This window comes from Bombina bombina, chromosome 12, assembly GCF_027579735.1.
Source record: "Bombina bombina isolate aBomBom1 chromosome 12, aBomBom1.pri, whole genome shotgun sequence".
In the NCBI taxonomy this organism is placed as follows: domain Eukaryota; kingdom Metazoa; phylum Chordata; class Amphibia; order Anura; family Bombinatoridae; genus Bombina; species Bombina bombina.
In genome coordinates, this window is record NC_069510.1 from 82,424,441 (window position 1) to 82,568,619 (window position 144,179).

Consider the following 144,179-nt stretch of genomic DNA (forward strand, 5'->3'; position numbering starts at 1 on the left):
GTGTAGCATTTTGGGTCTCAGGGTGTCCGCTTCTTGACATAGGTTTTTACCATACTCTAAATGGCCTGATGCATCTTAATTTGATGAGTTAGGTTTGGCTCACATTATATATCCTGATACTGTCAGTTACTGTGGTTGCTTTAATGTATAGATATCCTCAGCTATTATGGTTCAGCTATTTTTTGTATATAGTCTTTGTACATATTATTATACATATCACTTTTTGTATATATTATTACAGTTACGCCTTACAGCTGTCTGTCAATATAGGTATTGTATCCATCGAATGACAGCTATATGTATTTATTTGATTTGATGACATAGTCAGTATGTGTACACAGTGAATATAAAGATCATACATTTGTAACCTATTATGATCTGACACCATCCAGTCACACTCATAATACACATGTAGCGATCGGAAATAGGCTTTGTTGTTATTTATGGCTGGTTGCCATTAGACACGCTTGCGCCCTATGAGCTGTTTGGAAGGGAGGAGTGAGTAGTCGGATGGCGGCAAGGTTAAGCATGTTTTGATTATTTAAGGGGTAAGTTTTAAATTGTGTGTTATTCGATTTTAGGTGCTTGATTGCACTTTTTGCTGGAAATTGTGTGACATTTGACAAAGGCACAATTTAGTGCCGAAACGTTATGTCTCCTCATTTTTAAAATGAACTAATAAAGTTTATACTTTTTATCATAAAGTCCAGTGAGTGCCTGCTTTTCTTGGAGGAATTATATATATATATATATATATATATATATATATATATATATATATATATATATATATATTTATATATATATATATATATATATATATATTTATATATATATATATATATATATATATATATATATATATTTTTTTTTTATATATATATATATATATATACTGTGTATATATATATATATATTCATATAGATATGTATGCATACTTTAAAAAAAAATAATTATATATAAATATAGAAATATACCTTTTAAAATAAAAAGAACACATTCTACTATGTGAGGAGCATTGGAATATAAAATATGCATAACTACCTTCAAGTTTAGCAAAGTAGGTCTAACGCGGTGTCCGGTTAGCGTGGGTACGATAAGTGATAGTGTCCATTGAAGTCTATTGGGAGAGGTTAGCGTGGTCGTGATATCCGAAGTCCTGAAGTTAGCGTGCATCAGGTTTTGCTCATGCACAAACATTTTCTTTCAATTTGTAGTACGCTCGAACCCGCCAGTGTTAAAAGTTTACTTCCAGCGGCATTAGCAGGTGAGCGAAAGATCTAAATAGCTCCACTTTTAATCTGGCCCTATATGTCTAAAATTAAGATTTTACATCATGTAAAAAATAAGGGAGAAAAATGTTCTAAGAGCAGATATATAAGGAAGCCTGGAGTTATGGCAAATAAGTGAGATGCCTGGGAATAAGGGAGGGCTGGCATCCCTAGGTACTTTACACATCAGTATGCATTGAAAGTAATGGCAATCTGAATTCTCATGCAACATATCTTTGTTACAAGGCTTCGCAAGTAGCACACTAAGCAATTAAATAGTTGTTTTTTTAACATGCATGGTCATTTAAATTGTGGTTGCCTCCTAAACAGTTCTGGGTCTACATAGCCTGCACGTCTAGGAATTGGTTAGTTAGAGATTTCCTGAGATTTCCATCCATACTATGTGCACTTGCTACTGCCAGCCCACAAACACATATTTACTAATGAACATACAAACCTAGATTACAAGTGGAGAGCAAAACTGTGCGCTGGTATTACAAGTTAGGTGCAATGCAAACAAGACTTTTGTGTTCGCATTGCCTGGAAGCCTTACGCTCACAAGAGCGTGCTTCCATAGCCTCCAGTGAGAGCCTCGTTCTCTTACCGTGAGACACGGCAGAGAGCCTAGCGCAGCGAAGGGGGTAAGTCGCCCAGTGATGGGCAGCAAAGTGTAAATATATATGTATATCAATAGATAAATATATATTTATGTGTTTATATGTGTATATACACTTATTAACAAATAAATATATATGTATATTATCATATATATATATTTACAAGGAACCCACAGTCCCCATAGACCACAATGTAAATGCACTTTTAACCCCTAAACCGCCACACCCCACATCACAAACTATGCCGCTACACTATTAACCCCTAAACTGCCACATCCTCTTATTGCAAACTACTCCGTTACACTATTAACCCCCAAACAGCAACACCCACATCACAATACTACTCTGCCACAATATTAACCCCTAAACCGCCACATACCCACATCACAAACTACTCCACTACACTATTAACCCCTAAACTGCCACACATTCATATTGCAAACTACTCTGTTACACTATTACCTACCCCCTAACTTGCTAACAGCTAACCCCCCAACACCCTAACCTAACACCCCCTAAGTTACAAAAAAAAACTACCATTACACCTTTTAGGTGTCAGACTGCAATCATTCCGATCAGATACTATTGGGATAATTGATACCCCCTGCTAGCAGCCGATAGGCCGCGGATGTGCAGAGGGCAGCATTGTACAGGCATTTCACAAGAAATGCTGGTGCAATGTTAAATGCCGACAGTGTATGCTGTTGGCATTTAGTGATGTCGGGCGGACATGGTTCGCTATAGCGAATCATGTCCACTTGACATTTGGTAAATTGACCCCTAAAACAAAACCTGAAGTAGTTTGGCTTTCTTTGCAAGGCTGTAAATGAACTTTATTAACAAATAGTTGTTTTGTAAAACAAGATTAAACTGGTTATCTGAGGCCAATCAATGTAGGCAGTAAGCAGTCAATAATAATGCTAAGGCAGGAATCACTGGAAGTAGCTTAGACAGGTACCTCTGATACACAACTGAGACAGGTTCCTCTGGTACACAGCTGAGACAGGTTCCTCTGGTACACAGCTGAGACAGGTTCCTCTGGTACACGGCTGAGACAGGTTCCTCTGCTACACGGCTGAGACAGGTTCCTCTGGTACACGGCTGAGACTGGTTCCTCTGGTACACGGCTGAGACTGGTTCCTCTATTACACGGCTGAGACTGGTTCCTCTAGTTCACAACTGAGACTGATAATTCTTGTACACAACTGAGACTGATAACTGAGACTGGTGGGTTGAAATCCAGGAAAAAAAATCAGAACATGTAACAGAGCCAGAACAAACACAATGTCCAAGCAATGACTGCTAGCTGGGCTGGGAATTTAAAGGTGGTTAATTATCAATAACAAACACCTGGATCCACAGGTGATTGACAGAGGCAATATAGGTCTGAGAAGTAGGCATCTGTATTCAGCCAAATGCAGAAGGAAGCGTCTGCTCGTGGCATTCAGTTAGTTTCAGAGCCAGATTTCTTGTGAAAGTGCAACTGTGCAAATTCATATATTAGTGTTTTTCATTTTCACAAGAAGAAATCCAGCTCCGACAAGAGCTAAATGCATCGAGCAGCCGTCTTCTTCTGCATTCGGCAGCTAACAAAACTGCCGAATGCACTTGCCTACTGAGATAAATACTGAGATAAACTAGTCAGGCCCCAGTCCCAGCATTACAAAAGTAGACAAGCGCTGATGCTTATTGTCTTAGCTTGCAAGAATGAATATAAGGATTTCAGCCACTGACCTTTGGGCAAAATAACTAGAGTTCTTGTATCATGTATTCTAGTCCTGCTCAAAGTTATTTATTTTTTAAATTGAATTGTTAGCATCATTCATCAAGTGATTCGGTTATATCTCCTGAAAACCTTTACAATTTTATGCTGAAGCCAGACATCATAAATTTCACTCCAAGAAACTGAGTAGTTATTTTTAGTCTCACAAACATATCTGAGCCATTGACATCATATTAATAATTTACTTCTTTATTTAAACTTTTCATCAATTGTTCATTGGAGCCAAATGTTTTGTTAGTAATTTTTCTATGATGCTTTTTTTCATCTACTTTTTGTCTCCTGTATAATCTCCTTTCCATATGATCTTTTTTTCATTTTTTTTTTTTTCTTTTAATTGAGGTTGTAATAAAAGTTACATAACATATTTATCCGATAACACAGATAGCATAAGTCTGAAAGATACATCCTTATTACATAAACATAATCATAAACCAAAGAAGTAGCAGGTCTTGGAGTAAATTCTATATGCCTTCGGAGGGAAACGTGTACAATAGTCATGGAAAATACATCTATGTCCCTTATTTATAACCCCCTTATGGATAGGTAGATATTTACAACGGATAAGAGGCATATGAGATTGCTATAGTTGACCATGTAAAACAGGGCTGTCAGTAACGGAATATATGTTTGTACATAAAGTAATAGAACCTCAGTTTTATATTTTATATATAAGAGCTGTGGCCCACGCCTTACCGTGAAGGAAATTTATAGGTTTATTTATTCTAATAGGATTGAGGCAAGTGTGGGATAGTATTTGTTTGATCGTTCTCAGACCAAGGTGGTCAAGAAAGGGGAGAAAGAATTCAGCGGGCAAGAGCCGCTCGTGTTAGAAAAGGAGGGGAATGAATGGGGAATGAGGGGCGGAGCTATCTAGAATGCCAAATTAATAATGTGAATGGGAATATTAGAGGACTTATTATAAAGTTACAAATATGGGCTCTACAAGTAGTAATGCGCCATTTAGTTAACTACTGGGGCAGTACATGGGGATAGTTTGGGCTAAAAGTAAAAGAGTCTCACTAAGTATATAACCTAAAACATATTGCGGGTGAGACAGATGAACATTCCATTTAACATAGAACCTTAAGCATAAAAAACAAACATAATAGGTATAGTAAAATACTAGAGGAAGCCTTAACTATCTTCAGGTGCACTTAAAGTTCGTAGTCTATACAGTGTAAACACATAGGAATAGGACAGAAGGTTGCATAAATTAGTCCTAGCTTTAGTATGTGAACAGCGTGAGGAGAGAGACTGGACACAGCTGATTAAGCAGGTCTATGGCATACAGTTACATTTCACAAAGTATAAATGAGGAGTAGTAAATACACATAGGGAACAAGATTGCAGTAAAAATAAAAATGAGCTTCTAAGTCATTAAATATTGCGTAAGCAGTAGCTAATATATCAACTTCTGACAGTAGTGCGGGCTAAGTGTAGGGGAGCCTAAATGAGAAACAGTTACAGCCAGCTTAAAGTACTGTGCAGATACCACAGTTCCTCTGCATATGGTGTAGCAGATTGATACTTAAATATTCACATAATACAAAGTAGAAGCGTTAAACCGGGTGTTCTAATGATAATGCTATGTCCAAGGCAACGTTAGCTCTGTACCAATTAGGTAACCTAAAGGATGAGGCTAAGACCTCTATATGTTTTGTGATGTGGGTCTATCTATAACTTATGCTAACTAAAGAAACAGCAGCAATCTAAGCCTCAGCTACACAATACATGTATTTTGGTAATGTGTCCCAAATCACATACTATTTATAGCACCACCCTTGTTTGTATTGAGTGAAAAAGCGTATCACTGTATTTACTAGAAGATGTAGCATTGAAGTAGATCACATTGCAGACTTATTAAAACAGTACCTTCAGTGCTATAAAAAGAAAGAGTTACACTGTTATAAATGTAGACTTATAATGAACAGCAAGGATTAGCAAGCTTAAACTAAAATCACAAACATGTACTTACATTACTAGAAGTAGAGTTATTGAAAACAAGAGTTTACCATACCCTGAAAGAGTACAAGTGAAAATGCCTTAAGAATACTTCAGGTTATCTCCACTGATAAGGAGCAAAAAGAAGGATAGGGGTATTGATATACACTTAATAAACAGATTAACATTGCAGAATTAACGATGATAGGAAACTATAACTCAGGTTATAAACAACAATAAACTTTCGAATTAGCTTGTGTAGCCACTACCATGTAACATAATGGAGGCATGTATAATTAGTAAAGGTCTTTATCCAACTCCTGTTGTCAGGAGGCCTGAGTAGGGAGCAATGGATTGTAGTTTTTGCACTCGAGGCAAACTCATCATGGGGCTTTTATATAGGAAGGAGGGAGAGGTTAGCAAGGCTCCTTTGTGTAAAAAAGCCACCACAGTTCTCAAGTGTCCACCGTTATTAGAACTCCCCTTCTCCATGTGACAGTCACCTCCCAAGGCCATGTGTACCAGCAAGCTCTGCTTGGATTCCGGTGTTTTAGCTCCAATAGCTAGGGAGCTGTCAGAGATGTCTCCATCAACGCCATAAACCACAAGACTAGGTGCATCCCCCAGCTCCTTGGAGCACTCACCACTGCCAGAGCATGAAGCGGGTCTCTCTACTGGGGCATCACTGTCCAAAAAGGCAGAATGGTGAGCACCCATGTATGGGCAATTCAGATCACGGCTACGTTCCGGTCCTCGTAGTGTTAATGAGGAAGAGCCGACTGGTGGTATGCGATTAAAGTTATTCATATCCTGTTACCTCCCCACGCTAAGTCCGCTCTCCTCTCCCTCTGGATCCCGGTCAGAAGCAAGTTCTGGCCGTAGTGAGAGGAATTGGGCTTCTAGCTTGTCTCCCAGCTGCTGAAAAAGTAGAGTGATCTCCGCCATTTTGGGCTTAAATTCGCTCCACGGTGGTAACAGATCCACTAGATAATAGCGTTATGGGTATTTACACTTAGTGGTATAGTAGTGTATAGGGGTAGAGCTGCTCCTTAACACGATTACTGCTGCTTAAGATCCACGTTGTTACATAGTTCCCCAGGCCATGATGTACAATGCTGCGTGGTTATCCACAGATCGAGAAGCTGACTCTCCTGTAGGTTTCTGTGCTTCCAGCCTATCTCTTAGCTCAACAAGTGGCATTATCCCCTTCTAGACTCTTAGGTCCCTAAAGCATTCTGTGAGGAATTACATATCATAAAAGTTGTTTCTAAAGAATATAGAATCAGGAGCTCTATCAGGCACGTCTTGCTCCTTTGATGGCTAGCTCCGCCCCCCCCATATGATCTTTTTTTATTAATTAATGTTTACCTGTCCATTTTAATGAATTCAATATTCTACTTCATTTCTTTTGGTAACTGAATGTAAATGTTATGGTTGTCATGATATTGGGATGTGTGTTATCATTCCCTTTTGATTTGTCTCAGCCTGAATTTATGTTGGAGCTTTTTTGTTCCTCTGTTATATATTTCATGAACATCACTGTGATACCCTTGTATTTGATTTGTTGTAGTTTTTTGTTTTTTTTAAAAAGGACCAATCGGCCGCTAGCAGGGGGTGTCAATCAACCCGATCGTATGTGATCGGGCAGATTGATGTCTGCTGCCTCAGAGGAGGCATACGAGTTAAGAAGCAGCGGTCTTAAGAAGGCTCGCATGGAAACAGAGGCATTGGGGCCGATACATGGGTTGGTAAATCGGCCCCATGGGCCTCTAGTTATCAAGCTCCGTAAGGAGCTTGACGGCCCGTGTTTCTGGTGAGTCTTCAGACTCGCCAGAAACAGCAGTTATGAAGCAGCGGTAAAAAAGACCGCTGCTCCATAACCTGTCCGCCTGCTCTGAGCAGGCGGACAGACATCGCCGGAAATCAACCCGATCGAGTACGATCGGGTTGATTGACAACCCCTGCTGAGTCTGCAGGGGGCGGCGTTGCACCAGCAGCTCTTGTGAGCTGCTGGTGCAATGATGAATACGTATTGCTCGCTGTATTCAGCGAGGTCTGGCGGACCTGATCCGCAGTGTCGGATCAGGTCCGCCAGACCTTGAAAACTAGAGGCCATAGTCTGAACTTCAAATGATTAGTACATTTTTTTTCCTGATAAATTTCAAAGTTATGTCTATTTCCACCACCCCTATATCATGTGACAGCCATCAGCCAATCACAAATGCATATATAGTATTTGTTTGATCGTTCTCAGACCAAGGTGGTCAAGAAAGGGGAGAAAGAATTCAGCGGGCAAGAGCCACTCGTGTTAGAAAAGGAGGGGAATGAATGGGGAATGAGGGGCGGAGCTATCTAGAATGCCAAATTAATAATGTGAATGGGAATATTAGAGGACTTATTATAAAGTTACAAATATGGGCTCTACAAGTAGTAATGCGCCATTTAGTTAACTACTGGGGCAGTACATGGGGATAGTTTGGGCTAAAAGTAAAAGAGTCTCACTAAGTATATAACCTAAAACATATTGCGGGTGAGACAGATGAACATTCCATTTAACATAGAACCTTAAGCATAAAAAACAAACATAATAGGTATAGTAAAATACTAGAGGAAGCCTTAACTATCTTCAGGTGCACTTAAAGTTCGTAGTCTATACAGTGTAAACACATAGGAATAGGACAGAAGGTTGCATAAATTAGTCCTAGCTTTAGTATGTGAACAGCGTGAGGAGAGAGACTGGACACAGCTGATTAAGCAGGTCTATGGCATACAGTTACATTTCACAAAGTATAAATGAGGAGTAGTAAATACACATAGGGAACAAGATTGCAGTAAAAATAAAAATGAGCTTCTAAGTCATTAAATATTGCGTAAGCAGTAGCTAATATATCAACTTCTGACAGTAGTGCGGGCTAAGTGTAGGGGAGCCTAAATGAGAAACAGTTACAGCCAGCTTAAAGTACTGTGCAGATACCACAGTTCCTCTGCATATGGTGTAGCAGATTGATACTTAAATATTCACATAATACAAAGTAGAAGCGTTAAACCGGGTGTTCTAATGATAATGCTATGTCCAAGGCAACGTTAGCTCTGTACCAATTAGGTAACCTAAAGGATGAGGCTAAGACCTCTATATGTTTTGTGATGTGGGTCTATCTATAACTTATGCTAACTAAAGAAACAGCAGCAATCTAAGCCTCAGCTACACAATACATGTATTTTGGTAATGTGTCCCAAATCACATACTATTTATAGCACCACCCTTGTTTGTATTGAGTGAAAAAGCGTATCACTGTATTTACTAGAAGATGTAGCATTGAAGTAGATCACATTGCGGACTTATTAAAACAGTACCTTCAGTGCTATGAAAAGAAAGAGTTACACTGTTATAAATGTAGACTTATAATGAACAGCAAGGATTAGCAAGCTTAAACTAAAATCACAAACATGTACTTACATTACTAGAAGTAGAGTTATTGAAAACAAGAGTTTACCATACCCTGAAAGAGTACAAGTGAAAATGCCTTAAGAATACTTCAGGTTATCTCCACTGATAAGGAGCAAAAAGAAGGATAGGGGTATTGATATACACTTAATAAACAGATTAACATTGCAGAATTAACGATGATAGGAAACTATAACTCAGGTTATAAACAACAATAAACTTTCGAATTAGCTTGTGTAGCCACTACCATGTAACATAATGGAGGCATGTATAATTAGTAAAGGTCTTTATCCAACTCCTGTTGTCAGGAGGCCTGAGTAGGGAGCAATGGATTGTAGTTTTTGCACTTGAGGCAAACTCATCATGGGGCTTTTATATAGGAAGGAGGGAGAGGTTAGCAAGGCTCCTTTGTGTAAAAAAGCCACCACAGTTCTCAAGTGTCCACCGTTATTAGAACTCCCCTTCTCCATGTGACAGTCACCTCCCAAGGCCATGTGTACCAGCAAGCTCTGCTTGGATTCCGGTGTTTTAGCTCCAATAGCTAGGGAGCTGTCAGAGATGTCTCCATCAACGCCATAAACCACAAGACTAGGTGCATCCCCCAGCTCCTTGGAGCACTCACCACTGCCAGAGCATGAAGCGGGTCTCTCTACTGGGGCATCACTGTCCAAAAAGGCAGAATGGTGAGCACCCATGTATGGGCAATTCAGATCACGGCTACATTCCGGTCCTCGTAGTGTTAATGAGGAAGAGCCGACTGGTGGTATGCGATTAAAGTTATTCATATCCTGTTACCTCCCCACGCTAAGTCCGCTCTCCTCTCCCTCTGGATCCCGGTCAGAAGCAAGTTCTGGCCGTAGTGAGAGGAATTGGGCTTCTAGCTTGTCTCCCAGCTTCTGAAAAAGTAGAGTGATCTCCGCCATTTTGGGCTTAAATTCGCTCCACGGTGGTAACAGATCCACTAGATAATAGCGTTATGGGTATTTACACTTAGTGGTATAGTAGTGTATAGGGGCAGAGCTGCTCCTTAACACGATTACTGCTGCTTAAGATCCACGTTGTTACATAGTTCCCCAGGCCATGATGTACAATGCTGCGTGGTTATCCACAGATCGAGAAGCTGACTCTCCTGTAGGTTTCTGCGCTTCCAGCTATCTCTTAGCTCAACAACCCTTGTATTTGATTTGTTGTAGTTTTTTTTTTTTTTAAAAAAAGGACCAATCGGCCGCTAGCAGGGGGTGTCAATCAACCCGATCGTATCTGATCGGGCAGATTGATGTCCGCTGCCTCAGAGGAGGCATACGAGTTAAGAAGCAGCGGTCTTAAGAAGGCTCGCATGGAAACAGAGGCATTGGGGCCGATACATGGGTTGGTAAATCGGCCCCATGGGCCTCTAGTTATCAAGCTCCGTAAGGAGCTTGACGGCCCGTGTTTCTGGTGAGTCTTCAGACTCGCCAGAAACAGCAGTTATGAAGCAGCGGTAAAAAAGACCGCTGCTCCATAACCTGTCCGCCTGCTCTGAGCAGGCGGACAGACATCGCCGGAAATCAACCCGATCGAGTACGATCGGGTTGATTGACAACCCCTGCTGAGTCTGCAGGGGGCGGCGTTGCACCAGCAGCTCTTGTGAGCTGCTGGTGCAATGATGAATACGTATTGCTCGCTGTATTCAGCGAGGTCTGGCGGACCTGATCCGCAGTGTCGGATCAGGTCCGCCAGACCTTGAAAACTAGAGGCCATAGTCTGAACTTCAAATGATTAGTACATTTTTTTTCCTGATAAATTTCAAAGTTATGTCTATTTCCACCACCCCTATATCATGTGACAGCCATCAGCCAATCACAAATGCATATATGTATTTTCTACTAATTCTTGCACATGCTCAGTAGGAGCTGGTGACTCCAAAAGTGTAAATAACATAATTTATGTAAGAACTTACCTGATAAATTCATTTCTTTCATATTAGCAAGAGTCCATGAGCTAGTGACGTATGGGATATATATTCCTACCAGGAGGGGCAAAGTTTCCCAAACCTCAAAATGCCTATAAATACACCCCTCACCACACCCACAAATCAGTTTAACGAATAGCCAAGAAGTGGGGAGATAAGAAAAAAGTGCGAAGCATAAATATAAGGAATTGGAATAATTGTGCTTTATACAAAAAAAATCATAACCACCACAAAAAAGGGTAGGCCTCATGGACTCTTGCTAATATGAAAGAAATGAATTTATCAGGTAAGTTCTTACATAAATTATGTTTTCTTTCATGTAATTAGCAAGAGTCCATGAGCTAGTGACGTATGGGATAATGACTACCCAAGATGTGGATCTTCCACGCAAGAGTCACTAGAGAGGGAGGGATAAAATAAAGACAGCCAATTCCGCTGAAAAAAATCCACACCCAAAAATAAAGTTTAAATCTTATAAAGAAAAAAACTGAAAATATAAGCAGAAGATTCAAACTGAAACAGCTGCCTGAAGTACTTTTCTACCAAAGACAGCTTCAGAAGAAGAAAATACATCAAAATGGTAGAATTTAGTAAAAGTATGCAAAGAAGACCAAGTTGCTGCTTTGCAAATCTGATCAACCGAAGCTTCATTCCTAAACTCCCAGGAAGTAGAAACTGACCTAGTAGAATGAGCTGTAATCCTTTGAGGCGGAGATTTACCCGACTCAACGTAAGCATGATGAATTAAAGATTTCAACCAAGATGCCAAAGAAATGGCAGAGGCCTTCTGACCTTTCCTAGAACCGGAAAAGATAACAAATAGACTAGAAGTCTTTCGGAAATTCTTAGTAGCTTCAACATAATATTTCAAAGCTCTAACTACATCCAAAGAATGCAATGATTTCTCCTTAGAATTCTTAGGATTAGGACATAATGAAGGAACCACAATTTCTCTACTAATGTTGTTGGTATTCACAACCTTAGGTAAAAATTTAAAAGAAATTCGCAACACCGCCTTATCCTGGTGAAAAATCAGAAAAGGAGACTCACAAGAAAGAGCAGATAATTCAGAAACTCTTCTGGCAGAAGAGATGGCCAAAAGGAACAAAACTTTCCAAGAAAGTAATTTAATGTCCAATGAATGCATAGGTTCAAACGGAGGAGCTTGAAGAGCCCTCAGAACCAAATTCAAACTCCAAGGAGGAGAAATTGACTTAATGACAGGTTTTATACGAACCAAAGCTTGTACAAAACAAAGAATATCAGGAAGATTAACAATCTTTCTGTGAAAAAGAACAGAAAGAGCAGAGATTTGTCCTTTCAAGGAACTTGCTGACAAACCTTTATCCAAACCATCCTGAAGAAACTGTAAAATTCTCGGAATTCTAAAAGAATGCCAGGAAAAATGATGAGAAAGACACCAAGAAATATAAGTCTTCCAGACTCTATAATATATCTCCCTAGATACAGATTTACAAGCCTGTAACATAGTATTAATCACAGAGTCAGAGAAACCTCTTTGACTAAGAATCAAGCGTTCAATCTCCATACCTTTAAATTTAAGGATTTGAGATCCTGATGGAAAAAAGGACCTTGCGACAGAAGGTCTGGCCTTAACGGAAGAGTCCACGGTTGGCATGAGGCCATCCGGACAAGATCCGCATACCAAAACCTGTGAGGCCATGCTGGAGCTACCAGCAGAACAAACGAGCATTCCTTCAGAATCTTGGAGATTACTCTTGGAAGAAGAACTAAAGATATAGGCAGGATGATACTTCCAAGGAAGTGACAATGCATCCAGTGCTACCGCTTGAGGATCCCTGGATCTGGACAGATACCTGGGAAGTTTCTTGTTTAGATGAGAGGCCATCAAATCTATTTCTGGAAGTCCCCACATTTGAACAATCTGAAGAAAAACCTCTGGGTGAAGAGACCATTCGCCCGGATGTAACGTTTGGCGACTGAGATAATCCGCTTCCCAATTGTCTATACCTGGGATATGAACCGCAGAAACTAGACAGGAGCTGGATTCCGCCCATACCAGAATTCGAGATACTTCTTTCATAGCCAGAGGACTGTGAGTCCCTCATTGATGATTGATGTATGCCACAGTTGTGACATTGTCTGTCTGAAAACAAATGAACAATTCTCTCTTTAGAAGAGGCCAAGACTGAAGAGCTCTGAAGAGCTCTGAAAATTGCACGGAATTCCAAAATATTGATCGGTAATCTCACCTCCTGAGATTCCCAAACCCCTTGTGCTGTCAGAGACCCCCACACAGCTCCCCAACCTGTAAGACTTGCATCTGTTGAAATTACAGTCCAGGTCGGAAGAACAAAAGAAGCCCCCTGAACTAAACGATGGTGATCTGTCCACCACGTCAGAGAGTGTCGTACAATACATAATAATGTTGAAGAAACAACACAAGTCGATTCGTATGAGATTCTGCTAAATGTGAAGACTGAGCAAGTACCAAGATATCGTCCAAATAAGGAAATACCACAATACCCTGTTCTCTGATTACAGACAGAAGGGCACTGAGAACCTTCGTAAAAATTCTTGGAGCTGTAGCTAGGCCAAACGGCAGAGCCACAAACTGGTAATGCTTGTCTAGGAAAGAGAATCTCAGAAACTGATAGTGATCTGGATGAATCGGAATATGCAGATATGCATCCTGTAAATCTGTTGTAGACAAATAATGCCCTTGCTGAACAAAAGGCAGGATAGTCCTTACAGTTATCATTTTGAATGTTGGTATCCTTACATAACGATTCAATATTTTTAGATCCAGAACTGGTCTGAAGGAATTCTCCTTCTTTGGTACAATGAAGAGATTTGAATAAAACCCCAGTCCCTGTTCCAGAACTGGAACTGGCATAATTACTCCAGCCAACTCTAGATCTGAAACACATTTCAGAAATGCTTGAGCCTTCGCTGGGTTTACTGGGACACGGGAAAGAAAAAATCTCTTTGCAGGAGGCCTTATCTTTCTCACGCTCAGCTGCTGGGAAGCTCTGCAGTCCTCTCTGTGTGCTTGATTGACAGGTGTCTGAGCCACCCCTTCCTGTTGATGTCACAACCAGGCTTTTTATTCTGGCTTCCTGTTTCTCCAGTGTCCGTTTGTTTGTTAACTTTGAGGCTTCTGTTAGGATTTCACTGAGGAATCTCTCTAACTGCTGCTTTTCTGTTGCCAATCTCTTCAAGGACTTACTATGCTGGATTAACCTTCAACCTCCTGAATACCTGTCTCCAAACAATGCAAGTACTGTTTGTTTTGTGAAACTTTCAAACTTCCTGTTTACCTGCTGCAAACCCTGCATATTCAGACTACTCTGTGTAGTGCAAACTATTCAAATACTGTTATTTCTGTGAATCCTTCAATCTGCATGTTTACCTGTTTCCAAACTCTGCAAATACTATTTTTCAGTGTAAACCTTCAAACTGCTGGATATCCTGTTGCAAATCTCCACAAGTACTGATTATCTGTGTTAACCTTCAAACTACCAGCTTACCTGTTGCTATCACTGCAAGTTCTGACAACACAGTGTTAACCTTCAAACTACCTGATTACATGTTATTAATTCTGCAAGTTCTGACTACACAGTGTTTACCCTCAAACTGCCTGATTACCTGTTGCATACTCTGCAAAGACTGTCTACACAGTGTTAACTCTCAAACTGCCTGATTACCTGTTGCATACTCTGCAAAGACTGTCTACACAGTGTTAACTCTCAAACTGCCTGATTACCTGTTGCATACTCTGCAAAGACTGTCTACTCAGTGTTAACCCTCAAACTGCCTGATTACCTGTTGCATATTCTGCAAAGACTGTCTACACAGTGTTAACCTTCAGACTGCCTGATAACAAATGACCTACTCCTGCATTATTAACTGTTTCCTGTTTTACCCTTCTTCTGTCTGAGTATAAGTGACTATCCCTGCTCTCCTGATTCTGTGGAAGGCATTTCCTGAAACCAGTTCCTTATTCAGAAGTCTATCTGGCTGATATCATGAATTACTTTGGCACAGGCTAACCCTGCTCCATATCGTGAGTACTTTGTTTTTTGGAGGTTGTCATGGGGTCACGTCCTGGATTAAACTCAGAGTGCAAGGGTGTTGTTTAAGTTCGCCCTTGCATTTGGGTCTACTTCTGGATATTTCCTAACCTGACAATCTTGAAGCCAATTCTGTACCCTTCTGAAACAATGTTCTGAATCCAAAGATTGTGAATGGAATTGATCCAAATTTCTTTGAAAAAACGTAATCTGCCCCCTACCAGCTGAGCTGGAATGAGGGCCGCACCTTCATGTGGACTTAGGAGCTGGCTTTGATTTTCTAAAGGCTTGGATTTATTCCATACTGGAGATGGTTTCCAAATTGATACCGCTCCTGAGGATGAAGGATCAGGTTTTTGCTCCTTGTTGTGACGAAAGGAACGAAAACGATTATTAGACCTAAATTTACCTTTAGATTTTTTATCCTGTGGTAAAAAAGTTCCTTTCCCTCCAGTAACAGTTGAGATAATAGAATCCAACTGAGAACCAAACAATTTATTACCCTGGAAAGAAAGGGAAAGCAGAGTAGGCTTAGAAGACATATCAGCAAGTTTTAAGCCATAAAGCTCTTCTAGCTAAAATAGCTAGAGACATATACCTGACATCAACTCTAATGATATCAAAGATGGCATCACAAATAAAATTATTAGCATGTTGAAGAAGAATAATAATGCTATGAGAATTATGATCTGTTACTTGTTGCGCTAAAGCTTCTAACCAAAAAGTTGAAGCTGCAGCAACATCCGCTAAAGATATAGCAGGTCTAAGAAGATTACCTGAACACAAGTAAGCTTTTCTTAGAAAGGATTCAATTTTCCTATCTAAAGGATCCTTAAAGGAAGTACCATCTGCCGTGGGAACAGTAGTACGCTTAGCAAGAGTAGAGACAGCCCCATCAACTTTAGGGATTTTGTCCCAAAACTCTAATCTGTCAGATGGCACAGGATATAATTGCTTAAAACGTTTAGAAGGAGTAAATGAATTACCCAAATTATTCCATTCCCTGGAAATTACTTCAGAAATAGCACTAGGGACAGGAAAAACTTCTGGAATACAGGAGATTTAAAAACCTTATCTAAACGTTTAGATTTAGTATCAAGAGGACCAGAATCCTCAATTTCTAATGCAATTAGGACTTCTTTAAGTAAAGAACGAATAAATTCCATTTTAAATAAATATGAAGATTTATCAGCATCAACCTCTGAGACAGAATCTTATGAACCAGAAGAACAATTATCAGAATCAGAATGATGATGTTCATTTAAAAATTCATCTGAAAAATGAGAAGTTTTAAAAGACTTTTTACGTTTACTAGAAGGAGGAATAACAGACATAGCCTTCTTAATGGATTTAGAAACAAAATCTCTTATGTTATCAGGAACACTCTGAGTATTAGATGTTGACGGAACAGCAACAGGTAATGTAACAGTACTAAAGGAAATATTATCTGCATTAACAAGTTTGTCATGACAAACAGTACAAACAACAGCTGGAGGAACAGATACCATAAGTTTACAGCAGATACACTTAGCTTTGGTAGCTCCAGCACCAGGCAGCGATTTTCCAGAAGTATCTTCTGACTTAGTTTCAACGTGGGACATCTTGCAATATGTAATAGAAAAAACAACATATAAAGCAAAATTGATCAAACTCCTTAAATGACAGTTTCAGGAATGGGAAAATGCCAGTGAACAAGCTTCTAGCAACAAGAAGCAATAAATAATGAGACTTAAATAATGTGGAGACAATAGTGACGCCCATATTTTTTTAGCGCCAAAAATGACGCCCACATTATTTGGCGCCTAAATGCTTTTGGCGGCAAAAATGACGCCACATCCGGAACGCCGACACTTTTGGCGCAAAAGAACGTAAAAAATGACGCAACTTCCGGAAAAACGTATGATGCCGGAAACAGAAAAAAAAATTTGCGCCAAAAAAGTCAGCGCCAAGAATGACGCAATAAAATGAAGCATTTTCAGCCCCTGCGAGCCTAACAGCCCACAGGGAAAAAGTCAAATTTTAAGGTAAGAAAAAAATGATTTATTCATATGCATTATCCCAAATATGAAACTGACTGTCTGAAATAAGGAATGTTGAACATCCTGAGTCAAGGCAAATAAATGTTTGAATACATATATTTAGAACTTTATAAAAAAAGTGCCCAACCATAGCTTAGAGTGTCACAAAATAAGACTTAATTACCCCAGGACACTCATCTACATGTAGTAGAAAGCCAAACCAGTACTGAAACGAGAATCAGTAGAGGTAATGGTATATATAAGAGTATATCGTCGATCTGAAAAGGGAGGTAAGAGATGAATCTCTACGACCGATAACAGAGAACCTATGAAATAGACCCCGTAGAAGGAGATCATTGAATTCAAATAGGCAATACTCTCCTCACATCCCTCTGACATTCACTGCACGCTGAGAGGAAAACCGGGCTCCAACCTGCTGCGGAGCGCATATCAACGTAGAATCTAGCACAAACTTACTTCACCACCTCCATAGGAGGCAAAGTTTGTAAAACTGATTTGTGGGTGTGGTGAGGGGTGTATTTATAGGCATTTTGAGGTTTGGGAAACTTTGCCCCTCCTGGTAGGAATGTATATCCCATACGTCACTAGCTCATGGACTCTTGCTAATTACATGAAAGAAATAAAAAAATACTGTGCACATTTTGTTAATGGGAGTAAACTGGAAAGATGTTTAAAATTGCCTGCTCTGTCTGAATTATGAAAGTTTAATTTTGACTTGAGTGTCCCTTTAAGTAATCTTTTTTTTATTTTTCTCTATTATTTGGTTAAACTTTATAAATAAAGAGCATAAAATACATTACAGATAGATATACAAAACTAACAACCTCATTTTTATTTTAAGCCATGTGAAAATTATACCACTTCTGTCCTTGTTTGCATATGTTGAAAATGGGTAGAATTAACACCCTTTAATACATTTAGAAAGCTACCTTTCTGCTCATTTTGGAATTATACTGAAGCATTTTCCCCAAAAAACTTTTACTATAACCTTGATTTTTTTTTTTTTTGTTTCAGCACCTGATACCCCTCCAGGGATCTACAGGGCATGTAAACTGCCCATGTGAGATTTCCTCAGTTATAATTATAATCTGCAGCCAGATAATAATTAGATGACCTATGGAGTAATTGTAGGAAATAAATTACAATAATCAGAATTAACTACACAGTGGAAACAGAGACTAGAAAACAATATTAATTAGAAAAAGGAAACCGCAGAGGAGGGATGAAAACCCAAGAGTATATATACTGGGGTCCTGTAGAACAGAGCACTCTTCGTTTGTATCTCACTGTGTTAGTGGACAACAGTACGGTGAGTACTTGACACTTAATACTTGTACATTATTGTCTGTTTATTGTGATTTATATTAAACTTATACTATCACACTCAATGCTTGTGTTAATCATATTCTAACTTTGAACATAAGGAAAACTCAGATACTACTGTAGAAAGCTTATAAGTAGAAAACCCTTTATCCAAACTGTTGGGGACTGAAAAGGGTAAAATAGTTTGGATTTAAGAATATTTGTTTATTTGTATCTGTAAAATGGGACAGTTTGGTGAGGGGATGGGACCAAGTGTAAACAACAATATCTTATGTCATTTAGGTAATATGTATTTGTCATAATACAGCTTATATGAGTAACCTAAAGGTAGTTTTATATTATTTTTAATACATTTCTATACAAAATACGATTAGAAAGATAGTACAGTACTGTAATCAGAAAGGTAATATTTTGTTGTTTTAAATAAATATAGACTATTTGCATTTTACAACACAAAAACAAACAAACCAAAGACAGAAGCAGAGAAGATTATGACTTACAGGTGGGAAACATTAAAAAGTTTGGATTTTGGAATTCCGGATTTGGGTATTTGTGCCTCTATTTATTTATTTATTTATTTATTTATTTAGTATTTTGCCCAGATGAAAATGTAACAATGTATTCAATTATGAAAAATACAGTATTTGCATTATTGTTGTTTTTTAAGAAATATTATAGTTTTTATTAATGGCGGTTTGAAAAGAGAATCTAACATTTTATTCCTGTTTTTAAAACAAGTAGCATAAATCTTTGAATGTTTTTGTTGTGAGGGTTCTTGATTTTTTTGAAGTTTTATCCACATAATAAAATTGATAAAAATGAATCAGATATATCTTTTCACATTTTCTTATCCTTCCACATCATTAGTAGTCTATGTAAAGTGTAGGTAATGTTATATTTTACCATTTAAACACAGCACAATATTTAATATTTTAAATCTCACTTCTTTCTCTTCCTGTTTCACTAGATATATATTTTTATATTATTATTTTTATATTACTTCTTCCCAGGTTTACAATGAGGGTGAGTTTGCAGATTATTCTTGTAACTGTTTCTCTATCCTGTGTGGAAGGCGTTAGACGTGAGTGTCTTCTCTCCTCCTCTTCTCTTACTGGTTACAGTGAGGATGGAAGAATTACTTTGGGGATGGTCGGTCCCATCAATACTCAAACCTCTAAGAAGATTTCTCGCTTTACATCCCAGCCTGCGCCACAACAGTGCAACCTGTGAGTACATTAATTTACCAGGATATCAGGTTACATGGGCACAAAGCACCTTGTAATTATAAGACATTTTTGTTGTATTTCTGAAGAATAACATATCAAACAAATGTATTACTTTTAAAACAGATTAACACCTTGCTACAAGCTAAAGTCCCCTCGCCACTTAGATTAAGACTTGTAGAAAAAACTAGCCACTGTCTTTTTGTTTTTCAATTCTTGCACTGATTTGCCGTTCCATATGGTATTCTCCACTACTGAGGCCAATTTAAGGGATAGTAAAGTCAAATTTAAACTGTCACGATTGAGGTAGAAAATTTAATTTTATACAACTTTCCAATTCACTTATATTATCAAATTGGCATTGCAGAGAGTATACCTAGGTAGGTTGGTAGGAGCTCAGGAGTGTGCACATGTTTTTGGCATTCTATGATAGCCCTGCTTGAAACTATGTAAAACACTGCTATAAACATTGTTGCAAACATTGTTGCCAGATAGATTAAGACACGTGCACGTAAATGAACAAATAAACACCTAGATTACGAGTTTTACACTAAACAGGGTGCGAAAATAACTAAAAAAAATTGGCATTATTGCTCTCTCCACACCTAATCTAATAGCCCTATAAAAATAAAAAAGCCCCCCCCCAAATAAAAACACCCCCAAACCTACAATAACTACCAATAGCCCTTAATAGGACCTTTTGTAGGGCATTGCCCTAAGTTAAACAGCTTTTTTTCCTAGAAAAAAAAATACAAAGTCCCCCCAACAGTAAAACCACCCACTCGACCAACCCCCCAAAATAAAAAACCTAAGTCTAAAAAAAAACCTAAGGTACCCATTGCCCCTAAAGGGGCATTTGTATGGGCATTGCCCTTTAAGGGGCATTCAGCTCTTTTACAAGCCGAAAGCCCTAATCTTAAAAAAAACACCCCCCCAAAAAAATAAAATAAAACCTTACACTAACCCCAGAAAATCTACTCATGAATCCTAAAGTGCGGTCATCCATCCTTATCCAGGCGGCGAGAAGTCTTTATCCAGACGGCAACCAATCAGATTGAGCTCGCATTCTATTGGTTGTTCCGATCAGCCAGTAGAATGCGAGCTCAATCTTATTGGCTGATAGAATCCTATCAGATTCAATCAGCCAATCAGATTTTTCCTACCTTAATTCCGATTGGCTGATAGAATCCTATCAGCCAATCGGAATTGAAGGGACGCAATCTTGGATGACATCCCTTAAAGGAGCCTTCATTCGTCGTTAGTCCGTTGGGGAAGAAGGATGTTCCGCGTCGGCAGGATGAAGATGGATCCTGAAGAAAGAAGATTGAAGACCCCTCTTGGAAGATGACATCGCCCGGATGGAAGACTTCTTCAGCGCCGCTTGGAAGATGACATCGCCCGGATGGAAGACTTCTTCAGCGCCGCTTGGAGGATCACTTCATCGGATGGAAGACTTCTTCTGCGCCCCTTGGAGGATCACTTCTGCCGCTCCGGATCTCCTCTTCGGTTCCATCGGTGGCTCGGCTGAGTGAAGACGACTCAAGGTAGGATGATCTTCAGGGGGGTAGTGTTAGGATATATTAAGGGGGGTTTGGGTTAGATTAGGGGTATGTGGGTGGTGGGTTTTAACGTTGGGGGGTTGTATTTTTCTTTTACAGGCAAAAGAGCTGTTTTCTTTGGGGCATGCCCCGCAAAAGGCCCTTTTAAGGGCTGGTAAGGTAAAAGAGCTTTGAACTTTTTAATTTAGAATAGGGTAGGGAATTTTTTGGGGGGGCTTTGTTATTTTATTAGGGGGCTTAGATTAGGTGTAAGTAGCTTAAAATTGTTGTAATATTTTGGAAATGTTTGTAACTTTTTATTTTTATTTTTTGTAACTTAGCTTTTTTATTTTTTGTACTTTAGTTAGTTTATGTAATTGTATTTAATTGTAGTTATTTGTAGCTAATTTATTTAATTAATTTAATGATAGTGTAGTGTTAGGTTTAATTGTAACTTAGGTTAGGATTTATTTTACAGGTAATTTTGTATTTCTTTTAGCTAGGTAGTTATTAAATAGTTAATAACTATTTAATAACTATTCTAACTAGCTAAAAGAAATACAAAGTTGCCTGTAAAATAAATATAAATCCTAAAATAGCTACAATGTAATTATTAATTATATTGTAGCTATATTAGGGTTTATTTTAAAGGTAAGTATTTAGTTTTAAATAGGATTAATTTAGTTAATAAGAGAAAGATTATTTAGATTTATTTAATTAATATTTAAGTTAGGGGGGTGTTAGGTTTAGTGTTAGACTTAGGTTTAGGGGTTAATAAATTTATTACAGTGGTGGTGGTGAAGGGGGGGCAGAATAGGGGTTAATAAATTTATTATAGGTGGCGATGGTGTAAGGGGGGCAGATTAGGGGTTAATAAGTTTAATATAGGTTGCGGCGGGGTCCGGGAGCGGCGGTTTAGGGGTTAAACTATTTTTCTTCTGTTAAGTGTGATCAGTCCACGGGTCATCATTACTTCTGGGATATTACTCCTCCCCAACAGGAAGTGCAAGAGGATTCACCCAGCAGAGCTGCATATAGCTCCTCCCCTCTACGTCACTCCCAGTCATTCTCTTGCACCCAACGACTAGATAGGATGTGTGAGAGGACTATGGTGATTATACTTAGTTTTATATCTTCAATCAAAAGTTTGTTATTTTAAAATAGCACCGGAGTGTGTTATTATCTCTCTGGCAGAGTTTGAAGAAGAATCTACCAGAGTTTTTGTTATGATTTTAGCCGGAGTAGTTAAGATCATATTGCTGTTTCTCGGCCATCTGAGGAGAGGTAAACTTCAGATCAGGGGACAGCGGGCAGATGAATCTGCATAGAGGTATGTAGCAGTTTTTATTTTCTGACAATGGAATTGATGAGAAAATCCTGCCATACCGATATAATGTCATGTATGTATACTTTACACTTCAGTATTCTGGGGAATGGTACTTCACTAGAATTACACTGTAAGAAATACATAAAGCTGTTTAATAACTAGAGATTATGTTTAACGTTTTTGCTGGAATGTAAAATCGTTTTCATTTACTGAGGTACTGAGTGAATAAATGTTTGGGCACTATTTTTCCACTTGGCAGTTGCTTAATCTGTTTTCTGACAGTTTCTGTTCTCCCTCACTGCTGTGTGTGAGGGGGAGGGGCCGTTTTTTGGCGCTTTTACTACACATCAAATATTTCAGTCAGCAACTCATTGTATTCCCTGCATGATCCGGTTCATCTCTACAGAGCTCAGGGGTCTTCAAAACTTATTTTGAGGGAGGTAATTTCTCTCAGCAGAGCTGTGAGAATTATAGTTTGACTGAGATAAAAAACGTTTATTCTGTAATTTGTTTCCTGCTTTCAGAATTTGTTATCTTTGCTAATGGGATTAAACCTTTGCTAAAGTTGTGTTATTTACAAGGATTGAGGCTATAACTGTTTCAATTTATTAATTTTCAACTGTCATAGATCTTCTGTGCTTCTTAAAGGCACAGTACGTTTTAATATTATTCTAATTGAATTGTATTTCCAAGTTACAAGTTTATTTGCTAGTGTGTTAAACATGTCTGATTCAGAGGATGATACCTGTGTCATTTGTTGCAATGCCAAAGTGGAGCCCAATAGAAATTTATGTACTAACTGTATTGATGCTACTTTAAATAAAAGTCAATCTGTACAAATTGAACAAATTTCACCAAACAACGAGGGGAGAGTTATGCCGACTAACTCGCCTCACGTGTCAGTACCTACATCTCCCGCTCAGAGGGAGGTGCGTGATATTGTAGCGCCGAGTACATCTGGGCGGCCATTACAAATCACATTACAGGATATGGCTACTGTTATGACTGAGGTTTTGGCTAAATTACCAGAGCTAAGAGGTAAGCGTGATCACTCTGGGGTGAGAACAGAGTGCGCTGATAATATTAGGGCCATGTCAGACACTGCGTCACAGGTGGCAGAACATGAGGACGGAGAGCTTCATTCTGTGGGTGACGGTTCTGATCCAAACAGACTGGATTCAGATATTTCAAATTTTAAATTTAAACTGGAAAACCTCCGTGTATTACTAGGGGAGGTGTTAGCTATTCTGGACGACATTACGAACAGGCTTAGAGTCCTTAAACTAGCTAATTCATTCATTTCGGAGGCCGTAGTACATCTTACTAAACTTACGGCAAAGAATTCAGGATTCGCCATTCAGGCACGCAGGGCGCTGTGGCTAAAATCCTGGTCAGCTGATGTTACTTCTAAGTCTAAATTGCTTAATATACCTTTCAAAGGGCAGACCTTATTCGGGCCCGGGTTGAAAGAGATTATCGCTGACATTACAGGAGGTAAAGGCCATGCCCTGCCTCAGGACAAAGCCAAAGCCAAGACTAGACAGTCTAATTTTCGTTCCTTTCGTAATTTCAAAGCAGGAGCAGCATCAACTTCCTCTGCACCAAAACAGGAAGGAGCTGTTGCTCGCTACAGACAAGGCTGGAAACCTAACCAGTCCTGGAACAAGGGCAAGCAGACTAGGAAACCTGCTGCTGCCCCTAAAACAGCATGAATTGAGGGCCCCCGATCCGGGATCGGATCTAGTGGGGGGCAGACTTTCTCTCTTCGCCCAGGCTTGGGCAAGAGATGTTCAGGATCCCTGGGCGCTAGAGATAATATCTCAGGGATACCTTCTGGACTTCAAATACTCTCCTCCAAGAGAGAGATTTCATCTGTCAAGATTGTCAACAATCCAGACAAAGAAAGAGGCGTTTCTACGCTGCGTACAAGAGCTCTTGTTAATGGGAGTAATCCATCCAGTTCCACGATCGGAACAGGGACAGGGGTTTTACTCAAATCTGTTTGTGGTTCCCAAAAAAGAGGGAACTTTCAGACCAATCCTGGACTTAAAGATCCTAAACAAATTCCTAAGAGTTCCATCGTTCAAGATGGAGACTATTCGGACAATTTTACCTATGATCCAAGAGGGTCAGTACATGACCACTGTAGATTTAAAAGATGCTTACCTTCACATACCGATTCACAAAGATCATTATCGGTACCTAAGGTTTGCCTTCCTAGACAGGCATTACCAGTTTGTGGCTCTTCCATTCGGATTGGCTACAGCTCCAAGAATCTTCACAAAGGTTCTGGGTGCTCTTCTGGCGGTACTAAGACCGCGGGGAATCTCGGTAGCTCCATACCTAGACGACATTCTGATACATTCTGATACAAGCTTCAAGCTTTCAAACTGCCAAGTCTCATACAGAGTTAGTGCTGGCATTTCTAAGGTCACATGGATGGAAGGTGAACGAAAAGAAAAGTTCACTCGTTCCACTCACAAGAGTTCCCTTCCTGGGGACTCTTATAGATTCTGTAGAAATGAAGATTTACCTGACAGAGGACAGGCTAACAAGACTTCAAAGTGCTTGCCGCACCCTTCATTCCATTCAACACCCGTCAGTGGCTCAATGCATGGAGGTAATCGGCTTAATGGTAGCGGCAATGGACATAGTACCCTTTGCACGCTTACACCTCAGACCACTGCAACTGTGCATGCTAAGTCAGTGGAATGGGGATTACTCAGACTTATCCCCTTCTCTGAATCTGGATCAAGAGACCAGAAATTCTCTTCTATGGTGGCTTTCTCGGCCACATCTGTCCAGGGGGATGCCATTCAGCAGACCAGACTGGACAATTGTAACAACAGACGCCAGCCTTCTAGGTTGGGGTGCCGTCTGGAATTCTCTGAAGGCTCAGGGACAATGGAGTCAGGAGGAGAGTCTCCTGCCAATAAACATTCTGGAATTGAGAGCAGTTCTCAATGCCCTCCTGGCTTGGCCCCAGTTGACAACTCGGGGGTTCATCAGGTTTCAGTCGGACAACATCACGACTGTAGCTTACATCAACCATCAGGGAGGGACAAGAAGCTCCCTAGCTATGATGGAAGTATCAAAGATAATTCGCTGGGCAGAGTCTCACTCTTGCCACCTGTCAGCAATCCACATCCCGGGAGTGGAGAACTGGGAGGCGGATTTCTTAAGTCGTCAGACTTTTCATCCGGGGGAGTGGGAACTTCATCCGGAGGTCTTTGCCCAAATACTTCGACGTTGGGGCAAACCAGAGATAGATCTCATGGCGTCTCGACAGAACGCCAAGCTTCCTCGTTACGGGTCCAGATCCAGGGATCCAGGAGCAGTCCTGATAGATGCTCTGACAGCACCTTGGGACTTCAGGATGGCTTACGTGTTTCCACCCTTCCCGTTGCTTCCTCGATTGATTGCCAGAATCAAACAAGAGAGAGCATCAGTGATTCTAATAGCACCTGCGTGGCCACGCAGGACTTGGTATGCAGACCTGGTGGACATGTCATCCTGTCCACCTTGGTCTCTACCTCTGAAACAGGACCTTCTGATACAGGGTCCCTTCAAACATCAAAATCTAACTTCTCTGAAGCTGACTGCTTGGAAATTGAACGCTTGATTTTATCAAGACGTGGGTTTTCTGAGTCAGTTATTGATACCTTAATACAGGCTAGGAAACCTGTTACCAGAAAGATTTACCATAAGATATGGCATAAATACCTATATTGGTGTGAATCCAAAGGTTACTCTTGGAGTAAGGTTAGGATTCCTAGGATATTGTCTTTTCTACAAGAAGGTTTAGAAAAGGGTTTATCTGCTAGTTCATTAAAGGGACAGATCTCAGCTCTGTCCATTCTGTTACACAAACGTCTGTCAGAAGTTCCTGACGTCCAGGCTTTTTGTCAGGCTTTGGCCAGGATTAAGCCTGTGTTTAAAACTGTTGCTCCACCATGGAGTTTAAACCTTGTTCTTAATGTTTTACAGGGCGTTCCGTTTGAACCCCTTCATTCCATTGATATAAAGTTTTTATCTTGGAAAGTTCTATTTTTAATGGCTATTTCCTCGGCTCGAAGAGTCTCTGAGTTATCAGCCTTACATTGTGATTCTCCTTATTTGATTTTTCATTCGGATAAGGTAGTCCTGCGTACTAAACCTGGGTTCTTACCTAAGGTAGTTACTAACAGGAATATCAATCAAGAGATTGTTGTTCCTTCTTTATGCCCAAATCCTTCTTCAAAGAAGGAACGTCTACTGCACAACCTGGATGTAGTCCGTGCTCTAAAATTTTACTTACAGGCAACTAAGGAATTTCGACAAACGTCTTCTCTGTTTGTCATTTACTCTGGGCAGAGGAGAGGTCAAAAAGCTTCCGCTACCTCTCTTTCTTTTTGGCTTCGTAGCATAATTCGTTTAGCTTATGAGACTGCTGGACAGCAGCCTCCTGAAAGAATTACAGCTCATTCTACTAGAGCTGTGGCTTCCACTTGGGCCTTCAAGAATGAGGCCTCTGTTGAACAGATTTGCAAGGCTGCAACTTGGTCTTCGCTTCATACTTTTTCCAAATTTTACAAATTTGACACTTTTGCTTCATCGGAGGCTATTTTTGGGAGAAAGGTTCTTCAGGCAGTGGTTCCTTCTGTATAAAGAGCCTGCCTATCCCTCCCGTCATCCGTGTACTTTTGCTTTGGTATTGGTATCCCAGAAGTAATGATGACCCGTGGACTGATCACACTTAACAGAAGAAAACATAATTTATGCTTACCTGATAAATTCCTTTCTTCTGTAGTGTGATCAGTCCACGGCCCGCCCTGTTTTTAAGGCAGGTAAATATTTTTTAATTTATACTCCAGTCACCACTTCACCCTTGGCTTTTCCTTTCTCGTTGGTCCTTGGTCGAATGACTGGGAGTGACGTAGAGGGGAGGAGCTATATGCAGCTCTGCTGGGTGAATCCTCTTGCACTTCCTGTTGGGGAGGAGTAATATCCCAGAAGTAATGATGACCCGTGGACTGATCACACTACAGAAGAAAGGAATTTATCAGGTAAGCATAAATTATGTTATTTAGTTGCAGCGAGGTACGGGATCAGCAGGATAGGGGTTAATAACTTTATTATAGAGGGCGACGGTATAGGGGGGGCAGGATAGGGGTTAGTAGGTATAATGTAGGTGGCGGCGGTGTCCGGGAGCGGCGGTTTAGGGGTTAATACATTTATAAGAGTTGCGGCGGGGACTAGGAGCGGCGGTTTAGGGGTTAGTAACTTTATTGAGTTGCGGGGGGCTCTGGGGGCGCCGGTATAGGGGGTAGAACAGTGTAGTTAGTGTGGGTGCTTAGTGACAGGCTAGCAATAAATCTGTCAAAAAGCCGAAGAGCAGCAATATCGGATGAGTGATAACTCTCACAATCCGCTGCTCATCGCCCCGTACTTGGTGCGCGGCTTTTTGACAGATTTATTGATAACTTAGGCGAAATTTTGCAGGTCTGCGGCGGCGATGGTAGGCGAGCTTAGGCGGGCGTATTGGGCCGGCGAAGGCAGGAAAGTTGACACGTTGATAACTACCCCCCATAGGGGTCAATTTATTAAAGTCTAGCGGACATGATACACTGTAGCGTATCATGTTCGCCAGACATCGCTGAATGCGGACAGCATATGCTGTCCGTATTCAGCATTGTGCAAGCAATTCTAGTGAACTGCTTGTGCAATACCGCCCCCTGCAGATTCACGGCCAATCAGCTGTTAGCAGTGGGTTGTCAATCAACCCGATCGTATACAATCGGGCCGATTGCTGTACGCAGCCTCAGAGGTGGCGTATGAGTTAAGGAGAAGCGGTCTATAGTCCGCTGCTTCTTAACTCCTGTTTCCGACGAGCCTAAAGGCCCTCATGTAAACAGGGTGAATTGGCCCAATTCGGCCAATAATAAATTGACCCCATAATAATGAGCTTGCTGATGAAGCATCAATATGTAGATTATTGTTGGATATAAAGTCTGTGGCATACACTTCAGCCTCTATGGGGCAGTGGGGAAAAATACAATTTTTAGAAATAAATTACAGGAAAAGCAAGCACAACATACAATGAATATACTGTGCAAAATTAAAGATTTTTGGGTCAATTCCAAACTTTCTGAAATTCTTCTTCAATATAAAAAAAAGGGATTTTTTTTTGTTTTTGTTTTTTTTTTGTATTAAAATGATCATAATCTCTCCAAGTCAAATGCAGTTGAGGTTGACACCTCCCACAATATTAAAATCTCCATTTCCCTATAATGACACAATTAACAGCCGATAATGGGCCAGATTACAAGTGGCGTGCTAATGATAGTGTGGAACCTGCTAACGTTAAAGGGACAGTCTACACCAGAATTTTTATTGTTTTAAAAGATAGATAATCCCTTTATTACCCATTCCCCAGTTTTGCATAACTAACACAGTTTTATTAATATACTTTTAACCTCTGTGATTATCTTGTATCTAAGCTTCTGTAAACTGCCCCTTTATTTCAGTTCTTTTGACAGACTTGCAGTTTAGCCAATCAGTTCCTGCTCCCAGATAACTTCACGTGCACGAGCACAGTGTTATCTATATGAAAAACATGAACTAACATCCTCTAGTGGTGAAAAACTGTTAAAATGCATTCTGAAAAGAGGTGGCCTTCAAGGTCTAAGAAATTAGCATATGAACCTCCTAGGTTAAGCTTTCAACTAAGAATACCATGAGAACAAAGCAAAATTGGTGATAAAAGTAAATTGGAAAATTGTTTAAAATTACATGCTCTATCTGAATCATGAAAGTTTATTTTGGCCTAGACTGTCCCTTTAAGCAACTTGATATTTCAAGTACATGATAAAGCACATTTAGCAGAGAATGGTTAACACGACCGATATCACTCTAGCGCAAACTATACTTTCAATGGAGATCGCGAATGTTCTAACTTGTGCTCATATTACAAATTGAAAATTATAGTTTGTACTCGATCGAAAGCTGAAACAGAGCTAGTATATATAGCAAGACTTGAGACCTGAAGTAAAGTGTAAGGGTTGAAAAAATGGTCACAAAACACATCAAAAGCACATTAAAATAAACTGTTACACACATTTACACTTTTTAATAAAAATATATCATTTTAATATTAATAAAAAAGTTTTTAATAGGGTTATAAGGAATATGGTATATGGTATGGTATAGGTGTTTGACTGGAAAGGGCTCTGATGTGTGTGTGTGTGTATATATATATAAATATATTTCTAAATATGTGTATGAGTGTATACATGTCTATATATGTGTATATGTGTATACATGTGTGTTTGTGTTTATATGTGTAAATATGTATGTGCACACATACATACATATAAACGCAAAAATATACATATACACGTTTAAACCCTTCTCAGTCAAATACCTTGAAATCATTTTTATTCATTTTAATGTGTTGTCAATGGAAATACTTGAAATTCCTATCAGCTAGATTCCGAGTCGTGCGTTTGTCTTTTAATGCTGAAAATATGGCATTTTCAGAGTTAAAACAGCACTGCAGCCATTACAAGTCTTGTCGGTATAGCTGTACCGCAATCCTTTTAGCCTGTAATGCAACGTCAGTACCGCACTTGTAAAAATGACGTTTTTTCATGAGATTACCATAGCGCTGCCATTACAAGTTTTGCGGTGAGGCTAAAAAAACTGCGTTATAGCCTAAAACGAGAAGATCCGTAACGCCATCTAAGCAGTAGTAACAAAACTGTTACACAAAGCTCATAACTAAAGTGTTACAAAGTACACTAAACACCCATAAACTACCTATTAAGCCCTAATCCGAGGCCCTCCCACATCGCAAACACTATATTAAATTTATTAGCCCCTATTCTGCTGCTCTCCGACATCGTCACCACTATAATAAACCTATTAACCCCTAAACAGCAACCCCCCAGAAAGACGTATACTAAAGTAAACTATTAACCCCTAAACCGAAAGCCCCCACATCTCAATAAACAAAATTAAACTAAGGCCCCCCTAACTTTAGATTAAAATTACAATTTCCCTATCTTAAATTAAATTAAAACATACCTGTCAAATTAAAAAAACAAAGGCCCAGATTACGAGTTTTGCGTTAGAGGCTATGCAGTGCTAACGAGCAGTTTTCACTCAACGCTCAATTACATGCAGCGCTGGTATTACGAGTTTTTACAAACCCGTCTTTAAAAGACAAGAAGTGAGCGTTGAGCTCATTACCGCACTCCAATACCAGCGCTGCTTAAGTCAGCGGTGAGCTGGTCGTACATGCTCGTGCACGATTTCCCCATAGGAATCAATGGGGAGAGCCGGCTGAAAAAAAGTCTAACACCTGCAAAAAAGCAGCATAAAACTCCTTAACACAGCCCCATTGATTCCTATGGGGAAATAACATTTATATCTACACCTAACACCCTAGCATGAACCCTGAGTCTAAACACCCCTAATCTTACACTTATTAACCCCTAATCTGCCGCCCCCGACATCGCTGACACCTAAATTATAATTATTAACCCCTAATCTGCCGCTCCGGACACCGGCGCCACCTACATTATACTTATGAACCCCTAATCTGCAGCCCCCAACATCGCCGAACCCTACATTATATTTATTAACCCCTACTCTGCCGCCCCCAATGTCGCCGCCACCTACCTACACTTATTAACCCCTAATCTGCTGCCCCCAATGTCGCCGCCACTATAATAAACATATTAACCCCTAAACCGCCGCACTCCCACCTCACAAACATTAGTTAAATATTATTAACCCCTAATCTGCCAGCCCTAACATCGCCGTCACCTACCCACATTTATTAACCCCTAATCTGCCGCCCCCAAAGTCGCTGCCACTATATTAAAGTTATTAAGCCCTAAACTTAACACCCCCTAACTTAAATATAATTAAAATAAATCGAAATAAATATTCCTATCATTAACTAAATTATTCCTATTTAAAACTAAATACTTACCTGTAAAATAAACCCTAAGATATTTTAGGATTTTTTTTTATTTTACAGGCAAGTTTGTATTTATTTTAACTAGGTAGAATAGTTATTAGATAGTTATTAACTATTTAATAACTACCTAGTTAAAATAAAGACAATTTTACCTGTAAAATAAAACCTAACCTAAGTTACACTAACACCTAACACTACACTATAATTAAATAAATTAAATTAATTAAAGTACAACCCCCCCACTAAATTACAGAAAATAATAAACAAATTACAGAAATTTAAACTAATTACACCTAATCTAATAGCCCTATGAAAATAACCCCCCCCCCAAAATACCCCCCCCCAGCCTAAACTAAACTACCAATAGCCCTTAAAAGGGCCTTTTGCGGGGCATTGCCCCAAAGTAATCAGCTCTTTTACCTGTAAAAAAAATACAAACAACCCCCCCAACAGTAAAACCCACCACCCACACAACCAACCCCCCCAAATAAAATACTAGCTAAAAAAACCTAAGCTCCTCATTGCCCTGAAAAGGGCATTTGGATGGGCATTGCCCTTAAAATGGCAGTTAGCTCTTTTGCAAGCCCAAACCCCTAATCTAAAAAATAAACCCACCCAATACACCCTTAAAAAAACTAACACTAACCCCCTGAAAATCGACTTACCAGGAGACGTCTTCATCCAAGCCAGGCGAAGTGGTCCTCCAGACGGGCAGAAGTCTTCATCCAAGCCGGGCAGGAGTGGTCCTCCAGACGGGCAGAAGTCTTCATCCAGACGGCATCTTCTATTTTCATCCATCCGGCGCGGAGCTGCTCCATCTTCAAGACATCCGACGTGGAGCATCCTCTTCTTCCAACAACTAAAACAGAATGAAGGTACCTTTAAGTGACGTCATCCAAGATGGCGGATGAAGACATCTGCCCGTCTGGAGGACCACTTCACCCGGCTTGGATGAAGACGTCTCTCGGTAAGTCGATCTTCAGGAGGTTAGTGTTAGGTTTTTTTAAGGGTGTATTGGGTGGGTTTATTTTTTAGATTAGGGGTTTGGGCTTGCAAAAGAGCTAACTGCCCTTTTATGGGCAATGCCCATCCAAATGCCCTTTTCAGGGCAATGGGGAGCTTAGTTTTTTTTAGCTAGTATTTTATTTGGGGGGTTAGTTGTGTGGGTGGTGGGTTTTACTGTTGGTGGGGTTGTTTGTATTTTTTTTTTTACAGGTAAAAGAGCTGATTACTTTGGGGCAATGCCCTGCAAAAGGCCCTTTTAAAGGCTATTGGTAGTTTAGTTTAGGCTAGGGGTTTTTTTTATTTTGGGGGGAGGGCTTTTTTATTTTAATAGGGCTATTAGATTAGGTATAATTAGTTTAAATTTCTGTAATTTGTTTATTATTTTCTGTAATTTAGTGTTTGTTTGTTTTTGCACTTTAGCTAATTTAATTTAATTTAGGTAATTGTTTTTAATTTAGTTAATTTATTTAATTATAGTGTAGTGTTAGGTGTTAGTGTAACTTAGGTTAGGTTTTATTTTACAGGTAAATTTGTCTTTATTTTATCTAGGTAGTTATTAAATAGTTAATAACTATTTAATAACTATTCTACCTAGTTAAAATAAATACAAACTTGCCTGTAAAATAAAAAAAAATCCTAAAATAGCTACAATGTAACTATTAGTTATATTGTAGCTATCTTAGGGTTTATTTTACAGGTAAGTATTTAGTTTTAAATAGGAATAATTTAGTTAATGATAGGAATATTTATTTCAATTTATTTTAATTATATTTAAGTTAGGGGGTGTTAGGGTTAGGGTTAGACTTAGATTTAGGTGTTAATACATTTAGTATAGTGGCGGCGATGTTGGGGGCGGCAGATTAGGGGTTAATAAATGTAGGTAGGTGGCGGCGATGTTAGGGCCGGCAGATTAGGGGTTAATAATATTTAACTAATGTTTGTGAGGCGGGAGTGCAGCGGTTTAGGGGTTAATATGTTTATTATATTGGTGGCAACGTTGGGGGTGGCAGATTAGGGGTTAATAAGTGTAGGTAGGTGGCGGCGACATTGGGGGCGGCAGAGTAGGGGTTAATAAATATAATGTAGGTGTCGGCGATGTTGGGGGCAGCAGAGTAGGGGTTAATAAGTATAATGTAGGTGGCGGCGGTGTCCGGAGCGGCAGATTAGGGGTTAATTTTTTTTTGTAGTATTTGCGATGTGGGAGGGCCTCGGTTTAGGGGTTAATAGGTAGTTTATGGGCGTTACTGTACTTTTTAGCACTTTAGTTATGAGTTTTATGCTACGGTTGTACCATAAAACTCATAACTACTGACTTTTAAATGCGTTAGGACTCTTGACAGGGTAGGGTGTACCGCTCACTTTTTGGCCTCCCAGGACAGACTCGTAATACCGGCGCTATGGAAGTCCCATAGGAAAAAGACTTTACGAAGTTTACGTAAGTTGTTTTGCGGTAAGGCCAAAGAAGTGTGCGGTCACCATAAACCTTCAAGACTCGTAATACCAGCGGGCGTAAAAAAACAGCGTTAGGACCTCTTAATGCGGCTTTTTTACCCTAACACACAACTCGTAATCTAGCCGTAAGTTTAAACTAACAATTAAACTAATATAGTTATTAAACTAAAATTAAACTAACTACCAATTAAATTAAACTAAACTGCACATAAAAAAATCCTAACACTACTCTAAAAATTACAAAGTATCTAATTACAAAAAAAAAAGACTAAATTACAAAAAATAACAAACACTAAATTACGATAAATAACAAACAAAATTCTCAAAAATAAAAAATAATTACACCTAATTATGCCGGACAGATATCTCATTGTGCTAATGCACTGTTACAGAGATCTGTGGCAACCCAAGGGTTGCTGGTTAGATCCTGACAAGGTCCACTCAGCCTTTCGTCCTTCTGAGGTCGGTAAAATGAGTACCATTAAGTTGGGTAATAATAATACTTATTATCAGTGCTGTGAGTCGATTTAGTTTGGGGTTGTGTCCTATACAAGTATCCAATTATTATTATAATCTAATAGCCCACCCAAAAAAAAAAACCCTAACCTACAATAAACTACCAATAGCCATTAAAAGGGCCTTTTGTAGGGCATTGCCCTAAGTTAAACTGCTTTTTTACCTGTTAAAAAAATACAAAGAACCCCCCAACAGTAAAACCGACCACCCAACAAACCCCCCAAAATAAAAAACCTAACTCTAAAAAAAACCTAGGCTACCAATTACCCTGAAATTGGCATTTGGATGGGCATTGCCCTTAAAAGGGCATTTAGCTCTTTTACAAGCCCAAACCCTAAACGAAAAAAAAAAACACCCAAAAATCCCTTAAAAAAACCTATCACTAACCCCCGAAGATCCACTTTCAGTTTTTGAAGTCCTGCTTGAACGATCTTCAGCCAGACGGCCTTTTCAATCTTCATCCCGGCGGTGAAGTCCTCATCCAAGCGGCCTCTTCAATCTTCATCCAGGCGGCATCTTCTATCTAGATCTTGACGGCGCGGAGCGGGTCCATCCTGAAGACATCCGGCACGGAGCATCCTCTTCATACGGTCACCGCCATACACTGAATCTTCAATGTAAGGTGCGCAATTCAAGATGGTGTCCTTTGCATTCCTATTGGCTGAAAAATTTGAATCAGCCAATAGGAATTAGAGCTGCTAAAATCCTATTGGCTGTTCAAATCAGCCAATAGGATTTAAGCAGCTCTCATTCTATTGGCCGAATCAATGCCCATCCAAATGCCCTTTTCAGGGCAATGGGTAGCTTAGTTTTTTTTTTAGAGTTAGGTTTTTAATTTTGAGGGTTGGTTGGGTGGTGGGTTTTACTGTTTGTATCTTTTTTTTACAGGTAAAAGAGCTGTTTAACTTAGGTCAATACCCTACAAAAGGCCATTCTAAGGGCCATTGGTAGTTTATTTTAGATTAGGTTTTTTATTTTGGGGTGTTTTTTTTTTTTAAATGGGTATTAGATTAGGAATATTTTTTATTTATTTTGATCATTTCTTTGTTATTTTGTGTAATGTATTTTTTCGTTTTGGGATGGGTTTTTATTTTTAGATTAGGGCTTGGACAGCAAAAGAGCTAAATGCCCTTTTAAGGACAATGCCCATACAAATGCCCTTTTCAGGGCAATGGGTATATTAGGTTTTATTTTATTTTTATTTTGTGGGTTTTGGGGGGTGGGGGTTTGTATACTGTTAGGAGATGTTTGTTTTTTTTGTAGCAAAAGAGCTGTTAACTTTAGGGCAATACTTTTAAAGGGTATTAGAATAGGAATAATTTTAAATTTTTTGGATAATTTCGTTGTTTTTTTGTAATGGTAGGTTTTTTTTATTTTTTGTGATTTTAGTGTTTTTTTATTTTTTGTAATTTAAGGTTTTAGTGTAAGGTAGCTTAGGTTTTATTTCACAGGTAATTTTGTATTTATTTTAACTAGGTAGTTAGTAAATAGTTCATAACTATTTACTAACTAGTTTACCTAGTTAAAATAAATACAAACTTACCTGTGAAATAAAAATAAAACCTAAGCTAGTTACAATATAACTATTGTAAAAGGATAGCAGGACCAGCACACTCCTTTAGAGAATGTCCCATATAAATTGTAACAGGTAAATCTAGGTGCACACCTGGAGGACCTCCCTTTCCAGGGTCCTAACATAAGCAGCAAATAGAACACACAGGAGGCACACAAAATAGGGCAACAGCACCTTTTATTGAGCAACGTTTTGGCGCTCCTGCCCCTTTATCAAGCTAACAAACAAAGAAACATATCAAACATTTATAGGTACTTTTAGTACAAGTAACCAATCACATAATGATGGAAGAGGCTCAGACAGGAAATTGGATCACATAAGACCTCATATACATAATTACCACACATTTTTAACCCCTACACTCCTAATGTGAAAGAATCACCAGATTAAAAACAAGCTCTGCAGGTTGCTATATATATTAAACAATTATGTTTTAAGCACATATTATTTATATCATACTTATTGAAAGTTAATTTAATATAGCCAACTGGGGCCAAATATAGTAATCAAATAAAAGGAAGCAGATCAAATTCCCTGTTAAGACCTTTGGGGTACATGGTATCTAGTTTCCAAATCCCCCTGGCCTCTCTATAAAGTAAATCTTTGGCCATATCACCCCCTCTAACCCATTTGGGGGCTTGATCTATTACCATAAATCTAAGTTGGTTAATTTGGTGGCCTTTCTCTAAGAAATGTGCTGGTACAGGGAGGTCAGCTGTTTTCTCATTTCTGATAGTGGACTTATGTTGGCATATGCGTTTTTTGACCTTTTGGGTTGTCTCGCCTACATATAATAGCCCACATGGACACTTTAATGCATAAACAACATGCGTAGAATTGCATGTGTAATATCCTTTAATCAAATTTTTTTCTCCAGTATACGGATGAGAAATGCTACCCCCTTTAATGACATTGCTATACTGACCACGTCCCAAACAGGAAAAAAGTACCATTCTTAGGTTTACCAAAGAATCTATGTCCCCCTCTGTTTTCAGAGTCTGGGCTAGGTCCCTACGGTAAGCTGCTCTAGGGATGGTTTGAATCTCTTCTATTTCAGGGCAAGCTTCTTTCAATAAAGGCCAATTTTTCTTGATAATATTAAAAACTTTTTGACTCATAACGTTATATGACGTAACAAAATTAATTCTTTAATTACATGTGTTGTATACCTCTTAGGGGGATCCTTAATGGATTTCTCCACTTCATCTAGTTTCTGACTATCATATCCTCTCTGGATAAATTTATTCTTCATTTCAACTGATCTGACCTGCCTCATCATGAGATCAGAGACTATCCTGTCCACCCTAATCAATTGGGATTTAAGAACACTGTCAAAAACTTTAGGGGGATGGAAACTTTTACGGTGCAACAAGGTGTTGCGGTTTGTAGTTTTTACAAACAAATCTGTAGTAAGGGAACCATTTTGCTTAAGCACCATAGTGTCTAGGAACTTTTTGGTAGTCCTCTTTACAACTAAACTTGAGGAAGGGGACTGCACTCTCAATATTATCCTTAAGCTGTCTCAGTTTGTCAGGGGGGCCCCGCCACGCGATAAACAACTCATCAATGTAGCGAAACCCCCCCTGGCAAAACTGATTGAACAGAGGGTAAACTACTCTCTCCTCAATAGAGTCCATGACCAGACAGGCATAAGCTGGGGCCACATTGGACCCCATAGCCGTCCCTGTCCTTTGCATATAAAACTGTTTCTCATGTAAAAAAAATTGTTTGTACGTACCAGATCAAGTAGTTGTATAAGCCATTCCTGTTGTTTCTGGCTGTATTGTCAACTATTAGCTAATGTTTTACTAATGCAATCAATTCCCACTGAATGTGGTATGACAGTGTATAGGGAAGTTATGTCCCAAGTTGACAGGATAATATCCTCCCCCAAATTACTCAGTTTTAGACATGTGCGGTTCGTTTCGGATTAATTCGGAAATTCGGTAAATTCGGAGATTCGGATCGATTCGGATTTCCGAATTAAAATACTTCCGAATCTACCGAATGAATCCGAAATAGCTGCCGTATCTCCGAATAAATCCGAATTAGCTCGGTAAAATTCGGCATTTCCCCATAGGAAACAATGGGAGTTTTTCGGCTGAAAAAAAACTAACACCGCAGCCCCATTGTTTCCTATGGGGAAACACTAAGTCTGCACCTAACACCCTAACATGTACCCCGAGTCTCTAAACACCCCTAATCTAACACTTATTAACCCCTAATCTGCCGCCCCCGCTATCGCTGACACCTGCATTATTTTATTAACCCCTAATCTGCCGACCGAATATCGCTGCCACCTACATTATAACTATTAACCCCTAATCTGCTGTCCCTAACACCGCCGACCCCTACATTATAGTTATTAACCCCTAATCTGCCCCCCCCCCAACGTCGCCGCAATCTAACTACAAGTATTAACCCCTAATCTGCCGACCCGATAACGCCGCCCCCTACATTATAGCTATTAACCCCTAATCTGCTGTCCCTAACACCGCCGACCCCTACATTATAGTTATTAACCCCTAATCTGCCCCCCCCCAACGTCGCCGCAATCTAACTACAAGTATTAACCCCTAATCTGCCGACCCGATATCGCCGCCTACATTATAGCTATTAACCCCTAATCTGCTGTCCCTAACACCGCCGACCCCTACATTATAGTTATTAACCCCTAATCTGCCCCCCCCCAACGTCACCGCAATCTAACTACAAGTATTAACCCCTAATCTGCCGACCCGATATCGCCGCCGCCTACATTATAGCTATTAACCCCTAATCTGCTGTCCCTAACACCGCCGACCCCTACATTATAGTTATTAACCCCTAATCTGCCCCCCCCAACGTCGCCGCAATCTAACTACAAGTATTAACCCCTAATCTGCCGACCGCAAATCGCCGCAACTATAATAAATGTATTAACCCCTAAACCGCCGCACTCCCGCCTCGCAAACACTATAATACATTTTATTAACCCCTAATCTGCCCTCCCTAACATCGCCGCCACCTACCTACAATTATTAACCCCTAATCTCCCGCCCCCAACGTTGCCGCTACTATAATAAGGTTATTAACCCCTAAACCTAAGTCTAACCCTAACACTAACACCCCCCTAACTTAAATATAATTTAAATAAAACGAAATAAGTTTACTATAGTTAAATAAATGAATCCTATTTAAAACTAAAGACTTACCTGTAAAATAAACCCTAAGATAGCTGCAATATAACTAATAGTTACATTGTAGCTATTTTAGGATTTATTTTTATTTTACAGGTAACTTTGTATTTATTTTAACTAGGTACAATAGCTATTAAATAGTTAAGAACTATTTAATAGCTACCTAGTTAAAATAAATACAAATTTACCTGTAAAATAAATCCTAACCTAAGTTACAATTACACCTAACACTACACTATCATTTAATTAATTAAATAAATGAATCATATTTAAAACTAAAGACTTACCTGTAAAATAAACCCTAATATAGCTGCAATATAACTAATAGTTACATTGTAGCTATTTTAGCATTTATATTTATTTTACATGCAACTTTGTATTTATTTTAACTAGGTACAATAGCTATTAAATAGTTAAGAACTATTTAATAGCTACCTAGTTAAAATAATTACAAAATTACCTGTAAAATAAATCCTAACCTAAGTTACAATTAAACCTAACACTACACTATCATTAAATAAATTAACTACAAGTACCTACAATTAAATACAATTAAAAAAACTAAACTAAAGTACAAAACCCCCCCCACTAAATTACAAAAAATAAAAAAATATTACAAGAATTTTAAACTAATTACACCTAATCTAAGCCCCCTAATAAAATAACAAAGCCCCCCAAAATAAAAAAATGCCCTACCCTATACTAAATTACAAAAGTTAACAGCTCTATTACCTTACCAGCCCTGAACAGGGCCCTTTGCGGGGCATGCCCCAAAGAAAACAGCTCTTTTGCCTGTAAAAAAAAAACACAATCCCCCCCCCCACATTACAACCCACCACCCACATACCCCTACTCTAACCCAAACCCCCCTTAAATAAACCTAACACTACCCCCCTGAAGATCTCCCTACCTTGAGTCGTGTTCACCCAGCCGGGCCGAAGTCTTCATCCGATGGGGCAGAAGAGGACATCCAGACCGGCAGAAGTCTTCATCCAAGCGGGGCAAGAAGAGGTCTTCCATCCATCAGAAAAGTACAAAAAAACAAACAAACACTAAATTAGCAAAAATAATAAAATATTACAATAATTTTAAACTAATTACACCTAATCTAAGCCCCCTACTAGCTATTAATATAGCTACAATATAACTAATAGTTACATTGTAGCTATTTTAGGATTTATATTTATTTTACAGGCAACTTTGTATTTATTTTAACTAGGTACAATAGCTATTAAATAGTTAATAACTATTTAATAGCTACCTAGCTAAAATAAATACAAATTTACCTGTAAAATAAACCCTAACCTAAGTTACAATTACACCTAACACTACACTGTCATTAAATTAACTAAATAAATTAATCCTATATAAAACTAAATACTTACCTGTAAAATAAACCCTAATATAGCTACAATATAACTAATAGTTACATTGTAGCTATTTTAGCATTTATATTTATTTTACAGGCAACTTTGTATTTATTTTAACTAGGTACAATAGCTATTAAATAGATATTTACTGTTTAATAGCTACCTAGTTAAAATAATTACAAAATTACCTGTAAAATAAATCCTAATCTAAGTTACTATTAAACCTAACACTACACTATCATTAAATAAATTAACTACAAGTACCTACAATTAAATACAATGAAATAAACTAAACTAAAGTACAAAAAACAAACACTAAATTACAAAAAATAAAAAAAATTACAAGAATTTTAAACTAATTACACCTAATCTAAGCCCCCTAATAAAATAACAAAGCCCCCCAAAATAAAAAAATGCCCTACCCTATACTAAATTACAAAAGTAATCAGCTCTATTACCTTACCAGCCCTTAAAAGGGCCTTTTGTGGGGGCATGCCCCAAAGAAAACAGCTCTTTTGCCTGTAAAAAAAAACACAATACCCCCCCCCCCACATTACAACCCACCACCCACATACCCCTACTCTAACCCAAACCCCCCTTAAATAAACCTAACACTACCCCCCTGAAGATCTCTCTACCGTGTCTTCACCCAGCGGGCCAAAGTCTTCATCCGATCGGGCAGAAGAGGACATCCAGACCGGCAGAAGTCTTCATCCAAGCGGGGCAAGAAGAGGTCTTCCATCCATCAGAAGTCTTGATCCAGGCAGCATCTTCTCTGTTCATCCATCCGGAGCGGAGCGGCAGCATCCTGAAGACATCCCACGCAGAGCATCCTCTTCTTTCTTGATCCGACGACTAAGTGACTGTACCTTTAAGTGACGTCATCCAAGATGGCGTCCCTTGAATTCCGATTGGCTGATAGGATTCTATCAGCCAATCGGAATTAAGGTAGGAAAAATCTGATTGGCTGATTCAATCAGCCAATCAGATTCAAGTTCAATCCGATTGGCTGATGGAATCAGCCAATCAGATTGACCTCGCATTCTATTGGCTGTTCCGATCTTGTAATATTTTTTTATTTTTTGTAATTTAGTGTTTGTTTTTTTTTGTAATTTAGTGGGGGGTTTTTGTACTTTAGTTTATTTAATTGTAGATAATTGTAGGTACTTGTAGTTAATTTATTTAATGATAGTGTAGTGTTAGGTTTAATTGTAACTTAGGTTAGGATTTATTTTACAGGTAATTTTGTAATTATTTTAACTAGGTAGCTATTAATTAGTCAATAACTATTTAATAGCTTTTGTACCTAGTTAAAATAAATACAAAGTTGCCTGTAAAATAAATATAAATGCTAAAATAGCTACAATGTAACTATTAGTTATATTGCAGCTATATTAGGGTTTATTTTACAGGTAAGTATTTAGTTTTAAATAGGATTCATTTATTTAATTAATTAAATGATAGTGTAGTGTTAGGTGTAATTGTAACTTAGGTTAGGATTTATTTTACAGGTAAATTTGTATTTATTTTAGCTAGGTAGTTATTAAATAGTTATTAACTATTTAATAACTATTGTACCTAGTTAAAATAAATACAAAGTTGCCTGTAAAATAAAAATAAATCCTAAAATAGCTACAATGTAACTATTAGTTATATTGTAGCTATATTAGGGTTTATTTTACAGGTAAGTCTTTAGTTTTAAATAGGATTCATTTATTTAACTATAGTAAATTTATTTCGTTTTATTTAAATTATATTTAAGTTAGGGGGTGTTAGTGTTAGGGTTAGACTTAGGTTTAGGGGTGAATAACCTTATTATAGTAGCGGCGACGTTGGGGGCGGGAGATTAGGGGTTAATAATTGTAGGTAGGTGGCGGCGATGTTAGGGAGGGCAGATTAGGGGTTAATAAAATGTATTATAGTGTTTGCGAGGCGGGAGTGCGGCGGTTTAGGGGTTAATACATTTATTATAGTTGCTGCGATTTGCGGTCGGCAGATTAGGGGTTAATACTTGTAGTTAGATTGCGGCGACGTTGGGGGGGGGGCAGATTAGGGGTTAATAACTATAATGTAGGGGTCGGCGGTGTTAGGGACACCAGATTAGGGGTTAATAGCTATAATGTAGGCGGCGGCGATATCGGGTCGGCAGATTAGGGGTTAATACTTGTAGTTAGATTGCGGCGACTTTGGGGGGGCAGATTAGGGGTTAATAACTATAATGTAGGGGTCGGCGGTGTTAGGGACAGCAGATTAGGGGTTAATAGCTATAATGTAGGCGGCGGCGATATCGGGTCGGCAGATTAGGGGTTAATACTTGTAGTTAGATTGCGGCGACGTTGGGGGGGGCAGATTAGGGGTTAATAACTATAATGTAGGGGTCGGCGGTGTTAGGGACAGCAGATTAGGGGTTAATAGCTATAATGTAGGCGGCGGCGATATCGGGTCGGCAGATTAGGGGTTAATACTTGTAGTTAGATTGCGGCGACGTTGGGGGGGGCAGATTAGGGGTTAATAACTATAATGTAGGGGTCGGCGGTGTTAGGGACAGCAGATTAGGGGTTAATAGCTATAATGTAGGTTGCGGCGATATCCGATCGGCAGATTAGGGGTTAAATAATGTTATTATAGGGTTTGCGATGTGGGGGGGCCTCGGTTTAGTGGTTCATAGGTAGTTTATGGGTGTTAGTGACTTAGTGTACTAAATGGGTGTTAGTGTACTAAAAACATACCGAATTTCGGAACCGAATAGAACCGAATTCAGCCGAATCCGAATAAATCCGAAACGAATTTATTCGGATCCGAATAAATCCGAAACGAATTTATTCAAATTTTGCCGAATCCGATCCGAAACGAAATTCGAAAAGTCCGAATCGATCCGAACCGAAAACGAACCGAATTTTTTAGCCGTGCACATGTCTACTCAGTTTAGATATAGATTCAATTAAGTGCCCTGTATCCCTGATATAGGATCTACCTTACTTTGTCTAAAAATTGGGCTGTGTGGCTTAAAAGGGAGTAGATCCCTGCCACAATGGGTCTCCTGGGGGGATCTACCAGCCTCTCATGAACCTTTGGGACCACATAAAAACAGGAACAATAGGAAATTTAGGAAGCAAAAAATCATACAATTTCTTAGTTAGCAATTCATTTGATATACCCATATCCAGTATTCTGACTAGACCTTTACGGATATCATTAGTAGGATCACAGTCCTATTTCCTATATGTTTTGTTGTCCTCAAGCTGTCGCATGATCTCTTGTTTGTATTTGGCTGTGTCCATTACTACTACCGCACCGCACTTGTCGGCGAGCTTGATGGTGATGTTTTTATTGTTCTGTAAGGTTCTAAGGGCCTGATACTGATTTTTGCTCAATTTGTATATATTGCTATGTTTGTTAGTAGCAGCTAATTTCCTAAAGTCAGTGTCCACCAGTTTAATAAAGGTTTCTACAGCCACATTATCCCCAGACGGATTTAATGAACTTTTTGAACTTAGTCCCTAAGGAGGCAGGTCAAAGAGGCCTTTATTACCATCATCTTGTCTAGTCCGAGATGGGAACTGTTTGGTTGGGTTACTAAAGAATGCTTTAAGGCGCAACCCCCTGAAAAAACGGGTAAGATCAGTCATAATGGCAAATGTGTCTCGAGCCGCCGTTGGGCAGAAAGATAAGCCCATGTTAAGTACATTTATTTCGTCAGTACTTAATTCCTGTAAGGATAAATTAATGACATTTACCTCCTCTGTTTGAATTTTGCTTTCTGGCGTGTCCCCATTCCTCCTCCTCCTCCGTCTACCACCCCTTCTCGTGTAGTGCCGCTTCTGTCGTTTGTCTCCGTCGGACCTGCTAAAAAAGCAGAAGTAGATGCCACATTGGAGTGTAAGCCACTTACGGCAGGTGTATGTCCTGTCCCAGAGCTTTCCGAACTTGATCTTGCATCACTATCTGTCCCCTTCTGCTGATGAGTGTGTGATGTCACCCATCTGTATGATATAAATAATATGTGCTTAAAACTTAATTGTTTAATATATATAGCAACTTGCTGTGCTTGTTTTTAATCTGGTAATTCTTTCACATTAGGAGTGTAGGGGTTAAAAATGTGTGGTAATTATGTGTCTGAGCCCCTCCCATCATTATGTGATTGGTTACCTGTACTAAAAGTACCTATAAATGTTTGATATGTTTCTTTGTTTGATAGCTTGATAAAGGGGCAGGAGCCCGAAACGTTGCTCAATAAAAGGTGCTGTTGCCCTATTTTGTGTGCCACCTGTGTGTTCTTTTTGCTACAATATAACTATTAGCTATATTGTAGCTAACTTAGGTTTTATTTTATAGGTATGTATTTAGTTTTAAATAGGTATTATTTAGTTAGTAATTGTAACTTTAGCTCTATTTTAATTATGTTAAAGTTAGGGGTGTTAGGGTTAGGTTTAGGGGTAGGTGTAGGGGTTAATAGTTTCATTTAGATTTTTGCGATGTGGGGGGCTGGCGGTTTAGGGATTAATAGATTTATTTAGTGGTAGTGTTGTGGGAGGCCAGATGTTTATGGGTTAATAGCTTTATTTAGTTGCAGAGATGTTGGGGAGCGGCGGAATAGGGGTTAATAGATTTATTATAGTGTGGGTGATGTTGGGGTGCAAGGGAATAGGGGTTAATAACTTTAGAATAGTGGCGGCGATATCGGGAGCGGCAGATTAGGGTTTAATAGTTTTATTTAGGTGCCGGCGATGTCGGTGGGGGGGCAGATTAGGGGTGTTTAGACTTCGGATTTATGTTAAGGTGTTAGGTTTAAACGTTAGTTTTTCTTCAACATAGACATCAATGAGTCAGCGTTATGGAGTGTTAGACTTTTTTCTGACCCGCTCTCTCCATGTCTATGGGGAAAGCGTGCACGAGTACGTCAAAACAGCGTTTGTTTTTGGTGCGGTATGGAGCTTAAAAGCACCATATCGCACGCACAAGCCGGGTTTTTAAAAACTTGTAATGGCTGCGCTAGGAGGTTAAATAACGCAACTTTTGTTGCGTTTATTAATTTCCCTATAGCGCGCATAACTCGTAAGGTTTTTTTTATCTATATGAAGATCATAGGAATTTAAAGTATTCCTAACACCTTCCCAGTTGGTCTAGCACAGTGACAGGTTAGCACGTAAGCAATAATTTGTTTTCAGTGTGCAAGTCTACAACAATAATTTTTTACTATGAGTGCATTGAGCGCAAGTGAAAAAAACTAAAATAAGCACGCCACTTGTAATCTGGCCCAATAGGTGGTGTTCACCTAAAACAGAAATGGGCATAAGGGGTATACTAGTCATTTTTTCTCAATTATTTTATTTTTTCATTTAAAAAAAAAAAAAAATATTGAAAAAATTATTGTTTTCTGATTTGGCAAGATTTTCATCTACAAATCAAGAACACTGCAAGAATTAAACTTCCATAAGCTAAAAGTAGCTGCAACTTATCCCATCTTCAATAACAGATTTTAACGATTGTCATACTCTAAATTGTAAAACCGATACGTAACAAGGTTTAAAATACGAGCAAAAGTCCCAAACTGAACTGTACAAAACGAGGTATTTCTTTACTGAATATCTAAAAAGATAGTTACACAAGGCGCTAGATATTGTAAATCGTGAAAATTAAAAACACAATTTTTAGTACTTTTTAACCTCAACAACTGATCTTGGTTGGCAATAAAAAAGATTGAATGGCAAGTGGTCAAATCCCAATCACGAAGACTCTATTGCTGATAGAAATCTTGTTTAAAAATAATTACGGGGGCAGAGCCAACAGCCGAGGCAAGCAGTCGCATCTACTCTGGGCTCCAGCTATAATCAAGGCATTAAGTGACTAAAATGCTATACTACCTTCTTTAAAAGACACTTATGATAAGCATGGTTATTGGAGGGGTCGGTAGAATCCTTAACTATCCTTTTATGGATCAAATATCCCCCGAGATTACCACATAACAACGCTTCCTGAGGCCCATGCGGCATTCCTAGACCTGATCCTGTTCAGCTCACACGGAAAATCTCTGGACACTTTCTGAATGCCTGTATCCACATCAGGACTGAGACCGGACCCTATGACAAAGACCTACAGCTAAAGGTATTTTAAGAGGCATAAAACTTACATATTACTGACCGCTACTGCCTTGCATCTACGTGATCAAACCGGCCTGAGGCATTGAAATGAAGGAGTTTCATATCCCTATTTGCCCGACAAACACTCAAGAGTTAATTATCTCTCTATTGAAGGACCTGGGCGCTCGTTTAGATTATCATCAGGCTGTACAATACTAAGCATTTGCTCTCATTAAATACCTTACAAGCACCTGTCAGTAGGCGGTCTAACAAGCGCTACCTGTCTCACTGGTCAAAAGTTAACTCTTTCATTACTGGCAATTGATATGTATATACATAGGACTGAAAAAAAAAAAAAAAGTATAGTAATTAAACATATATACAATCATAAGTTCCTGCTGATTACAGATAAAATACAATATTCTAAAACCATAAATTAGATTGTTATTTAAATGTTCAAAGAAACAAAAAAGATCAATGTACAAATTCAAATTGATAATATCAGAGGCTGCAGTGGTATCATTCCTAAAAATAATAATATTCAAATAAAATAGTTGATGATGATACAATCAGACATCAATGGAGTGTAATAAACCCTTTGACTACTAGCACATAATAAATTACAATATATAATAATCAATAGTGATAATTGAAATAACATTTCAAATCCTATAGCCTCAAAACAGTAATGATGGCAAACAAATAGCCACAAATTTAATATAAATTCCCATATATAAATAAACGGTAACAAGAGCACCACTAAAATATATCAAAGATATTAACATATTGAAAATACGTAATGTTAGTGTGTCAATTGTTGATCTAAAATTTCCGCCATAGGATAAGCTATATAGCCTAGCACTAGCACAACATTGTGGTAAAAGATGGGCAATTGTAAAGGAGCCATATACAGGATATAATAATATTCTAGTAAGAAGGGAAACTAGTCCTGAACATGAATGTCAGAACTGGTGGATAATATCAGTACTAAAAGTAGATATCATTATTAATTTTTATGTTACGAAATAATGAATATAGCAGTTTTGACATTCATGTTCAGCCCAACGTAACTACCTGCTGCTGATTGCAGGTCACTGTGTGACGTGTACCAGCCGAGGGGTGTCTGTCGGGCGACTCAGAATAGTCCCGATCTGCTGTTAGAGGCACGCTAACTGTGCCGCTCTGCTTGTGAGTATTCTGAATTACGGGGGGATTTGGTGTGAGCCTTTTTTGATCGGATCGACGTTGAAATCTATTGTAACAGCACTTAGTTTTGAATAATTCTGGTGTTTTTAATTAGTGATAACTCCTGCATTCATATCATCTTGTCAGGGGTGCTAAGTTGAGTCTTACAATAACCCAAAAGTAACTGTTCTCTCATATCTCCTGCCCTCTTAGAATTCATCCTCAAGGTGTTAATATTACAAGACCAAATACATACCCATCATAGGTTGTCTCTGGTGGCTCTACCCATTTATATATAGCGTATCTTAATCAGTAGACATTGCTTTAACTAATATTAGAATACTGATATGGTCTCGGGGTTCGTCTTCCACTGCTCAGATTTATTAATTTGCCCCTCCCTCCTCATCTCATTTCTAAGCGGTGTTTATCTGCTGTAAAACACGCTAACTAACCCTATTGGATTTATGAAGAGGTATTCCATTTGGAGAATGTCGCTAGTAGATATTGCATCTATTCGGTAACATGACTATCTTGCCTAATCCATTTCTCCTAAATCAATTAGCCCATGAGAGGCTGGATAAATAGTCATCCAGATACGCTAACATTATTATAAAATGGATATGTTGTCATTAGTTTGTTTTGCTATTTTTTATCATTGTTCATTATTTGATTGCAATCACGTTGCTAACAGTACATCATATTCATTGTATGTCTTCTTTATCTAAAAAAAAAGCTAAATAAAAAAATGATTTAAAAACAAAACAAAAACATAATTACAGTAGCTTACAATCACAAAAATGTGAGTATGAAATAAAAAGAAAGACTGTAAGGGGCATATTTATCAAGCTCTGTATGGAGCTTAATGCCTCGTGTTTCCAGTGGGCTAAAGACCGGTGCTCCATAACCTGTCTGCCTGCTCTGAGGTGGCGGACAGAAATCGTCAGAAATCAACCTGATCAAATACGATCGGGTTGATTGACACCCCTGCTATTGGCGGCCGCAGGGTTTGCAGGGGGCGGCATTGCACCAGCAGTTCACAAGAACTGCTGGTGCAATGATAAATGCCCGGATATGGATTTTGTAGCACTAGGGATATGCACGGATATGGATTTGTAGCGCTAAATGCACGGATATGGATTTGTAGCGCTAAATGCACGGATATGGATTTGTAGCGCTAAATGCACGGATATGGATTTGTAGCGCTAAATGCACGGATATGGATTTTGTAGCACTAGGGATATGCACGGATATGGATTTGTAGCGCTAAATGCACAGATATGGATTTGTAGCGCTAAATGCACGGATATGGATTTGTAGCACTAGGGATATGCACGGATATGGATTTGTAGCGCTAAATGCACGGATATGGATTTGTAGCACTAGGGATATGCACGGATATGGATTTGTAGCGCTAAATGCACGGATATGGATTTGTAGCGCTAAATGCACGGATATGGATTTGTAGCGCTAAATGCACGGATATGGATTTGTAGCGCTAAATGCACGGATATGGATTTGGATACCTCTTTTTCTTTTTTTTTATTGTTAGTTTGAGTTTGAACTTGAGGGGTTGAACAGAGGTAGCAGGGTATTGTCTTGAGCGCTTCCATCTATCACACAATTTGTCTTGCGTCTCCAACAGATCTCAATAGGTTAACAAGATCTTATGTATATGTCTATACGTGATTATTATTTTTTTCACTCTGTTGAGGTTGGAGTGTATTGTGCATACTTCATATCAGCTACCCTACAACATGATACTCTTAGTTTTGCCATTAATTTCAACACAACAATGAAGTATTTCAAGAGGCTTTTCAAGGGGTATTGCACTAAACTACAAAACAATGCTAAAAAAAACAAACTAAGTTTAAAATGCGTTTGAAACATTTATTTTGTATGCAATTTTTCTTTCTAATGGTAGTGAGAGTCTAAGCGACCTTACTCTTGGGATTACATCACCTGGCCACTAGGAGGAGGCAAATACACCCTACTAGAGCTTAAATATATCCCTCCTACCTCCCCTTCTCTCCCAGTAGCTCTTTGCCTCGTCAAGGAGAGAGCGAAGAGAGAGAGAGGTGTGCTAGAAAAATCATTTTCTCATACTTTATTACCCTCCATGGATAATTCCCAGTACAGAGGGCTTTTTATTATATGGATGGTACAATGTAATTCTTGTCAGTGAACTCTTTGCACACAGTAGGCCACTGGTGTTGCTGTGAAGTTCCGAAGCCTCCTCCAATGATGGCCAGATGTATGTACTCCTCACCATGGATCCTCTAACTCTCAGTTACAGCACAGGATCACCTGCAAGTCCAGCATATTGCTAAACATGCAGGGTACATGGGAGAGGGTGGTGAGTGACTCCTTTGAGTACAACCAATTGTCTACAGTAACTGGCTTAGTAAGTCTGACGTAAGTCTGACTATGTATATTCCGCATACTGTTCCCCACTTACTGTCCCTGAAGGGATTTCTTTTGACTGTAGTGTAAATCCGCATAATCATTTTTTTTAAATGAACATGTCTTCTGGTGCTGGGGAGAAGAGAACTGTGTGGTATCTCATTTTGGGGCACAATTGAGGTGTCTGGGAGTAACACAAATAATTTTTTTAATTATTTTTGTTGCCACATTAACTATCCGCCATCTCCTTGTTGTTCCTGGTTCATAATACATGACCGGTGCACCGAGTAAAGACCAATGGCAGTCGACAGAGTCTGGGGGTTTCCTGTGGCTCTTTTTTGTTGGTGGGGAGGGAGTTTTATTGTCTTTGCACCACAGGAGAGGGTTGGAGCGGGACGTCAAGGCTACTCCTATGATGGCTGATGGTATGGTCATCATATTGTGATTCAGTCTGTCTTCCTGTACCATTGTTTAACCTTTGTTCTACAGTCTTTTTCTCCAGCTCTCAGTACCCCAATTCCTATAGCTGTGTCAACTAATCAGGAAACATCTGATTTTTAAGAAGGGTTTAAGACTCCTCTGCAAGCTTCAGTTTATAAAGCTCTTGAGTCTTTGCCACCTCCAAGTAAGCGCAAGTGCAAACTTAAACATTCTACTCCTGAGGCCAAGGGTAACACTTCTGGTACTAGGTTTGTAAGTCTCCAGGCTCTTATTTGGAGGGTAATCTACTGTTTCAGGGGTGAGGTTTCTGCTGATGATTCTTCCTCAGAGTTTGATAAAGAACCCGAGGAGATGACCTTTCAATTCAAAATGGAGCATTTGCGTTTCCTTCTAAAGGAGGTCCCGAAGACTCTATCACCGAGATTACAAGTTTTGCGGTAACAGGGGTGCGTTGCTAACGAGCCTTTTTTTTTCACCGTTCCCTTAAGACAACGCTGGTATTAAAGGTTTTTTTAAACCCGGAATTAGCTGCAAAAAGGTGAGCGTAGAGCAAAATTTAGCTCCACATCTCACCTCAATACCAGCGTTGCTTACGGTAGCGGTAAGCTGGCTAAACGTGCTCGTGCACGATTTCCCCATAGGAAACAATGGGGCAGATTCAGCTGGAAAAAAAACCTAACACCTGCAAAAAAGCAGCGTTCAGCTTCTAACGCAGCCCCATTGATTCCTATGGGGAAATAAAAGTTATGTCTACACCTAACACCCTAACATGAACCCCGAGTCTAAACACCCCTAATCTTACACTTATTAACCCCTAATCTGCCGTCCCCAACATCGCCGACACCTGCATTATATTATTAACCCCTAATCTGCCGTTCCGGACACCGCCGCCATCTACATTATTCCTATGAACCCCTAATCTGCTGCCCCCAACATCGCCGACACCTACATTATATTTATTAACCCCTAATCTGCCGCCCCCATCGTCACCGCTACTATATTAAATTTATTAACCCCTAAACCTAAGTCTAACCCTAAGTCTAACCCCCCTAACTTAAATATAATTTAAATAAAACGAAATAAAATTACTACAATTAAATAAATTAATCCTATTTAAAACTAAATACTTACCTATAAAATAAACCCTAAGCTAGATACAATATAACTAATAGTTACATTGTAGCTAGCTTAGGGTTTATATTTATTTTACAGGCAACTTTGTATTTTTTTAACTAGGTACAATAGTTATTAAATAGGTATTAACTATTTAATAGCTACCTAGTTAAAATAACTACAAATTTACCTGTAAAATAAATCCTAACCTAAATTACAATTACACCTAACACTACACTATCATTAAATTAATTACATAAACTAACTACAATTAACTACAATTAAATTAAATAAACTAAAGTACAAAAAAAAAAAAACACTAAATTACAGAAAATAAAAAAATAATTACAAGAATTTTAAACTAATTACACTTAATCTAATCCCACCAAAAAAATAAAAAAGCCCCCCAAAATAATAAAATTCCCTACCCTATACTAAATTACAAATAGCCCTTAAAAGGGCTTTTTGCGGGGCATTGCCCCAAAGTAATCAGCTCTTTTACCTGTAAAAAATAAATACAATACCCTCCCAACATTAAAACCCACCACCCACACTCCCAACCCTACTCTAAAACCCACCCAATCCCCCCTTAATAAAATCTAACACCGTCTTCACCCAGCCAGGCACAAGTGGTCCTCCAGAGGGGCAGAAGTCTTCATCCGATCTGGGCAGAAGAGGACCTCCAGACGGACAGAAGTCTTCATCCAGGCGGCATCCTCTATCTTCATCCATCTGGAGCGGAGCGGGTCCATCTTGAAGCCATACGACGCGGAGCATCCTCTTCTTCTGATGATAAAGACTGAATGAAGGTTCCTTTAAATGACGTCATCCAAGATGGCGTCCCTTCAATTACGATTGGCTGATAGGATTCTATCAGCCAATCAGAATTAAGGTAGGAAAAATCCTATTGGCTGATGCAATCAGCCAATAGGATAAAACTTCAATCCTATTGGCTGATCCAATCAGCCAATAGGATTGAGCTTGCATTCTATTGGCTGTTCCAATCAGCCAATAGAATGCGATCTTAATTCTATTGGCTGATTGCATCAGCCAATAGGATTTTTCCTACCTTAATTCCGATTGGCTGATAGAATCCTATCAGCCAATCGGAATTGAAGGGACGCCATCTTGGATGACGTCATTTAAAGGAACCTTCATTCAGTCTTAGCCGTCGGAAGAAGAGGATGCTCCGCGTCGGATAGCTTCAAGATGGACCCGCTTCGCTCTGGATGGATGAAGATAGAAGATGCCGCCTGGATGAAGCCTTCTGTCTGTCTGGAGGTCCTCTTCTGCCCGGATCGGATGAAGACTTCTGCCCCTCTGGAGGACCACTTGTGCCCGGCTGGGTGAAGATGGCTCAAGGTAGGGTGATCTTCAAGGGAGTAGTCTTAGGTTTTATTAAGGGGGGATTGGGTGGGTTTTAGAGTAGGATTGGGAGTGTGGGTGGTGGGTTTTAATGTTGGGGGGGTATTGTATTTTTTTTTTTACAGGTAAAAGAGCTGATTACTTTGGGGCAATGCCCCACAAAAAGCCCTTTTAAGGGCTATTTGTAATTTAGTATAGGGTAGGGAATTTTATTATTTTGGGGGGCTTTTTTATTTTATTAGGAGGATTAGATTAGGTGTAATTAGTTTAAAATTCTTGTAATTATTTTTTTATTTTCTGTAATTTAGTGGGTTTTTTGTACTTTAGTTTATTTAATTTAATTGTAGTTAATTGTAGTTAGTTTATGTAATTAATTTAATGATAGTGTAGTGTTAGGTGTAATTGTAATTTAGGTTAGGATTTATTTTACAGGTAAATTTGTAGTTATTTTAACTAGGCAGCTATTAAATAGTTAATAACTATTTCATAACTATTGTACCTAGTTAAAATAAATACAAAGTTGCATGTAAAATAAATATAAACCCTAAGCTAGCTACAATGTAACTATTAGTTATATTGTATCTAGCTTAGTTTTTTTTATAGGTAAGTATTACGTTTTAAATAGGATTAATTTATTTAATTGTAGTAATTTTATTTTGTTTTATTAAAATTATATTTAAGTTCGGGGGTTAGACTTAGGGTTAGACTTAGGTTTAGGGGTTAATAAATTTAATATAGTAGCGGCGACGTTGGGGGCGGCAGATTAGGGGTTAATAAATGTAGATAGGTGTCGGTGATGTTAGGGACGGCAGATTAGGGGTTAATAAAATTTAACTAGTGTTAATATATTTGTTACAGTGGCAGCAATGTCCGGTCAGCAGATTAGGGGTTACAAACTTTATTTAAGTGTTTCCGATGTGGGGGGGCCTCGGTTTAGGGGTTAATAGGTAGTTTATGGGTTTTAGTGTACTTTGTAAAACTTTAGTTAAGAGTTTTATGTTACGGCTTTAGCCCATAAAACTCTTAACTACTGACTTTTAAATGCGGTAGGAGTCTTGACAGGAGAGGGTGTACCGCTCACTTCTTCCAGGACTCATAATACTGGCGCTAGGCAAGTCCCATTAAAAAGATAGGATACGCAATTTACGTAAGGGGATTTGCGGTAAGCTCGAGTAGCGGAAGAAAAGTGAGCGGTACACCTGTACCTGCCAGACTCGTAATACCAGCGGGCGTTAAAAAGCAGCGTTGGGACCTCTCAATGCTGCTTTTTAAGGCTAACGCAAGACTCATAATCTAGGCGTATGAGTTCAGGATTCTAAACCAGCAGAGGAAAAACCTGTGCAAATTTTAAATCTCATATTCAGACCCAGGTCTTGAATGTTTCCGTTTCCTTCATTAATTACTGAAATCATTACCAATGAATGAGATAAACCGGTAGTACCATTTACACCAGTAGCAACTTTTGAGAAACCTTTTCCTGTTGCTGAAAGTAGTTTAGAACTATGGGGAATCATACTTAAAGTTGATAGTGCAATATCTACATTAGCTAAGAGGTCAACTATTCCTTTGGAAGACAATACATCATTTAAAGATCCTATGGACAGGAAACTTGAAGGCTATCTCAGAAGGCATTTCTGCAGGGAGGATTGTTATTTCAACCTGCAGTGAGTATTGCCACAGTTGCTGGAACAGCAGCTTTCTGGTGTGATTCTTTATCTGACCTAGTTTCAAAGGAATCTTCTTTAGAGTATATACAAAATTGGATTCAAGCTTTGAAAATGGCAAACTCATTCATCTGTGATGCAATCATACAAATTGTTTGCATTAATGCAAAGAATTTAGCCTTTGCTGTCTTGTCCAGAAGAGCTCTTTGGCTTAAGTCATGGTGGGAGGACATGGTTTCCAAGTCTAGACTTTAACTTTGGTCTTTAAGGGTAACAATTTATTTGGTCCAGCTTTGGACTCCATTATTTCTACAGTCTGTCTCACATTTACAAAAGCCAGAAAAGAGAGTAGCTTTTTTTACAGATTGTAAAAAATGTGGAGAACACAGGGGTTATAGCCTCAGTCACGCTACAGTACAGAAAAAAGAGGGCATGTTCCTACTGATATTGGATCTAAAGACATTGAACAAATTCCTAAGGGTACCATCTTTCAAGATGGAAACCATCAGATCAATTCTTCTGTTAGTGCTCTGGGGGGGGGGAGTTCATGTCTACAATAGATTTGAAGGATGCATATCTTCACATCCCTATTCATCGAGATCATTAGTAGCTAAGGTTTGCCTTTCTGAACAGGCATTACAAATTCACTGCTCTACCCTTAACTACTGCTCCCAGAATCTTTTCCAAGGTACTGGGAACTATTCTCTATAATTCAGATCCAGGGAATAGCAGTGGCTCCTTACCTGGATGATATCTTGGTTCAAACACCATCTTTACTATTAGCAATCTCTCACACCAAGAGGTTACTTTGGTTCCTTTGCAGACATGGTTGAATAATCAACATATCCAAGAGTGTGTTTCTTAGGGGTGATCATAGACTCAGAAGCCATGAAGATCTTTTTAACAGATCAGCGCAAAGTGAAACTTCAGTCAGCTTGTCGGACCTTCAGAGGGCTCCTTCTCCTTCTGTGGTGCAGTGCATGAAAGTAGTGGGCCTCATGGTGGCTGTGTCTGACTCCATTCCTTTTGCAAGCTTTCATCTGATGCCTCTGCAATTGTGCATGCTCCGTCAATCGAATTGAGATAATTCAGATCTTTCACAGCTGGTAAATTTAGATCCATTTAGCAGACAGTCTCTGGGGTGCTGGATATTCGCTCGTCCAGTTTCCATCATTCAACTTGTGAGATAATCACCATGTATACCAGTCTATCAGGCTGGGGACAGTTTGGGGCTATTTGAAGGCTGAAGGTGTTTAGTCTCCTCAGGAGACCTCATTATCCATATATGAGCGATTTTCAGCGTTCTGCAACAGTAGACACTTCTCTGCTCTATTCCATTTATCTGTTTCCAATTGGACAACGTGACAACAGTGGCATACATAAATCATCCAGGGGTGAACAAGGAGCTCCCTAGCCATGTAGGAGGTAGCTCTCATTCTGTCCTGGATGGAAAATTATCAGTGAACTATTTCAGCCATTCATAACCCAGGACTGGAAAACTGGAAAGTGGATTACTTGAGATGTCAGACTCTTCATTTAGGGGAATGGTCACTCAATCAAGAAGTGTTCAACTATGCCTTGAACAGGTGGGGAATGCCATGTATAGATCTCATGGCTTCTCATCTGAATCACAAACTACCAAGGTACGGATGAGGTCGAGGGATACTCAGGCGGTACAACCTAGTATATCTTTTTCCTCCGATTGTGCTACTTCCACGAGTGGTAGCACGTCTCAAACAGGAGAATGTTCCAGCAATTCTCATAGCTCTAGCATGGGCTCATGGGACCTAGTATGTGGAGCTTGTAAGGGTGTCCAGCTCGCCTCCTTGGCTTCTACCTCTGAGATCAGATCTTCTGTCCATTCTTCTATCAAAACCTACAGTCTCTCAACTTAACTGTGTGGAGATTGAATGGTTTATCCTATCACAGAGAGTTATCTCTAATTTTGTAATTGATACTCTAATTCAGGCCCGTAAGCCTATTACTAAAAGGATTTACCCTAAGGTATGGAAGGTTTATCTATCCTGGTGTTCTCAGGGGGGTTATTCCTGGCATTCACTACAGATTCCTTGGAGTAAGGGTCTCTCTCTCGCTCTCTCTCTCTCTCTCTCTCTCTCTCTCTCTTTTTTTCTCTCTCTCTCTTTTTCTCTCTCTCTCTTTTTCCCTCTCTCTCTCTTTCTCTCTCTTTTTCTCTCTCTCTTTTTCTCTCTCTCTCTTTTTCCCTCTCTCTCTCTTTCTCTCTCTTTTTCTCTCTCTCTCTTTTTCCCTCTCTCTCTCTTTCTCTCTCTCTCTCTTTTTCTCTCTCTTTCCTGTTACTTTCCTGTTACTGCTTAGTGAATGCTAGAGAAAGCCAGCTCATGTTGCTCTAGAAGATGTATGACATCAAGCTGTATATCCCTCTCTGTAGAGATATGATCCGCTTCTGGGGCTGTGACAGGAAACAATGGACACTGCACAAATAAAGTTAAAAAAAAGGTAAAATACTTTTAAAATGATAAATAATACATATTGCAATGATTTCTTCTATTAAGTATAACCCACTGCTTAGTGCTTTTTTATTATAACATTAAAACATGTATGTATATATATATATATATCCCTTTTAGTCAAGTAGCTCACCAAATAAATTAAGTAGTAAATATTGTAATTTTTTTGGGCCAGACAGAGAATGTATGTTTTTTGCCTTTTGTCTCTAAGAACTCTCATAAAAGTCATGTTCTGTATTTGTAGTTTTAGGAGGGACCAGTATAAATCCATCCTGGCTATATTGTTTGCTACAGAAGAAGTGAATAGAAATCCCAACCTTCTACCAAACATCACTTTAGGTTTCCAAATGTTTGACTCCTGCTTTTCTGAGGCTTCAGCTCTACAAGCTACAGTTCAGGCCATATCAGGAAATAGTAACATTGTCCCAAATTATGAATGCCAGTCAAGAGTACCAGCTGTTATTGGGGATCCCTTGTCAGCATCATCTGTGGCTATGGCAAGAGTCCTTGGATTGTGGAAAGTTCCCCAAGTAAGTAGGAGAACACTTACAACTAACATGTTATCATAGCAGCATGAATTGTCCAAAACAATTTTTTTCTTTCATAAGGTGGTGAGAGTACATAAGCCATTACTCCTGGTATTCAACTCCTGACCACTAGGAGGAGGCAAAGATTCCCAAAACTCCAAGAGTTCTTAAAGGGACATTAAAAACTAAGGGACAGATTACAAGTGGAGTGCTAAATATAGATTTTGGGAAAGAGATATTTGCGCTCCACTGAGTAATACCAGCGCACGCTAATTTGTGCGCTGGTATTACAAGTTGACAGCAATGTGAATGCAAGCTCGCATTTGCATTGCTGGGAAGCATTGCCCTTCCATAGACTCCAATGGGAGCCTCGTTCTGATGCTGTCATACACGGCACAGAACCAAAGCGCAGTGAAGGGGTTAAGTCGAGCAGCTATGGCAGAAAATTGTAAATATATATGTATATGCTTATATACATATTTATTTATTTGTTAATAAATATAGACATATTAACACAAAAAATATACACATTTATAAAATTAACCAGAAATCTTATACCTGGTTAATTTTATAAGCACTTATAATAGCTGATTATTTATCGCATGCCCGTAAACGGGCAAATTTGCCTGTTTGCGGGCTTGAGATAAATTAGTGCTCCACTTGAAAATAAATGCTAGATAGAAAGATGCATTCAAAGAAAAGATTAGTGTGTAAATAACACGAGAAAGGAATTTATCAGGTAAGATATAAATTGCTTTATTAAAGTTTCATTAGCTGTTTAAATATTGACAAAATAAGTTTAAAGTTTTAGTGTTTTTAAACAAAGGGAGATGCCATGTTGTAACTTAGGTTACCTTTTCTGCTGTGGCCAATTAGGGACAGTTATAAATAGGTCACTAGAGTGTGCAGCCAATGGCTGTGTGGTATATAACAGTGTTCTGCACTTCTATTTCTAACAGGAACTGAAAAGCTCACAATTTCAGAATGGAATTACAGGAAAAGGGGACAAATAAATAATGAAAGTATATTACAGAGGTTTATATATATATATATATATATATATATATATATATATATATATATATATATATATATGATTTATCCTTTTACATTACCATCTCAAAGTATTTACTGTCCCTTTAATCCATGGGGTAGTGACACAATTACTCCTGGTGAAGGCGTTAGTCACAAATCTGCAACAGGTGTCACGGGGAATGTCCCTTAGCCTCCTCCTGTTGGGTCATCGATATATACTCCACACTTTAATCCTATGCTATCACACAGCGCTGGATGGGCTCTCTACTGGCCCCAGTCGGTTTATAAAGCTGGTTAGTTCAGTAGATTGAATGCATGGATAAATCATGGTCAGCTGACGTGGTTTCAAAAACTAGAGTTTCATCTTTCCCTTTGCAAGGGAAGATTTTGCTTAGGCCTTTAAATCTTTTATTTATTCATATCCAGCAAAAGGTACAGCAGTATATATATATATATAGATCAGCCTGCCTTGTAGGCAAAACAAATGGAAAAAAACGGAGGACAGATAAAATGAAAAAAGGTCAATAGGACCATATACAATAACAAAATACATTCTGAAGTAAAGCAAACCTTATAATAGCCCTTATATGTACTTCGTATAGCTTCATATACATGTAGAGTGTTCCATAGTATACCCAAAATGTTGGAATTGTATAATTATCCTAACCATAAAAACACAATTAAATAAAAAAAAATAGAAAAAAGGAAGATTTTGCTTCTTTTTTTGTAAATAGAGGAAAGAGAACCTTTCTCCATCAAATCAAAAAGTTTAGGGGTTTGACTAGAGAAAACTGTTTTTTTGTTCCTTTTGCCAGTCAAGGAACTGAAAGTCCTGTTCCTCCTTTCAGAAAAAGGTATCTTTCAGATCTTCCTGCAAGTTAAATCTAATTGAAACAAGGCCAAACAGTCAAAAGAGCCTTCTTTCTATTCCAAATTTGCATGAAAGTGCGGTCTGAGAACCCCATTCAGATTACTACTTTTTTGGGATGCTGGTCTTTGTCTGTTGAAGATCCATGGGCTCTAAATATAGTTCCCTGGGTTCAAAATTGTCTGTAAATCAAGACCTCCAGCAAAGCAAAAAGGGAAACCGGCTAACCATCCGCAAATGAATCCAGAGAAGCGGTGAAGGTAAGATGCAGTAAGGCTTTATTATTTACAGGTACAGACAGGCTAAAATCAAAAAGGTGGGCATGCAGAAAAAATGCACCAAACGGAACAGGTCCGGATGGCTACTAAACAGCAAAAAATCAAGACCTCCCTGTTGAAGGGTTTTTTTCTGTTTTGTGTCCCAGAGGATCCCGTGAGAGCAGATGCTTATCCTCCATTTCATACAGTAATAGTTCCAGTACCTGTGTTAGAACATGTACAAGGTTTCTACTCTAACCTTTTGATTGTTCCCAAGAAGGAAGAAACTTATAGGCATGTTCTGGATTTGAAAGTTTCTCAGGGTTCCAACTGTTAAGATAGCAACTATTCAGATTATTCTCCCTTTGGTTTCCTTTGGTTCAGCAGGGTCAATCATTGTCCACGATAAAATTAAAAGGATGTTTACCTTCATATGCCTATCCACAAGTCCAATGCCAGTTTCTGAGGCTTGCCTTTTAGGACAAACGCTTTCAGTTGGTTTAGCTTCCAGTTGCCCTAACTACAGATCCTAGACTTTTTTCAAAGGTTATAGAAAGCTCTCTTGTCTTTTGTTGTTTCTTTGAGGGCAAAATAGTTCTCCTCAATTAGTAGAAATCTTATCTACTCAAACTCTATGTGACTTTGTTTAACAAAACAAAAGAATTTGAAGTTTGAAACATTAATCTGTGTACATGTTTGCAATCTCTTGTCAATCCTTCAATAACTCAGAGCATGAAGATATCAGCATCAAATGGTATTCCTTTGCACAGTTTCTCATGAGATCTCTTCAGTTTTACTTGCTTCGTCAATGATGCAAGGATTATACTCAACTCTCCCTAAGAATCCTCTTGGATTTCAAAGTGAAACAGTCCCTGTCATGGTAGTCAAACCTCCGTTCCATTTTTATTGGGGCGTTTTTACTTCATCCATCCTGAATTTACTTCATGTCAAATGCAAGTCTCTAGGGATAGAGGTCAGTATAGAGGTCCAGGACGCACAAGAAGTGTGGTCTCCTCCAGAGGCAAGGTTTACAATAATTATTCTAAAACTCTGTGCAATCTTCAGGGCCCTTTAGAGCTGGCCTGTAAGAAGAGACATATCTGATGTTGCAATCAGTCAATGTTATAGCAGTGGCTTATTTCAATAATTAAAGGTCAACTCGCAGTTCCCTAATGCTAAAGGATGTTTAACCCTTTGAGTGCTAAGCACTTTCCCACCTGGGTGCTTTTTTTTTAAACTTTTGTATGTTTTTTTCCAGATCCCCAAGACTTACACCGTTGAAAAGGTTAGGCGATTACCTTTCCAAAGGTGGGAGATACAGGCGTCTAAGTAGCATGCCCCCTTTCCCTATACTTTGTATTGTACATTTTTAATAAAGTTGCGTGGTGACGTCATCACGTCATTGCGCGTGACGTCACCTCGCAAAACGTGAAGCCCCGGCGATGCCTGTCACTATGCAGGCCCGATCGCCGGGGTAGGAGCGGGTGGGAGCCCCCAGATCTCCCTCAAGGTGGGAGAGTGCTAGCGATGGCTCTGAGCCGTCGTTAGCACCAGAGTGGGAAACTATGTGACGGCTCAGAGCCATCGTTAGCACTCAAGGGGTTAAAGATTTTTTTCTTGGGCAGAAAACAATCAATGTTCAATCTTTTACTATTTATATCTCAAGTACGAACAATTGGGTAGCAGATTATATCAGTCAGAAAAACCCTTCATCTAGGGGAATGTTCTCTCTATCTAGTTGTCTTTAACCAGATTGTAGCTCTGTAAAGGTCTTACCTGGATTGGAGTCTGTAGCAGAGATTTGTGCTCCCCCTTACAGGTATCACAGCCCAAAGTGATCAGGTAAAAAAAACACCTGGGCTGTGAATAAATGCACGGGGGCTGTATGCAAAAACCAAGGATCCAAGTATGCTGTACAAACAAGGGTAAATCCAAGAGAGTAGTCAAGGTATTGCAGACATCAAAGGAAGCCAGAGGTGCAGGTCACAAGCCAGGGTCAGTCTTGGGGATTCAGGAACAAAGACACCCAAACTATAAACATGAAACAAAGAACTGACACTGAGCACAGGAAAAGGCAGGGTTATATAGCCAGATAATCAGCTGCTAATTGGTAGGAAGTCCCAGGTAAGCCTGACTTATAGGTTGTAAATGAGCACAGGTGATCCATGCAAAGCAATATCCAGAGTCCAGCCCCAGTGCTGCAGGCAGGATAAGGAAAGGTAATGGAAGGCTTACATACACACACAAATAGAAGGGAGCAGCCGTGGCTTAGAGGCAAGAGAGCAAGCCTAGGATACAAGAGGTCCTAGGTTCAAGTCCCTCGCTTGCCTCCAAAGGGGCGACCATGCCTGGCTGTCTGCATGGAACGGTGGGAATCGTGACAGTTCCCTCCCCTTAAAATTGCCCTCCGGGCGTGAACAGGCTGTGTAGAGACCACTTTGAGTTTGGGGGTAAAGTCAGCCTCATCTTCAAAGATGTCATCTGGCAGGATGGTGACTCTCCCGTGGGCATCCAGCGCTACAATTTGGTCGTCCTCTACATTACTGGAAAACACTGTGCCAAGAAGGCCTTGGCAGCCTTCTTCCTATTCTTTTTGGTACTGGCTGCTGTTGAAGTACTCGCAGCTTGCAATGCTTTCTCAAACATCACAAGATCCTGCTTGCAAACAAGAGTACCATTCAAGGCATAAGTGTAGTCAGGTGGCAGTACTTTGTCAGGACAGAATGTAATGCTGGTGCTTGCAGGTACAGAAGTGATGATGGTTTCAGGATTAGGCAAATCATCAGAAAGTTGAGAAGACGCTTCAGGAGCAAGAGGTAGAGGCATAACCGAGGTCTCAGGGACTTCAGGACTAGCAAGAGCAGGTTCCGTAGGTCTACAGGAAATAACAGTTTCAGAGGTTAGTAGACTCTTCTGAACAGCAGAACATGGACAGCCATGACAGCAACCTTGGCACCTCACAGAATTGCATGTAGAACAAAGAGGGTGAACAAAAACAGTGCCTGTTTGCAGAGCTGGAGACTGAGGTGGGCAATTGGAGATGAAGTGCCCTCTTTCCCCGCAGTAAAAGCAAAGGCCATGGCTCCTCCTTCTAGCTCTTTCTAGGGAAGCCTACCTATTCAGGATTACCCCTATCTCCATGGGCTCCTCAATGTGCTGGGATTCATCAGGAGCATCAAGGTTTGCGGGTGAGTACTGGTAAAAAGCATCCCAGTCACGGGGAAGCCGTGATCTGTGGGAACATGGAACAGTCCTAGGAACCTGAGTTTGCCTTGTGGTAGTACACTGAATGGCCACGGCTGTTATGAAAGCCCCCCACTTGTCTAGGACAGGACTCTTAGCCAGGAGCATCTGGTGTGCCCATTTTTTTATCTGCTCAGAAAGCAGGTTGATGGCTGAGCGGCCCATGATGAAGTCAGTGGCATACGTAAGAGACTTTAAGGGAAACAAGAGCTCACAATCTACCTTACAGGACAAGAAGGAGGAACGGCTACCATCGAATCTCTCAGGTAATAGTACAAAAGGTTCATAATATGCTGGTTCTGGGTGTACCGTACCTTTAAGAGCACAAAAGTCCTGCTGGAAATCCAGAACAGTCTGAGACAAGTTGGATACTTGCTGGGTCAGGGCAGTGAGCATCCTGTTCATCTCTGCAGGCTCCATAATGATCAGTTCTTATGTAAAGGTCTTACCTGGATTGGAGTCTGTAGCAGAGATATGTGCTCACCCTTACAGATATCACAGCCCAAAGTGATCAGGTAAGAAAACCACCTGGGCTGTGAATAAATGCACAGGGGCTGTGTGCAAAAACCAAGGATACAAGTATGCTGTACAAACAAGGGTAAATCCAAGAGAGTAGTTAAGGTATTGCAGACATCAAAGATAGCAAGAGGTGCAGGTAAACGATGAACAGAGCCGGGGTCACAAGCCAGGGTCAGTCTTGGGGATTCAGGAACAAAGACACCTAAACTAGAAACAGGAAACATGAAACAAAAAACTGACACTGAGCACAGGAAAAGGCAGGGTTATATAGCCAGATAATGAGCTGCTAATTGGTAGGAAGTCTCAGGTAAGCCTGACTGACAGGTTGTAAATGAGCACAGGTGATCCAGGCAAAGCAATATCCAGAGTCCAGCCCCAGTGCTGCAGGCAGGATAAGGAAAGGTAATGGAAGGCTTACATACACACACAAATAGAGAGAAGCAGCTGTGGCTTAGAAGCAAGAGAACAAGCCTAGGATACAAGAGGTCCCAGGTTCAAGTCCCTTGCTTGCCTCCAAAGGGGCGACCATGCCTGGCTGTCTGCATGGAACGGTGGAAACCGTGACAAGATCTTTGAGGTTTTCCAGAGATAGCCCTGATGGCTTCTTTTTGAGCAAAACCTTACAGATTATTTGCAAGACCCAGGGTTCCACAGGCAGAGTTAATAGATGCTCTTATAACTCCCTGGTCTTTTTTTCTTGCTTTCATATTTCCTGTGTCTGTTCTGCTTCCAAAAGTGATAGCTCAAATCAAATAAGAGCTATTATTACTAATTTTGTTTGTTCCTGCTTAGCTACGCAGAACTTGGTTAAGCAGAACTAGTTCAAATGTTCAGCTGTAGTTTCTTCCACTAAAATTCAACCTACTGTCTCATAACCCCTTCTATCATCAAGATCTCGTGTCTCTCATCTGGAAGACTTGAAGATTGAATGACTAATTTTAATACAGAGGTTTTTTTTCCGTTGCAATAGTTGAAACCTTAATTTAGGCTAGAAAGCCTGTTTCAAGTAAAATCTATCTCAATATGTGGAAAGTCAGGGATTTAACTGACATTCATTTACTATTCCCAGAATTCTTCAATTTCAATTTCAGAATGGTTTAGTTAAGGATTTATCTGATAACTATTTAAAAGGTTAAATGTCTGCTCTTTTTGTGTTTATTCCCAAGGAAATAGCTTTCTTCTCTTTGGACCATTCTTGGGGTCCAATGAGCAGGTCTCTCCTTTTGAGCCTATGCACTAGACATTTTCCAAAAATAGTTTCTTTTAGCAGATCTGCTTGAAGATATTCTCAAATTCAAAGAAGGGTTACTACATAATTTTTAATGTAGTATGACCATTCAAATTTTTCTTTTAAGCTACAATCCTTTTTTAGCCAATACTCTAATTTGTGTATTTATTTCTCAGGTCCAGGCTAAGGCCAAAATGCTATAGCTTTTATTTTAGTTTCTTGGTTACAGCTCTTGATTCTCAAGGCTTGGAGACAAGGTAGTCTTCCATTAAATGCTTTAGAGCCATTTTGCAAGATCAGTTTTCCACTTCCTGGGGTTACAAAGAAAGGGATTATATTGAATAAATTGGCAAGGCAGCAGTATGGTGATCCTTATATTCCTTTTCTAAATTCTACCAATTTATGTTCTCACTTCTTCTGAATCGGCCTTTTGTAGGTAAGTTCTACAGGCAGCAAAGTTTTAAAATGTGTTGCCTGCCTTTTTATAGAATTCTTTGTCCCGCCCAATTTACTTGTGGACTCCACAGCTTGGTATTAGTTCCCAGAAATAGTAGCTTCTGGACTTTCACCACCTTATGAAAGACAACAAACTCTATGCTTATCTGATAAATTAATTTCTTTCATGGTGGTTTAGAGTCCTTGAGACCTGCCCATTTTCTCTATATTTACAGTTTTTTTTTCTGGCAGGCAGTTTTAGTTTTGCACCTCATTTTCATTGCTTTTTCCTTTCCTACCTTTCTACTTCTCCTTGCTTGGCTATAAATAAGACTAGCATACCAGAAAGGTGGAATGGATTAAGTACTCTTGGAGTTTAGGAAATATTTGCTTCCTCATAGTTGCCAGGAGTTGAGTCCCAGGAGTAACGGCTTGTGGACTCGCTCCACCATGGAATAAATAAATTTATCTAGTTAGCATACATTTATTTTTTTTTACTGTTAATGTTTCTTTGAGAGATTAAGAAGAATAGAGATCTTCCTCTTCCATGTGTTCCTTCCCATATCTTGTTGAAATGTAGCACCTGTAAAGAGGCAATTGAAGTTGCAATTTTAGATTTTACAGAATCGGGTTATTGTTTGAAATTTCATCAAGGTCATGGTTGTTATTAAGCTTAGGGTTTCGACTAGGGCTGGACTTTCTATTTTGGTGACAAATTTGGCTGTAATGCAGACATCTCTAGCAGCCAAGAGTTAACAAAGCTTTGCCACATTTTACATACTAACCCTTACCCTGAATCTAACCCTAGCCTGTATCCCATGTTCCCTCTAAAGTGTGCATGTACACAGTTTTTTTTTTTACCCAGCAAGCACCAGATGTTGTACACAGCTTGCCCTCATTTGTAAAAAGTTTATTTTTAATTTAATAATTTTAATTCTTTTTTTTTTATGTTTAAATGATTTTTATTAACATTTTCTGGTTCATATACATTACAGAATGAACCTCAACCTACTCTAATAGAGTACAAACATTAGTATGGTGAAAGACAACACAGCCTACACACTTAGGTATTGGTCCGCAAACCCTCCCATTGTCCTCTTCTCTCTCCATGTCCTCATGGGACTCATCCTTGTATATGGAGGGTCTGGTGTAGTGGATTAAAATCCATGTTCTGCGTGTCTCCCAAAATCCTTTGTTGTTTTCAAATTGGTTACAAAACCGTTAATTTGTGAGCATGTGAATAAACTAATAAATTCTTAAACATAGGAATATACACATAAACAATTAAATAAGCTTCCTTTAAGCACATGGCATCTGTACAAATTTTGGGAAGAATGGGGGGAGGGGGGGAGAAAGTAATGTCCCTATACTCAGCGACTCCCCGTAAAGAAATAGTATGTCATGGTCTCCTTACTAGGGACAACGGTGTATCATCAATTGCGGTGTAAATTGTGTACTCCTCTGAGAGGTGTTGATTTGCTGATCCAGTAGTACCAAATATTGTGAAATGATGCCCTGTTGTTTAGGATGTCGGCTGCGGATTCATACATAGTATAGATGTAGTGTATTTTGTTATATATCTCTGACCATGGGGGGGATCCCACCTTCCAGTATTTCGCGATGCAAATCCTCGTTACTGTGCATAGGATTTTAATAAAGGTGTTTAGGTATCTGTGGAATTTATCTATGTTTTCATGTAGCAGCTCCTGCTGTATAGTGAGAGTAACCTCTTCATCTAGCAACTGACTAATGAGAGTAGAGAGCATCTTCCATATCCCCTGTATCATCCTACAGTCCCACCACATATGTTTATAGGACCCTAGTTCTCTGCATCCTCTGTAGCATATGTTACTGCCATTTGGGTGCATGTGAGCAGTTCTCATTGGGGTCAGATACCATCTGAATATGGTCTTCATAGTGTTTTCTTTCAGATCCATACTGACTAGCCCCCTATCAGCTCCCTGGAACAAGTCCTCCCACTCTTGTACCCCTTTAAGCATATTCCGCTCTTTCTCCCATGCTACCATTACTGTGGGCTTGGTTCTATTCGGGGGGGGATTGTAATGCTAAGTATATCCTAGATATAGAATGTTTGGCCCTAGTGGGACTGTTTACGCAGTCCTCCAAAACCGTTGATCCCCCACCCGGGGACTTTTTCAGGAAAGATTGTAAGGAGGAACTAAACTGAAGGTAGAGATACCAGTGAAGTTTGATAGGCGTGAGTTTTGTCTGCACCTGGGTGAAGGTGAGCAATTGTCTCCCATTCACTATGTCTACCACCCTGTAAAGCCCTTTGTTTTCCCATTTTTTAACCAATATGCGGGAATCGCTTGAAAGGAGGCATCTAATTGGAGTCAGTAAAGAGTATTTATGAATCAGGTCTTCCCTCTTAAGTGCCTTCATCCAAGTCTTTATGGTCAGATCTGATGTCTGAGTCTTAGTATGCATTTTGTCTGAGTGTACATCCCATTCTTTTTTTCTTTTAAAGGGACATGAAACTCAATTTTTTTTCTTTTATGATTCACATAGAGAATACAATAAATACAAAAAGTTTGCAATTTACTTCTATAATCAAATTTGCATCTTTCTCTTGGTATTCTAGAGATAGCTAGATAGGTAGCGTGCCCATATATGGAGCACTACATGAAAGGAAATAGTGCTGCCATCTTGTGCTCTTGCTGAAGTACAACATTGTTGCAAAACTGCTTCCATATAGTGCTGCAGACACGTGCACACTCCTGAGCTTGCCTCCATGCTTTTCAACAAAGGGAAAACAAGAAAATGAATACAATTTGATAATAGAAGTAAATTGGAAAGCTGTTTAGAATTGTATGTTCTATCTGAATCACGAAAGAATACATTTGGGTTTTATGTCCCTTTAAACAATTTATTTCCATGTTATAAGGTGTTTTCAAAATATTTCACAAGCAGATTGTCACAGCCATTACTTTATATAGTTAACTGATACTATGGGGCCCATTTAACATGCTCTGTATCGGCTCCGATGTAGCTGATTCCGTACGAGCCTTCAGGCTCGCTGGAAACAGCAGTTAAGAAGAAGCGGTCTTAAGTTCGCTGCTCCTTAACTGGTCCGCGGCCTCTGAGCAGCGGACAGCAAACAACCGCCAGACATTTATAATTCGCCCCCCCTATGTTCTTATTTTATTTACGCATTTAGGTGTACAAACTGTGCATGCATTTAAATGACCCCATGTGTATCGTTGGACAAGCAAAAAAAAATAAAAATAGTACACACCAGAATTAGAGGGAATATTGCCTACAACCAGGTGTAAATCTATCTGTGTAAAGAAACTTATCATCATTATACTGCACAGCATAATCAACTGAGTATATATTCACATCATAGTTAAACATAGCAGTGTATGCATTAGGATATAGTGTATAGAAACTAACATCATTATACAGCACTAAAGAGCATTAGCAGGATAGGTAGATAGATAGACAGACAGATAGATGATAGATAGACAGACAGACAGATGATAGATAGATAGATAGATAGATAGATAGATAGATAGATAGATAGATAGACCGACAGATAGATGATAGATAAACAGACAGATGATAGATAGATAGATAGATAGATAGATAGATAGATAGATAGATAGATAGATAATAGATAGTTAGATAGACAGACGGATAGAAATTAATATAGATATATAGATATTTAAAATCATAATACAGAGAAACATGTCTATTATTACTATTATTATGTATATTATTACAATTACGTATTACCGAGTTACCTTTAGGGGGTGGGGCATCTGTTGTGTAGGTCCTGCTGTAGCCTACAACAGTTACATATTTAGTATTTTATATACATTTCACTAGTAAATCCTTCCCTGACACTCAGCACACAAGTATTGCTAAATGTTATCAACTTTCTGTTCGCAGGTTAGCTATGCTGCATCTCTACCGAACTTGAGTAACAAGCTGGAGTTCCCATCCTTCCTGAGAACCATAGTTAGCGTTGATGCCCAGCCTTATGCTTTGATTGAACTTTGTAAGGCTTTTGGATGGAACTGGATTGGGGTACTGATTACATCAACTGACTATGGCACAGTAGGTGGGCTTACTCTTAAAACCGAGGCTACCAGAAATGGAATTTGCTTTGCTTTTTTTGAAACCATACGCTTAGATTCTATTGACAACCAAATGGCAAAAATGATAGAGATTGTTAGAATGTCAACAGCCTCTGTTGTTATACTTTTTGCCTCTCCCCCAGAAGTAAATGCAGTATTTGTTGAGGTTCTTCAGCAAAATGTCACAGGAAAATTATGGGTAGGAATAGAAGCTTGGTTCACCTCTCCTGTTTTTTATCAAAAAGAATATTGGACACTATTAAATGGCACCATAGGAATTGCGAGAAGTAAAAAAATACTACCACATTTTGCTAACTTCTTGCAAAATATCTACCCTTCAAAATACTCCAGGATGCTCTCTATAAGGCAGTTCTGGGAGAGATACTTCAACTGCAATTGGGTTGATTGGATTGGTAATAGTAGCTCCTCTGCAATAAGCAGTACCAGTAGGACATGTACAGGCTTAGAGAAACTGGTAACCAATGATGTAACAGAGAGCAACGATCCAACATCACAGTCAGTATACATGGCACACAATGCCCTATATGCGGTTGCTCATGCACTTCACAACTTGTTGACCTGCAGAACTGGAGAAGGTCCCTTTACCGGTGGCTCTTGTGCTAACAAATATGATTTCCAGCCCTGGCAGGTATTATCTATGATGGTGATCTATCCATCTATCTATCTATCTATCTATCTATCTATCTATCTATCTATCTATCTATGTCTATCTTATTTCAGAATTACACACTGTTCCTCCATTCATTTAGGATAATTAACTTATTCTGTTTCAGATTTTGAATTTATATATTTTTTTCTTTGTTTGGGCATGATACAGGTACATATTCCAAATCCAGAATTCCAAGTTCCAAACTTATTCTTAAATCCAAATTTTTAATTAATATATATTTATATTTTTATATATACAGTTCTAATGGTACTATTTATACAAAAGTATTTAGAATTGTATAAGACTAACTTTAGGTTGCATGTATAAGCTGTGTTATTGCATTTAAATATTGCCTAACATAAGATATTTTCTTTCTAATGGTAGTGAGAGTCCACAATCCTTATTCTTGAGATTACATCACCTGGCCACCATTACATTACACTAGAGCTTAAATATCCCTCCTACTTCCCTTTCCCTCCCAGTAGTTCTTTGCCTTGTTTAGGAGTGGGCAAGAATAGAGGTGCTGTTCAAATTCAACAGTTTATTATTTTTTTGCCTCAATGGATAGTTTCTTGAAGAGACAGTTAGAAGAGTATGGCAGGGACTTTGTACTTTATGAAGTCTTGTCCTTAAGCAGGTCTAGGAGTCTCTAGGAAGTTCAATTTTGCCTCCCCCTGTTTGACTAGATATATGTACTGCTCCTTTGTAAGTCTTACACTGACAGTTTCAGGACAGTACTTACTGGATAATATGATGTAGAATCTCTCTTACAGGTACAGGGAGATAGTTGAGTACATCCTTTTGGTGTTGACTTAGGTACTTGGTAAGTACTACTTGTCACTTATTCTGGGCAGTTTTCCTGGCAGTTGGTACAGTGGTGCAATCTGCTTTAAATGGGTTTAATATCTGCTGCCTTATGTTGAAGCTGTATGTCTCAGTGAGCAAGGCTTATTCTAACTTACAGTATTAACAATATTTAGGTCTGTTTATTTTATTTATTATGCAGGACTTACAGGTCTCAGCCCAACCTTTACGCGCTCTGTTGTGGGAACACGGGGTCACACTGTTAACATTGGGTGTTAGGTGCTGGATCACTTTGAACAGATAATGGCACTAGCTCTTCGGTACCTCAGTGCTCCAGTTTTTCTTTTAGTGCTCTGGGGTGCTGTGGAAGCGATCTAGCTTATGACAGGATAGGGATTTGTGCGTGGAGCTCTTAGGCAGTGGGGAAAGAGTTAAAGTTTTTCCCGCTGCAGAGTCTCGCGAGCATTCCCTGCCCACTTTTCTTCCTCATGCTTTGCGATCAGCGTCAAAAGGGTACGCCATCACTCTGATCATTGTGTCTTTGGCTCAGGTCACAGTTGGTGGTAAGACCTTTACACTGGAGCACAAGGGGAAATAATAATATAACATTTTTTGTGGGCTAACACAAAATTAAATATAATTTAATATAACACAAATTAAATATAATTTTTGGGAAGCTGTTCCAGTGCTATAGCACTAGTGTGTTACCACGTGTGGCTGTTTTTTCTTTTTAGTCAGCAATTTCTAGGGGTTTTGCTCTAGGGCTTATTTTCACCGTAAAATACTCATTCTGCAATAGTTGTGTTTTTATCTAATCTCCTTATAGCTTAATGTATCTGGAGGAGCCTGCTGTGAAGAGGTCACTTCACATATCACAATTCCATATGATAAATGTTTGTTATGTAAGATGGTCACTGTATGTCCTCCTGCCCAACTTTGCAGCGCATGCCTTGCTACTGTTTTACAGAATTTGTTTCAGGACGCTAGTTCTACTTTTTCTGGGAGGCTAATTTTGATCTATGGGAGACTATTCCTAAGGTGGATGGTGCTATCTCTACATTAGCTAAAATAACCTCTATTCCCTTGGAAGACAGTATGTCTTTCAATGATCCTATGGGTAGGAAACTTGAAGGTTACTTGAGAAAGGCTTTTCTTCAAGGGGGTTTCCTCTTTCAGCCGGCCGTTAGTATTGCTGCAGTGGCTGGTGCTGCTGCTTTTTGGTGCAACTCTTTGTTTGATTAGGTTTAGTTGAGTCTTCCCTAGAAGAAATTCAGGATCGCATTAGGTATCTAAAGACGGCAAATTCCTTCATTTGTGATGCTATTGTTCAAATCATCAGAATTAATGCAAAGAACACGGCTTTAGCCTATGGTAAGTTCCCTTCATTTGGTTTCAATTGGACAATATAACAACAGTAGCATTGATCAATCATCAAGGTGGTACATGCAGTCCCCTAGCAATGTAAGGAGGTGTCTCATATATAGATTTGGGCAGAAAACAACCAATGTTCGATTTCAGCAATTCATATTCCTGGGGTGGAAAATTGGGAGGCGGATTATCTGAGTTGTCAGACAACTCACCCAGAAAAATGGTTTCTGAATCAGGAGATTTTCTACCTACTTATTGCCAGATGGGGGTGTCCGGACATAGTTCTCATGGCATCTTGGCTCAATCACAAGCTTCAGAGATATGGATTGAGATCAAGGGACCCTCAAGTGGAGCTGATAAATGCCTTAGTGAGTCCTTGGCAATATCAGTTTGTTTATTTGTTTCCACCAATTGTGGTAGCTTGTCTCAAGCAGGAAAATATTTTCTCTTACATGGTGTATCCAGTCCACGGATTCATACTTACTTGTGGGATATTCTCATTCCCTACAGGAAGTGGCAAAGAGAGCACACAGCAAAGCTGTCCATTTAGCTCCCCCTCAGGCTCCGCCCCCCCCAGTCATTCTCTTTGCCGCTCTAACAAGTAGCATCTCCACGGGAGGGTAAAGTGAATGTGGTGTTAGATTTGTAGTTTTTATTTCTTCAATCAAAAGTTTGTTATTTTAAAATAGTGCCGGTTTGTACTATTTACTCTGTGGCAGAAAGTGATGAAGATTTCTGCTGAGAGGAAAACGATTTTAGCATGTTGTAACTAAAATCCATTGCTGTTCCCATGCAGGACTGTTGAGCATCAGAAAACTTCAGTTGGGGGGAACAGTTTGCAGGCTTATCTGCTTTGAGGTATGTTTCAGTCATTTTTTCTAGTCAAGACTTAGTAATGCTAGAAGACTGACAAGAATCCCCATGGAGGAAAGGTAAGCCATATTCTGAGACTTAGTATAGAAGGAAGGCTTATTTGAAAGGGCTCAAACACTGGTGGACACTGTTAAGGGGCAATCGATTGTTTTTTTACAAATATCTGATATTTATACAAACTTATATTACATTTAAAACACTTGTTTTGGGGTTTATTCCGCATGGCATCTATTTAGACACCTATTTTGGCTTGGGAAGGCCCCACATCCCCAGAGTGAAGAGGGAGGGGGCCTGAAATTCGCGCCTCAGTTGCGCAGTTGATTTTACAGACAGCTTCATGCAGCTCCATGTGAAGAGTCCAGAGATTGCTTGAGGACTTCAGAGAGGCTTATTTTCGATTAAAACTAATCCCCAAGGAAGGTAGGGCCACAGCAGAGGTTGTGGCATGGTGCTATAGTTTTGCTAACCGGTTGCCAGCTTTAATTTGCTCCGGTTTGGGCAGTAAGGGGTTAATTGACTTGAAATTTACTGTGCAATCATTTCAAGGCATTAGGATCATACGGTGCAATTTTCATAAAGATTGGATGAGTTTTGGAGTTTTAGTAAAAAAGTGTGCGCTTTTTATTATTTAAAGGCACAGTACCGTTTTTTCAAAAATTGTATTTTACTGTATTTGAGTGCAGTCTAAGTCTGTTTAACATGTCTGAGCCTACAGATAGACCTTGTTCTATGTGTTTAAAAGCCATGGCGGTCCCCCCTTTACATTTGTGTTTAAAGTGTGCTAAGGTATCTAAACATTTTAAAGACCATGCAGTGACACTTAAAAATGTAGCCCAAGATGATTCTTTAACGGAAGGTAACGAGGATAGCCCTTCCTCCTCTCCCCATGTGTCGACACCAGTTACGCCCGCGCAAGCGATGCCTAGTACCTCTAGCGCATTGGCCCCTATTACATTACAACAATTAGCAGCAGTCATGGATAATTCCCTTGCAGCATTTCTATCCAAACTGCCAGTTTTTCCTACAAAGCGTAATAGCTTGGTCTTAAGAACAGAGTATGAGCAATCAGAAGCTTTGGAGGATTTATCTGTTGTACCCTCACAACGCTCTGAAGGGACGGTGAGGGATGTGCTGTCCGAGGGAGAAATCTCTGATACAGGAAAGGTTTCTCAGCGGGCAGAATCAGATTCCTTAGCGTTTAAATTTAAGCTGGAACACCTCCGCGTGCTGCTTAAGGAGGTATTAGCTACACTGGATGATTGTGACCCCATGGTGGTCCCAGAGAAATTGTGTAAAATGGACAAATATCTAGAAGTCCCTGTATACACTGATGCGTTTCCGATCCCGAAGAGGGTGGCGGATATTGTGGATAGGGAGTGGGAGAGACCAGGTGTACCCTTTGTTCCCCCCCCTATCTTTAAGAAAATGTTCCCCATAACAGACCCCAGGCGGGACGCATGGCAGACGGTCCCTAAGGTAGAGGGGGCAGTTTCAACACTAGCCAAGCGCACAACCATACCAATTGAAGACAGTTGTGCTTTCAAAGATCCTATGGATAAAAAATTAGAAGGTTTACTAAAGAAAATATTCGTTCAACAGGGTTTCCTTCTCCAACCTATTGCCTGCATTATTCCTGTAACTACTGCAGCGGCTTTCTGGTTTGAGGCGCTGGAGGAGTCGCTCCAGACGGAGACCTCATATGATGAAATTATGGATAGAATTAAGGCTCTAAAGCTGGCTAATTCTTTTATCACAGATGCCGCTTTCCAACTAGCTAAGTTAGCGGCGAAAAATTCTGGTTTTGCCATCATGGCACGCAGAGCGCTTTGGCTTAAATCTTGGTCGGCCGATGTGTCGTCTAAGACTAAGTTACTGAATATTCCTTTCAAGGGAAAGACCCTTTTCGGGCCAGAGTTGAAAGAAATTATTTCGGATATCACTGGGGGAAAGGGCCATGCCCTCCAGCAAGATAAGCCTTTTAAGGCTAAAAACAAGGCTAATTTTCGTTCCTTTCGCAACTTCAGGAGCGGTCCTGCTTCAACCTCTGCGACCGCAAAGCAAGAGGGTAACTCTCCACAGCCCAAGGCAACCTGGAAGCCTTTGCAGGGCTGGAACAAGGGTAAACAGGCCAAGAAGCCTGCAGCTGCTACTAAGACAGCATGAAGGGGTAGCCCCCGATCCGGGACCGGATCTGGTAGGGGGCAGACTCTCTCTCTTTGCTCAGGCTTGGGCAAGAGATGTTCCCGATCCCTGGGCATTAGAGATAGTTGCTCAGGGATATCTTCTAGAATTCAAGGACTCTCCTCCAAGGGGAAGGTTCCACATTTCTCGTCTGTCTTCAGACACGACAAAGAAAGAGGCGTTCTTACGCTGTGTAGAAGATCTACTCAAGAGGGGAGTGATATGTCCAGTCCCAATTGCAGAACAAGGACTGGGTTTTTACTCAAACCTGTTTGTAGTTCCCAAAAAGGAAGGAACTTTCAGACCAATCCTGGATCTAAAAATTCTAAACAAATTCCTCAGAGTTCCATCCTTCAAGATGGAGACCATTCGGACAATCTTACAGATGATCCAGGAAGGTCAATATATGACTACCGTGGATCTAAAGGATGCGTACCTTCATATTCCTATCCACAAAGATCACCATCAGTTCCTAAGGTTCGCCTTTCTGGACAAGCATTACCAGTTCGTGGCCCTTCCCTTCGGGTTGGCCACCGCTCCAAGAATTTTCACAAAGGTGCTAGGGTCCCTTCTAGCGGTACTAAGACCGCGGGGCATTGCAGTAGCACCCTATCTGGACTACATCTTAATACAGGCGTCGTCTTTTCTCAGAGCCAAGGCTCATATGGATATTGTTCTGGCCTTTCTAAGGTCTCACGGGTGGAAGGTGAACACCGAAAAAAGTTCTCTGTCCCCGCTCACAAGGGTTCACTTTCTGGGAACACTAATAGACTCGGTAGAAATGAAAATATTTCTGACAGAGGTCAGGAAGTCAAAGCTTTTAACTACTTGCCAAGTTCTTCATTCCATTCCTCAGCCTTCCGTGGCTCAGTGCATGGAGGTAATCGGATTAATGGTCGCGGCAATGGACGTTGTCCCTTTTGCCCGAATTCATCTCAGACCACTACAACTGTGCATGCTCAAACAGTGGAATGGAGATTATGCAGATTTGTCTCCCCAAATACAAATGGACCAGAAGACCAGAGACTCTCTTCTCTGGTGGTTGTCTCAGGATCACCTGTCTCAGGGAATGTGCTTCCGCAGACCGGAGTGGATTATTGTCACGACCGATGCCAGTCTGCTAGGCTGGGGTGCCGTCTGGGACTCCCTGAAAGCTCAGGGCCTATGGTCTCGGGAAGAATCTCTTCTCCCGATAAACATTTTGGAACTGAGAGCGATATTCAATGTGCTCCAGGCATGGCCTCAACTAGCGGAGGCCAAATTCATCAGATTTCAGTCGGACAACATCACGACTGTAGCGTACATCAATCATCAGGGAGGAACAAAGAGTTCCCTAGCGATGAAGGAAGTAACCAAGATCATCAAATGGGCGGAGGATCACTCCTGCCACCTATCTGCAATTCACATCCCAGGAGTAGACAACTGGGAGGCGGATTTTCTGAGTCGTCAGACTTTTCACCCGGGGGAGTGGGAACTCCACCCAGAGGTTTTTGCTCAGCTGACCCAGCTATGGGGCATTCCGGAATTGGACCTGATGGCGTCCCGTCAGAACACCAAACTTCCCCTTTACCCAGGGATCCCAAGGCGGCATTGATAGATGCTCTAGTAGCGCCTTGGTCCTTCAGTCTAGCTTATGTCTTTCCACCGTTTCCTCTTCTCCCTCGGCTAGTAGCCAGAATCAAACAGGAGAAGGCTTCGGTAATTCTGATAGTGCCTGCGTGGCCACGCAGGACTTGGTATGCAGACCTAGTGGACATGTCATCGGTTCCACCATGGAAGCTGCCATCGAGGCAGGATCTTCTAATTCAGGGTCCATTCAAGCATCCAAATCTAGTTTCTCTGCAACTGACTGCTTGGAGATTGAACGCTTAATTCTAGCTAAGCGTGGGTTCTCTGAATCAGTTATACAGAGAGTGCAGAATTATTAGGCAAATGAGTATGTTGACCACATCATCCTCTTTATGCATGTTGTCTTACTCCAAGCTGTATAGGCTCGAAAGCCTACTACCAATTAAGCATATTAGGTGATGTGCATCTCTGTAATGAGAAGGGGTGTGGTCTAATGACATCAACACCCTATATCAGGTGTGCATAATTATTAGGCAACTACCTTTCCTTTGGCAAAATGGGTCAAAAGAAGGACTTGACAGGCTCAGAAAAGTCAAAAATAGTGAGATATCTTGCAGGGGGATGCAGCACTCTTAAAATTGCAAAGCTTCTGAAGCGTGATCATCGAACAATCAAGCGTTTCATTCAAAATAGTCAACAGGGTCGCAAGAAGCGTGTGGAAAAAACCAAGGCGCAAAATAATTGCCCATGAACTGAGAAAAGTCAAGCGTGCAGCTGCCAAGATGCCACTTGCCACCAGTTTGGCCATATTTCAGAGCTGCAACATCACTGGAGTGCCCAAAAGCACAAGGTGTGCAATACTCAGAGACATGGCCAAGGTAAGAAAGGCTGAAAGACGACCACCACTGAACAAGACACACAAGCTGAAACGTCAAGACTGGGCCAAGAAATATCTCAAGACTGATTTTTCTAAGGTTTTATGGACTGATGAAATGAGAGTGAGTCTTGATGGGCCAGATGGATGGGCCCGTGGCTGGATTGGTAAAGGGCAGAGAGCTCCAGTCCGACTCAGACGCCAGCAAGGTGGAGGTGGAGTACTGGTTTGGGCTGGTATCATCAAAGATGAGCTTGTGGGGCCTTTTCGGGTTGAGGATGGAGTCAAGCTCAACTCCCAGTCCTACTGCCAGTTTCTGGAAGACACCTTCTTCAAGCAGTGGTACAGGAAGAAGTCTGCATCCTTCAAGAAAAACATGATTTTCATGCAGGACAATGCTCCATCACACGCGTCCAAGTACTCCACAGCGTGGCTGGCAAGAAAGGGTATAAAAGAAGAAAATCTAATGACATGGCCTCGTTGTTCACCTGATCTGAACCCCATTGAGAACCTGTGGTCCATCATCAAATGTGAGATTTACAAGGAGGGAAAACAGTACACCTCTCTGAACAGTGCCTGGGAGGCTGTGGTTGCTGCTGCACGCAATGTTGATGGTGAACAGATCAAAACACTGACAGATGGCAGGCTTTTGAGTGTCCTTGCAAAGAAAGGTGGCTATATTGGTCACTGATTTGTTTTTGTTTTGTTTTTGAATGTCAGAAATGTATATTTGTGAATGTTGAGATGTTATATTGGTTTCACTGGTAAAAATAAATAATTGAAATGGGTATATATTTGTTTTTTTGTTAAGTTGCCTAATAATTATGCACAGTAATAGTCACCTGCACACACAGATATCCCCCTAAAATAGCTAAAACTAAAAACAAACTAAAAACTACTTCCAAAAATATTCAGCTTTGATATTAATGAGTTTTTTGGGTTCATTGAGAACATGGTTGTTGTTCAATAATAAAATTAATCCTCAAAAATACAACTTGCCTAATAATTCTGCACTCCCTGTAGATACTTTGATCCAGGCCAGAAAGCCTGTCACCAGGAAAATTTACCATAGGATATGGCGGAAATATCTTTGTTGGGGTGAATCCAAGGGTTACTCGTGGAGTAAGATTAGGATTCCAAGGATATTGTCTTTTCTCCAAGAAGGATTGGAGAAAGGATTGTCAGCTAGTTCCTTAAAGGGACAGATATCTGCTCTGTCTATCCTGTTACATAAGCGTTTGGCGGCAGTACCAGACGTTCAGGCGTTTGCACAGGCTCTAGTTAGAATCAAGCCTGTTTATAAACCTGTGGCTCCTCCATGGAGTCTAAATTTAGTTCTTTCAGTTCTTCAAGGGGTTCCGTTTGATCCCTTACATTCCATAGATATTAAGTTATTATCTTGGAAAGTTTTGTTTTTGGTAGCTATTTCTTCTGCTCGAAGAGTTTCAGAATTGTCTGCTTTGCAGTGTAATTCACCCTATCTGGTGTTCCACGCAGATAAGGTTGTTTTGCGTACTAAACCTGGTTTCCTTCCAAAAGTGGTTTCTAATAAGAATGTTAACCAGGAAATCATTGTTCCTTCTCTGTGCCCTAATCCAGTTTCTAAGAAGGAACAACTGTTACACAATCTTGATGTGGTTCGTGCTTTAAAGTTCTACTTAAAGGCAACTAAGGATTTCAGACAAACGTCATCCTTGTTTGTTGTCTATTCTGGTAAGAGGAGAGGTCAGAAAGCGATTGCTACCTCTCTTTCCTTCTGGCTGAAAAGCATCATCCGATTGGCTTATGAGACTCCTGGACAGCAGCCTCCTGAACGAATTACAGCTCATTCCACCAGAGCTGTGGCTTCCACATGGGCTTTCAAGAATGAGGCTTCTGTTGAACAGATTTGTAAGGCAGCGACTTGGTCTTCACTGCATACTTTTGCCAAATTTTACAAATTCGATACTTTTGCTTCTTCGGAGGCTATTTTTGGGAGAAAGGTTTTGCAAGCAGTGGTGCCTTCCGTTTAGGTTACCTGACTTGTTCCCTCCCTTCATCCGTGTCCTAAAGCTTTGGTATTGGTATCCCACAAGTAAGGATGAATCCATGGACTGGATACACCATGTAAGAGAAAACAGAATTTATGCTTACCTGATAAATTACTTTCTCTTATGGTGTATCCAGTCCACGGCCCGCCCTGGCAATTAAGTCAGGTTCAAATTATTTTTGCAAAACTACAGTCACCACTGCACCCTATGGTTTCTCCTTTTTCTCCTAACCGTCGGTCGAATGACTGGGGGGGCGGAGCCTCAGGGGGAGCTATATGGACAGCTTTGCTGTGTGCTCTCTTTGCCACTTCCTGTAGGGAATGAGAATATCCCACAAGTAAGGATGAATCCGTGGACTGGATACACCGTAAGAGAAAGTAATTTATCAGGTAAGCATAAATTCTGTTTTTATGCAATTGATTTAATATGTTTATTTTTACTTCTATGTAATCCCTATTATGGTAAAAATGTTTATCTGTTCCAGCACAGTGTAATAAGATTTCCATCTAAAGGGGAGGAGAGTCCACGGCTTCATTCATTACTTGTGGGAAATAAGAACCTGGCTACCAGGAGGAGGCAAAGACACCCCAGCCAAAGGCTTAAATACCTCCCCCACTCCCCTCATCCCCCAGTCATTCTTTGCCTTTCGTCACAGGAGGTTGGCAGAGAAGTGTCGGAAGATTCGGAGTAGTCTCTTATGGAGGGTAGTACTCTTCAGAATGGGACTGGAGTTTTAAGTAGTCCTGTCAGCCTCTCAGTGAGAGCCTGGGTGAAAGTTAGAGTTCAGAGATGCAGGGAGAGTCTTTCTCTGAATCGATCCCGACTCATATGAACAGCTCCATAAGCAATCAGTGTTGACGAGTTTCGCTGCCTGCTTTCTGCACTCAAGTCCATGTCAGGAGCGATGCTACTAACTTGTCACACTTGAAGGGCCATGTTCCTGTTCCACAGCATAGATTCTGGTAAGATCCTTTCATTTTATTATGTTCATAATGATAACGGAGAAGACAGGGTCACAGTGTGACACCTCTTTATCTTTAAAAATCAAGGGTTAATATTCCTGGAAGGGAAATTTTTGAACAGGAAGGGTTTATACATAATATTTTTTATTGTGTCATTGCTGCGTTATGTGCGAGATGAGGCTCTGGCAATGGTGGAACTGACAGGTTCTCTTCCTTGCGCGGCCGTTTTGGTGTCTTTTTCTCCCTAGTGCAGGGGCGGTCCTGCAAGGCACTCCATGTGACAGGGTGTGGCCTAGGCAACTTCCTCTGCTTGACTGATGGCGCAGGAGACAAAGCGGTTTCTGTAGTCTGGGTCATAGGAGATGGTGAGTGCCCCGGCCATTGGAGGTTATAAAGGTCAGATAAAACGAGGATTGAGTCCTTGTTGAGGTGCGCAAATATGAGATGCAAAACACATAAACCAAAACCAGTCTCGGGGGAGGCAAGGTAATACCACACCGCAGGCCACCCGATCTGACGGCAGCACTCCCAAAAGTAGGATAATGGCAGATATCTGTAGAAGCAGAGAACAGAGAGAGGCGCCTTATGGGACAGTATCGTAGTGTCGCTAATATGCAGATAGAGGCAGACAGCACACACAGGTGGAAGAATACTCACAAGTGAGGCGGCATAAACGTATGCCAAACTAGACAGGACGGAACCTTAGTCGCCCGCCAGACGGTCCAATGGGAGAAAGACTCTCACGTTCCAGTGGTCCAATCCGCTACGGCGGACAAAGGCAGACGTCAGGTGCCCACAGCGTCTGTGGGAGGATCAATGGCTCAGAGTCCTTAGTGCAAGTGATAGAATATTGCTCCACACATAGGATCTGATATCTCTCAGTGCTCTGGCCGTGTCCAGCTACACCTCCACAGGAAGTAGTCTCCTCCCATTTACTTCCTGTGGAGCTGTAGCTGGACACGGCCAGAGCACTGAGAGATATCAGATCCTATGTGTGGAGCAATATTCTATCACTTGCACTAAGGACTCTGAGCCATTGATCCTCCCACAGACGCTGTGGGCACCTGACGTCTGCCTTTGTCCGCCGTAGCGGATTGGACCACTGGAACGTGAGAGTCTTTCTCCCATTGGACCGTCTGGCGGGCGACTAAGGTTCCGTCCTGTCTAGTTTGGCATACGTTTATGCCGCCTCACTTGTGAGTATTCTTCCACCTGTGTGTGCTGTCTGCCTCTATCTGCATATTAGCGACACTACGATACTGTCCCATAAGGCGCCTCTCTCTGTTCTCTGCTTCTACAGGTTATAAAGGTGCCCTTTTTATTATTACAATCTAGTCTGTAATAAAAGTGCAAGCTATGGAGGACTCTGACGCGTTAGAGGGTACTCCCTCTTTAAAAAAGTCTCATACTTTATTGTGAGGAGGTTCTGGTAGATCAGCCTTCTCAACTATGTTCTACATGCCTTGATAAAGTAATCATGTCAAAGAAAGTTAATATTGTCCAACCATTACTCCTACGGGAGAGCTTAGTTGGCCGTCAGATTTTGTGGATCAACTCCAAACAGCGGTGTCGAAGGTGATCCATGCTTTACCACGTGCTGCTAAGCGCAAGCGTAGGACGCATCTTTGTGGTCCGGCCCAGGGTTTCTCTACGCCTATGGAAATATCAGAAGCGTTATCTGCTGATGAGGCCCAATCCGACTCTTCAAAAGAGGCCCCTTCTAGGTCGGAATCCATGTCATCTAGGCCTCCGGTTGCGGAGGAGTCTGACTTTAGGTTTAGGATGGAGAATTTGCGCTTTTTGCTGAAGCAAGTGCTTACTACTCTGGAGGTTTTCAGAACCGAAGCTTCCGGAGGTACCTTCGATTCCTAAGCTTGATAAAGTATATGAGGACAGGGTAGTACCACAGACCTTCCCGGTTCCCGTTAAGATGGCTAATATTATTAAGAATGAATGGGAGCAATTAGGTTCTTCCTTTTCCCCTTCTTCTTCCTTTAAGAAACTGTTCCCCATTCTGGACTCTCAGCTCGAGCTATGGGGGACTGTCCCTAAAGTGGATGGTGCCATCTCTACGCTCACGAAGCGGACGACTATTCCACTTGAGGATAGTTCGTCGTTTAAGGAGCCCATGGATAAAAAGTTGGAAAACATGTTAAGAAAGATGTTTCAGCACACAGGGTTTGTTTTTCAACCGGCAGCGGCTGTAGCCGCGGTTGCCGGAGCTGCAACATATTGGTGTTAATCCCTGTGTGATATGGTCGAGGGGGAGACTTCTATTGACGAGATACATGAAAAGATTAAGGCGTTGAAGGTCGTCAATTCTTTCATATGTGACGCCAATATGCAAATTATTCGCCTGAATGCGAAGATATAAGGTTTTTCCGTTTTAGCTCGCAGGGCTCTGTGGCTAAAATCATGGTCTGCAGACATGACCTCTAAGTCGAGATTGTTGTCCCTACCTTTTCAAGGAAAGATTTTGTTCGGTCCAGGATTGGATTCGATCATATCCACGTTTACGGGAGGCAAGGGTGCTTTTCTACAGCAGGATAAGATGGCTAAGCCTAAGGGTTCTACCTTTCATTCGGCTGTCATTTTGTGTGGACAAGGCCCAACGCCAGCAGCCCGCCATGAAAGTGGTTCAGTCCAAGGGAACTTGGAAGCCAGCTCAGTCTTGGAGTAAGTCCAGCAGAACAATAAGCCAGCTTAGTCAAAATCGGCATAAAGGTGCAGCCCCCGACCGGTCTCTGGACCAAGTAGGGGGCAGGTTATCTCTCTTCTCAGAAGCCTAGTTGCAGGATGTTCAGGACCCTTGGGTTCTGGAGTTTGTCGCCCAAGGGTACAGGATAGGATTCAGATCTCATCCGCCAAAGGGCAGATTCCTCTTGTCAAATCTGTCTGCAAGACCAGAAAAGTATTTCTAGAGTGTGTGAGGGATCTCTCTTCTCTAGGAGTTATTGTACCAGTACCCCCAGCAGAGAGGGGTCTAGGGTATTATTCAAACCTTTTTGTGGTACCAAAGAAGGAGGGCACGTTCCGCCCAATTCTAGACCTAAAGTGTTTAAACAGATTTCTGTCTGTTCCATCGTTCAAAATGGAGACGATCATATATATTCTGCCCTTCAATTTCAAGAGGGACAGTTCATGATGACAATAGACTTGAAGGATGCTTACCTTCATGTACAAATCCACAGGGATCACTTCAGGCAGGTTCCTGAGATTTGCGTTTCTGGACCAACACTTCCAGTTTGTGGCCCTTCCTTTTGGTCTGGCGACGGCCCTGAGAGTCTTCACAAAGGTTCTGGAGGCGCTACTTGCAGTGGCCATATCCAGAGGCATTGCTGTGGCGCCATACCTGGGCGACATCCTAGTCCAGGCGCCATCGTTCAGTCTCGCACAGGACCACTCGAGGGCCCTTCTTCTCCTGCTCCAATCTCACGTTTGAAAGATCAACTCAGGATAGAGTTCCCTGGTTCCCAGCAACAGGGTGGAGGTTCTTGGCACGATAATAGACTCTATATCCATGAAGATATTTCTCACAGATCAGCGACGCATGAAGATTGCGTACTCCTGTCTGGCTCTTCAGTCCCCCTCAAGTCCCTCAGTAGCCCTATGTATGGAGGTGATCGGACTCATGGTTTTCAGCATAGATGTCATTACATTCGCAAGGTTCCATCTCAGACCTCGCTGTTAAGACAGTGGAACAGCGATCATTCAGATCTATCACAGCAGATATCCCTGGACGTTCAGACTCGAAGCACCCTCTTTTGGTGGATCCGTCCGGAACAACGGTCCCTAGGGACATCCTTCCTGAGACCATCCGGGGAGATTGTAACCACGGACGCGAGTCTGGCAGGATAGGGAGCTGTTTGGGGTGCCAGGATGGCACAAGGAAAATGGACCCGGGAGGAGTCTCTCCTCCCGATAAACATTCTGGAACTTTGAGTAATCTACAATGCTCTGAAGGTGTGGCCTCCTCTGGGGTCATTCAGCTTCATTAGATTCCAGACCGACAACATTAGGGGGTATGAGAAGCTCCCTTGCAATGAGGGAGGTGTCTCGGATTTTGGAATGGGCGGAGTCCCACAACTGCTCGCTCTCAACTATCCACATTCCAGGTGTGGACAACTGAGAACCGGACTTTCTCAGCAGGCAGTCCGTTCATCCTGGGGAATGGTCTCTTCACCCTGAGGTGTGTACAGAGATTTGTCTCAGATGGGCAACGCCGGAGATAGATCTCATGGCGTCCAGACTCAATTGCAAGTTACCCAGATACGGGTCGAGGTCAAGGGATCCCCAGGCAGAGCTGATAGAAGCCTTAGCGGTTCCTTGGGGATTCAACCTAGCTTACATTTTTCCACCGTTACCGCTTCTTCCTCGTGTAGTGGCCCGCATCAAGCAGGAGCGAGCTTCTGCCATTCTGCGGATCTGGTGGGGATGTCATCCTCTCCTCCTTGGAGGTTACCCTGTCGCAGGGATCTGCTGGAACAGGGTCCCTTTCAACATCAAAATCTAGATTCTCTGAGGCTGACTGCGTGGAGATTGAACGCTTAGTCTTGGCCAAACGAGATTTTTCTGAGAGGGTGATTGATACTCTATTTCAGGCCAGGAAGCCGGTCACTCGTCGCATCTATCATAAGGTGTGGAGGACTTATTTGTCCTGGTGTGAGTTGCATGGGTATCCTTGGCATAAGGTTAAGGTATCTAGGATTCTTTCCTTTCTCCAGGATGGTCTGCAGAAGGGGCTTGCCACCAGTTCCTTAAAGGGACAGATTTCGGCATTATCAGTCTTGTTGCACAAGAGACTCGCTGAGCTTCCTGACGTTCAGTCTTTTGTTCGGGCTCTGTCTAGAATCAAGCCTGTCTTCAGACAGTCCGCTTCTCCCTGGAGCTTAAATTTAGTTTTTAACGTTTTGCAGAGAATTCCATTTGAACCTATGCACTCTATTGGCATTAAGACTCTTTCCTGGAAGGTCCTTTTCCTGTTGGCTATTGCATCAGCACGCATAGTTTCTGAGTTGGCGGCCTTGCAATGGGAGCCTCCTTATTTGGTTTTTTGATGCCGATAAGGCTGTTCTTCGCACTGGATTGTGATTTCTTCCCAAGGTTGTGTCTGATCGTAACATCAATCAAGAAATAGTTGTTCCTTCTTTGTGTCCTAACCCTTCTTCTCCTAAGGAGAGGTTACTTCATAATTTGGATGTAGTTCGTGCCCTGAAGATTTACCTTCAGGCTACTAAGGATTTCAGACAGTCTACATCTCTGTTTGTGGTGTATTCAGGGAAGCGCTAGGTCAGAAGGCCTCTTCAACTTCTTTGTCTTTTTATTTGAGGAGCATGATTCGCTTAGCCTATGAGACAGCGGGACATAAGCCTCCTCAAAGGATCACGGCTCATTCCACTAGAGCTGTGGCTTCTTCTTGGGCCTTCAAGAATGAGGTCTCTATGGAGCAGATTTGTAAGGCGGCTACCATACTTTTACAAAGTTTTACAAATTTGACGTTTTCGCTTCTGCAGAAGCGGTTTTTGATGAGAGAGGTTTTGCAGACTGTGGTGCCCTCAGATTAGGGTCCGCCTCTTTGCCCTCACATTTTTCATTCAGTGTCCTCTAGAGCTTGGGTATTTGTTTCCCACAAGTAATGAATGAAGCTGTGGACTCTCCTCCCCTTTAGATGGAAAATATAAGTTATGCTTACCTGATAATTTCATTTCCATCATGGGGAGTAGAGTCCATGGCCCCTGCCCATTGCTTCGTTGGGCGGACCTAAATTGTATTTTGTTCTTCTGGCACCATTTATACCCTGATATTTCTCCTACTGTTCCTTGCTCCCTCTGCAGAATGACAGGGGGATGAGGGGAGTGGGGGAGGTTTTTAAGCCTTTGGCTGGGGTGTCTTTGCCTCCTCCTGGTGGCCATGTTCTTATTTCCCACAAGTAATGAATGAAAACTTGGACTCTCCTCCCCCCCGATGGAAATGATATTATCAAGTAAGCATAATTTATATTTTTACGTTAAATTTATATTGAGTGCATTAATATATGCAACCATTTCTGTATTGTATTTAATAATATTTGTTTTACTTAATAAATAAGATATATCTATACTTGTTGGGATCTATTTTATATTAATATATATATATGAGCAGTGAGGTCCCAGATTTCAGCACTTGTAGAAGGGAGGAGACATAAACAAAAAAACAATTTATGGTGCAGTATTACTAAACTAGTACACTGTGTAGCATAAAGATGTAGAAAAATGCTAACCTTTTTGGACCTCAGACATATGTTTGGAAGCGATGAGGGGAATATATCCCTATCTGTGTTAAATATGATGATATATTTATGACCTGTTGGAGTATGATGCTTCTTTTTATTTCCTTCTGTATCTTTGGGAAGTGGTGTTACAAACATCGGATACCAGCATCCGATACTTGTCGATTAGGTACCGATACCTATAGACACGGAGCGGAGAACGTAGCTGCTAAGGTCAATACAACCCTCGGAGTCGGCATATTCAGCTATCAGCTCGGATCTGTAAACAATCAGAAAGAACATCACCGATTATACCAGATACCTGAGAGCAACGAAAGTACCATACAAACACACATAAGATGTAATATCCCAGAAGGGGATACAAGAAGGCGCTCTATCAGAGAAAATACAATTTATAACAAAATGGCTTTTGGTAAAGTCATAAGACGGATCTACCGTACTCGGCTTTTAGAATATAGCCGTAACAGTCAATGTCGATAAAAGATGGTCGTCGCTGGTGATCTTTATGAAAGTAAGGCAGCTCCTCTTGGTCCCAGAGAGTGGGGGAAAACTGTTAGAAAACAAAGATGGAGAGAGGGCGCCACATAGCGTGATAAAGTTTCATCAATACGATTGTATGCTGAAAGGTAATATGCTTACCAGAGACTGTGGCACTGTACTATGACTAGTGCAAATTTGCTTGCTAGCACTTAAACAATGGCTAGTACCCTGCAAGACGATACACCTCTTGAGGATCTCCTCTCGGTTATGGCTCAGTGAGCACCTCCTGTTGTAGCCGTAATGTCCTTTGTTTAAAAGAAGCCGGTCAGTTTTCTGTAATGCTTAAAAGCACTAAGGTAAAATGAAGTGAACAACTTCCAAATGTAAAATAAATAGCTTTATTTTATGACGCGTTTCTCAACCCCAGACGGGTTGTTTCATCAGATAAAAAGCGGATGAAATTAGTTACAATTCGTAACAATATATACACATTGTATCAGTTAAAAGCGGAAGTTGTCACTATAATTCTAAACCAATAAGAAAACATCTGAAAGATTCAACTGGCGAGCCGATTCAAACTCACAGCTGTTACAATTATAACAACAATCAATCAATATTATACACAGAAGAATAAATAAATAACATTGCCCAAATCCGGTCGCTAATGTACATATATCACAAAACATCTCAGAACCGTCAATTGCCGAAAAAAACTTATCTAATCTGTATAAATACATTGTGTTAAACAGGGGATTTTGCCAAATCCTTTCATTTGTCAGAGTGTGTGAAAAAATGATAAAGACGGTTACGAACATATCAAATACAAAAAACAATTGTCTATTGTCTGTATTAATTTTACCAGTTTTATGGAGCAAGTCACATCTGTTAGTAGTCCTGCTTTTGATGCAATGTATATGTATCGTAATGGATCCCTTAATGCTTACATATGGATCCCTTAATGTTTACATGTGGATCTGCTTGTTTATATGCTCTAGCACGTAATGTTAAAAAAATCCTGAAGTACAATTGTCGGGTATCTTAACCCTTCATAGTACGCTCGATGTGTGTCTAGAATCTATCCTTATTTATATATATATTAAAAATGAATAAAATAAATAAAATTATATCCATTGTTGTTATTTAATTGCAAGTACTCTTATGTATATATAAGAGAGGCGGGTTATGTTTTAATCCCCAGCAGTGAAATGCATATATATATATATATATATATATATATATATATACGCTATCTCCAAAAAATATGTCTAAAATCTGTATTATCAGATTGTTCGTAATACACATTACATGTCTAAAATCTGTATTATCAGATTGTTTGTAATACACATTACATGTCTAAAATCGGTATTATCAGATTGTTTGTAATACACATGAAAAAATGGAGGTCATGTATAAAATGGTTAGCAAGAAAATATGATGTAAAATATAAAGAAGTGTTTAGTATAGTGGGCTGTAAGAATAGTAAAGTGTATATGTTTGTAGATCCTGTGGTATCTGCAATAGTCATATGAAATAAAACTAGACTGAAAAACATATTGAAAAGCCATTAAGAGGAGGGAAATGAAGGTGTATAAACTAAAAACGATAAAATTGGAATATGGATTGTAATAATGTATATTTCATCTTATAATTCATATATCTGCAATAGTTTGTCATATCTGTAAAATAAAATGTATGTGTGATGTAAAGCTATCAAAATATTATGTAAGAATGATAATGAATGTATGTTAATAAAAAGTTGAAAAAATAAAGTGTTGTTGTTCGAGTGTCAACATGATATAAATGTTTAGTTAATGCTTGTCGTATCTGACTTGAACGAATAATAATAATAATAGGGAATCTATCTACCAATAAAGGGTTGCCAGGTTTAAATTGGCATTCAACCCAAATGTCTGTCTTACAGAAAATGGTGATGTTATTGATGAAGAATCTATCAATTGAAGGCTGCCAGATCCAGATTTGCATTCAACCCAAATGGATGTAGCGTCTTCAATCGATAGATCGAATATGTCTCACGTTGTTTGAGCCTAATCAACCTGTTATAATCAGAATTTCTTGGAACATGGTCAATGGGAACATACTTGAAAATGTATGGATTTCCATTGTGTTTAGTTAAGCAATGATTGGGTATGCTATGTTTAATATTGTTTTTTTTTGTTTTTTTTTACAGTTACGGTGGTGTTCCCCCCCATCTTGTTCTCAATTTCCTAGAGGTGCGGCCTACATACTGGAGGCCACATATGCACTCCATAAGATAAACTGTAAAGGATGAGTCACAATTGAAAAAAAATGGAATTTGAAAGGTTTCCCCTGTAACTGTTGATTTAAAATTCTTAATACCAGATTTTATAATTTTGCATGATCTACAACCTGTTTTGCCACATCTATACAGAATTGTGGGTTTGTCCTTCACTAAATGTCTTAAAATAGTATCTCTTTGGATTATATGCCAATGTTTGTACAGTATGTGTTGTATTTTGTAGAAATCAGAATTATATTGTGTTATGAAAAGGGTGTCTTTGGCCCCAGAATCCAAATGTTGACTGTTGTCCTTCTTTTTGGTTTGGATATAATTTCTATTTATTTTTTTTGCTCTATCCAATGCTTTATCAAGTAAGGATGGAGGATATTCTTTTTCTAAGAATCTGTTGTATAAAATTTGACTCTGTTCCAAAAAGGTATTAAAATCAGTACAATTGCGTCTGATCCTTCGAAATTGACTGTATGGAATATTGTGTATCCAATTTCTTTGGTGATTGCTATTGTAATTTAGAAAACTGTTGCTATCTACATCTTTAAAATAAGTCTTTGATGTGATGTTGTTGTTATCAAGACTCAGTATAAGATCCAAGTATTCAAGGTTTTGTGTTTGGATATTAGCTGTAAATTCAATGCCCCTATCATTGCTGTTTAAGTGATCTATAAAACTGACTGCCGTGGTCCTGTCACCCTCCCAAAGAAAAATAAGGTTGTCTATGTAACGGCCGCCTGTCTTATATACATAAGAGTACTTGCAATTAAATAACAACAATGGATATCATTTTATTTTATTTTATTCATTTTTAATATATATATAAATAAGGATAGATTCTAGACACACATCGAGCGTACTATGAAGGGTTAAGATACCCGACAATTGTACTTCAGGAATTTTTTAACATTACGTGCTAGAGCATATAAACAAGCAGATCCACATGTAAACATTAAGGGATCCATATGTAAGCATTAAGGGATCCATTACGATACATATACATTGCATCAAAAGCAGGACTACTAACAGATGTGACTTGCTCCATAAAACTGGTGAAATTAATACAGACAATAGACAATTGGTTTTTGTATTTGATATGTTCGTAACCGTCTTTATCATTTTTTCACACACTCTGACAAATGAAAGGATTTGGCAAAATCCCCTGTTTAACACAATGTATTTATACAGATTAGATAAGTTTTTTTCGGCAATTGACAGTTCTGAGATGTTTTGTGATATATGTACATTAGCGACCGGATTTGGGCAATGTTATTTATTTATTCTTCTGTGTATAATATTGATTGATTGTTGTTATAATTGTAACAGCTGTGAGTTTTAATCGGCTCGCCAGTTGAATCTTTCAGATGTTTTCTTATTGGTTTAGAATTATAGTGACAACTTCTGCTTTTAACTGATGCAATGTGTATATATTGTTACGAATTGTAACTAATTTCATCCGCTTTTTATCTGATGAAACGACCCGTCTGGGGTTGAGAAACGCGTCATAAAATAAAGCTGTTTATTTTACATTTGGAAGTTGTTCACTTCATTTTACCTTAGTGCTTTTAAGCATTACTGAAAGCTGACCGGCTTCTTTTAAACAAAGGACATTACGGCTACAACAGGAGGTGCTCACTGAGCCATAACCGAGAGGAGATCCTCAAGAGGTGTATCGTCTTGCAGTGTACTAGCCACTGTTTAAGTGCTAGCAAGCGAATTTGCACTTTTCATAGTACAGTGCCACAGTCTCTGGTAAGCATAAACACACATAAGAATTCTACCCTCAACTTAAAAGAAACAAAGATACCGTACTCCATAGAGGAAGAAGAACACCACTTCCCAAAGATACAGGAAATAAAAAGAAGCATCATACTCCAACAGGTCATAAACATATCATCATCTTTAGCACAGATAGGGATATACTCCCCTCATCACTTCCAACATACCTCATATGTTTGAGGTCCAAAAAGGTGAGCATTTTTCTATATCTTTATGCTACACAGTGTACTAGTTTAGTAATACTGCACCATAAATTGTTTTTTGTTTATGTCTCCTCCCTTCTACAAGCGCTGAAATCTGGGACCTCACTGCTCACCCCTACACTCTCTTTCTATTGATGATAGTGGAATTTTTAGTTTTAGCTGCTATTGAAATACATCAGGAGGAATTTATTAAAAGCAAAATAAATATTTGCATATACACACAGCGCTAGTCAAAATAGCTCACTACTCTACCACATGCAACGGCTTAATAGCCATCAAAACATTTAATCACCCCTGATCCAATAAAGTGTACACCATTAAACACTCCATTTCATGTAATACAACACACATGATATATCTGCTCTTCTGTCCGTGCTCCCAGTTCTATGTCGGGAAAACAAGTGGCACACTCCGAGAAAGGATGGCCAACCATAGGAGAGCTATCCGATTAGCACTCAGTGAAGGGGATTCAGACCACCCGGTTGCGAGACATTGTGCAATAAGGTCGCACCAAGTATCAACCATCAGGTACATACTCATCGACCACATCCCCCCATTGGACAGAGGGGGTGATCGGAACAAGACCCTACTGAGGCGCGAAGCGGAGTGGATGTACAGACTGGGCACCATAGCCCCAGGGGGTCTTAACTCTCCGCCGGATTATAAAGTGCTCATATAGATCGGAGACACACTACCAGGCACAACCAGTGGTCAACACTTGTATACTTTGGTACTTTAGCGGGCTTGCCCACTGAGGGGGTGAACCATCTAATATATACCAAATACCTGAGTAGGAGGGAGACACAGAAGTGCCACCCACCAGTTATGGAACAAGTGGTACACATAGGTTAGTTGTCTTTTATATATATAAAGACATTTTTCTCCTATATCTATATAAAAAATGAGCTGGAATTTACTACTAATTGTGCGGAGAGTCCCCACAAAAGGACACAAGAAGAAGAAATCACTCTATCTAAGGAGGGATATGAAATGGTGTACACATAGAAAGAATGAACAGCGACAGTATCAAGAACAAGGTATAGCTTGCCCATTAATACCATCAACACCTTCAAAAGAAGAGAAAGAGAGAAGAAAGATTATAAGGGTCCTACAAGCAATACCACGAATAAGAACAATATACCAGTACAGGAACTGTATATGAATAAATCTTGACCACTCTGGATAATATATGGTCCTATAAAAGATTTGGACAACTAAATTATATCTATGGACAATATTTATACTCCCTGGCAACTTGCAGTAGTTAATAGTAGCCTATGCAGCAGTGCATAGTAGTTAGTGAATACACTAACATAAATTTAATGTGAATATGTACAAAATATATATATAAGGTATAGTTAAGAATGTTGTATGATTGGTGCAACTATGTGATTTCATGTGTGCCAAGTTGATAGTACATATGACTACAACAGTGATAGGGGACGTATATCGAATACAGAATAACAACAGCTAAATATAAACAAGATAGTAGTATTAGATCCCTACGCCAAAAAGTTCCGGCCGAGTATGGTTTCAATGACAACCGCATTAACAAACCCGACACGGACATTCTAATACAGGCACGATAGCACACTCACATATGAATGGTCACAGAGAGAATGTTATCGAGTAAGGATAACAGTATGTACTATATATTGGGACCATAACAGGCACAAGTAAGGAAGCTAGATGAGCACAAATTTAGGAGATAGAATCCCCAGTAGCGCACGTAAAGAAAATAGGCAATCTTCAAGTGAAACACTATGGGTAATAAATATTTTCACATTAGCTACATAAGCTTGATTAATAGTATTGGCACATGTGATTTAAGCAATATAGACACAAAGATATATATATATTTTTTGACATTTTTTTGATGTTGTAAACCGGATGAGGTAGAAATAGACACTTCCGGTCTAGCACAAGTGGAACGCAAGCTATGCGTTCCACACAACAGTTTGCCGCAATTTTCACTGAGTGGACACAGGTATGAATTGTTAATTGATTGTACACATGTGTATAAATTTGTTTGTTTTTTTCTCACTTTGTTATGCTGATGAAGGGGAAGAAATCCCTGAAAACGTTACATTAAAGAAAGCTTTGTTTCTTCTGTTAAGTGTGATCAGTCCACGGGTCATCATTACTTGTGGGATATTAACTGCTCCCCTACAGGAAGTGCAAGAGGATTCACCCAGCAGAGTTGCTATATAGCTCCTCCCCTCTACGTCACCCCCAGTCATTCTCTTGCACCCAACGATTAGATAGGATGTGTGAGAGGACTATGGTGATATATTTAGTTTTTATATCTTCAATCAAAAGTTTGTTATTTTATAATAGCACCGGAGTGTGTTATTCCTTCTCTGGTAGAATTTGAAGAAGAATCTACCTGAGTTTTTCTATGATTTTAGCCGGAGTAGTTAAGATCATATTGCTGTTTCTCGGCCATCTGAGGAGAGGTAAACTTCAGATCAGGGGACAGCAGGCAGATTAATCTGCAAAGAGGTATGTAGCAGTTTATTATTTTCTGACATGGAATTGATGAGAAAATCCTGCCATACCGTTATAATGTAAACTCAGCCTTGTATGCAGTAGATGTAGCTGATATCAGGCTGTCATGTATGTATATTTTACACTTCAGTTTTCTGGGAAATGGTACTTCTCTGGCTTTTAAACTGTATACATAGACTTAACCTATTTTGCAGGGACTTGCAATAGGTTTTAAATGACAATTAATTATTGAGGTAAAACGTTTTTTTTGCTGGCATGTAAAAACGTTTTTTTCTCTGAGGTACTGGGTGAAAAAATGTTTTGGGCACTATTTTTCCACTTGGCAATAGTTTTGATTTAAATTAGAGCAGTTCACTGATCCCTCTCACTGTTATGTGTGTGGGGGAGGGGCGATTGTTGGCGCTTTTTCTAAGCATCAGAAAAACTCAGTCAGAGGTTCATTTTCTTCCTGCATGATCCGGTTCATCTCTACAGAGTTCAGGGATCTCCAAAGCCTTTTTTTGAGGGAAGTAATCATTACAGCAGAGCTGTGCTGATTGTATTGACTGTGATATAAAAAACGTTTATTTGTGTATTTTTTTCTGCTGCCTGGGTTAGTTATCATTTGCTGAGGGGAACAATCCTTTGCTAAAACTGTATATTCTGACAAAGATTGATGCTATAACTTAATTATTTTATCTGTTATAATATTTTTCTGTGCTTCTTAAAGGCACAGTTCGTTTTCATATTATTTGTAAATTACTTTGAAAAGTATTTCCAAGTTGCTGTTTATTTGCTAGTGTGTTAAACATGTCTGATTCAGAGGAATATCTCTGTGCTATATGTGTTAATGCCAAAGTGGAGCCCAATAGAAATTTATGTACTAAATGTATTGATGCTACTTTAAAAAACAGTCAATCTGTACAAATTGAACATATTTCACCAAACAACGAGGGGAGAGTTATGCCGACTAACTCGCCTCACGTGTCAGTACCTGCATCTCCCGCTCAGGAGGTGCGTGATATTGTAGCGCCGAGTGCATCTGGGCGGCCATTACAAATCACATTACAAGATATGGCTACTGTTATGACTGAAGTTTTGGCTAAACTACCAGAACTAAGAGGTAAACGTGATCACTCTGGGATGAGAACAGAGTGCGCTGATAATGCAAGGGCCATGTCTGATACTGCGTCACAGTTTGCAGAACGTGAAGACGGAGAGCTTCATTCTGTGGGTGTCGGTTCTGATCCAAATAAACTGGACTCAGACATTTAAAATTTTAAATTTAAGCTTGAGAACCTCCGTGTGTTACTAGGGGAGGTATTAGCGGCTCTGAATGATTGTAACACAGTTGCAATCCCAGAAAAAATGTGTAGGTTGGATAAATATTTTGCGGTACCGACGAGTACTGACGTTTTTCCTATACCTAAGAGACTTACTAACATTGTTACTAAGGAGTGGGATAGACCCGGTGTGCCTTTCTCACCCCCTCCTATATTCAGAAAAATGTTTCCAATAGACGCCGCCACACGGGACTTATGGCAAATGGTCCCTAAGGTGGAGGGAGCAGTTTCTACTTTAGCTAAGCGTACCACTATCCCAGTGGAGGATAGCTGTGCTTTTTCAGATCCAATGGATAAAAAATTAGAGGGTTACCTTAAGAAAATGTTTGTTCAACAAGGGTTTATATTGCAACCTCTTGCATGTATTGCGCCTGTCACGGCTGCAGCAGCATTTTGGTTTGAGTCTCTGGAAGAGACACTTCAATCATCCACACTAGATGACATCACACACAAACTTAAATTCCTTAAGTTAGCTAATTCATTTATTTCAGATGCCGTAGTACATTTAACTAAACTTGCGGCTAAAAATTCAGGATTCGCCATTCAGGCACGCAGAGCTCTGTGGCTGAAATCCTGGTCAGCTGATGTTACGTCTAAATCTAAATTGCTTAATATTCCTTTCAAAGGGCAGACCTTATTCGGGCCCGGCTTGAAAGAGATTATTGCTGACATTACAGGAGGTAAAGGTCATGCCCTGCCTCAGGACAAGGCCAAAGCCAAGGCTAGACAGTCCAATTTTCGTTCCTTTCGTAATTTCAAAGCAGGAGCAGCATCAACTTCCTCTGCACCAAAACAGGAAGGAGCTGTTGCTCGCTACAGACAAGGCTGGAAACCTAACCAGTCCTGGAACAGGGGCAAACAGGCCAGAAAACCTGCTGCTGCCCCTAAGACAGCATGAATTGAGGGCCCCCGATCCGGGACCGGATCTAGTGGGGGGCAGACTTTCCCTCTTCGCCCAGGCTTGGGCAAGAGATGTTCAGGATCCCTGGGCGTTAGAGATCATATCTCAGGGATACCTTCTGGACTTCAAATCCTCTCCCCCAAGAGGGAGATTTCATCTGTCAAGGTTGTCAACAAACCTAACAAAGAAGGAAGCGTTTCTACGCTGCGTACAAGATCTTTTATTAATGGGAGTGATCCATCCAGTTCCGCGGTTGGAACAAGGACAAGGGTTTTACTCAAATCTGTTTGTAGTTCCCAAAAAAGAGGGAACCTTCAGGCCAATCTTGGATTTAAAGATCCTAAACAAATTCCTAAGAGTTCCATCGTTCAAGATGGAAACTATTCGAACAATTTTGCCCATGATCCAAGAGGGTCAGTACATGACCACAGTGGATTTAAAGGATGCTTACCTTCACATACCGATTCACAAAAGTCATTACCGGTATCTAAGGTTTGCCTTTTTAGACAGGCATTACCAGTTGGTAGCTCTTCCATTCGGACTGGCTACGGCTCCAAGAATCTTCACAAAGGTTCTGGGCACTCTTCTGGCGGTACTAAGACCGCGAGGAATTTCAGTAGCTCCGTACTTAGACGACATACTGATACAAGCTTCAAGCTTTCAAACTGCCAAATCTCATACAGAGATAGTACTGGCATTTCTAAGGTCGCATGGATGGAAAGTGAACGAAGAGAAAAGTTCTCTCTTTCCACTCACAAGAGTTCCCTTCCTGGGGACTCTGATAGATTCTGTAGAAATGAAGATTTACCTGACAGAGGACAGGTTAACAAAACTTCAAAATGCATGCCTATCCTTCATTCCACTCTAAATCTGAATCAAGAGACCAGAAATTCTCTTCTATGGTGGCTTTATCGGCCACATCTGTCCAGGGGAATGCCATTCAGCAGGCCAGACTGGTCAATTGTAACAACAGACGCCAGCCTACTAGGTTGGGGCGCTGTCTGGAATTCGCTGAAGGCTCAGGGACTATGGAATCAGGAGGAGTGTCTTCTTCCAATAAACATTCTGGAATTGAGAGCAGTCCTCAATGCTCTTCTGGCTTGGCCCCAGTTAACAACTCGGGGGTTCATCAGGTTCCAGTCGGACAACATCACGACTGTAGCTTATATCAACCATCAGGGAGGGACAAGAAGCTCCCTAGCAATGATGGAAGGATCGAAGATAATTCGCTGGGCAGAGTCTCACTCTTGCCACCTGTCTGCAATCCACATCCCGGGAGTGGAGAACTGGGAGGCGGATTTCTTAAGTCGTCAGACTTTTCATCCGGGGGAGTGGGAACTTCATCCAGAGGTCTTTGCCCAAATACTTCGACGTTGGGGCAAACCAGAGATAGATCTCATGGCGTCTCGACAGAACGCCAAGCTTCCGCGCTACGGGTCCAGATCCAGGGATCCGGGAGCGGTCCTGATAGATGCCTTGACAGCACCATGGACCTTCAGGATGGCTTATGTGTTTCCACCTTTCCCGATGCTTCCTCGATTGATTGCCAGAATCAAACAGGAGAAAGCATCAGTGATTCTAATAGCGCCTGCATGGCCACGCAGGACTTGGTATACAGATCTGGTGGACATGTCATTCTGTCCACCTTGGTCGTTACCTCTGAGACAGGACCTTCTGATTCAGGGTCCTTTCAAACATCAAAATCTAACTTCTCTGAAGCTGACTGCTTGGAAATTGAACGCTTGATCTTATCAAAGCGTGGTTTTTCTGAGTCAGTTATTGATACCTTAATACAGGCTAGGAAGCCTGTTACCAGAAAGATTTACCATAAAATATGGCGTAAATACCTATATTGGTGCGAATCCAAAGGTTACTCTTGGAGTAAGGTTAGGATTCCTAGGATATTGTCTTTTCTACAAGAAGGTTTAGAAAAGGGGTTATCCGCTAGTTCCTTAAAGGGACAGATCTCAGCTCTGTCCATTCTGTTACACAAGCGTCTGTCAGAAGTTCCAGACGTTCAGGCTTTTTGTCAGGCTTTGGCCAGGATTAAACCTGTGTTTAAAGCTGTGGCTCCACCATGGAGTTTAAACCTTGTTCTTAACGTTTTACAGGGTGTTCCGTTTGAACCCCTTCATTCCATTGATATAAAGTTGTTATCTTGGAAAGTTCTATTTTTAATGGCTATTTCCTCGGCTCGAAGAGTCTCTGAGTTATCAGCCTTACATTGTGATTCTCCTTATTTGATTTTTCACTCGGATAAGGTAGTTCTGCGTACTAAACCTGGGTTCTTACCTAAGGTAGTCACTAACAGGAATATCAATCAGGAGATTGTTGTTCCATCCTTGTGCCCAAATCCTTCTTCGAGGAAGGAACGTCTTTTGCACAATCTGGATGTAGTTCGTGCCCTTAAATTTTATTTACAGGCAACTAAAGATTTTCGACAAACGTCTTCCCTGTTTGTCGTTTACTCTGGTCAGAGGAGAGGTCAAAAAGCTTCTGCTACCTCTCTCTCTTTTTGGCTTCGTAGCATAATTCGTTTAGCTTATGAGACTGCTGGACAGCAGCCTCCTGAAAGAATTACAGCTCATTCCACTAGAGCTGTGGCTTCCACTTGGGCCTTTAAGAATGAGGCCTCTGTTGAACAGATTTGCAAGGCTGCAACTTGGTCTTCGCTTCATACTTTTTCCAAATTTTACAAATTTGACACTTTTGCTTCCTCGGAGGCTATTTTTGGGAGAAAGGTTCTTCAGGCAGTGGTTCCTTCTGTATAAAGAGCCTGCCTATCCCTCCCGTCATCCGTGTACTTTTGCTTTGGTATTGGTATCCCACAAGTAATGATGACCCGTGGACTGATCACACTTAACAGAAGAAAACATAATTTATGCTTACCTGATAAATTCCTTTCTTCTGTAGTGTGATCAGTCCACGGCCCGCCCTGTTTTTTAAGGCAGGTAAATATTTTTTAAATTATACTCCAGTCACCACTACACCCTTGGCTTCTCCTTTCTCGTTGGTCCTTGGTCGAATGACTGGAGGTGACGTAGAGGGGAGGAGCTATATAGCAACTCTGCTGGGTGAATCCTCTTGCACTTCCTGTAGGGGAGCAGTTAATATCCCACAAGTAATGATGACCCGTGGACTGATCACACTACAGAAGAAAGGAATTTATCAGGTAAGCATAAATTATGTTTTTTTCACCTTGAGAAAGACCTGTGAGTGCATTCATTTGCAAGGAATATCTAATTCATTTCTGCACCCAGGCAGCTGTCCCTAGGAGGGCAACATGGTACAGTGGACGGTATTTATATATATATTTATATATACTGTATATAGAGTATTTATATATATATATATATTATGTATATATAACTATTTTATTGGAGTAGATACTCCAATTTTAAGTGTACTGAGAATCAGCACTGTTTCCTCTTTTTTTCCTTGCTTAGAAAAATATCTCTGCAATTCTGATTGCTCCAGCTTGGCCTTACAGAACATGGTATTTGAACATAGTTCAGATGTCCAGCAGTGTTCTGTGGCGACTTCCTCTGCGACCAAATCGTTTGTGTCAAGGTCCGTTCTTTCATCAAGATCTTCATTCACTCAATTTAACTGTGTTAAGATTAAACCGCTAATTCTTTCTCAGAGAGTATTTTCTGACTCTGTTATAGATACACTCATTCAAGTGCGCAAGTCGATTACTAGGCATATTTACCACAAGGTTTGGAAGGTTTATCTGTTTTGATGTTCTGATCACAGTTATTCTTGGCACTCTGTTAAAAATCTGCATTTTTTACAGTTTCTCCAGGCCTGGACAAGGATTTATCTGCTAGTTTGATAAAGGGTCAGCTTTTGGCACTTTCTGTTCTTTTGCATAGAAAATAGGCACAGTTACCATATGTTCAATCTTTTGTATGCATTCATCTTGTGATTAAGCCTATTTATTAATGTGCGAGCGGACATGATCCGATATTGCTGATAATGTCCGCCGCACATCGATAAATGCCGACAGCATATGCTGTCGGCATTTATCATTGCACCAGCAGTTCTTGTGAACTGCTGGTGCAACGCCGCCCCCTGCAGATTCGCGGACAATCGGCCGCTAGCAGGGGGTGTCAATCAACCCGATCATATTGGATCGGATTGATTTAAGGCAATGTCTGTTCGCCACCTCATAGCAGGAGGACAGGTTATGGAGCCTGAAGGCTTATAGCTCCTCCTTGGAATCTTAATCTGGTTCTTAGAGTTTTACAACATCCTCCTTTTGAATCTATGCATTAATTGGATAACAAGATGTTGTCCTTGAAAGTGTTGTTTCTACTAGCTATTACTTTGACTTGTAGAGTTTCTGAATTGTCAGCTCTTTCTTGTGATCCACCTTATTTGTTTTTTCATCAGGATAAGGCAGACCTTCAGACTAAATTTGGGTTTTTACCTAAGGTGGTATTATCTGACAATATTAATCAGGAGATTTCCGTTCCATCCTTGTGTCTAAATCCTAGCTCATCCAAAGAGAGGCTTTTATACAATTTGGATTTGGGGCTTTGAAGTTTTATCTTCAGACGACTTAAGATTTTCAGCAGTCCTCTAGTTTGTTTGTCCTGTATTCTGGTAAACGTAAGAATCAGAACTCTACAGCCATTTTGCTGGCTTTATGGTTGAGAAGTGTTATTCTTTCTGCCTACTTGGAGAATTACTGCTCATTCCACTGGTTCGTTTTTGACTTCTTGGGCCTTTAAGAATGAGGCTCTTTGGTCATCGTTGCATACCTTTACAAAGTTTTATCATTTTTATGTTTTTGCCTCAGCGGAGGTGGCCTTTGGTTTAAAAATTCTTCTTGCAGTGGTATCTAACAAATAGAGGCCTGTCTTTCTTTCTTTTTTCCACCGGTTCTCCATGGTGGACTCCATAGCTTGGGTGTTGATTCCCAAAAATAAGATTGTGGACTCTCACTAACATTAGAGAGAAAACAAATTGTATTCTTACCTAATAAATTACTTTTTTTCTTGGTAGTGAGAGGCCACCCAATGTATGATGGTTTTGTTTGTGGTGGCAGTCCTCTTTTGCACCTCTTTTTTCCTACTATCCTTCTTACTTATTCCTATCCTCGGCTATATGAACTACTGTGAGGTAAAGGGAAGTAGGAGGAATATTTAAGCTCTGGTGTAGGGTGTGTAGGGTGTCTTTACCTCCTCCTGGTGGCCTGGTGATGTAATCCCAAGAGTAAGGATCACGGACTCTCACTTCCAAGAAGAAAGGAATTTATCAGGTAAGAATACATTTTGTTATCGTTTACACTTGGGGGCCGTTTTATCATGGCCCGAACGGGGCCAAATGCCCCTGTTTCCGCGCCAGCCTTTAGGCTCGCCGGAAACAGGAGTTAAGAAGCAGCGGTCTTAAGACTGCTGCTCCTTAACTTGTCCTCTGCCTCTGAGGCTGCGGACATTAATCAGACTGATCACATACGATCGGGTTAATTGACACCCCCTGCTAGCGGCCGATTGACCGCAAATCTACAGGGGCGGCATTGCACAAGCAGTTCAGCGATGTCTGGCGGACATGATCCACTACAGCATATCATTTCCTCCAGACATTGATAAATCGGCTCCTTGGTTCCATCCTCTCTCTAAACTGTCCCATTTTCAAGATACAAATATTCCAAAATCCAAACTATTCTAAAATCCAAACCTTTTCCGGTCCCCAAAAATTTGAATAATTGAAAAAAAAAAGAATTTTAAAATAAAAATAAAAATTAATATAATCAGTGTTTAATTTTTTTTCCTCCAACAGGTTCTTCATTACTTGAAGAGAGTTCAGTTTGAAAATACAGCTGGAGAACAAATTAATTTTAATGCTAACGGAGATATACTTGGACACTTTGACATTCTAAATTGGCAGCTTGCAGGAATTGATACAAGTACTCATGTAAGAGTGGGAATCTTCAATAACTATATAACGAATTTGCAGAAACTTGTGATGAATGAAAGTCTCATCCAATGGCCCAAAGGTTATTTCAAGGTCAGCAAAACATAGAAATAATAAACACAGTCCTTCCTATGTTTATAGATGTTAATTATTTATTTTATTTTTTGGGACATTCGTTTGTAGTTTTATAATTCTTTTATTATTTTATATGTTTTCGGAATTTATTAGGCCTAGATAACAAGTGGATAGCAATACCAGCGCATGTAAATGTGCGCTGATATTACAAGTCAGGCGCAATTGTTGGCATTGCCTGGAAGCCTTGCTCTCAGGATAGTGCGCTTCCTTACGGCTAGATTTAGAGTTTGGCGGCCAAAGGGGTGCGTTAGCTACGCATGCTTTTTTTCTCCCGCACCTTTTAAATACTGCTGGTATTTAGAGTTCACAGAATGGCTGGGTTTTCAGTGCGTTAGGCTCCAAAAAGGGAGCGTAGAGCATAATTTAACGCCACTGCAACTCTAGATACCAGCGGTGCTTACGGACGCGGCCAGCTTCAAAAACGTGCTCGTGCACGATATCCCCATAGAAAACAATGGGGCAGTTTGAGCTGAAAAAAAACCTAACACCTGCAAAAAAGCAGCGTTCAGCTCTTAACGCAGACCCATTGTTTTCTATGGGGAAACACTTCCTACGTTTGCACCTAACACTCTAACATGTACCCCGAGTCTAAACACCCCTAACCTTACACTTATTAACCCCTAATCTGCCGCCCCCGCTATTACTGACACCTGCATATTTTTTTTAACCCCCTAACCTGCCGCTCCGTAAACCGCCGCTACCTACATTATAGTTATGTACCCCTAATCTGCTGCCCTTAACACTGCCGACCCCTATATTATATTTATTAAACCCTAATCTGCCCCCCACAACGTCGCCGCCAGCTACCTACAATAATTAACCCCTAATCTGCCGATCGGAGCTCACCGCTACTGTAATAAATGTATTAACCCCTAAAGCTAAGTCTAACCCTAACACTAACACCCCCCTAAGTTCAATATAATTTTTATCTAACAAAATAAATTAACTCTTATTAAATAAATTATTCCTATTTAAATCTAAATACTTACCTGTAAAATAAACCCTAATATAGCTACAATATAAATTATAATTATATTGTAGCTATTTTAGGATTAATATTTATTTTACAGGCAACTTTGTATTTATTTTAACCAGGTACAATAGCTATTAAATAGTTAATAACTATTTAATAGCTACCTAGTTAAAATAATTACACAATTACCTGTAAAATAAATCCTAACCTAAGTTACAATTAAACCTAACACTACACTATCAATAAATAAATTAAATACAATTCCTACAAATAAATACAATTAAATAAACTAACTAAAGTACAAAAAATAAAAAAGAACTAAGTTACAAAAAATAAAAAAATATTTACAAACATTAGAAAAAAATTACAACAATTTTAAACTAATTATACCTACTCTAAGCCCCCTAATAAAATAACAAAGACCCCCCCCAAAAAAATGCCCTACCCTATTCTAAATTACAAAAGTTCAAAGCTCTTTTACCTTACCAGCCCTTAAAAGGGCCCTTTGCGGGGCATGCCCCAAAGAATTCAGCTCTTTTGCCTGTAAAAAAAAACATACAATACCCCCCCCAACATTACAACCCACCACCCACATACCCCTAATCTAACCCAAACCCCCCTTAAATAAACCTAACACTAAGCCCCTGAAGTTCGTCCTACCTTGTCTTCACCATGCCAGGTATCACCGATCGTTCCAGGCTCCGAAATCTTCATCCAAGCCCAAGCGGGGGCTAGACATCCATCATCCGGCTGAAGTCTTCTATCAAGCGACGGCTGAAGAAGTCCCGAAGAGGCTCCAAAGTCTTCATCCTATCCGGGAAGAAAAGTAGATCCGGACCGGCAACCATCTTCTTCCAAGCGGCATCTTCTATCTTTATCCGATGAGGACCGGCTCCATCTTGAAGACCTCCACCGCGGACCCATTTTCCTCTTCCGACGACTTCCCGACGAATGACGGTTCCTTTAAGGGACGTCATCCAAGATGGCGTCCCTCGAATTCCGATTAACTGATAGGATTCTATCAGCCAATCGGAATTAAGGTAGGAAAATTCTGATTGGCTGATGGAATCAGCCAATCAGAATCAAGTTCAATCCGATTGGCTGATTCAATCAGCCAATCAGATTAAGCTTGCATTCTATTGGCTGTTCCGATCAGCCAATAGAATGCAAGCTCAATCTGATTGGCGGCGATGTGGGGGGACCTCGGTTTAGGGGTACATAGGTAGTTTATGGGTGTTAGTGTACTTTAGAGCACAGTAGTTAAGAGCTTTATAAACCGGCGTTAGCCCAGAAAGCTCTTAACTACTGACTTTTTTATGCGGCTGGAGTTTTGTCGTTAGATTTCTAACGCTCACTTCAGCCACGACTCTAAATACCGGCGTTAGAAAGATCCCATTGAAAAGATTAGATACGCAAATGACGTAAGGGGATCTGCCGTATGGAAAAGTCGTGGCTGGAAAGTGAGCGTTAGACCCTTTAATGACTGGCTCCAAATACCAGAGGGCGGTAAAAACCAGCGTTAGGAGCCTCTAACGCTGGTTTTGATGGCTACCGCCCAACTCTAAATCTAGGCCATAGGCTCCAATTGGAGCCTTGCTTTCATGCTGTGAGACACGGCAAAACACCTAGCGCAGTGCAGGGGGGCAAATTCGTGCAGCGTTAGGCAGCAAAATAAAAAAATTTACATATATATTTAGAGTAAAAACACAGTCCCCAATTCACCTCTGTGTAAAGGCACTTTCATTGCCATTTTTCTTCTAACACCGTACATCCCCTCACTTTAAAGCCTTGTGGGCTCCATGTACGAAGCAGCGAGAGCTGCTCCGGATCCCTTGCGAGGCAGGTTCGCATATACGAGCCTGTTTTCCGCAATGTAAGAAGCAGCTTCTTACACCCTACGCCAATTCTGAGGTGGTGAGGGAAAATCACTGAGAGCTCGCTCACTCTCTGTGATTGACATCCCCTTCAGTCGCACGATTGGTTGCGCGAATGAAAGGGCGGGCATTACACACTGCGATGAGTGTGTAATGATTCATACAGGCCAGCAGATCACTTAATATTTAACGAGAAGTCTGACCTCTGATTAATTGCGCTTAGCGCAAAGTAAAAACCGCTAGCTTGCAGGAGCAATAACCAGCCACTTGTAATGACTGGTTATTTATTGTGCACCCGTAAATATTAAGATAGCGCTCCACTCATAATCTAGCCGTTAATGTTTAATATTTATAAATATATATATGTGTGTGTGGGTTTGTGTGTAACGTGGTCAAATTGTGCAAATCATGCACAATACACTAACGATTTAGAAAAACAATAATTACATCCCAAACACCAAGGAAATACGCTTGAAAAATGGTTTAGGTAAACGCTTGCAATTGTAAAATATTTGCATGTCTGTATTGTTTGGGTAAAGTTGTTTTACTGTATAGAACAAAAGGAATCTCCAGGGGTTGGACGTGTGCGTTCTAGAGGGGTGATTGCTTTTTTCCACTTACACTTAGGCTTGGCATGTGGAAGACTCTATTGCCCTTGTGACGCATCTAGTCTTGAGGTTGTGTCTGGCTATTGCAAAGCTGATGAGGTTGTCTTGTTTTTATTATTATTACTATTATTATTATGTTAATATTATGTTTATTATTTTTAATTTCTCATTAAAGTGATGGCAAAGTCAAATGCTTTTCTTAATATTCAATTATAGTCCTATTTTTCATATGTTTATTGATTTTTTTTCCACATTAAGATCCTTATAAATATTTTTAATTAATTTATTAATAGTACTCACATTTAATAACCCTGCCTGCCCCCCTTGATTAAAGGGACAGTATGCACTCATTTTCATATAACTGCATGTAATAGACACTACTATAAAGAATAAGATGCACAGATACTGATATAAAAATCCAGTATAAAACTGTTTTAAAACTTACTTAGAAGCTGTCAGTTTAGCTCTGTCGAAAAGGTAGCTGGAAAGCCCACTGCAAGTGGGAAATAAGACACTTCCCCCTTCTTTTGCATATGAAAAGACCCTTTACGCAAACAGGAGCAAGCTGAAGTAGGTAGCTGACGGTATTCACATAAAACTTTGGGGCTTGGTTAGGAGTCTGAAAATCAGAGCAATGTTATTTAAAAATAAGCAAAACTATACATTTAAAAAAAACAAAAAAAACTATGGGCTATATAAATAGATCATCTACAAAACATTTATGCAAAGAAAAATGAGTGTATAATGTCCCTTTAAGTATTTTTTTCTTTTATTTCCTTCAACCAATCACCAGTGTTGTCACACGGCTCACTGATTTTTATGTGCCGCCTGGTTTTTGTGGAGAGACGGATTTGCGCTATTGCCCATGGGAGTCCCAATGACATCAATTTAAAAAGGGAATCAAAACTCATTGTCCGATTCACTGTTTACTTGGAGAACTGCCAGATATAATATTGCAGTCTAAAGTGAGTGGACCAAAATTTCAGATGTACTTGCAGCGTTCAATGTAAACAGGGAATCGTAAGACTCATTGGTTGCATTGAAGTGACTGTACAGCCGGTCTGCACATGCACAGTTCTTCTAACTAATGGGAACGTGCATCACCTAATATGTATAGGGCGGGTGGGGCCACTCTAGACTACAGAGAAGACAGTGAAAGAAGGCAGATGGAATATGAAGGAACAGGAAAAGAATACGTTTTTAGGTTGTTTTTTTTTGTAACGTCAATAATTTAATAATTATTATAGCGTTATTGATGGAGATGTCAAATCCTTTCTACAGGTCCATTTAAAACTATAATCATTTACCTTCACTTTAACATTTTTCAAGGCTTCTTTTCTGCATATGTTAGAGAGGACTGTTTTATAGATGAAGTTTGTTTCCCTTTTTCATTTGTTTGTTTTGTAATATTTTGATGATCCTGGCATCTGTCACAGTGGAACTTACTGTATGCGCTAAGGTGACCAGTTATAAGGTAAATGCAACTTTATTGATTGTAATGGAGAGTGACTCACAACATGTGGATGTGGTGAGCGGCGGTTACAAGACTAATTTGCATTGTTCTCTTGATATTTCTTAGTAGATAAACGTATGTATGTAGACAGGAGCAGCAATGCATGACTGGGAGCTAGCTTCGTATTGTTATTGGCTCACCTGATGTGTTCAGCTAGCTTCCAGTAGCTAATTGGAACACTTGAGTCTAAATAGGTATGCTTATCAATAAAGGATACTAAGAGTATAAAGCAAATTAGTTAATATAAGGAAAACCTACACACAGGGCTGGTTGATAGTGAAATGTTTACACCAGTATTTATAAGTCATTTTAATCACAACAGAAACAGCTTTATTTGCATAAAACTGACTGTAATACATTTATTAAAATTAGTGCAAAAATAATAAATAAATCAATAACTTTAAAGTTTTATTAGAAGTTGTTTGCCCAAATATCTCTATCTTTTCTGGTCATCTTTATTTTCACTAATTTTCTTGACCATTATTATCCTTCAAGGTTCCTCACTCAATCTGTAGTGAAAGCTGCTCTCCGGGCTATAGGAAAGCCCCCCAGAGAGGTCAGCCAGTCTGCTGTTTTGACTGTGTCCTGTGTCCAGATGGAATGATTTCCAGTCAAACAGGTAATTTCATTACAAGTCATACTGTACGGTTCTTCCATATGAATACATTGATTACTCTGCTATGTGTTAGTTTAGCTCTGGTATATGGGTTTCAAGTATTTATGCCTTTAGTTCCAGTATGTATGTCTGTGTGTACAGAAATGTATGTGCCCTTGCATGCGTCTATATATCTGAGTAGCCCCACGTTTATCCAGCTCACAATTTTCTAAACAAATCTAGCAGTTATCACTGAGTCTCCAGGACAGATTGCTGGACATCACCTTATGAGTAATGTTTTCTATGTTGAAGCAGAACTTTAAAGGGACACTGAACCCAAATTTTGTCTATCGTGATTCAGATAGAGCAGGCAATTTTAAGCAACTTTCTAATTTACTCCTATTATCAAATTCTTTTAATTCTCTTGGTATCTTTATTTGAAATGCAAGAATGTAAGTTTAGATGCCGGCCCATTTTTGGTGAACACACTGTGTTGTTCTTGCTGATTGGTGGGTATATTCACCCACCAATAAACAAGTGCTTTCCTTCGTCTGAACCAAAAAAATAGCTTAGATGCCTTCTTTTTTCAAATAAAGAAAGCAAGAGAACAAAGAAAAATTGATAATAGGAGTAAATTAGAAAGTTGTTTAAAATTGCATGCTCTGTCTGAATCACGAAAGGAAAAATTTGGGTTCAGTGTCCCTTTAATTTTTGTTACAATAACAAAGACAAATATTATATATTATATCACTATTCTACCAACATGCAGTTGTTGATACCCTTTATATATGCGTTATATATTTTTAGACACTTATTGAGTGCTCCCCATTGTGCTTTATATATGCTATAGCCTCCCTTTGTCACAAATTAGTTCCAGACTGTTTTGAAATTGCAAGAGCAAACTTATTTCAAGGGATAGTAAACACCAAAAATTGTATTGTTTAAAAAAGATAGATATCCCCTTTATTTACCAATCCCCCTGTTTTCCATAACCAACACTGTTATATTAATACACTTTTTACCTCTGTGATTACCTTGTATCTAAGCCTCTGCAGACTGCCTCCTTATCTCAGATCTTTTGACAGACTTACATGCATGAGCACAGTGTTATCTATATGAAAACATGAACTAGCACCCTCCAGCTGTGAAAAACTGTCAAATGCACTGAGATAAGAGGCGGCCTTCAAGGGCTTAGAAATTAGCATATGAGCCTACCTAGGTTTAGCTTTGAACTAAAAATAAGAAAACAAAACAAATTTGATGATAAAAGTAAATTAGAAAGTTGTTTAAAATTACATGTCCTATCTGAATCATGAAAGTTTAATTTTGACTTTACTATCCCTTTAATAGAAGAAAAGATGACCCTAAAGTACATATTGTAAAAAACATAGAAAATTAGATTTTGACAGCTGGTGACAACCAAAAGGACCACCCAGTCTGTCTATGCTCCTATCTAAAGTGTTAACTCTTTAATTTCTTTCTTTATACCTCTGAAACATTAAGAAAATAATAGGAAAATTATTTTAGCAAATTATCAAATAGTAAAAGGTCTTAAATGATCATGTAACCCACATTTTGTTCATTCATTCAAACAGAGCATGCGATATTAAACAACTTTCTAATTTACTTCTAGTATCACATTTTCTTTGTTCTCTTGTTTTTTTTTGTTTAAAAGCAGGAGAGTGTATGTATCTAGAACACTTTATGGCAGCACTATGTTATCCATTTGCAAGAACACTAGATGGCAGCACTATATTATCCATTTCTAAGAACACTAGATGGCAGCACTATATTATCCATTTCTAAGAACACTAGATGGCAGCACTATATTATCCATTTCTAAGAACACTAGATGGCAGCACTATATTATCCATTTCTAAGAACACTAGATGGCAGCACTATGTTATCCATTTGCAAGAACACTAGATGGCAGCACTATGTTATCCATTTCTAAGAACACTAGATGGCAGCACTATGTTATCCATTTCTAAGAACACTAGATGGCAGCACTATGTTATCCATTTGCAAGAACACTAGATGGCAGCACTATATTATCCATTTCTAAGAACACTAGATGGCAGCACTATATTATCCATTTCTAAGAACACTAGATGGCAGCACTATATTATCCATTTCTAAGAACACTTTATGGCAGCACTATGTTATCCATTTGCAAGAACACTAGATGGCAGCACTATGTTATCCATTTCTAAGAACACTTTATGGCAGCACTATGTTATCCATTTGCAAGAACACTAGATGGCAGCACTATGTTATCCATTTGCAAGAACACTAGATGGCAGCACTATATTATCCATTTCTAAGAACACTAGATGGCAGCACTATATTATCCATTTCTAAGAACACTAGATGGCAGCACTATATTATCCATTTCTAAGAACACTAGATGGCAGCACTATGTTATCCATTTGCAAGAACACTAGATGGCAGCACTATATTATCCATTTCTAAGAACACTAGATGGCAGCACTATATTATCCATTTCTAAGAACACTAGATGGCAGCACTATATTATCCATTTCTAAGAACACTAGATGGCAGCACTATGTTATCCATTTGCAAGAACACTAGATGGCAGCACTATGTTATCCATTTGCAAGAACACTAGATGGCAGCACTATGTTATCCATTTCTAAGAACACTAGATGGCAGCACTATGTTATCCATTTCTAAGAACACTAGATGGCAGCACTATGTTATCCATTTGCAAGAACACTAGATGGCAGCACTATATTATCCATTTCTAAGAACACTAGATGGCAGCACTATATTATCCATTTCTAAGAACACTAGATGGCAGCACTATATTATCCATTTCTAAGAACACTAGATGTCAGCACTATGCTATCCATTTGCAAGAACACTAGATGGCAGCACTATGTTATCCATTTGCAAGAACACTAGATGGCAGCACTATGTTATCCATTTCTAAGAACACTAGATGGCAGCACTATGTTATCCATTTGCAAGAACACTAGATGGCAGCACTATATTATCCATTTCTAAGAACACTAGATGGCAGCACTATATTATCCATTTCTAAGAACACTAGATGGCAGCACTATGTTATCCATTTGCAAGAACACTAGATGGCAGCACTATGTTATCCATTTGCAAGAACACTAGATGGCAGCACTATGTTATCCATTTCTAAGAACACTAGATGGCAGCACTATGTTATCCATTTCTAAGAACACTAGATGGCAGCACTATGTTATCCATTTGCAAGAACACTAGATGGCAGCACTATATTATCCATTTCTAAGAACACTAGATGGCAGCACTATATTATCCATTTCTAAGAACACTAGATGGCAGCACTATATTATCCATTTCTAAGAACACTAGATGGCAGCACTATGCTATCCATTTGCAAGAACACTAGATGGCAGCACTATGTTATCCATTTGCAAGAACACTAGATGGCAGCACTATGTTATCCATTTCTAAGAACACTAGATGGCAGCACTATGTTATCCATTTGCAAGAACACTAGATGGCAGCACTATATTATCCATTTCTAAGAACACTAGATGGCAGCACTATTTATGTTGTTTTCCAGTAAAGTAGTAAAGAATACCATGGGAACAAAGCAAATTTCATAACAGAAAAAAAATGGATTTTTTTTAAGTTCTGTGCTCCTAATCACAAAAGAAAATATTTGGGTTACATATACATTTATGGTCTATCAACAATAATACATGAAACTTTATTTTAACATGACTTTTCTAACGCAGATGCTATTGATTGTGCATATTGCCCAGAAGACCAGTGGCCAAATAGCAAACAAGACAAATGTATCCCTAAGGTCATTGAATTTTTGTCCTATGACGAGCCACTTGGGATGGTTTTGGCATCATTTTCCATAATCTTCTCTGTTATCACTGTAATGGTTCTCTGTGTTTACCTCAAATTCCAGGACACTACGGTGGTAAAAGCCAACAACAGAAACCTCAGCTACCTTCTTCTACTCTCCTTGACATTCTGCTTCCTTTGTTCTCTGATTTTCATAGGTCGTCCAACCAATATGGCCTGCACTATAAGACGAACCCTTTTTTCAGTTACCTTCGCTCTATGTATCTCATGTGTCTTAGCCAAAACAATCATTGTGGTTATAGCCTTTAAGGCCACGAAACCAGGCAGTAGTATGAGACAATGGCTTGGAACCAAGACAACCATCCTTGTTGTATTTACCTCTACATGCATACAGGTGGTAATCATCATGTTCTGGCTGGTCATAGCCCCACCTTTCCTAGAACGCAATGCCCACATGGTGGCTGGTGTGATCCTCCTCATATGTAACGAGGGCTCCATTACTATGTACTACTGTAGTCTTGGCTACCTAGGTGTTTTGTCCTTGTTGAGTTTTGTAGTTGCCTTCTTAGCCAGGAATTTACCTGATAGCTTTAATGAGGCCAAACACATAACCTTCAGCATGCTGACATTTCTAAGCGTCTGGCTATCATTCATTCCAGCCTATCTCAGCACAAAAGGAAAATATATTACTGGAGTTGAGATTTTTGCCATATTGCTGTCTAGCACTGGGCTTTTTGCTTGTATATTTTGCCCAAAATGCTATATAATTATTTTCAGGCCATCAATGAATACCAAAGAGTATTTAATGTCTTCAAAGACTAAAAGCTAAAGTTTTGAAAGAAAAGTCAGACGCACCTTCAAGCAACAAAACAATCAAATGTACTTGAACTCAAAATATATTAAAAGAAAATATTGAATTGAGACAATTTTGGTGTAATTTTCCTTAGTAAAGGATCTCAATAAAGTCTCCATTGTATAACAGAAGTTTAAAGTGGAAATATAAATAAATAAATATATATATAAAAGCAAAAGATGTCTTCCAAAAGACTGGTGGTGGAAAATATTGTATTATAAATGTCTCAATTTTATTATAAGTTTATTATAAGCAGCATCTGATCTGCCAACACTTGTAGTACCATATAATGGGCTAGATTACAAGTGGTTAGGTAGTTAGTTATTGTTAGTGTGGGACGCAATTAGCAATATCGTGACCACTCTAACTATCGCGCATATTACAAGTTAAAAGTAAACGGTTGGGCTCAAGCTCTAACAAAATTTGCGTTCAAAGGATTGGCACGCCCGAAGACCTTGCATAAAGTGTCAAAAAATGTTAACCAAACACAACATAAATACATTAAAATAAAGAATTACACTCACAAATGTATTTCCGAAAAACATTTTTTTTATATAATTATTAATAAAAATGTTATTAAGGGTAAAAAGAGATATGGTATATGACAAGGTATTTGATTAGGAAGGGTTATAAATTTATATGTGTAAATATGTATACACATGTATATACAGTATATATATATATATATATATATATATATACATACACACACAGACACTTTGGAGCCCTCTTAAAGGGACAGTCAACATCAGAATTTTTGTTGTTTAAAAAGATAGATAATCCCATTATTACCCATTCCCCAGTTTTGCATAACCAACACAGTTATAATAATACACATTTTAGCTCTGTAATTACCTTGTATCTAAGCCTCTGCAGACTGCCCCCTAATTTCAGTTTTTTTGACAGACTTGCATTTTAGCCAATCAGTGCTCACTCCTGGGTAACTTCTTGTGCGTGAGCTCAATGTTATCTATATGACACACATGAACTAACCCCTCTAGGGGTGAAAAACTGTCAAAATGCCTTCAGATTAGAGGCGGCCTTCAAGGTCTTAGAAATTAGTATATGAGCCTACCTATGTTTAGCTTTCAACTAAGAATACCAAGGGAACAAAGCAAAATTGGTGATAAAAGTAAATCGGAATGTTGTTTAAAACTACATGCCCTATCTGAATCATGAAAGTTTATTTCGGACTTGACTGTCCCTTTAACTCAAATAACTTTAAATATGAAAAATAATTTTGAGTAATTTTTTTATATATTGTAATGTGTCTTGCTGTTTTTTTAATAGAAATATTTATCATTCAAATGTTCATTTATTTATTTATATATACCTGTATATATTCATATAGATATATATAGGTATATATATATAGGTATATATATATATATATATATATATATATATAAATATTTTACCAAAAAAAATCATATATATAGAAATAAATATTTTAAATAAAAAATAACATTTTATTCTATGTGCAGAACAATGGAATGTTAAATATTTATAACTCACTTCGGCTTTAGCACTGTAGGTCTAATGCGTTTAGCTCACGTGAACATTTTTACTTTCAAATTGTAATATCCGCACTAACCTGACTGCGTGTTTGCAATGTATGGAATTTAGTGCTTTAGCTGTAGCATGGATTGGGAACTTTAGGATGCAGGGTTCATTTTGATTTGTACGTATTTATGCACGCACGTTGTTATGTCAGTGTACACAATAAAGAAAAGTGCACTCTCATAATTGTTTCTGATTGCTTAATAATATCTGCTTAAATGAAATGTTTTAAAAAAAATGTCATAACTTTGGAAAAATACATATACCTTTTATATATTTCTATAGAATAACATATCAGCCAAGTCTAAACCTTATTCAACCAAATTAAAATCCTCTTTTCCATAATTGTTTTTCTCTAATCAAACTCCACTCCCCACCTGCCTTATTTGGAGAAGGAAATTGGGGTTTCATATCTTATCATCTATGCTGAAGCTAATTAGGGATATGTAGCAGAGTTAGCCTTGATAAGTGCACAATTTACATTTACACTTCTAAGAATTTACAGAGCTTAATTACATTAAAAGGGGACAAAACAATGAACTTATAGTGTAAATTTCTTTTACTACAGATAACTACACATTTTCTTCTTAAACAGGAAGAGTCCACAGCTGCATTCATTACTTTTGGGAATTAAGAACCTGGCCACCAGGAGGCGGCAAAGACACCCCAGCCAAAGGCTTTAATACCTCCCCCACTTCCCTCATCCCCCAGTCATTCTTTGCCTTTCATCACAGGAGGTTGGCAGAGAAGAGAATTGAAGATAGTCTCTTATGGAGGGTAGTACTCTTCGGAATGGGACTGGAGTTTTAAGTAATCCTGTCAGCCTCTCAGTGAGAGCATGGGTATAAGTTAGAGTCCGGAGATGTTGTCTCTGCGAAGCCATCCCGACTCATGTTAACAGCTCCTTGGCAATCAGCGTTGACGAGTTTCGCTGCCCGCCTCAATTCTCTCAAGTCCATGTTAGGAGCGATGCTACTATCTGTCACACTTGAAGGGCCCTTTTCCTGTTCCACGGCATAGATTCCGGTAAGAACGTTTCATTTTATTTCAATATGGGAATGTAATGTTAACGAAAGAAGTTAGGGTCCCAGTGAGACTCCTTTTATCTTATGGAATCAAGGGTTAATTTCTCCTGTGGGGGGTTATTGAACAGGGAGGACTTTAATCATGTTTGTTATGTGATTTTGTCTGCTAAATGTGTAGTGATACTTGGGCTCAGGGCTATTCGGAACATAACGGCCTATAATCAGATTGCGCGGTCCTTTTGGACCGGCTCGCCTTTTGCTAAATCTTACATGGTGCACCGCGTGACCGGGTGGGGTCACGTTGTATTTCCATTTCTGTACTTTGACCGAGTAACGACGGAGCGAGTCTGTTCGTTGATAGTCTGGTTCACAGGAGGTGGTGTGTGCCCCAGCCATTGGTGGTGTAAGGTGCCGTTTAGCTTTTGCCCATATTTGCAATCTCCAAGTTAATATTTGCAATCTCCAAGTTATGAAGGATTCTGATTTTTTAGAGACGGACATCTCTGATTCGGAGTATACGTCTTGTGAGGAGTATGAAATGGGATATCCATGCCCATCATTTACGTTCCGATTTCCGTACTAGAGTACCATGATTCAGGGAGCATAGGGTGCATTGAGTCATCCGCCACAAGGATTCCATGTCCAGTGAGGCACCTGCCCCAGAACATTCTTTTGCTATGCAAGCTGGTGTCCCTAGAGCCATTACTCCTTCTCCGGAAGGCGGTTTGTTTTCTTCAGAGGTTACGCCACGGTTCTGCATGGCCATATCTATGGCACTGGCGCATTTATATCTCCCAAGACAAGTATTTCTAAGATACTGTCTATGTTCTGTTAACCAGGGTCCATCGAGCTTGAGATCGCCTGAGTCAGTTCGACCTTCTGGAGAAGCAATGGCCTCTGAGACTTCAGGGGACCCTCCCTCGGGGCCGGGGTCGTCCATCGATATGGCGGGGGAACATTTTTGCCTTCCGTTAAAGACTGACACACCTTTGTATCCTACTGAGGCATGTTTTGGCGGTGCTGGAGGATTCTGGTCCTGCTGGGCCGAGGGATCCTTAGTCTTCTGTGCCAGAGTGCAAACTAGGTTAGACGTGGGGGGATGAAGTTAATCCCCTTCACGTCGCCTTTATTTTCCTTTAAGGTATCTGTTTCAGTTCTGAGCTTAGGAGATTGGGGCCTCTAATCAGCTGGTTCCGTTGGGGTGCCAATTCCCCTTTGGCATTCACCCGTTTTTTAACCAAAAATGAAGGCAAATAAAGCATACAGATAAACAAGAAATTGCATCGCGCAGGACCCAAAACATCCCACAATCTAGAATACAACGAAAAAGAGAAATATTACATGCCATATCAAGAGGTCATCTATCTCCATTAGTGGGATTTTATACTCAACATATTCAGAAATCCATGGACAAAAATAGAACAAAACAAAACAACAACAAAAAAACAAAAAAAGGGAAGAAGGAGGGAACCCCCCTCTCTCACTCACTCCCAGCACCCAGCCAAAAGTTGGGAAGATGCCCAGCGTATATATTCAATTGAACTTAGGGGGATTTAACCAATGGTTTAACTAACACTCTTGGCGCCGACTCCTGCAGTGACAGATTAAACGCTTTCCATTAAAAATAGAGCCAATTGTTCATCTGAAGCATTCAGCAAGTTATACTGTTCAATCGTACATTGAGTAATCAAAGCATTTTTTAGCTCTGAAAATTTAGGAGCAAAATGTGCTTTCCAAAGCCTTAAAATAAGATTACGGCCTATTAATATAATTGTGTTAATAAGCTTAACGTTTTAAGAAGCTCCTTGAAATTTAGCAAGAAAAAAAAACCTCAACTGGTTTAATATAAAAATCCAACAATAATACTGAATTCATCCAATATGTCACTTTCTTCCAAAACTGCATCATTTTTGGGCATCCCCAGAAACAATGTAAGAGATCAGCATGCATTGCACTACACCTTGAACATATAATATTTGTTTTATACCACCTAGATAGAATGTCTGGAGTAAGATAGGTCTGCAGAACTATTTTTATCTGGGACTCCCTCCATGATGTCATAGTCCAGTCTTGCTTCGTTATTTTAAAACTGTCCACTATAATCTGGGCATTAATTCCAGGAAAGTTTTTAGTCCACTTCACTACTATGTCATTAGTTTGCTTAGCTGAAGGACGTTGGTTTAGTATGGCATAAAAAGGGGAGATAGAATATATGCCGGATTGGTATCCAATAATTCTGCTGTGTAATTCACCTAAGTACCAATCTGCGCCAAAGTTTTGTTTTAATTCATGTATGAAATGTCTAAGTTTTAAGTAGGCATAGAAATCTTGCTTTAAAAGACCAAATTTATTAGCTAAGACATAAAATGTTTCTGTAGAAGAATCTGGATTTAAGATTTGATTAATCCACTTCAGGCCTTAATAGACCACTGCCTAAACACCAAATTAAAAAAACCTGGTGTGAAGTTAGGATTACCTCTGATAGGGAGAAACATAGGGGAAGCAGCCTATCTCAAACTTCTACCATGCCACTATTATATTTTTAATGTTCATCAAATAAAAAACAGTCGAAGGTATGATGTTATTGGATAATGTAATAGTGCATTCAGGTGGAAGGGAGCAACGAGATTAAATTCACATACAAGCAAAGTGAGCTGTTCTTTTTCCGTAATCCAATCCAAAGCTATTTTAAAGAGGGCAACACGATTATAAAATTGAATATTAGGCTGCGCCAGCCCTGCGGAAAGCTTAGAGTTCATAAAACGATGTATAGCTATCCGAGCTTTGGCACCTTTCCACAGGAAGCTGGCGCAAGATTTATTATACCTGAGAATATCAGATTTATGTACAAAGACCGGAATATTTTGAATTATATAGAATAATTTGGGAAAGAGTATAGTTTTAATAAGTGTGGCACGGGATATCAAAGATATAGGGAGATTAGACCAGTCCTCTAATTTTTTTTATTTTTTTTTTACAGTTATTAAAGCATTGGGGATAGTTTAAATTGTTCCACTCATCAGGATTAAAACTCAGTCTTATCCCCAAATAGGTGATCTGAGTGGTCTCAGTAAATGGATGTTTAGTCCTATTGCCATGTTCCTTGTGCAGCCAAAGAAGTTCTCATTTTAGAAGGTTAATTTTATAACCTGAAATCAATCCAAACATATGGATAATATTGCATAATAATGGTAGACTCTTCTTAATATTACTTAGGAATAACAGAAGGTCATCAGCATAGATTAACAGAACCAACTTCTGGCCGCCCTGTTGAATTCCTTCAAGTTCTTGACTTGAGAAGGATCGCCAAAGGCTCTAAAGAAATATTTAAAAGTAATGGGTAGAGTGGACACCCCTGTCTGGTGCCCCTCAGAAGTGCAAACCATTGTGAAATAGAATTATTAATAATTAACGCGGATACAGGGGAGTAATAGATTATTATTAAAGTAGCCTATCAGGCCGAATTGCTCCAAAGAACAAAAGAGATGATCCCAACAAATACGGTCAAAGGCTTTTTCCGCATCGACTGTCAATATGGCCATGTCAGCCAAGTCTCTCCGCCTAGAAGATTTAAATTTATTCCAGAAAAAATCAAGAACTAATTTGACCTTCCTCATGTTTCTCACAGGGTTTCTCCCGTGCATAAAACCAAATTGGTTCTCATGGATTATTCCTCCAAGATGAGGTTTAAGCCGATTTGCTACAATAGATGTTAAAAGTTTATAATCAGCATCCAACACCGGAATAGGCCTATATGAGGCTGGGATTCCTGGATCCTTATTTTTTTAGGATTAGAGAGATATTCGCGGCGGCAAAATAGGGCGAGCATTTAGTATTGTCTGAAAAATAAAAGTTAAATAGATTGTTTAAGGTGGGAGTAATTTGTAACTGTAGAATTCTATAGGGAGAAAGTCTGGTCCAGCGGCTTTATTTAATTTGGCAGCCTTAATACCATCTAAAATTTCAGCCTCCGAGATGGGCATATTAATTTCAGACATAATTTCGGAGGAAAGTTTACATCTTTCCCAGAATTCTTTTTTCTAAAATAGATCGAATCCATCACATTTGTATAGGTCATTAAAAAAGTTAAAAAAAACTTTTTCAGTTTCGGATTGATTCGTAAATCTATCAGAGCCATGTTTAATAGCAGATATAGTATTTTTAGAGATTGACCTAGTAATTCTAGCGAGAAACTTGGCGGACCTGCCCATGTGACCCCTGTATATAGTTTTCATTCTGAGATCCTCTTGAGCATGTTTTTGTTTAAGAAAAATATTGCGTGTGTCTTAGCGTTCACATATGTAATCCAACGTGGGCTAGAGGGATTATCAACATAAGCTTTATATGAATTTTTAAAATGATTAGATACCGTCCACATTCCATGATATTAAATTAAGGGTCTCTGGCATCGACCCACACTATGAGGGTAGGTGAGAGAGGAGGATGAGATAGGTAACAGATAGGGAGAGAGGGGGGGGGAGAGAGAAAAAAAAGAAGGAAATTAAAAACGAAACACAAATTATACAACAACTCCATTCTATATCAAATCAATAAATCAAAAATTATGGAGAGTGTACCCATTACTTAATGTTTAAGATATGCCAACCTCCTTACAAAAAGTTTCAACTTCCAAAACATTATTTAGCATATGGGAGATTCCTGCTCTAATCACTAACAGTGTAGCTGGATAAATCAATCTGATTGTCAGGGTTTTCTCCCTGTTGTGTTTGCCATGTGCTGCTGGCAGCCATTTTACTCACCTCTCTTCCTGACTATAATGCATTGTGGGGGATGCTGCTCATTTACTGCACTTCCTTTTATGGCCAGACTGGTGTGCATCATCCATGTGAGACAGGATGCAGTCTCAGAATTGTGATGTCATCACTTATTATTTAAAGGCCTCTGTTCAGTATGCTTTGCCTTTGCGTTGTTTCAGACCTTTTTATGAGAGTTCCTGTGTATTACCTGGCTGCCTGACGTGGTTCCTGATCCCTGGCTCGTTCCTGACTCTGCTGTTTCCATGTTCCTGATTCCGGCTCGTCTGACTATTCGCTTTGGCTCCTGACTCGGCTTGTCTGACTACCAGCTCTGGTTTTGACTCCTGGCTTGTTATATGACTTGTGGACTTTTTATGATTTTTTGCTATTAATAAAGGTGTGATTATTTTTGCACTTCTCGTCTCAGGCTGATTCCTGGCACCCTGACATTACGCAAAGGCCATGAATCCTGATGGTGCTAATCATCCACCTTTAACTGCCATCATTTCCAGGATGGATGAACAGGATCACCCCTTGCATCAATTTGCACTAGCCCTGCAAACCCTTCTGACTCGCACTGCACATTTGGACCAAAGTGTCCCGCAAGTTATGGCTGCTCCTGTTTCCGCTGCTGCACCTAGTCCTACCAGGAGAATGTCCGGTTCTGCAACTCTACCTCAGCGATATGGAGGCGATCCTATTCAGAGGGTTTTTGAACCAGGTGGGTATTTTCTTTGAGATGTTACCTCAGGCGTTTCCCTCTGACAGAGCTAAGGTGGGATTTCTCATCTCGTTACTCTCTGACACAGCTCTTGCCTGGGCTAATCCCTTGTGGGAGACTAATAAACCTGTGATTTCAAATTACCCTGAATTTGTGGCCTCCTTTCAAAGGGTATTTGATGTTCCGGCTCGCTCCTTCTCTGCTGCTAAACGACTCATGTCCATTCAGCAAGGTACAAGATCTGTTGCTCAGTATGCTATTGAGTTCCGTACGCTTGCCGCAGAGGTAGTTTGGAACAATGAAGCCCTTATTGCCACATTCTTTCATGGGCTCTCTGATGTGATTAAAGACGAAGTTTCTGCCAGAGATTTACCAGAGGATCTCGAGGCATTGGTGTCTTTTTTTATCCTAATTGACATCAGACTCACAGAGAGGCCCTCTTTCAAGGAGAGCTTGCGGAAGCCTCCTGTTCCGTTGTCTCCTACGTGTTCGTTCCCACCCATGCCTCCCATGCCTCCTGGTCCCGAGTCACCAGGTACTGCTGAGCTGATGCAGCTGGGATTCACGCATCTCTCCACGGAGGAGAGGGCCTTTAGGAGGAGGGAGGGGCTCTGCCTCTATTGTGGGTTACAGGGCCACCTTTTGAAGTCTTGTCCTACACGGCCGGGAAATGCTCACACCTAAGGTCCTGTCGGGGGGCAGACCTTGGGTGGTTTATCCTCGTCTCCGGAACTGCTTAAGGAGAAACCTTTGGTCACAGTTGTCCTTTCCTGGGTGGACTCCCCTATAGTCACTCAGGCTCTTGTTGAGTCCGGTGCTGCAGGCTATTTCATTGACAGTGCTTTTGTTTCAAAACACTCCATTCCTGTTTTGCCTCAGTCCATTCCGCTCGCTATTGAGGCCATTGATTGCAGGCCCCTTCAGCGCGTACTCGTTATGAAACTGCTCCGTTGTCCATGGCTGTTGGGGCTCTCCATTTTGAAACCCTCCAGTTCCAGGTGATAAACTCTCCCCATTTTCCGGTTGTTCTGGGTTTTCCCTGGCTCCAAAAGCACAATCCCAGTCTCGACTGGCGCAGGTCCGAAATTTTGTCGTGGTTCCCGCAATGTATTTCCGGGTCGGGTGTACCCTCTGTCTGTTGCAGAGAATTGTGCTATGGAGGAGTATGTTGCCGATGCTCTGTTCTCCTGCAGGGGCTGGCTTCTTCTTTGTGAAGAAAAAGGGTGGCGAGTTAAGACCATGTATCGATTATAGGGGTCTTAATTGTCTTACCATTAAGAATGCTTACCCTATTACGCTTATTACGGAACTCTTTGACCGCCTCAAGGGAGCTACGGTCTTTACTAAACTTGATTTGAGAGGAGCGTACAATCTCGTTAGGATTAAGGAGGGCCACGAATAGAAAACAGCATTTAACACCAGGAGCGGGCATTATGAGTATCTTGTAATGCCCTTTGGCCTATGTAATGCTCCTGCTGTTTTTCAGGAATTTATTAATGATGTCCTACGAGATATGTTGCAACAGTGTGTTATGGTATACTTAGACGACATCCTCATACACTCACCCACACTTGAGGCTCATCGTTCTGATGTTACACGGGTTCTTCAGAGACTATGCGAGAACGGCCTGTTTTGTAAACTCGAGAAATGTGAGTTCCATCAGACTCAAGTAACCTTCCTAGGTTATGTTATCTCCGTTGGAGGGTTCTCCATGGATCCTGACAAGTTATCTGCAGTTCTGCAGTGGCCTCGCCCAGTTTGTCTTTGGTCTATTCAACGTTTTTTTGGGGTTCGCCAATTACTATAGAAAGTTTATTAAAAACTTTTCTTACTTTGACAAACCTATCACAGACATGACCCGTAAAGAGAATGATCCACTCCATTGGTCACCTACTGCCATTAAGGCCTTTGATAGTCTTAAGGATGCCTTTGCTACAGCTCCAGTTCTGGCTCATCCTAACCCTGTCCTGCCTTTCGTTCTTGAGGTTGATGCGTCTGAGACTAGCGTAGGTGCCCTCTTGTCTCAACGTCCTACGCCTGATGGTTCCTTGCATCCGTGTGGTTTCTTCTCTAATAAATTGTCTCCAGCGGAGTGCAATTATGAAATTGGCGACAGGGAATTACTGGCCATAATTTTGGCGCTTAAGGAATGGAGGCATCTTCTCGAGGGTACTAGCGTGCCGGTGCTCATTCTTACTGACCACAAGAATTTAACTTATCTATCTGAAGCAAAACGTTTGTCGCCCCGACAGGCCAGATAGGCGCTATTTTTGTCTCGGTTTAATTATGTGGTCTCCTACCTGCCTAGTAGTAAGAATGTTAGGGCTGATGCCCTCTCTCAACAATGTTTGCCTCTGTCCAAGGAGGAGTCTGTACCTACTCCTGTTATACCTCCTGACCATATTTTGGCTACCATACGTACTAATTTGACTTCTCCCTTGGGGGAGGAGATCCTGGCTGCACAAACCAATGCACCTCCTGAGAAACCTAGTGGTAAGTGTTTTGTTCCTGATAATCTTCAAACTAAACTTTTGCACACTTACCACTATCCTAAAGCCGCAGGTCACCCAGGCAAGAACCAAATGATTTGGTCTGTCACTCGACAATTCTGGTGGCCAGGTCTTCGTTCTGATGTTGCTGTGTATGTTGCCTCCTGCTCAGTTTGTGCACAGAATAAGACTCCTTGACGTCTTCCTGTGGGTCTTCTTATACCTATTGCTAATGGTGAGCGTCCTTGGACACATCTTTCCATGGACTTCATTGTCGAGCTCCCTGTTTCCAATGGCAATACTGTTATCCTTATGGTGGTTGACCGTTTTTCTAAAATGTCACATTGCATTCCCTTGATGAAGCTGCCTACCGCTCAGGAGCTTGCTTCAATTTTTGCCCGGGAGGTCTTCCGTTTACATGGGTTACCCAAGGAGATAGTGTCAGACTGGGGTAGCCAGTTTGTCTCCAGATTTTGGCGTTCCTTTTGTGCTTAAATGGGGATCCAGCTTTCCTTCTCCTCGGCATATCACCCTCAATCCAATGGGGGTGCGGAACGGTCTAATCAAGCTCTTGAACAGTTCCTCCGTTGCTATGTCTCAGATCACCACAATAATTGGTCTGAACTGTTACCTTGGGCAGAGTTTGCTCGTAATAGTGCTATTAATGCTTCCTCCAAGTTATCCCCGTTCATGTCGAATTATGGGTTTCAACCATCCTTGTTGCCCGATTCATTCATGTCTCAAGGTATTCCGGCTTTGGAGGAGCATCTCCGACAACTCCATTCCACGTGGGTGCAGATTCAGGATTGCCTTCATCGTTCTATGCAGCGCCAAAAGTTCCAGGCTGATCGTAGGCGTCTGCCCGCACCTTCCTACCAGGTTTGTGAGAGAGTTTGGCTGTCCTCCCGCAACTTGAACCTTCGTGTGCCTTCCAATAAATTGGCTCCCCGTTATGTTGGTCCTTTTCGAATACTCCAACGGGTTAATCCTGTGGCCTACGCTCTTGACCTTCCTCCTGCTATGCGCATCTCCAATGTTTTTCATATTTCCCTCTTGAAACCATTGGTTTGTAATCGGTTTACCACTGTGTTGCCTCATCCCCGTCCTATCTTTGTTGACAACCATGAGGAGTATGAGGTCAGCAGCATTATTGACTCTCGTATGTCCAGGGGCCGTGTACAGTATTTGGTTCACTGGAGGGGCTACGGTCCGGAGGAGCATTCTTGGGTTCCCTCCTCTGATGTTCATGCTCCCGCCCTCCTCCGTGCCTTCCATGCCCGTTTCCCCAATAAGCCTTTTGTCCTCCCGTGGGGGAGGGGTCATTGAGGGGAGGGTACTGTCAGGGTTTTCTCCCTGTTGTGTTTGCCATGTGCTGCTGGCAGCCATTTTACTCACCTCTCTTCCTGACTATGGTGCATTGTGGGGGATGCTGCTCATTTACTGCACTTTCTTTTATGGCCAGACTGGTGTGCATCATCCATGTGAGACAGGATGCAGTCTTAGAATTGTGATGTCATCACTTATTATTTAAAGGGACTCTGTTCAGTATGCTTTGCCTTTGCGTTGTTTCAAAACTGTTTGTGAGAGTTCCTGTGTATTACCTGGCTGCCTGACGTGGTTCCTTATCCCTGGCTCATTCCTGACTCTGCTGTTTCCTTGTTCCTGATTCCGGCTCGTCTGACTATTCGCTTTGGCTCCTGACTCAGCTCGTCTGACTACCAGTTCTGGTTTTGACTCCTGGCTTGTTATTTGACTTGTGGACTTTTTATTATTTTTTGCTATTAATAAAGGTGTGATTATTTTTGCACTTCTCGTCTCAGTCTGATTCCTGGCACCCTGACACTGATAATGTAATCTGCCCTCATAAGCTTACCATAAAAAGGCGACATCTCCCATCTCCCTTCTCTTAGTCAGCGTTTCAGATGAAAAATCTTGGAAGATCAAAATTTTATGAGAACCAATTACAAAAGGATTGAATTTCCTGCAGTGTGTAAGATACAACATTTTATCTTAAAAATTCACGAATTTGAAAATAATGGGTCTTGGTTTGACATTATCAGTATTCACCCTTATGTGACCTATTCTGTGTACTCTTTCTATCTGAAAGGGGGTTGAAGGAGACATGATCTGGAGTGTCTGAGGTAGAGTGATTGAGACAAAGGTCATTAAGTCTTGAAATTCCACTGATTCAGGGAGACCAATGACCTTTAAGTTATTGGGTCTAGAACGTTCCTCAAGATTCTCAATCTTAGACTGGAGCAATGCAATAGCATTGCCTTGGGTTATTGAAATAGGATCTTGAAGATTACATCTGTCTTCTAAATCAGACATTCTAGTCTCCACCTCCTCTAGCCTTGCTGCAAACTGTCTGACTTCGATAGTCAGGCTGGATATTTCCTTCTTAATTTCCTGTTTAACTGCCTCTAACTGAGGAGTAATCATTTTAACAATTTCTGCGGCAAATTCTGACATATCATTTGTGGAAAAGTTAGCCGCCCCTCTATCTTGAGATATGTCAGAGGCAGGGTCCGGGACTTTATTGTTCCCTTTCCTGTCTCTTTGTTTAGGTAGCATATTAGGAGAAGAGCCTTTATTAAGTAAAATAAATCTATCCATGAACCTTAAGTTAAAAGTGTGATATGTGCTAAACTCTGCATCGATAGACGCTGTGTGATTTAACCAAAAAAAAAAAACACAGAAAAAAAAAGTGCAGTTACAAAAAGTAGTAAAGGCCCAAAAAGACCTTCCCCACCACTTTCTCTCCCTTTTTACCTTTTTCCCGCCTCAAAACCTAGAGGCAACAATTAACAAATATTGGATGGGTTATTAGGGGCGCAAAAAACTTTAATATCAAATATAGATGATAAGAAAATAAGGGGATACCAAAATACCCTAGTGCTCTTTAAAATTACATTTGAGCACAATATTGTTGCGCTACAAAATCAAGTGTTACAGTGACTATATATTATATTATATATGCATTATATATTCAATAATAATGCAGGGTGAGAAGGCAATACTTGCACAAACATTTTTAAAATTTTAGGTGAACCTAGGGGATATGTTGGATCTAACAGCGTGTTACCCGTAGCTAAAAGAAAGTGGCAATCCGTCAACAAAATCCAGGCTTCAGTATAGCTGTAGATAGCAAGGCTCAGATGAACTTAGTGAAATGCTTGAAGTTTACCGACCTGAAATGAGGCCGAAAATCAGATGAGCAAAAGCATACTGAGACAGCAGAGCAACAACCTTAGTCCTTGCTAAACGTAGACAAAAAGCAACAGGAGCCTTTCTAGTGTCCTGCTGATTCCCGGATAGCCACTATAGTGATTCTTCTAATCAGCAGCGCTTACAGCCCGTCACCTCCTGGCGTTCAATCAGCGCAGCAGCACCCTTTAAGTGAGAGGAGGACAAGCAAGAGTGGAACTGGAATCGGGTCCCACACAACCACACCAGGCAGGGAGGCACACCAAAAGGAGACAATAGATAGTAAGAAGCCCACACAAACGTAATCAGCCGGGTGGCATATGCAGGGAGCCGTGGGATTTGCCCGTCCCTCTGCAATGAGCCGCTGTCCAACAGCCAACATCAGGAGTCTCTTATACAAAAAAAAGGCTGTATTTTCCCAGCAAAGAGCAGATACTAAGTTTGTTGCATAGGGCCACGGGATTTACCCATCCCTCCAATGTAGGCAGGAAATTATATAGAGTATCAGCTCCCGGTATACAAACCGGCAATCCGTATACTGACCGGTGATCCGTATCAGGTCAATTTAAAGTCCAAGTACCGCCCGTGTTGCCAATATCCTCAGCTTCCAATGGGTACTGCTGCTCTACTCTCAACAGTGAGTTCAAACCGGGCACCTTTAAACCAAGTCTGTCCTTTAAACACCCCCGGTTGCCTTAGAGAGTACGCTAGGGGAAGATCCATTCAGGGAGACTGGCACATGTTTTAAGTGGGGTGCAGTTAGAAACAGCAAAGATATGAATAGGGTGCTTCAGTGACCAAGCACATTCATGGCTTTAGCAGGGACTTCAACTACATGATCAAAGGATCCAGTATCCGGACCGAACGCTTTCAGTCAGGCCAAGGGCAACTGCAGTGAGGCTGGTGAATGGAGCGGGTCTCAAACGCTGAGAATCAGAGCACAGACAGCTACCTGCATGCTACCTGTTCGCTCCGCCCCCAGCCAGAAGTCCTCATGATGTGTTTAATTTGTTTTACAAAGCTTATGTTGGTTATAGTTCGAGTTTGGAACGTTTCTTTCTCTGGAACTGATACTCATGATTTTTTGGTCGCGTGAGCACTTCTTCAGAAGTTGCGCAGTACTATATAATACATAGTTATGTTTATTATTCATGTTATCGATCCCTTCGGGGATTTTTCTTGGACCGGGGACAGTTTCAGAATGTTCTCGTGCCAGGCAGGTCCTGGTCAAACACTAGATGTTGTTCCTTTATGGTTCATGTCATCCACGTGGTGCCGGTATACTGGTTACCCTGTCGGGTGCTGAGTTGTTCACTTTGATAAGTGTTTGTGTTTTTCTTGTTGCCTCCTTGTTGGAAGACGGAGGGTTGCTTAGTAGGACTATGTGGCCTAAGGGATAACTATCATGCCTAGCAAGGTTCCTCCCCCTGGTTTTATACCTTGAGGGTTTTCTTTCTGTGGTAGCATGCCTGATTATTAAGCTCAGTATAGGAGTTTGAATACATCCCCATGTGCTACTCTTTAGGTGGTTCCGGGATCAGAGCCTGCCGAGGCTCATCGTGAGAGGCCTTTGGCCTGGGGATCGAGTTTTCTCCATTCCCACGGGTTTGGAGGCTGGATGACCCCTAGGCATCGGGGGTACAAGTTGGATAGCGTTTTTTGTTTTCCCTCTTGGTAGCCCTGGATGTCTAAATTTTGTGGCTAGTGTTAGGCGCCTCTAGGCTACTTAACCCCTTCTTGGGAGTCGGGTCATCGGGGTTTGGAAGTTCGGGTTTGCTCCTTTTACTTCCTCCTTCAATATGTTGCGCTCTTCTATAGGAGTGCAGGGGTCGAGGGTTTTCCCCGTTTTTTTCCCCTTGGTTGACTTGTCTGTCAGGGGCTGTGAGGCTCCCATGTAGTTTCCTGTGAGGTAAAGGATTTCTGGGAGACTGATCCTGCAAGGATCTTTGAAGATATTGTCATCTTCATCCTATGGACTTATTTTGTGCCTGTCCCTTGTACCCCTTGGTCGGTAGAGGGTGGTGTCTTCTTCAACTCTCTAAGAAATCTTACTCCGTGGTTTTCAGCAACGGGTCCGGGATTAGGTGGCACCTTCGGGTACTGGTTGCCCTCTTACTTGACCTGTTAGGATGTCTCCTAGACTCTTTGGTTTGTATCTCTTTTGAGTAGACCATGATCCATGGCCATTAAGATATGAGAGTGCTCTGCTGGATGCTCTCTTCCATCTGAGATCACTGGATGGTCTTCAGGGGGTTCATCTTCAACTGATTTTGGGTCCTGGGGGTCTGACTTATGGCCACATCCTTGTCTGTGATTTGAATCTGGATCGTGCCTAGGGGACCCAGCTGCAGCTTTTTACACCTTGAATGTGTGTTTCCATGCTGTTTAAGGTTCATGCCTGGGGGTTTGCAACCTCCACTTGTCCCACCAGAGACGAGTTGGTATCTGTCTGAGGGCTAATTTTGCTGTCTCTCAGCTGAGATTTTGTGGTTGTTGTCAGGAGACAACTAATGTACCTTGATGTGGGCCTCGTGGTCATTGTTTTGCCTGAGCTGTCAATATCTTTTTTTAATGTTTTTTACAATTTCTTCCTTCTCTTCGCCAAGTCTATGGCTGAGGAAGCGGTTCCTTTGCGTTTGACCCCCTTCGGGGGAGGGGGGCTTTGAAGTGGTTTCCTTGAGGCCTCATAGGTCCTTCTATTCTCATTTCCGAGGTTTTCTGCCCTCTTTGCATGCAAGAGGTCCTGTGGCTGGGATCTGGTATTGGGGCGCTGTAGTTCATTGTCCTATCGCCCTTGTTGGGAGTGATCCTTCTAGGAAGGGAGCTGCGTAGGTGTTCTGGATGCCAGCCAGAGTTGTTCTCCCATGGGTTTGTTCCATTCAGGCCCCCCTTTTTTGTCCTTGAGAGGTGGTCTGGAGATTTTTGCATCTTAATTCAGACGTTGCCAATTCTTTGAACTGGGTCTGTTACCTCGGAAGGGGGGTTGGGGATCTGGCTGCTCTGTTGAGTTTTGACTGTGTGCTCCAGTTGCTACAGGTCTAGGTGGCCTATGGGTTATCTCCCAGTCCAATAGATGAGGGTTGGCAGTTTGAATCCTACTGTTGCAGCTCTCTGACCTTGTTCCTGCCTTCGGTGGGAGGTCATGGTCCGCTACTGGCTGCATAGGTTGCTGGTGTGGGACGTTCTTCTAGGCTCTGGTACCCTAGACGAGAGTTGTCGTTGATATTTCGGCATTCTCTGTGGGATAGTATCCCACGTTGGCGTAGGGTCAGCTTCGCTGGCTTGAGGCTTAATTTGCGAGTTCTTGTTCAGAAGGGGCTACGTATTTTCATGTGCTAGCCTTTTTCTCTCATAGGATAATCATCCTTGTCTAAAAGATCCAAATTACTTTGGGTTTTTAGAGGTTAGCTACCTATGTTGTCTAGTTTAGCTACTGTGTAGCTAGACTAGGGTGCTGGGGTAACTTGTGGCTTCCTTGTAGCACCATAAGTCATAGGGTGTTGTATCATAGATCTGAGATAGACTTTTGGGGTTCTCAGGAAAGCACCTTTCGGTGTAGTGTTGATCTCTGGTCCTGTTCCTCCTAGGGAGTTCTCATTTGGGTGGTTGTCTTTCGCAACCTCAGGTTCGCTTTAGTCGTGTTGAGGTTTTTCCATCTTAATGAGAGGAGAGTCAACTGCTTCATTCATTACTTGTGGGAAATAAAAACCCTGCCACCAGGAAGAGGCAAAGACACCTCAGCCAAAGGCACAAACACCTCCCCCACTCCCCTCATCCCCTAGATATTCTTTGTCTTTCATCACAGGAGGTTGGCAGAGAAGTGTTGGAAGATTCAGAGTAGTCTGTTACGGAGTTAGTACTCTTCAAAATGGGACTGGAGTTTTAAGTAGTCCTGTCAGCCTTTCAGTGAGAGCATGGGTGAATGTTAGGGTCCGGAGATGCAGGGAGAGTCTTTCTGCTAAACCATCCCGACTCATGATTAACAGCTCCTTAAGCAATCAGCGTTGACGAGTTTCGCTGCCTGCTTTTCTTCTCTCAAGTCCATGTCAGGAGCGATGCTATTAACCTGTCACACTTGAAGGGCTGTGTTCCTGTTCCACGGCGTTGATTCTGGTAAGATTGTTTCATTATATATATATATATATGTTATAACGCAAGAAGACAGGGTCACAGTGTGACTCCTTTTATATTTATAGAATATACCCTTGGAAGGGGGTTATGGAACAGTGGGGATTTTATTATACTTTATATTGTTTATTGTGTTTCTGCTGCACTTGTGTGAGATGAGGCTCTTTCAGTGTGGAACAGTCATTAGCGAGAGATTGAGGCAGGCTTTTTTTTGGCGTGTCTCTGTCGAGTGCAGGGGCGGTCCTGCATGGCACTCCATGTGACCGGGTGTGGCCTCTGTAACTTCCTGCGAGGTGCGTTCCCTACAATCATCTCCAATTACATAAGCAGTTCCCTAGGGCACTACTAATCCTCCCCCGTGAGGGGCCCTTTGGCCTCCAGACTTCAACGATCAGTTGCAGACGGCGGTTTCTGTGGCCATGAGTGCTATGCCTCGTCCTACTAAGCACAAGCGGAAGGTATGGCACTGCAATCCGTCTCAGGGGTCTTCAACTCCGCTGGATGTCTCAGACAGATTATCCGCTGAGGAGGACAACTCCGACTCTGTCCGCAGAGGAACCAGATTTCAAGTTTAAGATGGAGCATTTGTGTTTTCTGCTGATGGAAGTGTTTGTGACGCTGGAGGTTCTGGAACCAAAGCTCCCGGAGGAACCTTCGATCCCTAAACTGGATAAGGTTTACGAGGACAGGGTAGTGCCCCAGGCCTTCCCGGTTCCTATCAAAATGGCGAACATTATTAAGAATGAATAGTAGAAACTGGGTTCGCCCTTTTCTCCCTCATCTGTTAAGAAGCTTTTCCTCATTCTGGTCGTGCAGCTCGAACTGTGGGGAACCGTCCCTAAGGTGGATGGTGCTATCTCCACGCTCGCTATGAGAACGACCATTCCGCTTGAGGATAGCTCCTCTTTTAAGGAACCCATGGATAAACAGATGGAGTCGATGTTGCGGAAGATGTTCCAACTGACGGGGTTCGTTTTCCAACAGGCAGTGGCAGTCACTGTGATGGCTGGTGCGGCTAGCTACTGGTGTGACGCACTATCAGCAATGGTCGAGGTGGAGACTCCCCTCAATGAGATCCTGGATCAAATCAAAACCTTAAGGGTAGCGCATTCGTTCATTTGTGATGCTAACATGCAGATTATTCACCTGAATGCTAAGACATCAGGGTTTTCTGTTTTAGCCCGCAGGGCTCTGTGGCTAAAATCTTGGTCTGCTGACATGATGTTTAAGTCTCGCTTGCTTTCCCTACCATTCAAGGGGAAGGTTTTTTTGGCCCGAGCCTGGATTCTATCATATCTACAGTCACGGGTGGCAAGGGTGCCTTTTTATTTCAGGATAAGAAGGCCAAACCTAAGGGATCTACTTTTCATCCCTTTCGTTCGGACAAGTCTTAGCGCCAGCAGCTCTCCGCAAAATTTTGGAAGCCAGCAAACTCTTGGAACAAGTCCAAGCAGAACAAGAAGCCCGCCGAGTCAAAGTCGGCATGAAGGGGCAGCCCCCGACCCGTCCTTGGACCAGCTAGGGGGCAAACTATCTCTCTTTACGGAGGCCTTGAGGGGAGACGTTACAGACCCTTGGGTCCTGGAGGTCGTTGCCCAGGGGTACAGGATAGGTTTCAAATCGTATCCGCCCAGAGGCAGGTTCCTCCTGTCAAACATCTCTTCAAGACCAGAAAAGAGAGATGCCTTCCTGGGGCTTGTGAGGGATCTCTCATATCTCGGGGTAATCTTCCCAGTCCCACCGGTGGAAAGATGTTTGGGGTATTATTCAAACCTTTTCAAGGTCTCAAAGAAGGAGGGCATGTTTCATCCAATTCTGGACCTAAAGGCACTAAACAGGTTTTTGTCAGTTCCATCGTTCAAGATGGAGACGATCAAGTCAATTTTGCCCCTGGTTCAAGAGGGGCAATTCATGACGACTATAGACCTGAAGGATGCTTACCTTCATGTTCCAATCCACAAGGATCACTTTAAATTTCTAAGATTCGCCAGCAATTCCAGTTTGTGGCCCTTCCGTTTGGTCTGGCGACTGCCCCAAGAGACTTTTCAAAGGTTCTGGGAGCTCTTCTCGCAGTAGCGAGAGCCAGAGGGATTGCAGTGGCAACGTATCTGGACGATATCCTGGTCCAGGCTCCGTCCTACAGTCTGGTGGAGGATCACTCGAGAGCTCTTCTCCTTCGGTCCCATGGGTCACCACAATAACTAAATAAAAGTATTAACCCCTAATTCGCCATTAACCCACATCGCAATCTAACTAATAAACACCTAGATTACAAGTTTAGCGCTATGATGCGGTACGGCTATACCACTGAAAAATTGGCAATTGCACATGGAATGGAAGGTCTCCCATATTACAAGTCGCTGCAGTATAGCTATAACGCAAGCATTTTAGCCTGTAACACAACGATCCATTCCGCACTCAAAAAATGATGTTTGAGTGCAGGATTTTTATAGCGCCATATTACAGGTTTTGCAGTCCGGCTAAAATGCTTGCAATATAGCCTATACTGCCCTGATCCATTCTGATCTGAGAGCAATAGTTATGGATTTTGCAAAACAAAGATGTTTCACAAAACTCATAGCTAAAATGTTACAAAGTACACTAACACCCATAAACTACCTATTAACCCCTAAACCGCCACCCTCCCACATCACAAATACTATATTAAACTTTTTAACCCCTAATCTGCCGCCCACCCACATAGCCAACACTAACGCCTAGATTTAGAGTTTTGCGGTAGCCTTCAAAACCAGCGTTAGAGGCTCCTAACGCTGGTTTTTACCGCCCGCTGGTATTTGGAGTCAGTCATTAAAGGGTCTAACGCTCACTTTGCAGCCGCGACTTTTCCATACCGCAGATCCCCCTACGCCATTTGCGTATCCTATCTTTTCAATGGGATCTTTCTAACGCCGGTATTTAGAGTCTTGGCTGAAGTGAGCGTAAGAAATCTAACGACAAAACTCGAGCCGCAGAAAAAAAACAGGAGTTAAGAGCTTTTTGGGCTAACGCCGGTTCATAAAGCTCTTAACTACTGTGCTCTACAGTACACTAACACCCATAAACTACCTATGTACCCCTAAACCGAGGTCCCCCCACATCGCCGCCACGCGATTAAATTTTTTTAACCCCTAATCTGCCAACCGCACACCGCCGCCACCTAAATTATACTTATGTACCCCTAATCTGCTGCCCCTAACACCGCCGACCCCTATATTATATTTATTAACCCCTAATCTGCCCCCCACAACGTAGCCGCCAGCTACCTACAATAATTAACCCCTAATCTGCCGACCAGACCTCACCGCTACTATAATAAAGTTATTAACCCCTAATCCGCCTCACTCCCGTCTCAATAACCCTATAAGAAATAGTATTAACCCCTAATCTGCCCTCCCTAACATCGCCGACACCTAACTTAAATTATTAACCCCTAATCTGCCGACCGGACCTCACCGCTACTCTAATAAACGGATTACCCCCTAAAGCTAAGTCTAACACTAACACCCCCCTAAGATAAATATAATTTAAATCTAACGAAAAAAATGAACTCTTATTAAATAAATTATTCCTATTTAAAGCTAAATACTTACCTGTAAAATAAACCCTAATATAGCTACAATATAACGAATAATTATATTGTAGCTATTTTAGGATTAATATTTATTTTACAGGCAACTTTGTAATTATTTTAACCAGGTACAATAGCTATTAAATAGTTAATAACTATTTAATAGCTACCTAGTTAAAATAATTACAAAATTACCTGGAAAATAAATCCTAACCTAAGTTACAATTAAACCTAACACTACACTATCAATAAATTACTTAAATAAAATACCTACAATTATCTACAATTAAACCTAACACTACACTATCAATAAATTAATTAAATACAATACCTACAAATAAATACAATTAAATAAACTAACTAAAGTACAAAAAATAAAAAAGAACTAAGTTACAAAAAATACAAAAATATTTACAAACATTAGAAAAATATTACAACAATTTTAAACTAATTACACCTACTCTAAGCCCCCTAATAAAATAACAAAGCCCCCCAAAATAAAAAAATGCCCTACCCTATTCTAAAATTAAAATAGAAAAGCTCTTTTACCTTACCAGCCCTTAAAAGGGCCATTTGCGGGGCATGCCCCAAAGAATTCAGCTCTTTTGCCTGTAAAAAAAAAACATACAATACCCCCCCCAACATTACAACCGACCACCCACATACCCCTAATCTAACCCAAACCCCCCTTAAATAAACCTAACACTAAGCCCCTGAAGATCTCCCTACCTTGTCTTCACCACACCGGGTTCACCAATCGGTCCAGAAGAGCCTCCGAAGTCTTCATCCAAGCCCAAGCGGGGGCTGAAGAGTGACGTCCATCCTCCGGCTGAAGTCTTGATCCAAGTGGCGAATGAAGAAGTCCATCTTCGGGCAGAAATCTTCATCCTATCCGGGCAGAAGAGGACATCCGGACCGGCAAACATCTTCATCCAGGCGGCATCTTCTATGTTCTTCCATCCGATGACGAGCGGCTGATCTTGAAGACCTCCGGCGTGGATCCATCCTCTTCTTCCGACGACTAGACGACGAATGAAGGTTTCTTTAAAGAACGTCATCCAAGATGGCGTCCCTCGAATTCCGATTGGCTGATAGGATTCTATCAGCCAATCAGATTGAGCTCGCATTCTATTGGCTGTTCTGATCAGCCAATAGAATGTGAGCTCAATCTGATTGGCTGATCCAATCAGCCAATCAGATTGAACTTGAATCTGATTGGCTGATTCCATCAGCCAATCAGAATTTTCCTACCTTAATTCCTATTGGCTGATAGAATCCTATCCTTCATTCGTTGTCTAGTCGTCGGAAGAAGAGGATGGATCCGCGCCGGAGGTCTTCAAGATCAGCCGCTCGTCATCGGATAGAAGAACATAGAAGATGCCACCTGGATGAAGATGTTTGCCGGTCCGGATGTCCTCTTCTGCCCAGATAGGATGAAGATTTCTGCCCGAAGATGGACTTCTTCATTCGCCGCTTGGATCAAGACTTCAGCCGGAGGATGGACGTCACTCTTCAGCCCCCGCTTGGGCTTGGATGAAGACTTCGGAGGCTCTTCTGGACCGATCGGTGAATCCGGTGTGGTGATGACAAGGTAGGGAGATCTTCAGGGGCTTAGTGATAGGTTTATTTAAGGGGGGTTTGGGTTAGATTAGGGGTATGTGGGTGGTGGGTTGTAATGTTGGGGGGGGTATTGTATGGGTTTTTTTTACAGGCAAAAGAGCTGAATTCTTTGGGGCATGCCCCGCAAATGACCCTTTTAAGGGCTGGTAAGGTAAAAGAGCTTTTCTATTTTAATTTTAGAATAGGGTAGGGCATTTTTTTATTTTGGGGGGCTTTGTTATTTTATTAGGGGGCTTAGAGTAGGTGTAATTAGTTTAAAATTGTTGTAATATTTTTCTAATGTTTGTAAATATTTTTTTATTTTTTGTAACTTAGTTCTTTTTTATTTTTTGTACTTTAGTTAGTTTATTTCATTGTATTTATTTGTAGGTATTGTATTTAATTAATTTATTGATAGTGTAGTGTTAGGTTTAATTGTAGATAATTGTAGGTATTTTATTTAAGTAATTTATTGATAGTGTAGTGTTAGGTTTAATTGTAACTTAGGTTAGGATTTATTTTACAGGTAATTTTGTAATTATTTTAACTATTTTAGCTATTAAATAGTTCTTAACTATTTAACAGCTATTGTACCTGGTTAAAATAAATACAAAGTTGCCTGTAAAATAAATATTAATCCTAAAATAGCTACAATGTAATTATTATTTATATTGTAGCTATATTAGGGTTTATTTTACAGGTAAGTATTTAGCTTTAAATAGGAATAATTTATTTAATAAGAATTATTTTATTTCGTTAGAATAAAATTATATTTAATTTAGGGGGGTGTTAGGGTTAGGGTTAGACTTAGCTTTAGGGGTTAATCCATTTATTAGAGTAGCGGTGAGGTCCGGTCGGCAGATTAGGGGTTAATAATTGAAGTTAGGTGTCAGCGATGTTAGGGAGGGCAGATTAGGGGTTAATACTATTTATTATAGGGTTATTGAGGCGGGAGTGAGGCGGATTAGGGGTTAATAACTTTATTATAGTAGCGGTGAGGTGCGGTCGGCAGATTAGGGGTTAATAATTGTAGGTAGGTGGCGGCGACGTGGGGGGGGGCAGATTAGGGGTTAATAAATATAATATAGGGGTCAGCAGGGGTTAGGGGCAGCAGATTAGGGGTACATAGCTATAACGTAGGTTGCGGCGGTGTACGGAGCGGCAGATTAGGTGTTAAAAAAAATATGCAGGTGTCAGTGATAGCGGCGGCGGCAGAATAGGGGTTAATAAGTGTAAGGTTAGGGGTGTTTAGACTCGGGGTACATGTTAGGATGTTAGGTGCAGACTTAGGAAGAGTTTCCCCATAGGAAACAATGGGGCCGCGTTAGGAGCTGAACGCTGCTTTTTTTTTTTTTTTTTTTTTTTTTTTTTTTAATTTTCAAACAAGCTTTATTGGAAATCAACAGCAATACATTTTAGTAATTGATACACAAGTCAAGGATAATATTACATAGTATGGTCCCTACCAACAAAGTTATACGGTAAGAGTCCTCCCATTTGGGGTGACCCGTCGAAACCCAAGACCATCCATCGTAGGGTTATTGTCCATTAAGACTTTATGGGGATGCCGCCCTTGAGACATCTCGCACTGTACTGATTAACATAGTCCCATGCACATTCTGGCGACACAATGACTAGTGTATCTAAGGTTAAGTTATACCATTTCCAAAAAGCTTAACATCTTACAAGGAAAAAAAAAAAAAAAAAAATCTACAACAGTTATATGTGCCTTGTATTCAATCTCTTTACTCCATACCTACTATGTAGCGATAAGGGGGGGGGAGATAGGGGGTGGGGAGGGAGAGGGGGAGGGGAGGGAGGATGGCAGGTCTGGAGAGAGGAGGGAGAGAGGGAGGCCTGGCCTGGGGAGACCCACTCTATAAATTATGGCTCCCCTACCGAAGCACGATCTCCCATTGTAACTGGGGCATTAATTAAAGTCTCCCAGTAAAACTGGACATTATGGAAAAACGATAAATTACCGTTGCTATAATAAGAGTATTCTTCCGCCGCTAAAAGTTCCGAGGTGTGTGTACGCCATTCCTGCATAGTGGGGATGCGTGCAGATTTCCAGTTGCAGGCAATAAGTGCCTTTGCGCTATTCAGGCTGATTTGTGCTAGTTTCCATTTAATTTTACAAACTTTGTCAGGTTTGTGGTTTAGAAGGGCCATAGAGGGCGAGAGGTGAAATGTTGCTCCCAGTAGTTCCCTAAGGAGCTGCTCCACTCCCCTCCAAAAGGGGGATATTGAGCGGCACTGCCACCACATATGTGCCATCGTCCCATTGGACCCGCACCCCCTCCAACAAGTAGCACCCGCTCCTGGGTAGATCAATTTAAGTCTCTCTGGTGTGAGGTACCAACGGAACAACACCTTATGGTTGAGCTCCAGGGATCTAGGTATGGATGAGGACTTGGCGGTGCAGTGTAGTATGTTTTGCCAATGTTCCTCGGGGATCTCCACTCCCAGTTCCCTCTGCCAATGTAGTTTATAAGAAGGGGACGCGGGCACCAGTGCCGCATCTAGCATCTTCTTGGCCTTCGACAGAGAGCCGCGAGGGACCGTAGCAGAGAGGCACAGTCCCTCGAAGCGGGTCAAGTCTCTGAGTAGGCTATCCCTGTAAGGTGAAATTTTCAGTAGGTGTGTGAGCTGTGCATACTTGAGCCACCTAGAGAAAGCGCCTCCCGCCACGTCAGCTAGCTGGGTACGAGTCTTTAAGGTATGGTTGAGAACCAGATTGGTGAACGGTATGGTGCACTCCAAGCCTATAGGGTTAGGTCTCTCGGCCAGTACGCCTCCCATAAATTCTGCGTTATAAGAAATTGGGGACATTGGGGAGATAAGGGACGAAATGCCCTTTATTTTTGCTCGAATTCCATCCCATGTTTTGAATAGGTGGTTATATATTGGGGATAGTTTTGCTAGGGGGGTCTAGCCGAATGTTTGACCCAGCTAAGGGGGCCAATATTTGGAGATTTTAAGAGGAAGGAGTCTATAGATGCCCATGCTTTGTTATTAGCCGGGTTGTGCCATTCGATAATTCTCTGCAGGACCACGGCCCTATGATATGACAGTACTGACGGCACTCCCAACCCCCCCGCACCCAATGGGGCTGTGATAATTTTCTTACTAATACGCGGTTTAATGTTACCCCATATAAAAGAGTTTATCAATGATTGTAGTTGATTAATGTATGTGTTCGGCAGGTGAATAGGTACCGTCTGCATAACATAGAGTAGCTGTGGGAGGGCTGTCATCTTTACTGCTTGTATCCTGCCCCACCACGAGAGCGGTTTATTCTGCCAGCCGTCGAGTTCCTTTTTGAGTCTGTGCATGAGGGGTATATAGTTATGCTTAAATAATTTACTACTCCCCGACGTGAGCTGGATTCCTAAGTATTTAAGTTTGTCCATGTTTAGTTTGTATGGGCAGTGAGTCCTTAAGGCTTCAAAGGATTGTTTTTTCATATTGATATTTAGGATTTCAGACTTTTGTGCATTTATGTGGAAATTAGAGTGGGCACTGAATCGGTTGAATTCCTCTAGTAAATAAGTGATTGAAGTGGAAGGGGAAGTTAACAGAATAAGGACATCGTCCGCGTAGAGGGTTATTTTAAAGGAGTTGGGGCCCAGGGTTATACCAGTAATTTTGGGGTTTTGTCTAATGTGCGCCGCGAGCACCTCCATGGAGATAGCAAAGAGGAGTGGGGACAGGGGGCAACCCTGCCTGGTCCCATTCCCAATGCTGAAGCTATCTGACAGGACACCATTAGCTTTAATTTTCGCAGAGGGTTGTGTGTACAGAGGGTTGTGTGTCTATGGGACATCAGGTCTCCAATACCGAAGGCGGACAGGCATGAGTGCAAGAAATTCCAGTCCAGCCGGTCGAAGGCTTTCTCAGCATCTGTCGATATTAATATTGATGGGATCTTCGACCGGCTGGCGTGCTCTATTAGTTGAATTACTCTTATGGTATTATCCCGTGCTTCCCTCCCGGGGATAAACCCCGTTTGGTCCACATGAATAATTTGAGGGAGAATGGAGTTTAAACGGGTTGCTAGGATCTTTGCGTAAATCTTAACATCAGAATTAAGTAGGGATATAGGCCTATAATTTTCCACTTTCTGGGGGTCTCTGTCCGCCTTCGGTAGAACTATAACATGAGCCTCTAGGCTGCTCTTGGGCCAGGGTATCCTGTCATCTATTGCTCTAAACAAGGAAGTAAGGTGCGGGGCCAGGAGTTGCCTGTAATTTTTATAATATAGGTTTGTGAACCCATCTGGTCCTGGGCTCTTACGCAAGGGAAGGGATTTTATAGCTAGGAGGACTTCTTGAAGGGTAATTGGGGCCTCTAATTTCTGATTTAGTTCTGCAGTAAGGGCCGGGAGTGCGGCCTCCTCTATATACCTCTCTCGCTCCTGGGGGTTAGCTGCCAGTGGTGGTTTCGGCAGGTTGTATAGTTCATTATAAAACTTTCTAAATTCGTTTACAATTTGGTGGCTGCTTAGAGCCTGACGACCCGCAGGATCGACTATACTATGTACATATGAGTTCAGCTTCTGTTCCCTAAGGGTTCTTGCTAAGGTCGGGCCTATCTTATTTGAGTTGGTCAAGTACATTTTCTTGAGGTATATTGCTTTGGATTGGGCTTCTTTGTATATTAGCCTGTTTAAGTCGTTCCTCACCTGCCTTAACTTTTCAGCTATAACTTTATCTAGTGGGGAGTGTTTGTGAGTCTGCTCTAATTCGCGGATGTTTTGCATCATTGAGTTATAAGCCTCGCGATATTGTTTGGTGAGGACTGCCTTGCGTTTTATCAATTCCCCCCTAATTACACATTTGTGAGCCTCCCATAAAGTGTGCGGTGATATATCTGGCGTATTATTAAGTGCAAAGTAATCTTTTATCATCTCCGCTAATTTTTTAGAAAAGATTGGGTGCTTTAGCAGGGATTCATCAAGCCGCCATGTGTAAGGGGATAGCGGTCGTTCAGACCAGCGCAGAGTGGCCGACACTGCGGCATGATCAGACCAGCTTATTGGCTCAATGTCAGCCTCCTGTACTAGACTATAATTGACTTGATCTATGAATACATAGTCTATGCGTGAGTAACACTGATGCGGATTGGAAAAAAAGGTGTAGTTCCGCTGGCCCGGGTGCTTGGCCCTCCACACATCAATCAGAGTAAGCTTATGTGCAAGCGCTCTGAAGTCCTGTAGGGTCTTAATGGGGATACTGCCTCGACCCTGGGAGCAGTCAATACCTGGCTCAAGTGCTACATTTAGGTCGCCAGCTAAGATTAAAGCACCTTTCTGAACTTGAAGGATTTTAGTTGTAATTTTTTTAAAAAATTGTGCTTGCTTCAAATTTGGGGCATAAACGTTGACCAACGTAACTGGTCGGCTATAAAGGAGGCCGATGAGAATAAGCCATCTTCCCCCTGGATCCGTTTCCATAGTTGTTAACTGAAACGGCAGTGACTTATGAAACAAGATACCCACCCCCCCCCCCCGTTTACCTGTATGTGACGCAAAGTATGCAGTGGGGTAGTCCTTATTAGTAAATTTTGGGGAATTATCTCTAGGGAAGTGGGTCTCCTGAACGAAGACCAGGTCAGCCTTAGATTTTTTAAAACATGAGAGAGCAACTGAGCGCTTTGTGGGTGAATTTAGCCCCTTCGCATTCTGGGATACTAGTTTGATATGGTGTTGCCCCGCGTGAGGGGAACCATGGGTCAACAGCGGAGCCATACCAGCCCACCAGCAGTGTTGAGGGGATCGTTAATAATTTGCCCAGGGAGTCTCCATATAAGGGTAGCAACTAAGTGTGTTTGCGATACGGTGTGGTGAGCTGTTACCTGGAAGTGAACTGATAAGTAGCGTCTACAGCCCCTGCCAGGCCTCAGGTAATAGGGAGAGGTAAGAGGATGCAATAAAAGTAGGGTGGAGAGGACGGTTCTGTAATGGTAAAGAGCACATATTAATAAAACAGAAAATGCAAAACTTAACACAAAAACTTGAACACGAACATGAAGCATTGTTCGCTTCTAACTACTTAACTAGGGGAAGGGGGTTTAAGTGACTGCTACAACTTATGGTAGCAGGTCGGCAGCAGAACAATAAGTCATAGAGTTAAACATACTAGGGCATCTAACTAATGCAAGACAGTCTAACATACTATTGGCATTTGTAGCGATCCATATGGGGGTACAAGGCATAAGAAAACAAAAGAAAAAACGACAGTTATACATTACTGTTTTCAGTAGTCACTGGTGAAGTGGAGTAACCAACACAAGTTCGTACGTGTCCCACGCCCGGCCCATAAGGGGAGGGAGAAGGAGCCACACGCTGCCAAACAACCTCATAGAGTGAGGTGGTCTGTTTAGTGGTAGTTCCATGGTTCAGGCGGTTTCCTCCTGATCGCCCAAATTATTGGCGGTGGGTCTTCTCTTCTTTCCATAGGGGACTTGCGTCCACTTCTGTCTCTGTGGATTTGGTGTGCGCTGGTCCTTTGGAGCCTCCTTCAAATCGGGAGGCCTGGGCTGTGAGATCTTTAAGAGTGAGCAGAAGTCCTCCAAATCCTCAGGAGTTCTGTATACAGCAGTCAAATTGTCTCTAATCACTTTTAGGTTAAAGGGGAATCCCCATCTATAAGGGATGCCAAGATCTCTTAGGTGCAGTGTGAGATATCTGGCTTCCCGCCTTTTGCTTAGGGTCATTTGACTGAGATCTGCATAGAATTGAAGGGCGCTTCCGTTGTGTGTGATGGGAGATTTTTTCCGGGCTGCCGTGAGGATATTCTCCTTGTCCCTGAAACTAGTAAACTTGATGACGATGTCTCTCGGGGGGGCAGTATCTTTCGGGGGGGGGATCTCAGAGCTCTGTGGTATCTATCTAGAGGATAGTCCACCGCTTCCTCATTGTCCATTAGTTTGTTGAATAAAGTTTGTAGATATGATAGGAGCTCTGGGGTCTTGATATTTTCCGATATCCCCCTGATTCTGATGTTTTGACGCCGCCCCCTATTGTCCAGGTCTTCAACCTGGTCCTGTAGTTGGGTTATGATAGTGGAATGATGGGACATTTGGCGGGTCTGGAGGTCAAGGATTCTGTCAGTTTGTTCCGCATCTTCTTCGATTTGTGCTATCCTGGAACCTATTTCACTTATTTCTCTCTTAACCTCTGATAGACTGGATTTTATCATCAAGCTAACTTGCCCAATAAACTTATTAAAGTCCTCTTTGGAGGGCAGAGTTTGCAAGTCCGCTTTAGTTAACATTGTCCCTGGGCTCTCCTCTAGATCAGAATTTTGAGTTGGGGGTGGCGTTTTCGCCGAGTTGTCAGCTTGTTCAGTAGCTACCGCTTCCACGGCTTTAAAAAAACTGTGTACAGTGGAGGCCGCAGAGGTGCTACCCTTTCCCGCCTTTTCAGCTCTGGGTGCTCTTTTAGAGGTCATAATAGGCAGATAAAAATGGCCCTTGTTAAAAGTTTACTGCAATGTCAGAGTGGAAAAAATAGGGGGGTCCCCTTATCAGATCATGCACCCCACGATAATAATGATAGGTTCAATTATAGGGCTTATATTGTGGAAAGTCCAAGTATCCGCTCCTTTATGCGGTGGATAAGTAAGCAGGCCCACACATGCCTAAAAAACTGGTGCCTTATTAGTTCCCCTCACGGAGACATCTTGCAGCTATTTCTGCTCTACATTAGCCTTGCATGGTTGTCTGAGTTGTTAGTGTTGCTGCCCGGAGGGAACCCTCCTGTTCATATCAAGTGTGCTTGGCGGTAGCGCAGCCCCGGGGCAGAAAGGGCCCGATGTGTTGTATGTGCTGCACTATGATGGGATTCAGATCCCCTCTTACCCCACAGGCGCGCTCCGTGTAGTGATTCAGTCACCGGTCACATCTGCGTTTCTCCACTGCCGCAGTGTAGCAAGAGGAGAGGAGGTGCTCTATATGCTTCCTATGGCCCGGGTGATGCGGCCGTGCGCCTGAGTTGAAAACTTTGTTAGGCCTCAAGGAAGCCGCGTGGGTCCGCGGTTTGCTGTGTCCGGCTAAGTGCCGCACCGGTGCTTCGATGATGGTCGCCTGATGTGGTACATGCCCTCAGAGAACAGGTACAGGTGTTTGCGGCTCCCGATTCACATAACTATGACACTAGTAAAGTGATATTGCCGACCACACTTCGGAGCTCTATGCGCCTGCAACCATCTTGGGCACTGGCTAGCTCCGCC

The 144,179-nt window shown here is 40.7% G+C and overlaps 1 protein-coding gene across 1 annotated transcript; it reads left to right on the top strand.

Annotated features, from left to right (window-relative positions):
- The first annotated feature begins 10,148 nt into the window (after positions 1–10,148).
- Positions 10,149–112,867, top strand: LOC128642679 (extracellular calcium-sensing receptor-like). Its single transcript, XM_053695460.1, has 7 exons — positions 10,149–10,189; positions 19,437–19,652; positions 57,553–57,838; positions 69,333–70,169; positions 102,369–102,596; positions 108,102–108,225; positions 111,960–112,867. Exons 1-7 carry the CDS (start codon positions 10,149–10,151, stop codon positions 112,865–112,867), a joined length of 2,640 nt encoding a protein of 879 aa, XP_053551435.1.
- The last annotated feature ends 31,312 nt before the right edge of the window (positions 112,868–144,179 follow it).

What these genes read in the sequence shown, in the direction of transcription:
- LOC128642679 (XM_053695460.1), top strand. Translation starts at nt 10,149, where the DNA reads ATGCTGCGTGGTTATCCACAGATCGAGAAGCTGACTCTCCT. An exon ending in GCGCCACAACAGTGCAACCT is followed by an intron (nt 19,653 to 57,552) that starts GTGAGTACATTA and finishes CTGTATTTGTAG; the next exon opens with TTTTAGGAGGGACCAGTATA. An exon ending in ATGATTTCCAGCCCTGGCAG is followed by an intron (nt 70,170 to 102,368) that starts GTATTATCTATG and finishes TTCCTCCAACAG; the next exon opens with GTTCTTCATTACTTGAAGAG.